At 51.8% G+C, this 114,586-nt stretch overlaps 5 protein-coding genes across 6 annotated transcripts; 3 read left to right on the top strand and 2 right to left on the bottom strand.

Moving 5' to 3' along the window:
* Positions 1 to 50,933: 50,933 nt before the first annotated feature.
* Positions 50,934 to 77,412, top strand: OS9 (OS9 endoplasmic reticulum lectin). The gene is made up of 14 exons (XM_004601953.2): positions 50,934 to 51,126; positions 51,713 to 51,889; positions 53,664 to 53,727; positions 53,859 to 53,935; positions 54,100 to 54,198; positions 71,169 to 71,379; positions 71,594 to 71,707; positions 71,900 to 72,000; positions 72,167 to 72,218; positions 73,998 to 74,086; positions 74,385 to 74,675; positions 75,225 to 75,414; positions 76,227 to 76,339; positions 76,716 to 77,412. Exons 1-14 carry the CDS (start codon positions 50,965 to 50,967, stop codon positions 76,839 to 76,841), a joined length of 1,866 nt encoding a protein of 621 aa, XP_004602010.2. The 5' UTR covers positions 50,934 to 50,964; the 3' UTR covers positions 76,842 to 77,412.
* Positions 77,413 to 82,501: 5,089 nt separating this feature from the next.
* AGAP2 (ArfGAP with GTPase domain, ankyrin repeat and PH domain 2) lies at positions 82,502 to 99,806 on the bottom strand. The gene is made up of 19 exons (XM_055124392.1): positions 98,337 to 99,806; positions 96,653 to 96,711; positions 96,002 to 96,089; positions 94,764 to 94,849; positions 94,503 to 94,650; positions 90,995 to 91,129; positions 90,635 to 90,744; positions 89,898 to 90,056; positions 89,696 to 89,782; positions 88,199 to 88,303; positions 87,671 to 87,833; positions 87,397 to 87,510; positions 86,647 to 86,775; positions 85,763 to 85,822; positions 85,366 to 85,514; positions 84,986 to 85,076; positions 84,668 to 84,890; positions 84,249 to 84,504; positions 82,502 to 84,125 (listed from the first exon to the last, which is right to left on the bottom strand). Exons 1-19 carry the CDS (start codon positions 99,655 to 99,657, stop codon positions 83,883 to 83,885), a joined length of 3,726 nt encoding a protein of 1,241 aa, XP_054980367.1. The 5' UTR covers positions 99,658 to 99,806; the 3' UTR covers positions 82,502 to 83,882.
* On the top strand, positions 99,679 to 104,468 carry LOC129401662 (collagen alpha-2(I) chain-like). 2 transcript variants are annotated; one of them, XM_055124394.1, is made up of 2 exons: positions 99,679 to 102,071; positions 103,277 to 104,468. In XM_055124394.1, the coding sequence occupies exon 1, from the start codon at positions 99,679 to 99,681 to the stop codon at positions 100,669 to 100,671; it is 993 nt and encodes a 330-aa protein (XP_054980369.1). In that variant the 3' UTR covers positions 100,672 to 102,071; positions 103,277 to 104,468. The 2 variants fall into 2 exon arrangements, with proteins under 2 accessions (XP_054980369.1, XP_054980368.1); XM_055124393.1 differs by having other exon boundaries at positions 103,004 to 104,468.
* Positions 104,469 to 106,621: 2,153 nt separating this feature from the next.
* TSPAN31 (tetraspanin 31) lies at positions 106,622 to 110,255 on the top strand. Its single transcript, XM_004601650.2, has 6 exons — positions 106,622 to 107,129; positions 107,689 to 107,856; positions 108,274 to 108,354; positions 108,671 to 108,799; positions 109,539 to 109,649; positions 109,736 to 110,255. Exons 1-6 carry the CDS (start codon positions 107,067 to 107,069, stop codon positions 109,808 to 109,810), a joined length of 627 nt encoding a protein of 208 aa, XP_004601707.1. The 5' UTR covers positions 106,622 to 107,066; the 3' UTR covers positions 109,811 to 110,255.
* Positions 110,256 to 110,454: 199 nt separating this feature from the next.
* Positions 110,455 to 114,284, bottom strand: CDK4 (cyclin dependent kinase 4). Its single transcript, XM_055129165.1, has 8 exons — positions 113,950 to 114,284; positions 113,258 to 113,493; positions 112,978 to 113,113; positions 112,698 to 112,865; positions 112,437 to 112,546; positions 111,843 to 111,893; positions 111,567 to 111,702; positions 110,455 to 110,859 (listed from the first exon to the last, which is right to left on the bottom strand). The coding sequence occupies exons 2-8, from the start codon at positions 113,473 to 113,475 to the stop codon at positions 110,767 to 110,769; spliced, it is 912 nt and encodes a 303-aa protein (XP_054985140.1). The 5' UTR covers positions 113,476 to 113,493; positions 113,950 to 114,284; the 3' UTR covers positions 110,455 to 110,766.
* Positions 114,285 to 114,586: the final 302 nt, after the last annotated feature.

Here is a 114,586-nt window from a genome sequence, read left to right as displayed (position 1 = left end):
TCTATCTGAGCTGCCTTTTCCCCCAGCATGTGAGGCCAGTTTCCAAGCTGTGGGGCAGACCTCCTGGTCCTTATCTCTACTATTCTTGGGTGTTAGTCTCCCACTCTGTTATTTTATATTCTATAGATGAGTGCAATCTTTCTATGTCTATCTCTTTCTTTCTGACTCATTTCACTTAACGTGATACTTTCCATGTTGATCCACTTATGTGCAAATTTCATGACTTCATCTTTTCTAACAGCTGCATAATATTCCATTGTGTAGATGTACCAAAGTTTCTTTAACCAGTCATCTGTTTTGGGGCACTCTGTTTTTTTTTCCAGATTTTGGCTATTGTAAACAGTGCTGCAATGAACATACAAATGCAGATGTCATTTCTACTACACATTTTTGCCTCTCCGAGATATATTCCCAGGAGTGGTATTGCTGGGTCAAATGGGAGCTCAATTTCTAATTTTTTGAGAATCATCCATCTAGCCCTGAGATTTTAGCAGCCTCTCTTTACTCATCCTTCCCAATGGTGCTGCATTGGAGGCTCTTTCAGGGTCAGGGGAATGAGACCCATCATTGTTACTGGTTTTGGCATATGAATACGCCATGGAGTTTGCCAGGCTCTCCTGTGCAGGTAGGAAACTCTCAGTAGCTTGCCAATTTCTCTGAGGGAGAACGAGGCTATAAAATGTCACTGCCCACTTCTGGGAGCTTGGTTTTCTAGTCTCTGGATGTTGGCCGTTGATGGAATTATACGGTGATGGGGGCAGTTTCTGGGTGTGGCCACCTAGCTGCTGGAAAATGGGGGATCTGGGCGGGAGATCTTTAGTGAGATATTCCCAGGAGAGCCACCCTTTAAGCTTAATATATCTTTTACTTTGTCCATACAAAATGACTCAAAATATTATAAAGAAGTAAATTTTAGGTGATTGGTGATTGGTTATGGACTAAGCAAAGGAGAAATGCGGCCTTAGATGAAATTCCAACCTTGAGTGGATCTCCTAGCAGGATGAGCTCTTTGTCTGAGAAGAGTCCCCCCCCCCACCGCTCCCCCAGGAAGGGCTGTCCTGTGTTGACTGTGCCTTCTGACCTAGGTGCAGTTGCTCCCCCAGTGCCTTGAATCTGGGCTCCAGACCAGGGCTTCGAGACCGGGCAGGGGGAGAGTAGCAGGAGGGACAGGAGGAGAAGGGAAGGAGGGGCAGTGGGGACCTACGGGATGTTCGGTGATGCTGAAACAGGCGTGCGGGGAGAATGGAATAAACGGCGGGACGGAGACGGGAATAAACGGCAACTTTATTGATGGGAATAAAGAGCAATAAACAGGAATAACCAGCCTGGTGACCCAATTCCCTTGTCCAGGTGTCTGTCGACAGTGGGGACAGGCAGGGTGGGGAGACAGCAGTGGTGGGAGAGAGCCCAGGTGCTTATTTATTTTGTGAATACTCATGTTTGTTTGTTTGTTTGTTTTGAGACCACAGTAATTGAGCTCAGGGCTTACTCCTGACTGTGTGCTCAGAGATCATTCATATATATATATGTATATATATATATATATATATATATATATATCCTAGTTCTCCCTCTTGGAGAACCTGGCAAGCTGCTGAGAGTTTCCTGCCCTCATGGGAGAGCCTGGCAAGCTCCCTGTGGCATATTCATATGCCAAAACCAGTAACAATGATGGGTCTTATTCCCCTGGCCCTGAAAGAGCCTCCAATGTGGCACCGTTGGGAAGGATGAGTAAATAGAGGCTGCTAAAATCTCAGGACTAGGACGAATGAAGACTTTACTGAGACCGCTCAAGAAAATCGGCGATCAACGGGATGATGATGATGATGATGATGATGATGATGATGATGATGATGATACATATATATATACATATATATTCATTTTATTGAATCACCCTGAGATAGTTACAGGCTTTCATGTTTGGGTTACAATCCCACAATGATCAAACACCCATCCATCCACCAGTGCACATTCCCCACCACCGATATCCCGGGTATATCCCCCCCTTTCCCACCCTCCCCCTGCCTCCATGGCAGACAATATTCCTCATACTCTCTCTCTACTTTTGGGCATTATGGCTTGCAACACAGACACTGAGAGGTTATCATGTTTGGTCCATTATCTACTTTCGGCATGCATCTCCCATCCCAACTGGTTCCTCCAGCCATCATTTCCTTAGTGTTCCCTTCTCTATTCCATCTGCCTTCTCCCCTCCGCTCATGAAGCAGGATTCCAGCTATGGGGCAATCCTCCTGGCCCTTGTATCTACTGTCCTTGGGTGTCAGCCTCATGTGGATGTTATTCTATACTACACAAATGAATGCAGTCCTCCTATGTCTGTCCCTCTCTTTCTCAGGGATCACTCTTAAAGGTACCTGGGGAACCTATGAGGTGCAGAAGATTGAACCCAAGTCAACCAGATTCAAGGTAAGTGCCTTACCTGCTGTACTATCTCTCTAGCTCTGGGGTTCAATTTTTTTTTCATATGGACTTTTAGTCATTGCAGAACCAAGTATGGAAGTATCTATCTGCAGTGCTGTCATATTCAACCAAATATTCATATGTATGTGGGTCTGTTTCTAGGCTCTTATCACCGTTGTGTTCATCCATTTGCCTACCCCATCTACCATAGTGCACCGACCACTATTGCCTTATATAATAACTTGATACCTGGTAGAGTCAGTTATTCCATATTCTCCTTCTTCATACCCACTCTTCAATTTATCAGGATTAACAAAAATAATTTTGAACTTGACTGGATTTTATTTTTATCAGGGATGAACATGAAAACTAATGTTTTTTCAGTATTTAAGTTTCCAGGTCTATAGACTTAAGTAAGTGATTAGAATTATCAATCAGTAGGTACTAGAAACCTCATCTCATTTACCACAGTTTTATTTATTTTGCTCATTTGTTTTTTTATAAAATTATATTATTATATTATTTCTTTAAATGTTTGACACTTTATTTAAACACCATGGTGTACTGGGGCGAGAGCGATAATACAAAAGGTAGGGCATTTGCTTTGCATGCAGCCTTACCAGGGTCCAATCTCCAGCACCCCATAGGGTCTCCTGAGCATTTTCAGGAGTGGTCCCTCAATGCAAAGCCAGGACTAAGTTCTGAGCACCACCAGCACCCCCAAACACAAAACCAGAACAAATAAACACTGTAATTGATAAAGTTGTTCATCATAGAGTTGTTTCAGGGATTCAACATTCCAACATCAAACCCTCCACACCAATGTGACTTTTTTTTTTCTTTTTGGGTCACACCTGGTGATGTACAGGGGTACTCCTGGCTCTGCACTCAAGAATTACTCCTTTCGGTGCTCAGGGGACCATATGGGATGCTGGGATTCAAACCTGGGTCGGCCGAGTGCAAGGCAAGCGCCCTACCCGCTGTGCTATCGCTCCAGCCCCTTTTTTTTGCTTTTTTTTTTTTTTGTTGTTGTTGTTTTTCTGCATAGCATTGTGACCTTCACTCCACTCATGTCCCCAGTTACCCACCCACTCCCCAGCCTGCCCCCTTAGCAGGCACCAAATGATTTACTTTATATTTCTTGTTATATATAGCATGTAGCTCATGATGGTGTCACTGAAGTCATTGTCTGAGGATTTACTGGGCTATTAGATGCCAGTTGAGCCTTCTGTGTTTTTATTTTTACTCACTGAGCTTAGTGGGATTCTATGCAACTTTCCCGTCTAATTGGCTGTGCTCCTACCAGGCTGTCAGTATTGTGAAATTTTGCGCGCCCTGGGAGCTGTGGGTCTGGGATGAACAACACGGCATGTGAGGTGGCCATTTCTATGCCAGCAGAAGCTGGGTGTGGGCGGGCTGCTGGGCCTTTCAGCAGGGCAGAAACTCAGCTTTGCCCCATCCTGAAAAGGCTTCAGATATCTGGCCTGGAGACTGGGCTTAAGTGGATCTGCTTCGCTGACAGCATCCATCCTTCGTGGAGCTGGCGTGTTGGTTTGCCAGCAGAAGTCAGGTGTGAGAGAAGTTTCAGATCTTTCTCTTCCTGCTCGGTCTTTCCTCTAAGATGGCATGTTTCTATTTCACACAAGTTAAATACTAATTAATAAGCAGTGTTCAATGTTCAGTGTTCAGCAGCTACCGAGAATATCCCGCCTGCACAGCAGAGCCTGGCAAGCTCCCCGTGACGTATTCGATATGCCAAAAACAGTAACCACAGGTCTCATTCCCTTGACCCTGAAAGAGCCTCCAATCGTTGGGAAAGCCAAGTAAGGAGAGGCTGTTAAAATCTCGGGGCTGAGGGGCTGGAGTGATAGCACAGCGGGTAGGGCGTTTGCCTTACACGTGGCCAACCCGGGTTCGATTCCCAGCATCCCATATGGTCCCCTGAGCGCCGCCAGGGGTAATTCCTGAGTGCATGAGCCAGGAGTAACCCCTGTGCATTGCCGGTTGTGACCCAAAAAGCAAAAAAAAAAAAAAAAATGGCGGGGGGAGAAATCTCAGGGCTGAGTGAAATAGAGATGTTATTGGTGCCTGCTGGAGTAAATCCAGGAACAACGGGATGACAGTGATACAGTGATACACTGATACAATGTTAACATAAGAACCAGAAGAAAAAAAAATAAAAACTGGTTTGCTGTGCCTTTCCGGCCCCGAGCGAGATCGACCCCGGAGGCAACTGAACCACTTCGGACACGAGCGGCGCCCCCAAAATGCCTCCAAACTGTGTGCTCGGAGCTTCTGGCCCAGGCGCTGCTGGCAGGGTATGGTCTTTTCTCTCTCAACTCTTTCTTTTCGAATGCAGCGAGGCAATAGCCGGTTTTTAGACTATACAGGAAGCCCGGGAAAGCCGATGGGCGGGACTTCCGGATCCGCCCTGTGCCGGCCGACATTTAAGCACAGAGTCATGTGGGGACGCTCCTTTCCGGCCCCGCACGAGATCGACCCCGGAGGCAACTGAACCACTTTGGACACGAGCGGCGCCCCCAAAATGCCTCCAAACTGTGTGCTTGGAGCTTCTGGCCCAGGCGCTGCCAGCGAGTGATGCAGTTACCAAAAGAATTTTCCCTGGACTTCATATAGAAATCCAAGAGACCTAATATCTCTTGATTGTCAGCAACGTGTAAATGTTCCTTTTTGGCAGGGCTTAACATGGGGGGAAACTCCAAACAATAGTGCTAAGTTTTTTGTTGAAGGGTAAAAGATTATAGCGATAGAATTTTAGGCAGAATTTCCCCTGGACTTTATATAGAAACCCAAAACCGCGCGGCCGCGGCAGCCTAATGTCATCTAATCATCAGCAATATGAAATGGTTCCTTTGTAATGGGTTGGACTTTGGGGGGACCATAATAGGGTTAAAGTTTGTAGCGACGTGTAATTTCTGGCTGTACTTTCCCTGGACTTTATACAGAAATTCAAAGCCGCGAGGCCGCTGCCATGGCCGCGCAACCTATTGTCATTTAATCATCACCAATATGAAATGGTTCCCTTTTAACGGGTTGGACTTTGGTGGGAAATCCTAACAAGAATAGTAAGTCTTTTGCTGAAATATTGAAGGCTACCAAAGTGGTAGCCATCTCTATAGACTGAAATAAGCCATATCCCCATGCCGGCTGAGAAGAAATATCCTTCTTTCTCGGGAAGAAACGCGGTGTGGCATTAACCATAGTATGATGTCCATTAAGCTGACACGGACCTGGTGGCGTGGGAATGGGATACAAGGGAATAAATCATTATGTACTTGGAACAGCGGGACGCTGGTGGAATCTCGAGCCGGGGCCGATACCAGCGTATTACTTTTGGTTCCAGAAACTGCTTGCAGACATTCTACCAGAATATCAACTAAGCCAGAGCCCCACGCCGGCTGATGATGAGAAATAACCATCTTTTTTGGTTTGTTTTCCCTTTGCAGGCAGCGTGGTGATTACTAAACAGGCGTGATCTCAGTGGCACGGTACGAGGGGAGAAAAAAATAGAAAAGTTATGTAACAAACAGCGGGACTTAATATCTCTACATTCTCAGCAATGGAGAGCCATCAAATGCTTCCTTGACAGTGGGACTGTCTTTTCTTTTTTTGGGGGGAAACCCTAGCGACAATAGTGAGTTATGTGTTGAAACATGGACTGTAACCAAGATAAAGCGTAAACGAAGTGAAACTTATCACTTACAAGGGCGGGGACTGGGGGGGCAGGAGGGGGCGGGAGGTATAATGGGGTGGTTGGTGATGGAATATGGGCACGGGTGAAGGGAAGGGTGCTTGAGTATTGTACAACTGACATAATCCTGAGAACTATGTAACCCTCCACATGGTGATTCAATAAAATTTAAATTTAAAAAAAAAGACTGGTTTGCTGATTATTACATCACTCACTAAAGGCTTTTATCACACAAATGTGTGAACTTTATTTTGGTGATGCCTCAGTAACTTTATCAGTTCACCAATATCAGCAGGTGGCTGCCTCTGTCACCACACTTTCTGCTTTGACTTACTTCCTCCACCAGTCCTTTAAAATCTCCCAGCCACAGCCTGAAAGTACAGAGGTTTTGTGACATGTCCTGAAAGTACAGAGGTTTTGTGACATGTCTTGAAAGTACAGAGGTTTTGTGACAGGCACCTGAATAAACCTGTCTCTTGAACGCTTATCTCTGTCCTTTGAACTAGACCTCAAATTCTATAACGATCATAGAAAGCTAAGTTTTCTAACCAACGAAATTGTTTTAAATCAGTAAGAAAGAAAAAGTGCCCCGTAAAATACCATGCTTTTTGAAATTTGTTGTTGAGAAGTGCTTTATTGAAAGATTGCCTCGGGGCTGGAGCGATAGCCTACCCGGGTTCGATTCCCAGCATCCCGTATGGTCCCCTGAACACTGCCAGGAGTAATTCCTGAGTGCATGAGCCAGGAGTAACCCTTGTGCATCGCCGGGTGTGACCCAAAAAGAAAAATAAATAGATAAATAAAATGAAAGATTGCCTAAATCAATTGATGTAGGGCCAAAGCTTTTAATAATTCAATAACTCCAATAATTCAAGGTTAACAACCTTGAAAGCATTTTTTACTAAAATCAGTTTTTATTTTTATTTATTTTTTGTTTCTGGGCCACACCTGGCTGTGCTCAGGGGTTACTCCTGACTCTGCACTCAGAAATTACTCCTGGGCCTGTACTGGCTTGCGCTCCGCCAAGATTCAACCCGGGTGGCCATGCCTTTGCACAGCCACTTTGCTGCTGAACGACCAGGATCCAGAGCCAGCTATATTACTTCGGGTCCCAGCGAGTGCTTGCAGCCATGTCTCCAGACTGTGAACTAAGCTTTTGTTCCATGCTGCCCCAGGAAGAGAAATGATGGACTTAATTACTAAAATACAGAAATCCTAAACTGCATGGCCGCAGTAGCAGTAGGTATAAAGTAGACTTTATATCTCTTCATTCTCATCAGTGGAAAACTAATTATCAAATGTTTCCTTGTCAATAGGGCCGTATTCTTGGGGGATAAACTCCAACAAGAATAGTGAGTTCTCTGTTGAAACTCTAACAACAATAGTGAGTTTTGTGTTGAAATATGGAATGTAATCAAGGTAAAGAGAAAAGGAAGTGAACTTTATCAGTCATGCACGGGGGGTGGGGGGTTGGGGGGTGGGGGGTGGGTGGGAGGTATACTGGGTTTTTGGGGTTTTTTTTTTTGGTGGTGGAATATGGGCACTGGTGAAAGGTCGGGTGTTTGAGCTTTGTATAACTGAGACATAAGCCTGAGAACTTTGTAACTTTCCACATGGTGATTCAATAAAATAAATTAAAAAAAAAAGAAATTACTCCTGGAGGAGCATATGGGATGCTGGGAATCAAACCCAAGTCAGCCGTGTGCAAGGCAAATGCTCTACCCATTGTACTATCGCTCTGGCTCCTAAAAGCAGTTTTTACAAGCTTTAGCTCATATGTACATTCTGATGGATTTTGTTGCCCTCAAACTATATACCACATACGTGCATGCATACAACTAAAAAGCATGCATATGTATAAAAAATAAATATGCAGTCCCTACAGACAGAGGGACAAACATGTAGTCCCTGTATATACACATATGCACATACATTCAGATTGAGAGGGAAGTATGTAGTCCCTAGAGATCGACTCCTGGAAGGTTCACAGATACAGTTCACAACCCCGAGGGACAACAGAGCAAGGAAATTCAAGTTCTATGTTCTGTGCTTGGCACGGACGGCTCCCGAGTTTCGGGGATCAGGTGGCATCCAGAGAAGAGGTGGCTGACAGAGGGTGCCGGGAGGATCAGCCGAAGGCAGAAAGGATAAAGCAAACATCACCGAAGACACTGGGGCACTTGTGTGGGTGTAAGAGACTGTGAACAAGGAAGGAAAACTTCCCCCAAGGAGCTCCAGACAATGGCTGTCTGTGTTTTCCAGTGAGGGTCCCGTGGCGTGTAAGCTCACAGCTTAAGGCCGTCCCCTACGATGAGGCTCCAGGTACCTGGAGGAAGATGAGTCATGCAGGGCATCTGGCAGCCCATTCCACCCCAAGGCTCTGTTCTTTGGAGTCAACACTCTCCATTCACAGGAGCCTTCCTCTGTGGACGGGAGCCAGGGCAATGGTACAATGGGTAGAGCATTGATTTACAATGAAATGAAACAAAAGCAAAACGAGCCAACACAGGCTCTCCGTGCGATGTGACCTGCTGGATGACCATGATCCCGGAGGCCACCTATCTACTTTTGTCACCAGCAGCTTCGTGCAGAAATGTCTCTAGACTGTGAACTAAGCCATGGCCCCGTGCCACCCCAGGAGGGGAAAGATTTTTCTCTCTTGGCTTTTCCTTTCCAGGGGGCCGGGGTGGGAGGGGAGCGTGGCATGGAGACTGCCATCTTATAAGGACACTAAAGAGAGGTACGAGCTTGCAATGATGCAATTTCTGGCAGAAATTTCCCTGGACTTAGTTACTAAAATACTAAAATGCAGAAATCCAAAACCTCGTATCTCTTCATTCTCAGCAATGGAAAACAAATTACCGGATGCTTCCTTTTCAGCAGGTCTGATTTTGTGGGGGAGAAACTCCAAACAACAATAGTGAGGTTTTTTTTTTATTGAAATATTGAATGTAATCAAAGTAAAGAGAAAGTAAAGTGAAAATTATCAGCTACACAGGCGGGGGGGGGTAGGGTAGGAGGGGGTATCCTGGAGTTCTTGGTGGTGGAACATGTGCACTGGTGAAGGGATGGGTGTTTGATCATTGCATGACTGAGACTTCAGCCTGAAAGCTTTGTAACTTTCCACATAGTGAGTCAATAAAAAATTTAAAAATAAATTTTAAAAAATAAGCCAACACAAGACAAATTTCTGGCAGAAATTTCTGCCAGAAACTGCATCATTGCAAGCTCATACCTCTCTTTAGTGGTCCTTATAAGATGGCGGTCGCCACTTCTCCCCACCCCCCGCCCCCTGGAAAGGAAAAGCCAAGAGAGAAAAATCTTTCCCCTCCTAGGGCGGCATGGGGCCGTGGCTTAGTTCCTGGCCCCACAGCCCTCTCTATGCCCTCTTCCTTCACCTCCAGCCCAGGTCACGCCTCATGAACACATCAGCTCCTTCCACCGCACTGCCAGGCACGTGGCAGCTCCTACTACACGCGTCCAAACTGGAAAGCAGTAGTACCCAAAATACAAACTCAGGAGCCAGAGCAATACTCTAGCAGGTAAGGAGCTCGCCTGGCACACAGCAGACCTGATTCAAGCCCCAGCACCCCACATGGTCCCCTGAGCACTGCCAAGTAGTGATCTCTGAGGGAAGAACCAGGAGTCAGCCCGAGCACCCCAAGCAAAAAGCTCATCCCAAGTCAAGGTCAGCATTCCCCTAAGGATCCTACAGCAGCATCACCCCAATAAGCCGGGAGGAGAGATACCCAGCCTGGGGCTCTGTGAAGGCTGCACCCATGGCTACATTCAACTCCTTTCTTTTTCTTTTTCTTTTTTTTTGGCTTTTTGGGTCACACCCGGCGATGCTCAGGGGTCACTCCTGGCTCTGCACTCAGGAATTACCCCTGGAGGTGCTCAGGGGACCATTGGGATGCTGGGAATCGAACCCGGGTCGGCCGCATGCAAGGCAAACACCCTCCCCGCTGTGCTATCGCTCCAGCCCCTCTACCCCTCTTTCTTGAGTTAGTTCCAACTCAGGGCACAACAAGCTCACCTATTCACAACCCCATGGAGAGAGGCCAAGAAAGATCGACAACCAAGTTCCTCAGCCCGCTTCACAGGTAGGTCATACTAACTGACATGCCAACTAGAAACAAAGAGAAATGTGGAAGTTATACAAAAATGAAAGCTCCGTTTTTTTGGGGTTTTTTTTTGTCTGTTGGGTCACACCTGGTCGTGCTCATTTTATAAGCAACCCCAAAGCCCCCAGTAACTAACACTGAAATTTAGCTAAATACAAAATAAAAGGGAAGGGAGAGGAGTTGGTTTGGCAAAGTTAAGGGCATTTTATAAAGAGTTCACAAAACACTAGCTCATAAAAATGAAGGAGTCACACAATCTCGATTAAGAAAATATGAGCATACAAGGCTTAACCTGTAACAACATGTTAATAATCTCTTATATAAGGGTTTGATGGCTCTAGGATGAGATGCAACAATCTTCACACACTTTGTTTCTAAAGAAATATTTTTTTAATAAATTTATTTATTTTTAATTAATGAATCACCATGAGGGTACAGTTGTGGATTTATACACATCTGTGCTTATGCTTCCCCCATACAAAGTTCGGGAACCCATCCCTTCACCAGTGCCCATACTCCACCACCAGTAAACCCAGCATCCCTCCCACCCTCCCCGATCCCATCTCCCCCCACCCCACCCTGTCACTGTGGCAGGGCATTCCCTTCTGTTCTCTCCCTCTAATTAGCTATTGTGGTTTGCAATAAAGGTGTTGAGTGGCCACTGTGCTCAGTCTCTAGCCCTCATTCAGCCCGCAACTCCCTTCTCCCACATGGCCTTCGACTACATTATAGTTGGTGATCCCTTCTCTGAGTTGCCCTTTCCCCAGAATGTGAGGCCAGCCTCCTAGCCATGGAGTCAACCTCCTGGTAGTTGTTTCTACAATTCTTGGGTGTTAGTCTCCCACTCTGTTATTCTATATGTCATAGATGAGTGCAATCTTTCTATGTCTGTCTCTCTCTTTCTGACTCATTTCACTTAGCATGAAACTTCTAAAGAAATATTTTTAAAAAATCATTTTTAGGACTGGAACGATAGCACAGCGGATAGGGCGTTTGCCTTGCACGTGGTTGACCCGGGTTCTATTCCCAGCATCCCATATGGTCCTCTGAGCACTGCCAGGAGTTATTCATGAGTGCATGAGCCAGGAGTAACCCCTGTGCATCGCCGGGCGTGACCCCAAAAAAAGCAAAAACAAAAACAAATAATTTTTAACAAACTATTTATAATAAGCAACATAAAAAAAGTTATTTAGGGCCTGTTATTGGGGCAGGCTTGGGTGGTGGTTGGGAAAATTGGAAATACTGGTGGTGAGAGTGTGTAACGGTGGTGGGTTTGGTGTTGGAATGTTGAATGTAATAAATCATCATGAAGAACTTTATAAAAGTATTTAAAAATATTTATTAAAATATTTTAGAATTGGGGGGGCTGGAGTAATAACACAGCGGGTAGTGCGTTTGCCTTGCACGCGGTCGACCCGGGTTCAATTCCCAGCATCCCATATGGTCCCCTGAGTACCGCCAGGAGTAATTCCTGAGTGCAGAGCCAGGAGTAACCCCTGTGCATCGTCAGGTGTGACCCAAAAAGAAAAAAAATTAGAACAAAAATATCATACAAAAAATGAAGGGGTTATAGGTGGAAGCATAAAAATCATGTCCTGTGACAGAATTCTTCCCACGTGCCTGGAAGGGTGATGCCGGGCTCACCCCCAGGTCCAGTTGTGTGGTGACTCATCTTGGCTCCCTGGGGTGGCGACGTTGGCAGAGGCCTGTTCTGGGCATCCCCCAGCCCCTGCTGCCGGGGCCACAGCTTTGTCAGGTGAACACATCCTTTCACTGCCCTTCATCCCCCAGCTCCGACACTTCTGCTTTGATGACTCGCTCTGGTTTCTGCACAGTGCGTGCCAGTAGTTTCTGGAGGAAAAAAACAAAAAACAAAAAAAAAACCCACAAAGCATTCTGTCTGTCTGGCAATATCCCAAAACTTCTGGGCACACACTGGTCCACGGGAACAATTTCTTCCAGGTCGGTGCCATGGACGTAAGTCCTGAATCATGGGGGAAGCAAAAGCCAGCCTGAGAGAGGACCCAGCTCACCCACCAACTTAATGTGGGGAGTTTAAGGAGAGCCGGGAGTGGCATAAAGAAGAAAAACCTGTCCAGGGAGCCTCATGGGGGTCGTGGGGCAACGGGGCAACAGCTTGGAGACCAGACAGCCCAGCAGAACAGCCATTTCTGAAAAGTCTTTTCAAATTAGAGAAAATTTTCTTTTTTGATTATTTTGTTTTTTTTTTTTTTTTTGCTTTTTGGGTCACACCCGGTGATGCACAGGGTTACTCCTGGCTCTGCACTCAGGAATTACTCCTGGCGGTGCTCAGGGGACCATACGAGATGCTGGGAGTCGAGCCCGGGTTGGCCACATGCAAGGCAAATGCCCTCCCCGCTGTGCTATCACTCCAGCCCCATTATTTTTTAATTTTGGGGCCACACCCAGCAATGCTCTAGTGTCAATCCTGGCTCTGCACTCAGGAGTTATTCCTTGCAGGGTTGGGGGGACCATATGGGATGCCAGGAGTCGAAGCCAGGTCAACCCTGTGTACTAGTGGTCCAGCCCAAATCTTAGACTTTTATTTCTGGGGACCTTGAACAATTTTGTTGTATTTACTAGGAAATAAATGTGTGTGTATCCCATTGTTATTGAGGTGCCATGATTTACAATACTGAATAATGATAGTTTCATGCATGCAGGCCAGCTATTTATATATCCTATTGTTATTGAAGTGCCATGATTTACAATACTGATTAATGATAGTTTCATGCATGCATGGTTCCAATACCACATCCAGTACCAGAGTACCCACTTCCCTCCACCAGTGTCCTAAGGACCCCTTCCTTCTCCTTTCTCTTCCCACAGATAAACTCAATTCTATATATAGATCAACTTTCCAGTTCTGTTGCTTTTGGCCATTGGTTGTTCCCTTACTGTGTCTCATTACTTCCCACATACGAGAAAGATCATTCTGTATCTGTTCCTCTGCTTCTGCCTTACTTCACTCACCATGACACCCTTCAGTTGCATCCACATAGCTGCAAATTGCATGGTTTCATCTTATAGTCAAATTCCACTACGTACATACACCACAATGTCTTTATCCAGTCATCTGTTATTTGACTCTTGGATTGTTTCCAGAGCTTGGCTAATGTGAGTTATGTTAACTCCTGCTCTACAAATGCAGAGGTTTTCTTGTTATAAAATAAAATATGAACACATACTCAGAAAGCCCTCCATGAAATATGTATGCTGGACTGCATGAAATATTCTAAGGTGGAAGTCTTTTTCTGTGCACCCAAGTAGAGAAATAGAACTTTATTTGTCATCCCATAAATTTACTCCGTGTGCTCTGTTCCAAGCTCAACTTGTGTTTCCCCTTAGAAGTGGACATGTCCCTGAGTTTTATACAAGCCATTTCCTGTCCTCTCTCTATGGCATAAGTTTCTATAGGCTGGGCTGTAGCTCAGTGAGGGCACATAGTCACATGCATAAGGCCTTGAATGGGAGTCTCAGCAATGTCCTTCCCATTACAGCATTCTATAAGTGACTTCTTAGATGCTGCAAACTTAGCCTTCCCTTTTAATGTCAGATTTGTTTCCTTTACTGGTGGAGGAGGGGAGGAAGCAAGTATTTAATTTTTTTTTTTTTTTTGCTTTTTGGGTCACACCCGGCGATGCACAGGGGTTACTTCTAGCTTTGCACTCAGGAATTACCCCCTGGCAGTGCTCAGTGGACCATATGGGATGCTGGGAATTGAATCCGGGTCAGCCCTGTGTACTAGTGGTCCAGCCCAAATCTTAGACTTTTATTTCTGGGGACCTTGAACAATTTTGTTGTATTTACTAGGAAATAAATGTGTGTGTATCCCATTGTTATTGAGGTGCCATGATTTACAATACTGAATAATGATAGTGCCAGGCAAATGCCCTACCCACTGTGCTATCGCTCCAGCCCCAAATATTTAAATTTTTTAATTAAAAAAAATTTTTAAAAACAAATGTACCAAAGAATTGTGCAATGCTACCGACCATGAAGGCAATCTAGACCTTAAGTCCTCACATTCCTTTGCAACTTTTCCCATGAGGATGGAGCCTTTTGTCTTACCTTTATTGTCTACTGGGACCTCCCATATTCATTTTCAGTCAATCCTTGCTTCCACTCTAGCTCAGTAGCACAGCCAGGTCTGGCTCAATTTGCATGCTTTCCTTGATCGTTCATGTAAATGAATAATAAAATATATGGTCTTTTGCATCTGTCTACTTCCACAAGGTTTTGAGATACCTTTATGTTACAGCATCTATTGGTAACTTTCCTTTTGGGTGATCAAAAATACTCCTCTAGGGAGGGAAATTGGGGCATTGGCAGAGGGTAATGGGCACTGGTGAAGGGATTGGTATTGCAGGAAGATATGCCTGAAACTCAGTTATCAGTTTCATTTGGTCCCTCAAGTCCTGCCAGGAATACAAAGCACAAAGGCAGAGTAAGTCCTGAACACTGCTGCTGGCTCTGGCCCAAACAAAATCAAAACAAAAAATATTTAATGAACATAACTTATCAGGCATAGAGTCTCTTGCTTGCATGCCTGGCCGTCTTCCCTGGGGTCCCTCGGAGGGGATGGGCTCCAGCTTCCCTCCCCGCCCCGAGCAGAGCTTCCGGCAGCCGAAGACCACTGGAACCTAGCTACAGCCATGCTCAAGGCCCCTCTCCACACGTCCAGACAAGCCTCACACATGAAGATACCGGCAGAGGAACCCAGGTGTGTATAATCCCATCAACGGCCAACATCCAGAGACTTAAAAGCAAGCTCCCAGAAGCGCGTGGCCGTAAAGCGGCCGCGTGATATCTTATAACCTACTTCTCCCTCTGGGAGAAGCTAGCAAGCTACTGAGAGTTTCCTGCCCACATGGGACAGCCTTGAAAGCTTCCCATGGTGTATTCATATGCCAAAGTCAGTGACAAGCTGGATCTCATTCCCCTAACCCTGAAAGAGCCTCCAATGTGGCATCATTGGGAAGGCCGAGTAGAGAGAGGCTTCAAAAATCTCAGGGATAGGACGAATGGAGAGGTTACTGAGACCGCTTGAGAAATTCGATGATCAAGGGAATTTTGTGATCGTGATCAGGTAAGCCAAAAATTCACTGAAATAACCATCCTTTGGAAGTGAAAGCATAAATCCACATGAAGAGGGGCTGGAGCAATAGCACAGCGGGTAGGGCGTTTGCCTGGCACACGGCCGACCAGGATTCGATTCCCAACATCCCATATGGTCCCCCGATCACCGCCAGGAGTAATTCCTGAATGTAAGGCCAGGAATTTATAACTTTTTAATTCATGGTGATTCAATTTCTAAAACAAAGTTTAGGAGGAAAAAATATTCCTCAACGGATAGGCTACATTTTGTCTATCCATTCATCAATTTATGGACATTTGAATTGTTTCCAGTTTGGCCTGGAAACAATTCAAGTGGTCATGGATAATGCTATGAATATTCATTTTTAATTCTTCATGTGGATTTATGCTTTCCCTTCCACAGGATGGCTACTTCAGTGAATTGCTGGCTTATACGATAAGTTTACCACCACTAGTACCACTGTCATCCCATTGCTCATCGATTTGTTCAAGCGGGCACCGGTAACGTCTCTCGATTGTGAGACTTATTTGTTACTGTTTTTGGCACATCCAATACGCCACAGGTAGCTTGCCAGGCTCTGCCGTGCAGGTGTGATACTCTCGGTAGCTTGCCAGGCTCTCCAAGAGGGGTGGAGGAATCAAACACGGGTCGGCCGCATGAAAGGCGAACGCCCAACCGCTGTGCTATCGCTCCATTAAATACTTTCTGTTTTGCTTTGTGCTTTGTATTCCTGGCAGGACGTGGGGGACCAAATGGGAGTATTGGGGATCAAAGCCTGGTTGGCCTTATGCAGGGAAAGTGCCTTCACTTCTGTACTATCTCTCTGGTCCCCTTCAACACTTCTTCAACATTCCCCCCCTTTCCTTTCCTTTAATGTCACCATCGCAGTGCCTGGAAAACTTGCGCACTCCCGCACCTGGTCAGAGGCCCAGCAGTAGTGTTGGGAATGGGATTCAGGAACCTTGACCCTCATGCATAGAAAACAGATGTGCTCCTAGTGATACTCAGGGTTACTCCTGGCTCTGCACTCAGGAATTACTCCTAGCGGTGCTTGGGAGGGAGCACTTGGGTTGTCGGGGACCCATCCCAGGTCGGCCGTGTGCAAGGCAAACACCCTACCTGCTTTACTATTACTCCAGGTCTTTGAAGAATGTTTTTAATGACAGAGTTCTCATCAACAGGTGACCTGTTGCTTAGTGTTATCCTATTTTAAGAACTTAATATGTTCCTGATTTTCACTGTCATTTGAAAAATCCATTTGTAGGGGTTTTTTTTGCCACATCTAAGATTTTTTTTTTCATTATGTCACCAGAAGTGGATTTGTTAGATTGGAGATTAAAAAACTAAAAATCTTTGTTTTGCAGTGGTGGTGGAAAATGTCCACTGGTGGAGGGATGGGTGCTTGAGCATTGTTTGACTGAAACGCAATCATGCAAATTTGTAGCTGTATCTCACGGTGATCCAATAAAATTTCTTAGAAAAAGGGGCTGGAGAGATAGCACAGCGGGTAGGGCATTTGCCTTGCACACAGCCAACCCGGATTTGATTCCCAGCATCCCATATTGTCCCCCGAGCACTGCCAGGAGTAATTCCTGAGTGCAGAGCCAGGAGTAATCCCTGTGCATAGAAGGGTGTGACCCAAAAAGCAAAAAAGAAAAAAAAAAGAAGAAAAAGAAAAAAAAATTTCTTAGAAAAAATAAAACTGGGGCTGGAGCAATAACACAGCAGGTAGGGTGTTTGCCTTGTACAAGGCTAACCCAGGTTTGATTCCCAGCATCCCATATGGTTCCCTGAGCACCACCAGGGGTAATTCCTGAGTGCAGAGTCAGGAGTAACCCCTGTGCATCGCTGGGTGTGATCCAAAAAGCAAAAAAAAACAAAAACAAAAACAAAAAACCAGATGTGCTACCAATGAACCATATCCCTGGGCCCTTTAAATATATATGTATTGATAGGTAGATAGATAGATAGATAGATAGATAGATAGATAGATAGATAGATAGATAGATAGATAGAGCTATCTATAGTTGTTGCTGTTGTTTGTTGCTTCTGGCCCAAACCTGCAGTGCCCGGGGCTTACACCTAGCTCTGTGCTTAGGGAATCACCCCTAGTGGGGTTTGGGGGGGCCATATGTGGTGCCAGAGATTGAACCTAGGTCACCTGAGTCCAAAGCAAGTGCCCTGCCTGCCGTACTATCGTTCTGGCCCTTTAAATATATATTTTAAGACTGATGTGTCATAGTGAATAATCAATCCAATGCCTATAAACTTCCTAGTGATTAACTTCCTATGAATGTGTGTGGCTTGACACACACTGTTAAATTTTCCTGGGTAAGTACATCTTTCTCTGTTATGTCTGTTGTGTATGGCCCAGTGCAAATGTTTGGTTAAACATTATTCTGGGTGTGGAGACTAATTACCTGAGTCATCCTGAAAAGGAAAGCAGATTACACTCCCACTAAGTTCTGCAATAAAATTAAAAGGCTGAAGAAGGTGGAGTTTGATCTCTGGCTGGTAATGTCAGTCTTCCCCTCTCTCTGTGTGGGACTTAAAAAACTCTCAGTGGGTTCTGGAGCAATGGTACAGTGGGGAAGGCGTTTTGCCTTGCACACGGTCTACGGTCTACCGGGTTCTATCCCTGGCATACTGCATTGTCCCCTGAGACCCACCAGGAGTGGTTCCTGAATGCAAAGCTAGGAGTAACCCCTGAGCATTGCCAGGTGTTGCCCCAAAACAACAACAACAACAGCAACAAAAGACTACAACAACCTCTTGGTCCTCCTGAATCTCAGCCCTTCAGACTCCGACTGATGCACTCTCGGTTCTCTGTATTACCACCTGCAAATCATGCGACTTAGTCTCCTGTAAAAAACTAAAGCACAGTCAATGGGCGTGTGCACTCTCGGGCTCTCCAGGCGGCTCTGTCTCACCGTCTGTGTTCGGTGCTCTGGAACTGCTGTGTGTGCTGTCGGTCAAGGGCAGGTGACGGAAGGAAGAAGGCCAAACTGGTTGCTTGATCAGTTTATTTCGTTCTCTCTCTCTGCTTCTCTCTCCCGGTTCTGGATCTCTCTGGATCTTCTTCTATCTCCTTCTGTCTTCTTCTTCTGTCTCTCCTATCTTCTTCTGCCCCCCTCTCTGCCCCACAGTCTCAGTTTATATAGCAAATTACATAGGGCAGTAGCACAAAGGTGGGTTTAACATCAACACATCAACAAAGAAGGGTAAGACCATTTCTTGAGGAGATTAACAAAATCTCATCTAAGGAAATCTCATCTGAGATTTCATCTAAGGAGATCCGCTCAAGGGTGTGATTCCAAACAAAGGTGTGTCAGAGTGTGAGCTAGTAATCTGCTTAAATAGTTATAGTAAATCTGCTAATATTTCTAGCAATGTCATTCTGTATGAGCACAGTAAGAGATAAAGTTTGGTTCTTCCTGAGGACATTCACTATATATTCCAGCCCACAGTCCTCAGGCCAGGTTAGTCTTCCTAACCCCAGCAGGGTCCTAGTCTCGTCGTTACTTTTGGATCATGACAGCATTTGTCTATGACCATGCTCTCAACTTATAGTTGAGTATTGTGGTGCTTTGGCCTGGCCCATTTCGATGCCAGGGTAGCTCACAGCTTGCCCTGGGTCCATTCCATCCCTCGTCGGGACCCTGCTCTTAGGGTGCTAGGAACTAAGGGCAACTGAGTTGAGAAAGCAGATGCTCAGGAGTAAATATTATTGGAGTCAATCAATTCCCAAGTTATAAGCACAATATTAATTGTCTTCCTGTGTCCATACAGAAAGGACATTACTTTAAGGTAAAATATGCAAAAGGCACTAACTTACAATACAAGTTCAGGATCCTTAGAAGAATCTAATCTTGCAGAATCTGATTAGGAAAAGGTGATTAACTGCTTGGGAAGGAGGATGCAGAGAAGAGTTTACAGATAAACAAAGGAATGGGAGTGTCTCCAGAGCACTTAAACCTAAACTCCTTGTGGCAAGGGAGGAGGGACAAACCAATGTTATCCTACAGTCTCCCTCAGCCCATAAACTAATTTCTGTATGTAATCAATTACTGTGATCACATAAGCTTACTCCCTAAAATGAATCACCTTCTAAAAATGGTGTATATAATGCCCATTCCTTTGGAATCTCAGAAGAACCTTCCCTTCAGAAATAGGCCAGAATGCTGTTTTCCCTACAGCAACATCTACTCAGGGTTTTATGGGTTTTTTTTTAATTTTGTCTGTTCTTCATTTTTGTCTCTTTTGTTTTGGGGGCTGCACCCAGTTCAGTGCTTGAAGGGTTGCGACCTGTGATGTTTGGGGGGTGGGGGGCGTGTGGCACCAGAGATAGAGTCTGGGCCTCCTGCAGTCAAAGCATATGCTCAGTCTATCAAGCTGTTTCTCTCCCTGCCCATCCCCCCCACCATGTGTTTTCAGACTTTTGAAATTTGGTCATTCATCAGATAGGTTAGCACTGTAGCACTGTTATCCCGTTGTTCATCGATTTGCTTGAGCGGGCACCAGTAACATCTCATCTCCATTGTGAGACTTGTTGTTACTGTTTTTGGCATATCGAATACCTCACTGGCATATCGAATATGCCAGGCTCTGCCATGCAGTCGGGATACTCTCGGTAGCTTGCCGGGCTCTCTGAGAGGGATGGAGGAATCGAACCCGGGTCGCTGTGTGCAAGGCGAATGCCCTACCCGCTGTGCTATCCCTCCAGCCCCAATAATAATAATAATAATAATAATAATAATAATAATAATAATACAATCAAATTATGGAGGAATACAAGCAGACACAACAAAGCTACAAATAAGAATTGAATAAGAGGGAGAGGCTGCCTGATTGGGTGGTCAGAGAGAAGAATGTTTTATTTATGCAGGAATAAATGCTAAGATTTGAAATGGGGTTTCAAGACTGGGGATGGGGTCGGGAAGTGACAGGGGGAGACACAGGCACACACACACAGAGACACACACACAAAAACACACACACACAGCCCAACACAGACAACAAAGCAAATCACGTTTTCACTGAGCAAGAAAAGGGGAGAAATCACTTTTTGTTTGATGATCTATCTATCAGCTAGGTTATCAAACAAAAAGTGATTTCTCAATCTGTTTTAGTATTCTTTTTTTTTTTTTTGCTTTTTGGGTCACACCCGGTGATGCACAGGGGTTACTCCTGGCTCTGCACTCAGGAATTACTCCTGGCGGTGCTCAGGGGACCATATGGGGTGCCGGGAATCAAACCTGGGTCGACTGCGTGCAAGGCAAACATCCTACCCGCTGTGCTATTGCTCCAGCCCCTGTTTTAAGTATTCTTTTGTGGGGAGTAGGGTAGTGGTGATGTCAGGCCACCTGGCTGTGCTCAGGGATCACCCCTGGCTCTGTGCTCAGGAATGACTCCTGGTAGTGTTCAGGGAAACCATATGGAGTGTTGGGGACTGAACCATGCAAGGCAAGCTCCTAACCCCGTCACTATCTCTTTGTCTCCAGATTTGCATTTTTAGGTCAGAGAGATAGTCTAGGGTTTTAGTTGCACATGTGTGGCTAACCCCATTCCATTCCAGGCACCATGCAGGCTTCCAAAAGCACCACTAAAGTGTCACAAATAATCCCAGGCACCTCAGGGCCTGAGTATTGCCACATCCATGCATCTTGACTTTCAACCATTGACAAATCTGGACCCTTACATACTATGAGGAAACCTCCCTGGTCCTCATATGGAGGACCATACATATTTATTTCTCTTAGGAAAAGATGTGTAGTCAGACTTGTGTATAAGAGCTGATTTTCTTTCTTTTTTTCCCTTTTTTCTTTCTTTTTTAAATTTTATTTTCATAAGGTTGTTCATGTTAATTGATTACATTCAATATTTCAACACTGATCCCACCACCATTACACCTTCCCACCACCATTGTTTCAAATCTTCCCATTCTAGCCTGCCGGCCAGGGGCAGATGCTGGATAATTTATTTTCTGTTGCCTACTGTGGATATCAGAAAGGCCGTGGTTGCGTGCTTCTGGAATTCTAAAATTGTAAATGGGTTGGGGTCCAGAGACATCCCTGTAGGGAGCTAATCCATTTTAAGATTCATTTGGGAGTCTCTGGATCAAGGCCGTTGATGTGCCGAGATGGCGCCCAGGGGCAGCTCATGGGTGTGACAGCCAGGACCCCAAGAGGACAGGGAGAGGGGAAGGGCTAGTTTGTCTCCTCAGTGGCCGTGTCACCTGGAGTCTTAGTCCTTGAACCTGGGAACCTGGTGAAGGGTGCTGAGATATTGTGTGCCTGAACTCAGTCATAAATAACTTTGTAAGTCATGTTGCCTCAATCTAAATTTTAATAAATTGCTTTTCTGAGGATTTTGTGTATGTGTGTGTGTGTTTGTTGCACCCTTTTGTTATGATCTATAATGTTTCTAGTTTTGTTATGATATATACTTTATTTCGGAATTTTCTTGAGAGCCAGGGATAGTGTCCTGACTGTCCCTGGAAGAGTGCTTGCACGCAATGCACACCTGAGCAAAGAGGAGCCCCCCGTGTGACCTCCGCATCCCGGGTGCTATAACCAGTTGCGGTTGGCGCAGGAACAACAGCAGAGGGAACAGCGAAGGGGGAAGAAAAACTACCACGAAAAATATTAGAAGTTATTTAGAATCATACTAGCTGTGATTCTAAATTAATCTGTTTTATTTCTAGTTTTTGGCTTTTGTTGTTGTTGTCCTGTTTGTGGGTCACACCCAGGAGTACTCGAGGTTTACTCCTGGCCAGGTATCAATCCGGGTCAGCAGCATGCAAGACAAATGTCCCACCCGCTGAGTATTACTCTGGATCTATTTCTGTTGTTTTTAGATGATTCCTATTGACTTCTAACATAATGCCTTTTTTCCTGGTGATTATTAAGATTCTCTAGTGTTAATTTTATTTATTTGTTTATTTATTTTGCTTTTTGGGTCACACCCAGCGATGCTCAGGGGTTACTCCTGGCTCTGCACTCAGGAATCACTCCTGGCGGTGCTTGGGGGACCCTATGGGATGCTGGGAATTGAACCCAGATCGGCGGGAGCAAGGCAAATGCCCTACCTGCTCTGCTAACCTTCCAGCCCCACAAGACTTGCCTGTAGCTGGTGGATATGTTCCATGAGATTTTTCTCCCTTCACTTTTATTTTTTTTGCTTTTTGGGGTCACACCCAGCGATGCACAGGGGTTACTCCTGGCTCATGCACTCAGGAATTACTTCTGGTGGTGCTCAGGGGGCCATATGGGATGCTGGGATTCAAACCCGGGTCAGCTGCGTGCAAGGCAAATGCTAAGAATGCAAGAACCACAATCAGATATGCAAGTGTCTCAGTTACAGCCTCCATGGCCCCCAGCACTGCCAGGCCTCAGCATTGAGTATCTCTGCGAATGGGCACCAGGAGCCTAGAGCACTGCTTTGGGAGCCTCCCCCATCCCCACCATGATTTTAAAACATCCTTCTCAATAATTCGTGAACTGGATGAAAAATGAGCCAACAATATGAATAAGACAGTTAAGAGTCCTGAACTGCAAAATTAGGAAAGAATGCATGCTTTCAACCACCCCTGGGTCATTAAAAAAAAAATGCTATAGAAATTTTCCCTTCACAGCTGCGGCCACAGCCCCGAGTATGTGCAGGCTGCAGGGATCACTCCTTGTGGGCTCCGGGGATGATATGGGATGCAGGACCATATTGAACCCAGGTTGGCCATGTGCATGGCAAACGCCTTACCTGCTGTGCTTTATGGGTCACAATTTTATTTTCCACTGTTCTGAGTCTTGCAGTGGTGATAATTTCCAACACTTCAAGACCAAAGTTTTAGGACATGTGCTTTTTTTTTTCTTTTTTCGAGTCACACTCGGTGATGCACAGGGGGTTACTCCTGGCTCTGCATTCAGGAATTACTCCTGGAGGTGCTCAGGGTACCATATGGGATGCTGGGAATTGAACCCAGGTCAGCCACATGCAAGGCAAATGCCCTCCCCCCTGTGCTATCGCTCCAGCCCAGACATGTGCTTTTCTTTCCTATTCATTTGTGCAGGCTGGGGAGAGCTCAGAGGGTGGGACTAAACACAGGCTCTGTGAGACTCCTTCTCCACATCCTGCTGGGAACTGTCACCCAGCACCATCAGTTGTGACCCAAAAGAAAAGAACAAAAACATTCATTTGCAAAAAAAAAAAAAAAGAAGAAAGAAAGAAATCCATCTCTCCTTTGAGTTCCTCCCTGTTTTTCTTTTTTTCTTTCCACATTCTGGTCCTGTTACCTTTCTGTTTTGTTTTTTTAATAAGACACTTGGATTACACTTTTTATTTATTAAAAATTCCCCCTACTGGGGGCTGGATCGATAGCACAGCGGGTAGGGCATTTGCCTTGCACTAGGCCGACCCAGGTTCGATCCCCAGCATCCCATATGGTCCCCTGAGCACCGCCAGGAGTAATTCCTGAGTGCAGAGCCAGGAGTGACCCCTGTGCATCGCCAGGTGTGACCCAAAAAGCCTAAATAAATAAACAAATAAATAAATAAATAAATAAAATAAACTCCCCCACCTATTTCCCTTCCTTCTTTCTATCTAATTAAAAAAAATGGGTCACACCCAGCTATGCTCATGGCTTGATCCTGGCTCTGTACTCGGGAATTACTCCTGGCAGTGCTTGGCGGACCATAGGGGAAACTGAGGATTGAACCTGGGTTGACCCCAGGCAAGGCAAGTGCCCTACACTCTGAACTGTCACTCCACCCCCTTCCCTGTCTTCTTGTTTCAACGTGTGGGGGCAGTGGGGCAGCACACACATGCTTGTTTGTGGTAGTCACAGACTTACTTGTAGTCATGGTGGGAGGACACACACCCTTTCATCTGGGCACCACACCTGGGGATGCTCAGGGGTTGCCCCCGGTGGGGCTCAGGGGACCAGGTGTGGCTGGGATCACACGCAGGCATCCTGCAGGCCAACCAAGCGTTCAGCCCTTAGAGCTACCACTCTGGCCCCAGGTCACACATTTTGGGTTGTGCTGCTTGCATGGGTGCTGGTGGAGGTTGGTGCTTGAGCACATTCAGGTCGTAGTGTAGTTCAGCGCTCACCGTGGTGCCTCAAAACCTGGGGTCAGGGCCGGAGCGATAGCACCGCGGGGAGGGTGTTTGCCTTGCACGTGGCCAACCCGACTTCAATCCCCCAGCATCCCATAGGATCCCCCGAGTACCACCAGGAGTAATTCCTGAGTGCAGAGCCAGGAGCCACCCCTGAGCATCGCTGGGTGTGAACCAATAAGGAAAAAACAACAACAACAACAAAACACAGGGTCACCTTCCTATAGGTGCTCACATATCTTTTCATTGTGGTGCTTGCCAAGGGTTGTAGTTGCAGACGTCACACAGCCCTGACTACGGGCAGGTCAGAGACAGACACTGTGCCGGGCGCTATGGATTCCAGTGAGCAAGGCCACTGAGACTCTGCTTGGCACATGGAGGTGGAATAAGGGGTTGCACTCAGGGCTTCGGGTGGCAAGGCAGGAACTGTTTGCTACTTGGTCCTCCTCCGTGTCTCTGCTTTTTTGTTTGTTTATTTGTTTGGGGGTCACATCCACTAACAGCTCAGGACAGTTCCTGGCTCTGTGCTCAGGGATTACTCCTGACAGGGCTCTGGGGACCATATGGGATGCCAGAGATCAAACCCAGGTCAAGTATGGTATGTTCAAGGCAAGCACTCTAACCACTGTATTATAACTCAAACCCCTGCTTCTTTTTTCTTAACAACAGCAATAATAACAGTAAATGTTTACGATACCAGTATATTGGTATCTATAAAATCAGTCACTCAGTCACTGTCATCCCGTTGCTCATTGATTTGTTCGAGCAGGCACCAGTAACGTCTCTCATTGAGAGACTTTTTGTTACTGTTTTTGGCATATCCAATAAGCACAGGTAGCTTGCCAGGCTCTGCCTTGCGGGCTCAATACTCTCGGTAGCTTGCCGGGCTCTCCGAGAGGGGCGGAGGAATCAAACACAGGTCTGCCGCATGAAAGGTGAACACCCAACCACTGTGCTATTGCTCCAGCCCGCTATCTATAAAATAAAAACAATAATATTAAACATCTATAAAAATAATACCCATGTTATTTTCTCATTGCTTCGTTGCTGTTAATGTCATATACTATGATTTTTTTGCTGTGATAGCAGCACTGTATCTTAACAATCATATAATCCTGGTGCCAAGACATTACAAGAAAAACAACTGCAGGCAAATATTCCTCTGACCATGGTGCAAAAAATACTGCAATAAAATATTGGCAGAGAGCCAAGAATGTAGCTCAGGGGTAGAGCATTTGCCTTGTGGGTGGGTGTGACACCCTAGATTTGATCCCTTGAACCAGAAAAATGGGACTGGGGAGACAGAACAGCAGAAGGGCCCTAGCCTTGCAGGTGGCCAACCCAGGTTCAATACTCAGCACCCATAAGCACCTTCAGGAGTGATCCCTGTGTGCAGAGCCAGGAGTAAGCCCCAAGCATTGCCAGAGGTAGCCCTAAAACCAAAAGAAAAAAAACAACAGAAATAAAAGAATTTGATGAGGACAAAATATTGGCAGAGTTCAACAGCAAGGTGTTAGTTTTTATTTTCTTTTATTTGTTAAATTTTATTTTCTTTTTATAAAGTTGTTCACAATATTTGATTACATTTAATATTCAAACACTGATCTCACCACCATTATACCTTCCCACCACCCTATTTCGAATGTTTCCCTCCCAAACCCCAAACCCTGCCCACAAAGCAGAACCAAAATTATTTATTTTGTATTGCATTGCTTGTTATGAATAATCCGCTAAAAATGACCCAATAAAGGTTCCTAGAGGGAAGTGTGTGAAGATTGTTGTATTTCACATAGGGGTCATTAAGCCCTTCTATAAGAAATTAGTAACTGTGTAAAAACACTAAAAAGAAAAAGGGGCAAGGAGGGGAGGGGCACCTCACCGCACCGGGCACAGTGCAGTGGTGCTCTATCTCTCCTGCCGCCCACGTTCGGTAGTCTTACGACGCTCCCCCCACCCCGGGGAGGTTGATGATGATGATGAGGCAGGCAAAGGAAGGAACGGAGCCAGGCTGGTGGTCTCAGTTGCAGTTTATTCCATTCCCATCTCCATTCTCCTCTGATGCTCCTCCTGCTTCTTCCTCCCCCATGCTACTTCATTCTCCATCTCCTCTGGATCTGGATCTCAATCTGGCTTCTCCAGGTCTGGCACTGGGACTGGCCCTGGGACTGGCCAGGACTGGCCCTGGGACCCGACCCCAGCCTACTCTCACAGCCCAGTTAAATTCCCAAGCATGAGGGGTTGGGGCTTACACATAGATGTGGTCACAATCAATAGGGGTAAAGTTCTTTCCCTCAGGGTATGCTTCTTCTAGGACAGATTCTCTTTCAGCAGGACACCCACCCAAGAGCAGAATCCCATGGGTGTGTTTCTCCTCTCCTTGTCCAACTAACATATAAGTATTCATAATATTAATCATTTTGTATGGACACAGCAAGAGATGAATTAAGCTTAGATAATTGCTCTCCTGGGGTCATCTCAATCTCAGACTATAGTGCTGAGGCCAGATTAGTCTTTCCTATCTCTGGCAGGGCCCTAGTCTCGTCATTGCTTTTGGATCATGACATGACATGTCCATGACCAAGCTCTTAACATATAGTTAAGCATTAGGTGCTTTAGCCAGGCCCATCTCGATGCCAGGGTAGCATATAACTCACCGCTTGCCCTGGGTCCATCCCGTCCCTCGTCGGGACCCTGCTTTTGGGGGTGCTAGGAAGTAAGGGTAGCTGAGGCTTAAGTCGAGAAAGCAGATGCCCGGGAGTGAATAATATTCGAAGCCAGTTAAATCCCATGTTACCAAAGCATATTAACAACTGTCTTTTGGGGCTGGAGCAATAGCACAGCGGGTAGGGCATTTGCCTTGCACGCGGCCAACCCGGGTTCGAATCCCAGCATCCCATATGATCCCCTGAGCACCGCCAGTAGTAATTCCTGAGTAAAGAGCCAGGAGTAACCCCTGTGCATCGCCAGGTGTGACCCAAAAAACAAAACAAAAAATAATAATAAAATAATTTTTTTAAAAAAACCTGTCTTTCTTTGTCCATACAAAAAGGACCTTGTTTTAAAGTAAACTATTCAAAAGACATAACGAGAGGAGAAAGGCAATATTAACTTACAAGTTCACTGTCCTAGCAAGATTTGACCTTACAAATTAACAGAGTCTGATTAGGGGAAGAGCTGATAAACTGGTAGAAGTGATTACAGATAGACAAAGGAGTGGGAGTGACTCATGAGCACTTTGATGGGTGTGACTGGTATACCTAAGCCCCTAGTGGCAAGGAGAGCAGGACATACCAACAATATAGTCTAGAATTGTTAAGAGATTATTACCAGATAAGCCCAAACTCTGTGGCAAGGGAGAAAGGACAAACCAGTGATATCCTACAAGTAACATGTTGTTAAAGGTTGAGCCTTGTGTGCATGTATATATACATATATATCTGCATAAATATATTTCCCCTAAGATTGGTTGCCTTCTGTTTTAAAGCCCATCAAATTTAGTGTGCTTCTCTTGGTATGGACTGGAGCGATAGCACAGCAGGTAGGGCGTTTGCCTCCCACATGGGCGACCCGGGTTCGATTCCTCTGCCCCTCTTGCAGAGCCCGGCAAGCTACCGAGAGTATCCCGCCTGCACGGCAGAGCCTGGCAAGCTCCCCGTGGCGTATTCAATATGGCAGAAACAGTCACAACAAGTCTCACAATGGAGACGTTACCGGTGTCCACTCGAGCAAATCGATGAACAATGGGACGACAGTGCTGCAGTGCTACTCTTAGTATACCAGGGGTGTAAAGTATGAGATGTCGTGGCCACATGGTCCAGGAATAGATTCACTCCTGGGTGAGGCTTGTCCGAACATGTGGAGAGCAGCCGTGAGCAAGGTGGCAATTGAGTTCTGGAGTTTTTCGGCTGGCGGGGCTGGGTCCTTTGGGGTGGGGAGGGAACCTCACCTGCCCCCGCTCCAGGCTGCCCCGAATGAAACGGCCTGTCACGGGGTCTGGAGGCATCTCCGTGGTGTATCGTTCTCAGTGTTAGTCCTTTTTAACTTGATCTTTTGATTATCAAAATATTGACCAATTGTTTTGTGGATATTGGGGCTGGAGCGATAGCACAGCAGTAGGGCGTTTGCCTTTCATACGGCCAACCCATGTTCGATTCCTCCGCCCCTCTCAGAGAGCCCTGCAAGCTACCGAGAGTACCGTGCCTGCACGGCAGAACCTGGCAAGCTACCTGTGGTGTATTGGATATGCCCAAAACAGTAATAATAAGTCTCTCAATGACAGACATTACTGGTGCCCACTCAAACAAATTGATGAGCAACGAGATGACAGTGACAGCGACAGTGACAAAATAGTAGCAATAGCACAGCGGGTAGGGCGTTTGCTTTGCACACAGCAGATCCGAGTTCGATTCCTCCACCCCTCTTGGAGAGCCCAGCAAGCTACTGAGAGTATCCCGCCCACACAGCAGAGCCTGGCAAGCTACCCGTAGCGCATTCTATATGCCAAAAACAGTAACAACAAGTCTCACAATGGAGACGTTACTGGATGCCCGCTCGAGCAAATCGATGAGCAGCAGGGTGACAGTGACAGTGACAGTAATAACACTTATGTAAGACAAAATATTCAAAATAGTCAATAAAATAGAGGAGAAAACAAAGCTAGAAGATTGATACTGCTTGAATTCAAGACTTCCCATAATGCCACAGAAGTCAAAACGTAGAAGCACTGGTGAGAGAATAGACAAATATATTAATTAAATAGAATAAAAAGCCTAGAAATTGACCTGCATAAATACCATCAATTGCTCTTTCACATAGGGGCAAAGGCAGCACAATGGGGCAACAATAGTCTTTTCAACAAATGGTGTGGGAACAACTGGACATCTACATACAGAAACAAAGACCCCAGACACAGACCTTATTATACGTTTCACAGATGTTAGCTCAACATGGAGGGCAGGCTGAGATGAAAACCGCAGAAACCCTCTAAGCCCTAAAAATAGCATAGAAGAAGATTTAGATGACCTCAAGTATGGCTGTAACTACTTTTTACATATGTATAATACCAAAGATTCTGTTCATGAAATATCTATTTGAGAAGCAAGACTTCACAAAAAGCAAACACTTGGGCTCTGTAAAAGACACAGTCAGAAGAATAAGGAAACAAGTTGCAGATTATGAGGGGAAAAATTGTAAAACGCTGTATCTGATTGTGTTTCTCAACCAGGGCATTTTGGTCCCTGGGGACCTCTAGGATATTTCAAAGGGGCTACATGATACATGAATGAATTTTGGGGCTTAGCTTGAGATGTGGGGGCCAACTATTAGGACAGGAGGGCTATAGGAGAGGAAAAAATCAAGATCAAGATCAAATATAAATCAAGATCAAAAGGAGGCCCTGATCAGAAAAAAAAAAGGTTGAGAAATGCTGTGAAAAAAGAACTATTACCCAAAATATGAAAAAAAAAATTGGTGTGGGTTTTATTTTTTGTGAATGCTGTTGTTTTGCTTTTCTGTTAAGGGGAAAAAACCCACCAATACTGTGGGACTACGCTTGACATGTTCCATTTCATATATCCTTACATAATTGCAAATTAAAACAACTGTGTGGGGCCCGAGAGATAGTACAGCAGGAGGGGTGTTTACCTTCCACAGGGCTGAGCTGCATTCAATCCCTCGAATCCCATATGGTCGGTCAAGCACTACCAGGAGTAATTTCTGGGTCTAGAGCCAAGAGTGACTGCTGGGCACCACCAGGTGTGGCCCCAAGCCCCAAAAATAAATAAATAAAATAAAACAATCATGAGACACCACTATATTACCGACTAGAATTGCCCACATTCATTATACAGACAATACCAAAGATCAGTGTGGAAGAAAAGGGACTGTCATTTGTTGGTGGGAGACGCAAACTCTTAGCCACTTTAGAAGCTAGTTCAGCAGATTCTTACCAAGAATGCTCTTTCCTTATAATCTAGCAATCTCGTGCCTTGATATTTACTCAGGCAAATTGGAAACTTATGTGTACACAAAACCCACCCGGATATTGGCAGCAGCTTTAATCAGAATTGACAAAACCTGCAGATAACCAAGTTATTCTTTCATTAGGCAAGGAAGTAAATTAACTGGTGCATCCAGATCACAGAGTATTACTAGCAAAGTAAAATCAGTTATCAAACCATCAGAACCCGTGATACCTTGGGCGAATGTTACTAAGTGAAAGAAGTTACCCTGCAAAGAATACGTACTGCGCAGATCCCAACTATGTGACATTGTAGAAGAGGAAACACTAAAGTAATAAAGAGACTGTTGGTTGCCAGGAAGACCAGGGAGGTCTGGATAATGAGACGAATCCCAGAGATTTTAGGGTAGCGACTCCCTTCTGTATGATACCGTCAGTTGCAAGAGAAGTCCTTAAACATCTGGCGGAGCTTAGGAAATGAACGCCCACAGTGAATCCCGCTCAAAGAATGGCCTCACAATGCTGTCACAGGCTGTGTCGGGTCAAAGAGATCTTTGTGGAACAGATGAAACCAGCCCTGCACAGGCATAAACTTCTGTACTAGTTGTCCCCGTGTTATGTTCAAGTAATTCTGTGTTCTGAATACAGATATAATATATAATTTATATATTTTATATATATTAAGAATTGAGTCGTGAACCAGATGTTCTATTCTTTTTTTTCTTTTCTTTTTGGGTCACACCCGGCGATGCTCAGGGGTTACTCCTGGCTCTGCACTCAGGAATTACCCCTGGCGGTGCTCGGGGGACCATATGGGATGCTGGGAATCGAACCCGGGCCGGCCACGTGCAAGGCAAACGCCCTAATTGCTGTGCTATTGCTCCAGCCCCTTTTCTATTCTTTTTTCCTTGGGGGAGGTGGCCCCTCTAAGCTCTGCCCTGCTGTCATTTTGAAGACACTGGATCTTTCTTTGCTGTGGAAGGCTCCCTCTGGTGGCCTTAATGTCACCCTTGCCGCTCAGCCTCACCACAAACGGTGCAGGAAGTGAAATTCTCAAGGGCAGTTTCTCAGCTCCTGAGAGGGAGCGCCAAGGGGGCGCTAGCCAGATGTCGCCCTGGGTGATGGGCTTCTGACTTGGCTGAAATTTCATATTGACTGGATTCAGGCTAGACATGGCCAGGCACGTGATCCCTGTTTTAAAGAGGGACTTTCAAGACGAAGTACCAGAGACTGGAGAGAGCTCAAGCGATAGAGTAAGGGGCCGGGAAGATAGTATAGTGGGTAGGGCACTTGCCTTGCATGTGGCAGACCGAGGTTCGATCCCCAGCATCCCCGAGTACCATCAGGAGTGATTCCTGAGTGCAGAGCCAGGAGCAAGCCCTGAGCAACACCTGGTGTAAACACCTCCCTGCTTCCCCCCCACAAAAAAAAAGCGACAGAGGGAGCCGATGTTTGATCCCCAGCACAACCTGGTCCCTCTAGCATCATCAGCATGACCCTCGAGCACAGAGTGGGAGTAACCCCCAACCACCACTGGGTGTGGTCCCCAAACAAAAGCAGTAGACACCATGGTCCTTTCCAGATTATTGCATAACTAGCCCGAGTTGTGAGCTAACTTCAAATGCTTTATTAAGTTACACAAGCTGTGAGGTTATGTGTTCACTTACTTAGTTATTTGTTTAGGGTTTTTTTTTGGCGGGGGGGTGGGCTAGAGCAATAGCACAGCAGTAGGGCGGTTGCCTTGCATGCAGCCAACCCAGGTTTGATTCCTCCGGCCCTCTTGGAGAGTCCAGCAAGCTACCAAGAGTATCTCACTAGCACGGCAGAGCCTGGCAAGCTACCCATGGTGTATCCGATATGCCAAAAACAGTAACAAGTCTCACAATGGAGACATTACTGGTGCCCGCTCGAGCAAATCGATGAACAACGGGATGACAGTGATACAGTGATTTTTTTAAGGGGGTCACAGGCTAATACTCATGGGTACTCCTGGCTCTGTGCTCAGGAATTACTCCTGGCAGTGCTCGGGGGACCATATGGGATAGTTCAGGGATTGAACCAGAGTTGGCCATGTGCAAGGCAAACATCCTTCTTGCTGTACTATTGCTCCGGCCCATTTGATTTTTTTTTCTCAAGAGTGGATGGGTGTCATACATGTAGTGCTCAGGACTTGCTCCTGGCTCTGTGCTCAGGGGTCAGCTGCAGGCAAGGCAAATGTCTTAACCCCTGAACAATCTTTCAAATTCCTCAAATTGAGCATTTGTCGTTGTTGTTGCTAGTGGTGGGGTTTATCTGTTGGCTTTTTCATCTGGGGGCCACACCCAGCTGTGCCTAGAATTTACTCCTGGCTCTGTGCTCAGAGATAATCCTTGGCAGACCCAGAGGCCCTATGGGGGGCCTAGGGATCGAACACGGGTGGGCTGTGCACAAGGCAAGCTCTCTAACCCGCTGTACTATCACTCCAGACCCCGAGCTGTGAGGTTTTTAAAACTTGTGATAAGGGACGCAGGGAAACTCTACTCATTACGAGGAAACCCTCACAGTCACTGTCACTGTCACTGTCACCCCATCGCTCATTGATTTGCTCGAGTGGGCACCAGTAACATCTCCATTGTGAGACTCGTCGTTACTGGTTTTGGCATATCGAATACGCCATGGGGAGCTTGCAAGGCTCTGCCGTATGGACGAGATACTCTCTGTAGCTTGCCGGGCTCTCTGAGAGGGACGGAGGAATCAAACCCGGGTTGGCTGCGTGCAAGGCAAACGCCAGGGCTGGAGCAATAGCACAGCGTATTTGCCTTGCATGCGGCTGACCCGGGTTCAATTTCTCCGCTCCTATAGGAGAGCCCGGCAAGCTACCGAGAGTATCCCGCCCGCACGGCAGAGCCTGGCAAGCTCCCCGTGGCATATCCGATATGCCAAAAACAGTAACACCAAGTCTCACCGTGGAGACATTACTGGCGCCCGCTCGAGCAAATCGATGAACAATGGGGTGACAGTGACAGTGAGGAAACCCTGAGTGAGACAAAAATACTTAAAACTCAGAAGACTTCAGCTGGTCATCTTTACTGGTCCACTCTCTAGGAAGACACAGAGTAGCTGACTGACTTTACCATGTCTTTGCTCTCCAAACACAGAACCACCTCAAGTTAATTTCTTCTTTTTGTTTTTAAGTGGCACTCAGCTCAGTGCCCAGGAGTTGCTGCGGGGTGGTACTAGGAGTTACTTTGCTGAGTAACTCAGTGCTGAGACTCAGTCTCACACCTCCTACATGCAAAGCTGTGCTCCAGCCCACTTAGCGCTCCCTCCAGCCCCAGAAAATTTCTCCTTAAATGCCTGTACTGATTTCCACTTCGTATCCGCCATCAGCCGTCCTGTGGAGTATAAAGTTCCCCTGTTTCTCCACTGTCACTGTCATCCCATTGCTCATTGATTTGCTCGAGCGGGCACTAGTAACGTCTCCATTGTGAGACTTGTTGTTACTGTTTTTGGCATATCGAATACGCCACGGGGAGCTTGCCAGGCTCTGCCATGCGGGCAGGATACTCTCAGTAGCTTGCCGGACTCTCCAAGAGGGGCGGAGGAATCGAACCCGGGTCGGCTGCATGCAAGACAACCGCCCTACTGCTGTGCTATCGCTCCAGTCCCCCTGTTTCTCCATTAAATTCTTTTTAAAATTTGTTTTATTGCCCCTTTCCCGTACTGTGGTTGTGTTGGCGGCACCTGTTCCTCTGGTGCTCACGGGAGATTGCACACGTGTTGCATCACCACGGACCCCACTCACTCGTCCTTGGCAATGTCTGGGGGGCAGTGCCAGGGATCACACTTAGAGCCTCAAGCCTGCAGGGCAGACGCTGAGCCTCAGTTCCTAGGTTGTCGGATGAATTCTTGGATGCTTTTAATTGGCAGTGCCTGCGGGAATATTGTCATCCTTCCTTGCATCGGCAACATGTTTTAAAAACACTTTCGGCTCCGGAGAGGGAGAACAGGCACAGGATGAGCCCCTGTCCTGTGCGTGGGAAGAGTCTGCAGAAGGTGGGGGTGGGAGGTGTGGGAAAGGCAGAGGAGGTGGGGGTGGAGCCCGGAGAAGTGAGAAGTCTCTCGGCAAAGGCTGCTGAGACCTGGGTAACCCACTCGGCGATGGGGACAAACACCCGTATTTCCGTGGTTCAGCTGGGGGTGGGTTTGAAACTGAAAAGCATAGTTCAAAACACACTCCTTGTCGAGGATATAACGCACCTGAAGCTGTGTGACTTCACTGAGCTCCCAATGTACATATTGTTTTTAATGTGTTAAAAATCTCACTTAAGGGGCCGGAGCGATAGCACAGCGGGTAGGGCGTTTGCCTTGAACGCGGCCGACCCGGGTTCGATCCCCGGCATCCCATATGGTCCCCCAAGCACTGCCAGGAGTAATTCCTGAGTGCAAAGCCAGGAGTAACCCCTGAGCATCGCTGGGTGTGACCCAAAAAGCAAAAAAAAAAAAAAAAAAAAAATCTCTCTTAAGGGGCTGGAACAATAGCACAGTGGGGAGGGCGTTTGCCTTGCACACAGCCGACCTGGATTTGATTCCCAGAATCCCATAGAGTCCCCCGAGCACCGCCAGGAGTAATTCCTGAGTGCAGAGCCAGGAGTGACCCCTGTGCATTGCCGGGTGTGACCCAAAAAGAAAAAAAAAATATCTCTCTCAAGCGCTAGAGAGATGGTACAGGAGCTAAGGGTCTTGCCTTGCATGCAGCCAGTCCCTGTCTTATCCCCAGTACTGCATAGATCTCTCAAGCACTGCCAGGAGTGATTCCTGAGCACAAAACCACGAGTAAGCCCTGAGCACCACGACGTGTGGCCCAAAACAAAGTAAAACAAACTAAGCTAATTATCTCTTAATAGTAAAAGCCTAAAGACATTGGGCTAGAGAAATCATACAGTGGGTGGGGCTCTTGCCCGGCCTGTGGCCCATCTGAGTTCGATTGTCAGCACCCCACATGGTCCACCGAGCCCCACCGGGAGTAATCCATAAGTTCAGAGCCTGGAGTAAGCCCTGGGCACTGCCACTGTGGCACAAAAATAAAAAAAGAACAGAAGTCTCCAAGACATTAATATCGTTTTATTTGTTTATTTTTCTAGTGGTCACATCCAAGTTCAGTATTCTCCCTTCATCTCTTTTATCCCTTCTATCTCAGACCAGGACTGGTGCACAGTGGGTAGGGCATTTGCCTTGCACAAGACCGATCTGGGTTCGATTCCTCCGTCCCACTCGAAGAGCCCGGCAAACTACCGAGAGTATCCCGCCCACACAGCAGAGCTAACAAGCTCCCCGTGGCATATTGGATACGCCAAAAACAGTAACAACAAGTCTCACAACGGAGACGTTACTGGTGCCTGCTTAAGCAAATCGGTGAACAACAGGACGACAGTGCTACAGTGCTACCTCAGAACTACCATATAGGATTCCTGTCCTTGTTTTTAGTTTTATTTTTGGAGCACACCTGATGATGCTCGGAACTTAATCCTGATTCTGTGTTATGTAGATCACTCCTGGCAGGCTCAAGGGACCATAGGAGATGCCAAGGGGTTGAACCCAGGTGGGTCACATGCAAGTCACGCACCCTCCCTGCTGTACTGTCTTCGTGGCCCCAGAGAATCCCAGTCCTTTTGTCTCAAGTACAAATTTCAGAACGGGGGGCTGGAGCGATAGCACAGTGGGTAGGGCATTTGCCTTGCATGCAGCTGACCTGGATTCAATTCCTCCGTCCCTCTTGGAGAGCCCGGCAAGCTACAGAGAGTATCTCATCCGTACAGCAGAGCCTGGCAAGCTCCCTGTGGCATATTTGATATGCCAAAAACAGTAACAACAAGTCTCACAATGGAGACGTTACTGGTGCCCACTCGAGCACATCGATGAGCAACAGGATGACAGTGATACAGTGATACAGTGATTTAAACATGAAAGTTGATAAGTTTGTAACTACACCCCATGGTGATTCACGCATAAAAATTAAAAGAAAAGGAACAATGGAAAAAATATATAAGTATTTATATTTAAGTATAAATACTTAAAAGTATTTATAGGTATAAAAGGTATAGTGAATCCCCATCATTCTCCTTCAGTTATTATAAAACATTATCAATTTTGTTGCATCTATATTACCTACCACTTGTTCCAGACACCCGCAGATTTATTTATTTATTTATTTATTTTTGTTTGGGGGCCAGGCCTACCAATGCTCAGGGGTCACTCCTGGCTCTGCACTCAGGAATTCCTCCTGGCAGTCATCAGGGGACCAGAGGGGATGCTGGCAGTAGAATCCAGGTTGGCTGCATGCAAGGCAAAACGCATGTACTATCGCTCCAGTCCCTTATTTTATCATTTTTATTAAATTTTTCCAGGGATTGTGAGTTTCCAAACAAAGGGCAGGGGCATGTGGGGGACTCGAGCGTTTGGTGGTGAGAGCCGGTTCCCCCGGCTGACCTGCAGCGACTGACGGATGAAGGACCGGGGAACGGAGCAAAAGGGCCCCAGGCGGGTTGGTAGTCAGTTTATTTCTCTCTCCTCTCCGGCGTAGTCCAATTCTCCCCTTACAGCACAATCACAGTCATCATAGTTTCGGTTGTAATCCCAGTCATCCTAGTTCCATCATCCTAGTCTCCTCATAGACCTCAAAGTCCTCTGCCTCTCCCTCCCCTTACAGCATAGCTATATAGAAATCGTGACGGTTGGGGTTACACATAGGTGGGGTTACACTTTGTCATAACAACAGAGGAAAAGCCACTCCTCTAGGGGAAGCTCTAGGGGATTAACTCAAGGACAAAATCTCATCTGAGGGTTCAGCACTCTAGATTACTAGGAGATCCACTCAAGGGCGGGATTCCACCCAGGGTGTATTGCTTTCTCCTTTCCTCAGCTAGTCATCCACTTAACCGGTCATAGTAAATTTACTTCTTATAATATTTCTGGGCTAGAGCGATAACACAGCGGGTAGGGTGTTTGCCTTGCACTCAGTCGACCCGGATTCGATTCCTCTGCCCCTCTCGGAGAGCCCGGCAAGCTACCGAGAGTATCTCGCCCACATGGCAGAGCCTGGAAAGCTACCCGTGGTGGATTCGATGTGCCAAAAACAGTAACAACAAGTCTCACAATGGAGACGTTACTGGTGCCTGCTTGAGCAAATCAATGAACAAAGGGATGACAGTGCTACAGTGCTACAGCGCTATAATATATCTATGTCTTGGGCCTCCCAAGGAGTACTGAGGGGGTCCATGGACCCTTCCCAGTGAATCTTGGCAAACTCGGCTGATTCAGGTGAGAGCTTGAGGATGTGGGCTCTGCAGTGCTAGGGGTTTCCCAGGCCAGCCCTGCAAGGGTCTCTAGGTCTGCACCCAGTGATGCTCAGGAGAACCGTGTGGTTTAGCTAAGGTGGGCCGCATGCATGTCTTTTGATCCCTGTGTTATCTCTCTGGTCTCTGAAAAAAAATACTCTTCATAAAATTTGTGAAGAGCCAGGGTGATAGTACAGCAGGTACGGTGCCTGCACACAGCTGACCCGGATTCTATCCCCGGCGTTCCAGGCATTCCAAATGATCCCCTGAGCACCACTAGGAATAATTCTTCTCTGCAGAACCAAGAGCGACCCCTGAGCATGGCTGGTGTGGTCCCCAAACAAGACAATTTTGCACTGAAGTAATGTTAGTTTACAATATTTTCTAAATTTCTGTATTCAGCACTGTAATTTTGCATCAGTAAGCACTACATCCTGATAATCAGAAATTTTGGGTTATCTCTGTCATCATACAATCAACTCTCTTCACTAGTTTTACCCACTTCCCCAATCTCCTTCCCCTCTAGGAACCACCAGTTTTTTCTCTATATTTAAGAGTTTGTTTTGGGGGGTGGAGGAGGGGATGGTGTTGCTGGTATCCCAAAGAGAAATCGAAAGAGCTCTGCTTGGAGTATCACATTTCACTCAAGTGAGAGAAGGAATCCAGAGTTCTGACCTCCATGGACGGTCAAGAATCAGACGCTGTCTCGTTTGCCAAGGCATTGAAAATCAGATAGGCCGGATATGTAATGCAATTTAGAGACGACCGCTGGACTAGAGCTGTTACCAACTGGATTCCACGGGATGTCAAAAGACCTCGTGGCAGCCCACCTACAAGATGGTCAGACTTCTTCGTCAAAACCCTGAACGAGTGGTTTGAGGCTCTTCGTGTTCCTGGAGTGAGCAGATACCATTGGGCTACACTATGACGCGACAGGGACAAATGGAGATGTTACTGGCGCCTGCTCGAGCAAATTGAAGATCAATGGGATAACAAGTGACATGGTGCTGCCAACAGGTCAACCTGTACCTGCGGGGCAAGTGCATCAGCAGCCTGATGGTGTCTTCAGGCTTCCTGATTCCCCCAAATTGCCACTGTGCCTCTGGTTGGACCCCAACAACTTGGGACCAAGTTTACCAAGAAATTAAACGGCCAAAAGTTAGGTATGTGGGACCCATGCTCAGAAACCATCTCTGGCTCAGCTACACAAGGTCATTTATCGGCCTTATTTCAGGGACCCATAGGTAAATCTCGAAAGAGAGCAAAAGCCACAGTTGATCTCAGACCTGCGCATGGCTGAACAGACTGGGGTAAATCGGAGGCAGGCAGGTTGGCCTGTGCCTGCCCAGACAGAGACCCCAGAAGCCGCTTGCTTCCACAATCCAATATCACCACCATACCCCCGGCCTGATTTCACCATCTCAGGACGGACCTCACCAAGATGTAATCTGCTGAAAATCCGGGTATGAGGGTTTTATGACTGAAATCTCCAGGCTCTCATGGAGTTGGGGTGGGCTACCTCCCCCCACTTCCCAATACACATGGAAGCACTGGCAGTCACCCCCACGAACCAACTCCAGTGCCACCCTGTAAACTTTATTACTGACCTTGCTTCAGAGACCTCTAAATAAATCTCGAAAGAGATCAAAAGCCAGAGACACAGCAGTGAGTCCCTGAAGATGCCACAGAGCCAGAGATCTCTCCGGGCCCCATACAGAGCCAATTTCACCTGGGCACCCCAGGTGTAGCAGGTGTACTCTCCTCACCTACTCCAGGTGGAATCCCAGCAACCAAGAGCTGCCACAAACAAGGCCCAGGTATGCAGGTTCCAGGACTAAATCTCCATGCCTCTTGGTGGCAGAGGTGCCAGGCTGTCCTTCCCTGCCCGCTCATCAGCCTGGCTGTCACCCCCACACTGTGCCTCTGGGTGCCATCTTAGTGCACCAACAGGCCTGGTCCAGAGACATCCAGTTGAATCCAAAATGGACTAGTGCCCTACAGAAATGTCTCTGGAACCCAACCATTTACAATCTAGGATTCTAGAAGCATGTGATCGCAGCACCCGTGATATTCAAAATGAGCAATGGACAATAAATGATCTAGCATCTGCCTCTTGCAGGCAGGTTTGAATGGTGGTGGGAAAATTCAAGCAAGACCTAATGTCCAAAAGTAGAGAGAGAGTATTGGGGAAATTGCCTGCCATGGAGGCAGGGTGAGGACTGGGATGGAGAGGGAGGGATATACTGGTGACATTGGTGGTGGAAAGTGTGCACTGGTGGAGAGATGGGTGTTCGATCATTATATAGCTGAATCTTGGACATGAAAACTTTGTAACTGTATCTCACAGTGATTCAATTTGAAAAAAAAAAGCTTGTTTTTAGTTCTGTTTTTTTTTGTTTGTTTGTTATTATTGCATGCCGGGGTCAAAGGTCCCACAGGCAAGGCTTGTGCCCTCTCATATCTCTGACCTTGCTTGTCGTTGTTGTTGGACAGGGGTGCCCACACTCACCATGCTTGGGGATTGCTCCTTACTCGGTGCTTGGGGATCACTCCTGGTGGGCTCGGAGGGACCACAGAGAACACTGGGGACTGAACCTGTGTTGGCTGCATGCAAGGCAAATGCCCTACAAGCTACATTATTGCTCCAGTCCTGTTTTGTTTATCTTCATATAGGAATTAAATCATATGGTATTTGTTATCTCTCTAATTTCACTTAGCACTTAGACTTTTAGACTTACTCATGTAGTGCCTCTAACTTCATCCATGTTGTTTCAAATGACACAACTTCATCTCTTTTTTAAACTGCTGCATATAATCTATTATATATATATATGTATACATAGACACATATATCAGTGTATCACTGTATCACTGTCATCCTATTTTTCGTCGATTTACTCGAGTGGGCACCAGTAAATTCTCTATTCCTCCCAGTCCTGAGATGTTAGCAGCCTCTCCTTACTTGTCTTTCCCAACAATTGGAGGCTCTTTCAGGGTCAGGGGAATGAGAGCTATCATTACTGTTTTTGGCATATCGAATACGCCACGGGTAGCTTGCCAGCTCTGCCCTTGAGGGTGGGATACTCTCGGTAGCTTGCCGGGCTCTCCGAGAGGTATATATACATATAACTCAAATCATAGAGAGTAATATACATATATATGAATATATATATGTATATATATATGTATATATATATATGTATACAGAGAGTCTCTTGCCTGCACACCTGGCTATCTTCCCTGGGGCCCCTCGGAGGGGATGGGCTCCAGCTTCCCTCCCCACAGCGAGCAGAGCTCCTGGCGGCCGAAGACCACTGGAACCTAGCTACAGCCATGCCTCAGGCCCCTCTCCACACATTCGGACAGGCCTCATGCATGAAGGTACCTGCAGAGGAACCCAGGTGTGTGTAATCCCATCAACGGCCGACATCCAGAGACTTAAAAGCAAGCTCTCAGAAGCGCACGCGGCTGCTTTCTTGTAGCCTACTTCTCCCTCTGGGAGAAACTGGCAATCTTCTGCGAGTTTCCTGCCCACATGGGACAGCCTTGCAAGCTTCCCATGGTGTATTCATATGCTAAATCCAGTAACAAGCTGGATCTCATTCCCCTGACCCTGAAAGAGCCTCCAGTGCAACATCGACATCGACATCATTGGGAGGGCAAAGTTGAGAGAGACTTCTAAGATCTCAGGGAAAGGATGAATGGAGAGGTTACTGAGCCCGCTCGAGAAATCGACGATTAATGGGGATTTCATGATTCATTATATATATATATACATATATATATATATAATATATATATATTTGGACTCTATGATTTGGATTCCACACCAGGCTGTTTTCACTTGTTTTTTTTTTTGGGGGGGTCACAGGTCACACCTGGTGATGCACAGGGGTTACTCCTGGCTCTGCACTCAGAAATTACTCTGGCGGTGCTCAGGGGACCATATGGGATGCTGGGATTCAAACCCGGGTTGGCCGCGTGCAAGGCTAATGCCCTACCCTCTGTGATATCACTCCAGCCCTAAGGCTGTTTTTACTTGGGGCACCCCAGAGGGGGGCGGGTGAGAACCCTCCCCGCCCCAAGGGACCCAACCCCAGCAACTGACCTCCACTACCCAACCACCACCGCGCTCCAGGCCGCTTTCCAGACTGTGTGGCCGCACATTATAAGACACTTCCTACCCATTTTCCATAATTACCACACTGTATTTGATGGAGTTCAGACAGTAGGCAACAAATCATAGAGAGTAACACACATACACACACACACACACATGCACACGCACACACACGCACACACACACACACACACACACACACATATATAGTGTAGATAGATTCCCTCTTTTTAATCCAATCATCCATTGATGGGTACTTTCACTACAACTGAAAATTGCTTTCAGGGCAAATATTCCTGCTGTTTGGCCCCAAGTCACTTTCCTTGAAGTTCCATGGGGGTGGGGACAGTAGGGACAGTTTCTCTCAGACTCTCCATCTCAGACTTTCTGTTCCACTCTAGCGGTGCAGGGCGAGGAAGGTACAGGAAGGACCATAACAGCAAAGCTCAGATGAGCAAATTTGGTAAGTTTCCTCCAAGAAAGGTTAATGCAGAGTTTTGAAGACCTCCCTAGATTTCTGTCTTCATTTAAATTTGGGGCCGTCAATCCTTTACTGTCCTACTGATTTTGTTATGCTTTTAAGAAGGAAGATTTTTCACATTGAATCAGCTAGATATTCAGTTACAGAGTTGTCCATGATTGGATTTCAGTCATATAATGTTCCAAAACTCGTTCCTTCACCAGCGTACATTTCCCACAAACAATGTCGAAGATTTTACCCAACTTTTTTTAGTTGTTTTTAATTTGAAGATAATAAACCCTATTAAAGAAAACAGATACTTAGTTAGCTCTTCTCACAAAACTTTCTTTTTTCATTGAATCACTGTGAGATACAGTTACAAAGCTTTCATGTTTGAGTTTCAATCATACATCCCTCCAACAGTGCACATTCTCCACCATCAGTGTCCCCAGTATACCCCCCCTTTAAAACCTTCCCCTGCCTCCATGGCGGACAATTTTCCTAATACTCTTTCTCTACGTTTGGGCGTTATGGTTTGCAATAAATATGCTGAGAGGTTATCACGTTTGATCCTTTATCTACTTTCAGCACACATCTCCCATCCCAAACAATTCCTCCAACCATCATTGTCTTAGTGATCCCTTCTCTATTCCAGCTGCCTTCTCCCCCAGCTCATGAGGCAGGGTTCCAACTATGGAGCAATCTTCCTGGTCCTTGTGTCTACTGTCCTTGGTTGTCAGTCTCATATTATTTTATTTTACATTCCACAAATGAGTACAGTTCTTCTATGTCTGTCCCTCTCTTTCTGAATCATTTCGCTTAGCATGATACTCTCCATGTCCATCAGTGCACTTATAAGCAAATTTCATGACTTCATCTCTCCTAACAGCTGCATAGTATTCCATTGTGTAGCACTGTAGCACTGTCATCCTGTTGTTCATCAGTTTGCTTGAGCAGGCACCAGTAACGTCTCCATTGTGAGACTTGTTGCTGCTGTTTTTTAGCATATCAAATACGCCACAGGTAGCTTGCGAGACTCTGTTGTGCGGGCAGGGTACTCTCAGTAGCTCGCCGGGCTCTCCAAGAGGGATGGAGGAATCAAAACTGGGTCGGCTGGGTTACAAGGCAAATGCCCTACCTGCTCTGCTATCTCTCAAGTCCATATTCCATTGTGTAGATGTACCAAAAGTTTCTTTAACCAGTTGTCTGTTCTCGGGCACTCAGGTTGTTTCCAGATTCTGGCTATTGTGAACAGTGCAGCAAAGAATATGTCATTTCTACTGTGCTTTTTAGCACCCTCAGGGTATATTTCCAGAAGTGGTATTGTGGGGTCACAATTTCTAGTTTTTGGAGGGGATATCCATATTGTTTTCCAAAAAGGCTGGACCAGTCGGCATTCTCAGATAACTTTTTCATTTTCATTAGAATTAATATCTTGGTTGTGCCCTACCCCCAAAATTTTTAATATCTTTACTCCTTTAAAGTTCTAATGTATTTTGTTAATGTATCCCCAAACTCTCCTCAGATTATACAATCACCATATCACTGTTTCACTGTCATCCTGTTGCTCATCGATTTGCTCGAGCGGGCACCAGTAACATCTCCATTGTGAGACTTGTTGTTACTGTTTTTGGCATATCTAATATGCCACGGGGAGCTTGCCAGGCTTTGCTGGGCGGGTGAGATACTCTCGGTAGCTTGCCGGGCTCTCCAAGAGGGGCGGAGGAATCGAACCCGGGTCGGCCTCGTGCAAGGCAAATGCCCTACCCGCTGGGCTATCATTCCAGAGATATGGATTATGGATATGGATATGGATTATACAAATCTCACTAAATTCAGATGCACTAAGTATTCTCTCAGTTTTATGTCTGGAACAAATCACTCCCAAATTTCTTTGATCTGCTCTGATCTTGATTTAATGTCTAATTCTTCCCTATGACTTATTATCTCCATTCACTGACTCAGGGATTCCTTTTATGTCTCTTTTGTCCTGGAACTCTTTGGTCTTTCTTCCTTCAGTTTTTTAAAAATTTATTTATTTGGTAAGTACCAGGAGGTTGACTCCATGGCTTGGAGGCTGGTCTCTCATTCTGAGCAACTCAGAGAATGGAACACCAAGTAAAATGTGATCAGAGGTCATGCGGGGGAAGGGTGATGCGTGCCTAATGTAGACTAGAGACTGAACACAATGGCCACTCAACACCTTTATTGCAAACCACAACACCTAATCAGAGAGAGAGAACAAAAGGGAATACCCTGCCATAGTGGCAGTGTGGGGTGGGGGGAGACGGGACTGGGGAGGGTGGGAGGGATGCTGGGTTTACTGGTGGTGGAGAATGGGCACTGTCGAAGGGATGGGCTCTCGAAATCTGTATGGGGGAAGCATGAGCACAAAAATGTATAAATCTGTAACTGTACCCTCACGCTGACTCACTAATTAAAAATAAATAAAGTATTAAAAAATTATTTATTTGGGAGCCCTACTCAGCAGTTCTCAGAGGTCACACCACTGCTGACGGGACATTATTATATAGGGGAATGAACCCAGGTCTCCTGGGTACAAACATACACTCTGGTTTCTTGAGCTATTTCTCTAGCACTAAATAGGGGTGGTATTTTGGGAATTAATAATTTTCTCTTCAAAACATACTAATGTGTCTTAGTTAAATAAATCTTTCTCAAAAGTAATACATGGAGTATCAATTTTTGAGACCTTCAATTTCTGAAATCTTCCTTATTCTGGATTCACAATCAAATGATAGTTTGGCTGAGGGTAAACTTTTTGTTGGAAGAATTTGCTTCTAAAATTTGAGGGTATGTCGGGGCTGGAGCAATAGCACAGCGGGTAGGGCATTTGCCTTGCACGCAGCCGACCCGGGTTCATTCCTAGCATCCCATATGATCCCCTGAGCACGGCCAGGGGTAATCCCTGAGTGCAAAGCCAGGAGTAACCCCTGTGCATTGCCAGTTGTGACCCAAATAGCAAAAAAAAAAAAAAATTAAGGGTATGTCTTTTTTTCTTTTCCTTTTTGAGGGAAGAAGGGCTCACACCCACACCAAGCAGTGCTCAGAGGCTCCTCCTGGTTTGATGCTTGGAGGTTGCTATTGGCAGAGCTTGGAGGACTGTGTGGTTACAGGGAGGAACCGGGGTCTGCCATGCAAAGCACACCACACCCCTCTGAACTGTGTCCCGGTCATTGAAGGCATTCCTTCACTGTCAACCCACCTCCCAATGATGATGAATTGTTAGACCTAATGTTGGCCTGAGTTTTTGCCTCTGGGATGAAATTTATGCTTTCCATTTGGAAGCTTTTAGAATTGTTTCTCTGTGTCCATCCAGAGTTCTAATACTCTCGGGCAGATCTTGGTGTGGGTCTAGTTTGTTTTGCTTTTAGCTCAGAGACTCGGTTCTTTATTTTAGGGAGATGTTTCCCTCCCCTCTCTCTCTTCTTAGAGTCATACTGTTGAAATCACTCGCTTACTGCTTTTTTTCTTGTTGCTACTGTTTTTGGCATATCAAATAAGCCACAGGTAGCTTGCCAGGCTCTGCCATGCCGGCGGGATACTCACATTTCACAATGGAGACGTTACTAGTGCCCACTCGAACAAATCGATGAACAATGGGACAGGGCTACTGTTTTTTTTTTTTATTTTGATTCTGTTCTTTGTGAAACTCTCACTGCGCAGACGTTCAGCCTTTTAGACTGACTCTCTAGTTGTTAGGAATTTTCTCCTACAGTAGGACATCCAACTTTCCATTTCATCCCCCACTTCCAGTCATTTTTCCCCAAATAATGTATACTTTGTTTATTTAGTTTTCAATAAACAAAAAACATTCATAATAGTGGAAGCTATAGTTCTATAGTCCTTGGCACGAAAGATCCCTTTAGAGCACACAGATGTGAATAATGATGGATAATTATGAAAAGCTACAAATCACCACATGCCACACATCACCTCGATTTTCCAGTCCCTGGCACTAGAAAGTTCTCAGTGGCATTTCCCCTGATGTACTTTTCCAAATGCCTGTCTATGGAAAGGGCCAGTTATTGACATGGTTTTCAGTTTCAGTAGTGAAACAAACCGAGTTGTTTCATGTAACTTGGTGTGTTCACTGAAAGGCTCTGTCCTTTATTTTTATTTTTATTTTTTAAATTTTTTTATTTTTTAATTTATTCTTTTATTGAATCACCATGTGGAAAGTTACAAAGCTTTCAGGTTTAAGTCCCAGTTATACAATGCTCAAACACTCATCCCTTCACCAGTGTACCAAGAATCACAGTATACCTCACCCCACCCCCCATGTCCTTTATTTAAAAAAAAATTTTTTTTTGCTTTTTGGGTCACACCCGGCGATGCTCAGGGGTTACTCCTGGTTCTGCACTCAGGAATTACCCATGGCGGTGCTCAGGGGACATATGGGATGCTGGGAATTGAATCCAGGTCGGCCACTTGCAAGGCAAATGCCCTCCCTGCTGTGCATTTGCTCCAGCCCCTATTTTTTTTAATTTTTAACAGTGATAAGATGCACTTTAATTCACTTTGCTGAAAGAGGATTGTGAAAAACATTGCCAAAGTATATATTAGGCAAACCAAAAGGTGCTTTTGAAGTTCAGTTACCTTGGAGTTTATTGCCACTAAGAGAAAGAGGTCATGTTTTCATGTTATTACATACTTGGTTCTTTAACAATTGTAATAAAATTAAGAAATGATGCACTTGTCATCCACAAGAAACACAAACATTTTGGGCTGTACACTCACTGTAGCACTGTCGTCCCGTTGTTCATCAATTTGCTCAAGTGGGCACCAGTAACGTCTCCATTGTGAGACTTGTTGTTACTGTTATTGGCATATCGAATATGCCACGGGTAGCTTGCCAGGCTTTGCTGGGCGGGCGAGATACTCTCAGTAGCTTGCCATGCTCTCCAAGAGAGATGTAGGAATCGAACCCGGGTCGACTGCATGCAAGGCAAATGCCCTACCTGCTGTGCTATCACTCTAGTCCGGGCTGTACATATTTGTTTTAGTGGATTAAAGACTTCAACATCAGACCTGAATCCATAAGGTACATGGAAGAAAATGTAGACAAAAACTCTCCATGACATTGAAGCTAAAGGCATTTTTAAAGATGAAACATCATTAACCAAGTAAGTAGAAGCAAACATTTTATTTTATTTTATTTTATTTTATTTTTTTTTTTTTTTTTGCTTTTTGGGTCACACCTGGCGATGCACAGGGGTTACTCCTGGCTCTGCACTCAGGAATTACCACTGGCCATGCTCAGGGGACCATATGGGATGCTGGGATTTGAACCCGGGTCGGCCGCGTGCAAGGCAAACGCCCTACCCGCTGTGCTATCGCTCCAGCCCCAGAAGCAAACATTTTAAAAAAAGGACTACATTAAACTAAGAAACTTCTGCACTTCAAAAGAAATGGTGACAAGATCCAAAGACAGCCTATGAAATGGGAAAAATTATTTATTCAGTACACATCTAATACAGGGTTAATATCAATATCAAAGTTATACAAGGCACTGGTGGAACTTTACAAGAAAAAAAATCAACAGGGGCTGGAGCAATAGCACAGAGGGTAGGGCATTTGCCTTGCACACAGCCGACCCGGGTTCGATTCCCAGCATCCCATATGGTCCCCTGAGCACCGCCAGGAGTGATTCCTGAGTGCAGAGCCAGGAGCAACCCCTGTGCATCGCCAGGTGTGACCCAAAAAGAAAAAAAAAATCAACAAAAAAACTGGGGCTGGAGCAATAGCACAGCGGGGAGGGCGTTTGCTTTGCACGCAGCTGACCCGGGTTCAATTTCCAGCATCCCATATGGTCCCCTGAGCACCACCAGCGTTAATTCCTGAGTGCAGAGCCAGGAGTAACCCCTGTGCATCGCCAGGTGTGACCCCCCAAAAAAAAACACCTCACCCCCATCAAAAATGGGGAGAGGAGGTGAACAGAAACTTCCTCAAAGAAAAAATTCAAATAGCAAAAAGACACATGAAAAAATACTCTGCATCACTAATCATCAAGGAGATGTAAATCAAAACAACAATGTTATATCATCTCACACCAGAGAGACTGACACTTACGCAAAACAACAAGAGCAACCAGTGCTGGCATGGATCCGGGAAGAAAGGGACTCTTCTTCATTATTGGTGGGACTGTCAATTGGTCCAGTCTTTTGGGGGAAAAATATGGACATTTCGGGGTTGGAGCGATAGCACAGCGGGTAAGGTGTTTGCCTTGCACTCGGCCGACCCGGGTTCAATCCCCGGCATCCCATATGGTCCTCCAAGCACCGCCAGGAGTAATTCCTGAGTGCAAAGCCAGGAGTAACCCCTGAGCATCGCTGGGTGTGACCCAAAAAGCAAAAAAAAAAACAAAAACTAGAAATGGAACTCTCACTGGACCCAGCAATACCACTTCTGAGCATATATCTGCCCCCCCAAAAGAAACAGAGTAGAAATACCATCTGCATTTCTATGTTCATTGCAGCACTATTAACAATAGCCAGAATCTGGAAACAACCCAAGTATCTCAGAAGAGACAAGTGGATAAAGAGACTACGGTACATCTACACAATGGAATATTACATACCCATTAGGAAAAATGAAGTCACAATTTGCTTATAAATGGATGCACATGGAGAGTATCATGCTAAGTGAAATGAGTCAGAAGGAGAGGGACAGATAGATAATGACTGCATTCATTTGTGGTATATGAAAATATTGTTTATATAATATTTTAAATATTATATGAAATATTTTAATATTATAATATTTTTCATATAATATAAATACTTATATAGTATAAGACAAATATCCAAGGCCAGGGAAAATAGGAGCCAAAACTGATCAATGGTTGGAAGCTTGCCACCAGAGTGTGTGTGTGGTGGGGGGGGTTCAAGGGCAAAGGGCAGTTAGGATAGAGAAGGGACAAGTATAACTACAGTAGTTGGAAATGCAAAGCCCTAAAATGGTAGGATTTTTTCATCTGTTTTGTTAAGTGAACCCTAAAAGACCCCGATGAGCAAACATATCTTTGGGATTTTCTCTTTGGGAAAAGTCAGATTCCCCAGAGAAAATTTTCCAAACCTTTGCTCTTGTTTATCTTGCACTTGTTTGCCTTTGCTTGGAATAAATTTTCTCAGGTTTGCTTAACCAGTTAACATTTGTTTGGGTTTGGTTCGGGCTTTCTTTTTTTTTCTCTTTTTCTTAAAATGTTGCTACTGTTCTCTTCCTCTTTTTTTTTTTTCTTTTTGGGTCACACCCGGCGATACACAGGGGTTAGTCCTAGCTCTGCACTCAAGAATCACCCCAGCGGTGCTCGGGGGACCATAAGGGATGCTGGGAATTGAACCCCGGTTGGCCACGAGCAAAGCAAATGCCCTCCCCGCTGTGCTATTGCTCCAGCCTCTCTTCCTCTTCGTTTTTAAATCACCTGGAAGGAAGTTCACCTCTCTCCCAAGCCCGTTGGGAGAGAAAAAAAAAGTACACATCTCTTTTCCAACCCATTTCTTTCTTGTAAGTTTGATTTTAGGGCCACACCAAGTGGTGTTTAGGGACTCTCCCCAAACCCCGCCCTCGGCTGCTGGGGGTCGTTCCCAATGGTGCTGAGGATCCAACCCTGTCCTCCCTCATGTAAAGTATGTGCACGCCTCCTTCGAATTAGCTCCCTGGCCCTCCATCCTTATTCCTTCAGGATAATTTTAGTGTCGAATTTTAGGATCATGTAGAAAGGTTTTGACACAAACTGCTCTAAAATTGTATATATGTATGTATGTTATGTACATAAATTGTATGTCTAAAAATTTATGTATATAAATTGTATATGAATAGACAACAAATATATTTATATACATTTTATAAATTTACATAAATTGCATGTATAAATTGTATTTATATAAATTGTACTTATATGTATTTATATGTATGTGTGTGTGTGTAAACAAGGGTAATGCTTTTGTTTGCCTTGCAACAGTTACTAACTTCTAGGAGTAACGCTGACCAACATATCCGCCGCCCGGTCAAATCCCGATACAAAGCAAGATAGGATGGAAAATGAGATTAGAGGGGCTGGAGAGATAGCACAGCGGGTAGGGCGTTTGCCTTGCACGCGCCCGACCCGGGTTCAAATCCCAGCATCCCATATGGTCCCCTGAGCACGGCCAGGGGTAATTCCTGAGTGCAGAGCCAGGAGTAACCCCTGTGCATCGCCAGGTGTGACCCAAAAAGCAAAAAAAAAAAAAAAGAAAGAAAGAAAGAAAATGAGATTAGAAGAGATGCGCATGACAGCTGGGGTGGGGGGGGGGGAACTGCTTAAAAGGGTCCAAGTCAACCAACGCGCCTCTAGCCAGCCCTAGAGGTGGGAGGAGGGCTCTGGTCTTGCCGGTGATTGGTTGGCCTCTCTGACCAGTCACACGCTGAGTATGGTTTTGCTAAGCATCATGTCCCGCCTCCTCGTAAGCGCTGGAGTCCACGTTCACAAATGGGAATGGAGTACATGAGAGGGACAGAAGATTTAGCCAATGAAACCTTGTGGTCTTAAGGGGCGGCTGAAGCCGCCGCCAGGTTGAGGGCGGAAGGAGTGGTTCTGGCTCAGGAGGGGGACGAAAGATGGCGGCGGAAACGCTGCTGTCCAGTCTGCTGGGGCTGCTGCTTCTGGGGCTCCTGTTCCCCGCAAGAGTGGCTAGTGGCGTCGGGAGCCTGAATCTGGAGGAGCTGAGCGAGATGCGTTATGGGATTGAGATCCTGCCGTTGCCTGTCATGGGAGGGCAGGTGAGGCGGCGCAGGGGGGACGAGAGTCCGGGGCAAAGGGGAAGGAGGGGGGGACCAGGTAGCAGAAGGAGGGCAGCTTGGACGCCGGGGGCGGGGGAGCTGGAGGAGAGTCGAGGAGAGGAGGCCGGGTCTTGGCGCTGACTCCCAGGAGCGCGGTCCGAGCCCCGGACCCTGCGGTCGGGGACCGGGAGGGGTGGGGCTTCCCGCTGTCAGGTCCCAGTTCCGGATAGAAACGCCCAGACTCCGCCCCTGCGGGCCGTGGGCGTGGACCCACCCCCGGCCCGGCGCAGCGGGACCCCTGGGGGGCCTCCTTCTTTTTTTCTTGCTTTTTGCTTTTGCTATTTGGGTCACACCCAGCGATGCTCTGGGGTCCCTCCTGGCTCGTGCACTCGGGAATGAGCCCTGGCGGTGCTCGGGGGACCCTATGGGATGCTGGGAATCGAACCCGGGTCCCCGCTCTGCTAGCGCTCCTTCTCTCCGGGCTGGGCGCTCGCTGCCCCGGGATCTGAAGAGGGATCCCCTTGTTCTCCCTGACCCCAGCCTCTCTGTCTGCCTCCCTGTCCCCCGGCCCCCCTTGCTTCCCCAGAGCCAAGCGTCGGACGTGGTGATCGTGTCCTCCAAGTACAAACAGCGCTACGAGTGCCGCCTGCCCGCCGGGGCTATTCACTTCCAGCGCGAGCGGGAGGAGGAGACCCCTGCTTACCAAGGGCCCGGGATCCCCGAGTTGTTGAGCCCTATGAAGGATGCGCCCTGCCTGCTGAAGGTGAAGGGGACTGGGATGGGTGGGATGGAGGCGGGGCGGGGGGGGGGGGGGACCCACACATCTGTATGCGAACCTGAGCGCCTGTGAGTGAGCCGGGAGGAGGGATTCAGGAGGGCCTGGGGGAGTTGAGAAGGCCAGGAGAGGGGGCTGGGGCAATAGAACAGCCGGTAACAGCCGGTAGGGAGTTTGCCTTGCACGCGACCCGGGTTCGCTTCCCAGCATCCCATATGGTCCCCTGAGCACCGCCAGGAGTTAATTCCTGAGTGCATGAGCCAGGAGTAACCCTTGTGCATCACCAGGTGTGACCCAAAAAGCAAAATTTAAAAAAGGCCATGAGAGGAGCACACACCAATTATAGATATGAAGCAGCAGCAAAGACCCCAGCGTCCCCTTTGCTGAGTGTAGAGAGACTTAGAATGGCAGATCTCGGAGTAAGGGTTAATCCAAGTTCCTGAAGACACGGGCTTTCCCTCTGAGTCACACCCCTTGCCCATGGCACTGTTCACCATCTAAAATCATCATTATGAATGAAATCATCAGTTTATTTCGTTTTGCGCCAGTCCCAGTATTAAAATGTAAGTTCAAGAGGTCACGAGAATTTACCTACTTCACAGCCAGCGATTTGAAAGCTCAGAGAGTGTTGTAGAAGTTTAATTAATATTTTATTCTATTGCTATGTTTCCTATATTCCAACATTCTGTCCTTATGTTTTCCTGGTTTTGGTTTGTCTTTTTAATTTTTTTTTAGTCACACCCGGCTGTGCTCAGGTCACACCTGGCTTGACACTCCGGGATCACTCCTGGTGGCTCAGGGGACTATATAGGGTGCCAGAGATTTAATCTAGCTGACTGTGTGCAAGGCAAACACCTTACCCTCTGTGCTATCTCTCTGACCTGTTTTTCTGGTCTTAATAATTCCAGGAAGCCACAGTTATCTTTATGGAGGGTGTAGAATATATTTTTTTTAAATGTTTAAAAGGATGAACTGAAGAGATATAGTACAGTACCTAAGGCCCTTTGCCTTGTATGTGACAAACCCAAGTTCGATGCTCAGTGTCCCATATCGTTCCCCATGCACCTGCACCATCAGGAGCAACTCCTGAGAGCAGAGCCAAGAGTAAGTCCTTGGCATTGCCAGGTGTGGCCCCAAGCCAAAATTAAATAAGTGTTTAAAAGGAAGGAATGGGGTCGGTGAGAGTGCCCAGAGGGTTAGTGCACATGCTTGCTTGCAGGAGTCCTGAGATCTATCCCCAGTACCATATGGTACCCTGAGTATGGGACAGAAATGCTCTCTAATCACTGCTGGTCATGCACCTCCAAAAAAAAAAAGGGGAAGGAAGGGGCTGGAGCGATAGCACAGTGGGTAGGGCGATAGCACAGTGGGTAGGGCGTTTGCCTTGCACACGGCCAACCCGGGTTCGATTCCCAGCATCCCATATGGTCCCCTGAGCATCGCCAGGAGTAATTCCTGAGTGCAGAGCCAGGTGTAGCTCCTGAGTATTGCCAGATGCAGTCCCAAAACAAACAAATGAAAAAATTATAGGTGCAGTGCTTAATAACCCTATAAAAATATATATAAAGTCAAATAAAGTTAGCTTCCCAAATCACAGAAGGAAAGTTGCTTTTCCTCTGCCCTGAGAATCCAGAGAATTGCGTGAGGTTCAGGGGCAGAAGGGAAATAGATGGGTGGTTTGTATCTTGGTGCCAGGAGAGCATCTGAGTCAGGAAGAGCCGTCCGCCCACTCTCCTCCTAATTGTTCCTTTTTTATTGTCAGACCAAGGACTGGTGGACATACGAGTTCTGTTACGGGCGCCACATTCAGCAGTACCACATGGAAGGTGACTCCTGCCTGCATTTCCCTTAAGCCTTCGGCAGGGTATCTCGGAAGGCGACCCGCCTCCCCCCACCCCCTTCCCTCCTGGTCCTCCTAGAAGGGCGTGATGGGGCTCCTCTGTGGTGTCTCTTGCAGATGCGGAAATCAAAGGTGAAGTTCTCTATCTCGGCTACTACCAATCGGCCTTCGACTGGGATGATGAAACAGCCAAGGTGGCAGGAGTGAGGGATCGGGCGGAAGGGGGGCCCTGGCGTGTTAAGAATCCCCGTAAGCAGGGCAGGATCAGGGTCATTGGCATGTGTTTCGGCGGCCGTAGAACAAAGTGTCTTCTTTCTCCCTTGCTGTCCTCTTTTCTCATGCCCGGTGTCCCCTGCAGGCTTCCAAGCAGCATCGCCTGAAACGCTACCACAGCCAGTCGTACGGCAACGGGTCCAAGTGCGACCTCAACGGGAGGCCCCGGGAGGCTGAGGTTCGGGTAAGTCCCGAGAGACAGAAGCTGGCACTCTGCCGGTGACAATTTTGTTTGTAGTGGGCAAAGGGCACAGTCGTACCTACTATGCTCGAAACCACTGGTTTTCAACCTTCCCACACATGAGAACTGGCACCTTTCCTGAATACTGGTCCACAGGCCGGCATGTATGACCGCTGCGGTAAACTAGTGGTTTTCAGCTTCTCTACACCTGGGAACCAGCACTGGCCCCTAAACTGGCGGTTGAAAAATCACCGATTAAAATCCTGTGTTTAGGGGCTGGAGCGATAGGACAGTGGGTAGGGCGTCTGCCTTGCACACGGCCGATGCAGGTTCGATTCCCAGCATCCCATAGGGTCCCCTGAGCACCGCCAGGAGTAATTCCTGAGTGCAGAGCCATGAGTAAGCCCTGAGCATCGCCGGTGTGACTCAAGAAGCAATAAATAAATAAATAAAATTAAATTAAATCCTGTGTTTAGGAGGCCAGCAGGTTGTATAGCAGGTTGGGCCTTTGCCTTACAGACAGCCAACCTGCATGTAAGAAACTACCCTCACCGGATTTATCTTGTTAGATTTTAATACTTCTGTCTATACCCACTAGAGGAAGCTCCAGGAAAAAAAGGGACAATGTCTGTTTTATTTTCTGCTATATCTTCAGTGCCTGGAGCAATACCAGGCACCAAGTAGGTGCAAAGAAAGTATTCACTGAGTGAATGGAATGAGTGATAAGCCAGCTCAAATGTCACATATGAATATGTGACTTTCTTGGCTAACCGGGAAAGTTAGTTATGTTTCTCTAACCCTTCCTATGTCATATTTTCTTCTATCTAAATCTGTGGTTGTTTTAACAAGATATTACAGATAGGTAGCTCAGAGGCAACAGAAATTTGAGCCAGAGAAATAGCTCAATGGGCCAGAGTGCATGTTTTGCGTGCAAGGAAGGATCTACTAATCAAAAAGCTGAATAAAATTTAGTCCCCAACCACTGCCATCTGCAACCCCAAGCACTGAGCCAGGAGTACCACCTGAACATTACTGAGTGTACACCACCCAAAAAAAACTAAAACAGAACAAAACAAAAAACCCAACCCCCTCCCCAAAATTATTTCTATGTGGGGCTGGAGTGATAGCACATCGGGTAGGGCGTTTGCCTTGCACACGGCCGATCTGGGTTCGATTCCCAGCATCCCATATGGTCCCCTGAGCACCGCCAGGGTAATTCCTGAGTTCAGAGCCAGGAGTGATCCCTGTGCACCGCCGGTGTGACCCAAAAAGCAAAAAAAGAAAAAAAAAAATTTCTATGTCTGGAAATTGAAAAAATCTAAGATCAAGGTGCCGATTGTATGAAGTCCCTTCCAGATTGCAAATTTCCTGCTGTTTTCTGAAAATACTGAACAGACTAGGGAGCGTGTGGGGTCTCTTATGGAAAAGCGCTATTTCTACTCCCGGGGTACCACTGTCATGACCTCCACACCTCTCAAAGACCACGTGCCTAGGACTGTCACACGTTCAGACCTGGCAACCCATACGCATCCATATGCATGACCTCTCATAGCATTCACCGTATTCCAGTGATTTCTTTGCTTATCTGTACCTTCGGTTAGTGAAAAAGCCAAAGGTCGAGGTTGCATTTTCTCATCTCTGTTGAACTTCTGCCCTGAGTGAAGCACTATAATATAAGCTGGAGATAAAACGATGATGGAGGGACGTCTTTCTGCTCTCAGGAGAAAGACATTAAATAGCTCAAATAGTGGCGGGAATAAAGGTACAGTGGGTAGGGGACTTGTCTGACCCAGACTCAGTCCCTAGCATCCCATAGTATTCGAGGAGTAATTCCTGAATGTAGAGCCAGGAGTAACCCCTGTGCATCGCCGGGTGTGACCCAAAAAAAAGCAAAAAAAAAAATTAAAGGAGGTTGGTATACACTAATTAGAGGGGCTGTGGGGTGAGAGGGTAGGATTTTGTTGTTTTGTGTTTTAAGCTGGGATGTGGCTTTTTCTTTTTAAGATGTGTTTTACCCCCCCTTCTGTTGACATTACGGTAACTGAGGGTCAGCGCCTGTCCCTTTGTCACTCCACCAAACTGCTCGGGGGTCCCACTCTCGTGCATCCTGTGCACCCTTTAGCTGGGGAGCTCTCCAGGGTGTCACACTCCCGGCTGGGATACTCATATAGCTTTCGGTCACAGTGCTCGCAGGGGTCACACCCTTGAGTGGCAGTGCTCATTCCTGGATGGCGGCGGTGGGACCGGAAATCATTTGCTGTACCGATGAACACGGAAAGCACAACTGCCAGGCATATCCCAGGGTTGTGCTTGGAGTGTGCGGGTGGTTCTGCGGGTCACACACGTGGCCTCACACATGCAAGTGTTCCAGCCACAGGGCCCCTCTCCCCTTTGGAGGGTTTGCTTTTATTTTTGTTTTTGTTTTGTTTTTTGTTTTTTTGCTTTTTGGGTCACACCCAGCGGTGCACAGGGGTTACTCCTGGCTCTGCACTCAGGAATTACCCCTGGCAGTGCTCGGGGAACCATGTGGGATGCTGGGAATCGAACCTGGGTCGGCCACATGCAAGGCAAACGCCCTCCCCACTGTGCTATCGCTCCAGCCCCTGGAGGGTTTGTTTTTCGTTCCCATTTTAAACCCCTGCCTACCCTTCCTTCCTGCTGTGGTGGTGGTGACCGGGGCTGGCAGGCACTTGCACTTGGCTGGAGTGGGGCTCCCCCAGGGGCACACTCTCCCGGGGGCATGAGCCGGAGACTCTGGGCACTCTCTTCGGGAGCTTTGTTTAGAGTCTCTGGGTCTTGGCTGTTGATGAGATTACATGGCGTCTGGCTCCGTCTTGGTGTTCGTTCTTGTATCTAGTGGACTCTTCCGGTCTGTTGCCTGAGTGGTTGAGTCAGCTGCCACCCCTGAGGGGCCTGGTGAAGCACAAAGTCCCCTGTCTTCATGGTACAAGCGTCGCGCCGAGAGTTTGGTAGAAGAGCAGTTTCTGATGGGTTCGGGCAGCTGCTTAGTCCTATGGAAGCAAATAACTGTGGATTCCTCTCTCAATTCTGTTTGGGGGGAGGAGTGCCGGAACCACACCCAGCAGTGCTCAGGGCTAACTCCTATCTCTGTGCTCAGGGCTCATTCCTAGCAGAGTTCGGGGAACCATGTGTGATACCAGGGATTGAACCCAGGTTGGCCGTGTGCGAGGCAGACGCCCTCCCCACTGTGCTATAACTCCAACCCCTCAGTTCTTATAAGCAAGATTTTCAGGAGACCGAAGATTTTTTTTATTTAAAAGAAAGAATTGCTCTTCAAGCCTGCGCTCTCCCTTTAACATGTTACCTCGTTTGTTTGCCTCTGTTTCTTTGCTCGCTTATGTGCACTCTGGGAAGCCTGTGTTCTTTTTTGAATGAGTACTTTTCTCTCTCTCTCTTTGTCTCTCTCTCTCTCTCTCTTTGTCTCTCTCTCTCTCTCTATCTCTCTGTCTCTCTCTCTCTTCTCATATCTTTCTAAGTAGATTTTGTTTTGGTTTGGTTTGTTTTTTTGGCCATACCTGGTGATGCTCAGGATTACTTGTGGCTCTGCACTCAAATTACTCCTGGTGATGCCCCAGGGACCATCTGAGAGGAGGGGGCTTGAACCTAGGTCCTCTGCTTGCAGGGCAAATGCCCTGCCCACTGTACTATCACTCTGGACCCTCTAAATATATTTTTTTAATTTACTCTTTTATTGAATCACCATGTGGAAAGTTACAAAGCTTTCAGGTTTAAGTCTCAGTTATACAATGCTCAAACACCCATCCCTTCAGCAGTGCACATATTCCACCACCAAGAATCACAGTATACCTCCCCCCTCCCCTTGCCCCCGCAGCCCCCCACTCCGCCTGTGTAGCTGATAAATTTCACTTTACTTTCACTTTACTTTGATTACATTCAATATTTCAACAAAAAACTCACTATTAAATTTTAATACAAAACTATCTTACTGGGGGCAGAGCCATAGGACAGTAGGGAGGGCGCTTGCCTTGCATGTGGGTGATCCAGGTTTGACCCCCGGCATCCCATCAGGTCCTGCCAAGAGTGATCGCTGAGTGCAGGGCCAGAGTAAGCCTCGAATACCACTGGGTGTGGCACAAAACAACAAAGAAATTTTATTTTGCAGAGCCAGTGATCGAACAGGGCCTCATACCTGTAGTAGAGGCACGTGCTCTACCACTGAGCCACACGCCCAGCCCTTCATTTTAATATGTATTTTGTTATTATTTATGTTTTTATTTTGTTTTGTTTTGGGGACATCGCTGGCCATGCATGAGGAGTGATTCTTTGCAGCGCTTGAGGGAGCATGTGGTGCTGGAAGTTGAACCCAGGGCCTCCCTCATGCAGTGTTGGTGCATCTGACACGAGTCTGTCTCTGAGACACATCCCCAGCCTGCCTGCTTTATTTTGAGGGGGTTCCAGGGATCAAACCCATAGCCTCAAACATGCAAGGCAATGCTGGACTGATGAACTGTAACTCTCACTGTCACTGCCATCCCGTTGCTCATTGATTTGCTCGAGCAGGCACCAGTAACGTCTCCATTGTGAGGCTTGTTGTTACTGTTTTTGGCATATTGACTATGCCACAGGGAGCTTGCCAGGCTCTGCCATGTGGGTGAGATACTCTCGGTAGCTTGACGGGCTCTCCGAGAGGGGTGGAGGACTCGAACCTGGGTCAGCTACGTGCAAGGCAAATGCCCTACCCGCTGTGCTATCGCTCCAGCTGAACTACAACCACAAACTTTTTGTTGTTGTTGTTGGCTTTTTGGGTTACACCCAGCAATGCACAGGGTTTACTGCTGGCTCATGCACTCAGGAATTACTCCTGGTGGTGCTTGGGGGTCCCTATGGATGACGGGGATTGAACCTGGTCGGTGCGTGCAAGGCAAACGCCCTCCCCGCTGTACTATCGCTCCAGCCCTCCACAAACTCTTTTCAAATTTTGAAATATTTTCAAACTTGAAATAAGTATTTGTCATCGACACCTGTAAATCCACTGCAAGTTACACAAATACAAACATTTGCCATGTTTCTTTCACATATCTGAATGCACTTACATAAAAGGGATAAAGCAATGTTATCTTAAAGCCTACCCACTCATTTTATTTCCCTTTCCTGCTCCACACACAATCACAGCCATCACCATTCTTGCTTTGTACTTTCATTATTGATGCACAATTCATAGTATATATTGTTGCATGTTCTTAAATTATATATCACTGGCATACACTTCCTTTTTCACTGAACAATTCTTTTGCCTTCTGTGGCATGCATAATGATCTAGCTCGATGATTTTAGTGGCTGCATTGTATTTGGTTGTGGGCTTACCTGGTCCCCTCGTGAGCAACAGCTGGGTTTCAGCTCTTGACACTCTCACCCCAGGGCTGCAAGGGACTTCTCGTTGTGAATGTGCAACACTCTCCACATAAAGGCCTGGAAATTAGACTTATTGGGTTAGGGGAATGCCCATGTCTCTTTCATGACTCTGATGCTTGCCCATGTTCCTTATTATTATTTTTTTATGTATTGGCATTCTTTATTCTTATTTTTATTTATTTATTTATTTATTTTGGTTTCTGGGTCATACCCAGTGATGCACAGGGGTTACTCCTGGCTCTGCACTCAGGAATTACTCCTGGCGGTGCTCGGGGGACCATATGGGATGTTGGGACTAGAACCCGGGTTGGCCGCGTGCAAGGCAAACGCCCTACCCGCTGTGCTATCGCTCTAGCCCCTTATTATTTTTTTAAAGTATAGTATTTTTTTTATTTATAACTTAAAGCTTTGCAAAACAGTTTTACAATTTTTTTAAATTTTTTTGGTTTGGGGGCCCCACCCAGTGGTGCTCGGGGCTACCAGGAGTGAATGTCCAAGGATCACTCCTGGCCGTTCTCAGGGGACCAGGGAGATATCTGGGATCTAGTCTGGAACTGTGCGAGGCGAGCTCCTTACCCACTGTTCTATCTCTCTGGCTCTCCCAACAAGCTTAAGGGTCTGGAGAGATGGTTTAATGGACCGAGCACATGTTTTGCAGGAGGAAGCCAGACTTTCTCCCCAGCAGCACCAGTGTGGCCAAAAATAAACAAAAATTAATAAATAAGTTAAACATTTTTTAATAATAATGTTGGTTAATGATGTTAGACATCTTTTCATGTGCCCTTGGTACAGCTTCCTGGAGAAAACCTATTCAAACTCTCTGTCCACTTAAAAAAATTTTATTTAGAGGCCAGAGCGATAGCACAGCAGGTAGGGCGTTTGCCTTGCACACGGCCAATCCGGGTTCGATTCCAGGCATCCCATATGTCCCCTGAGCACCACCAGGAGTAATTCCTGAGTGCAGAACAAGGAGCAACCCCTGAGCATTGCCGTGTGTGACCCAAAAAGAAAAAAAAATATTTTAGTCATCATGAAGTTATAGAGTAATTAATAATCAGGTTCCAGCCATATGATGTTCCGACATTGGACCCTTCACCTGTGTCTGTTTCCCTCCACCCATGTTCCCATTTGCTTCCCCTTACTGGTCTGCTTCTATGAGAAATGCCATGTTTTTTTCTTTTCTTTTCTTTTCTTTTTTGCAAGGTGACTTCTGTTGCTAGTAGGGTTTTTTGTCTAACTCTTTACCACCTTTCAGCACCATCTCATCCTCCAGGTTGAATGCTTCCCTCCGCTGCAGACATTTCTCCCTCCCTGTCCTGTCGCCCAGCCCCCTCTGGTGGCCTGTTTCCTACTGAATACCAGTTCTCCTTGTTCTTTGATTCAGTTGTCTTTGAGTATTTGTTTTTCCACCATCCTGTTTCCTTCTATCCCACAGATAAGAGAGATCATTCCGTGTGTCTCTCTCCCGCTAACTCCGCTCAGCATGAAACTCTCCAGGTCCCTCCTTGTAGCAGCAAGTTTCATAATTTTTGCTTTTCTTATGGCTGAGTAATATTCCACTGTGTACATGAACCTTATCTGTTCTTGGACACGTGGGTTGTTCCCAGATTGGGGCTATTATGAATAACGCCTCAAGGAACGTAGAGGTGCCAATATCTTTTCTCCATTTTGGTTTTGGGCCTGGGGGTGTATATTCCAAGAAGTGGGGTTGTTGTATTAAATCAAAACTCAATTCCTAGACTTTTCAAGAATGTCCATATTGTGGGTCAGAGCAGTAGTACAGCAGGTAGGGTATTTGCCTTGCGCATGGCGGACCTGACCCAGGTTCAATCCCTGGTATCCCGTATGGTCCCCCAAGGAAGCCCGAGAGCAATTCCTGTGTGCCGAGCCAGTAATAACCCCTGAGCATCCCCTGAGCATAACCCAAAATGAAAAAAAAAAAAGTCCATATTGTTTCCCAGGGGCTGGAACAATAACACAGCGGGTAGGGCATTCACCTTGCACGCAGCCGACCCAGGTGCGATTCCTCCACCCCTTTCGGAGAGCGTGGCAAGCTGCTGAGAGTATCTCATCCATACGGCAGAGCCTGGCAAGCTACCTGTGGTGTATTCAATAGGCCAGAAACAGTAACAACTAGTCTCACAATGGAAACGTTACTCGTGCCCGCTCAAGCAAATCGATGAGCAACGGGATGACAGTGATACAGTGATCTATATGTGTATTGTGATACTAGCACTGCACTATTTTCTTGTCACTTTGAAATAGCAGTTTTGAAATTAGAAAATATGTCCTTCCAATGTTTGCTTTTGGTTTTTGTTGACTTTGTTGGGGGTGGGTGGGTGATTGGGCACCCCTGGCAGTGATCAGTGCTTACTTTCGGCTCTGTGCTTAGGGCTCACTCTTGGCAGTGTTCAGGGGACCACGTGTGGTCCCAGGGATTAAACCAGGATTGACTGTGTGCCAGGCAACCAACCAGCTTGTCTCTTGGTCTTGTTTTGGTTTGGTTTTTTTTGCTTTTTTTTTTTAATCACACCTGGCATGCACAGGGGTTACTCCTGGCTCTGTACTCAGGAATTACCCCTGGCGGTGCTCAAGGGACCATATGGGATGCTGGGAATCGAACCCGGGTCGGCCGCGTGCAAGGCAAACGCCCTACCCACTGTGCTATTGCTCCAGCCTCTTGTTTCGGTTTGGATTTTGGGTCCCAGCTGGCAGTGCTCGGAGCTTCCTCCTTACTCAGAGATCACTCCTGACCTCGCAGGAGACAATATGGGGTGCTGGGGATTAAACTGGGTCATCGGGGAGCAAGGCAGAAACCCTGCCCATTGTATTAGCTCTCTGCGCCACCCCCAATTTGATTTTTCTTTAAATTTCTTTTTTTTTTTTTTAATTTTTACTATTTGAGGCCCCTTGAGTTTACAGATGAATTTTTAGAGGCTTCTAAGCCGTGCTTAGGGAATTGATGTGATTCATCCCAGCTGTGTGGGCACTGCAGATTCAGTGCTCAGGCTGGCAATATGAGGTTGTTCCGGCTCAGTGATACTGTAGGCCATCAGACTTATAGTGATACTCAGGAACCATCATAGTTTACACCTGCTAATACGCAGACAACCGTGTAGTTCTGGAATCAAACTCGGAGTCTTATGCATGGGAGGCATGTATGTTCTGCCATTTGAAATATCTTCCCAGTTCCTCCATGTGAATTTTAATATGAATATTTTTATATTTATTAAATATATTTTATATTTGTTAAATATTGATGGGGTTTTGGTGTGGATTATATTGACTCTTTAAAGAGATTACATGGGGCCAGAGTGATAGTAAAGCAGGAAGGACATTTGCCTTGCACACGGCCAACCCGGCTTCAATCCCCGGCATCCCATATGGTCCCCCAAGCACTGCCAGGGGTAATTCCTGAGTGCAGAGCCAAAAGTAACCCCTGAGCATCACCAGGTGCGACCCAAAAAGCAAAAATAAATAAATAAAGAGATTACTTTGTAGTATTCTCACATTAACAATGTTAAGTTTTTTAGTTCCTGTACATGGGGTGTTTTTTCATTTACTTTAATTTCTTACATAATGCTTTTATGTAAGAAATACATAGTTTTCTTACAACAATGTTTTACAGTTTTAGTGTACAAGCCCTTTATACATGAGATCTAGGTTTGATCCCTGGCACTACAAAAACAAACAAAAAAAAACAATCTCATAATTTGTTGGACTTAGTCCATAAGTTTCAGGATGGGGCGACATACAAAAATCGATGTAATATGCCACATTAATATAAGGAGGAAAATTAACATCTGAAAAAAATGGAAAAGCATTTTGCAAAGTGGAAAAGCAAATGCAGAAAATACACTTAACACGCCAACACCCTTTCATGATAAAAATCACTTTTTGAACTAGGACTAGAACAGAATGTCCTCAACAGTGTGAAAGCCATACATGAAACCTCGCAGCAAATATATGCAGTGGTGAAACACTGAACAGTTTTCTTCTCATATTAGGAACAAGATAAAGAGGACTTCTTGGGACCTGAGTGATAGCACAGCGGGTAGGGAATTTGCCTTGCACGCGCCTGACCTGGGTTTGATCTCCGGCATCCCTTATGGTTCCCTGAGCACCGCCAGGAGTAATTCTGGAGTGCAGAGCCAGGAGTAAGCCTTGAGCATTGCCGGATGTGACCCAAAAAGAAAAAAAAAAATGACTTATTTTGTCACTTCTACTTTTCTTGGGTTTTATTTTGGGTCACACCTGAGAGTAATCAGGGATTCATGTGTCTCTGGGGAGCAAACCAGCCTCCTGCATGCAAAACCCATGCTCTAACCTTGTAAATGATTTCTCCAGCCCTTGTCACTTCATTTTTACAGAGATTAGTCATTTGTCACTTAACATTTCAGTCAACAGTGGCTGCATATACAATGATGTTACCAAAGGGCAGTGTCACGTAGCTGAGGCCTGGAGTAGGCGCTGCCGTCTGGGTTTATGTAACTACATTCCGTGGCAGTCTCACAACTATAAAATTTCCTTACAGGGGCCGGAGCGATAGCACAGCGGGGAGGGCATTTGCCTTGCACTTGGCCGACCCGGGTTTGATCCCCACCATCCCATAGGGTCCCCCCAAGCACCACCAGGAGTAATTCCTGAGTGCAAAGCCAGGAGTAACCCCTGTGCATCGCCAGATGTGACCCAAAAAGAAAAAAAAAATTTCCTTACAAAACATTTCCCAGATCACATCACCATTATTAAGTGAAACATAACTATATGAAGATCTAGTTATCTAGGCAAAAGGTAAAAAAAAAGCACATAAATCGGAACAGAAGGACTAAAACACAAGTATTATGATATTATACACAAAATATTTTTAAAAGCCCACATACAAGGAAATTCTCATAAAACATTTATAAATTATCATTTCACAGGTCATAACAAATTCAAATTTATTAGTTCAAAATGGCAATTTTTCTTACCTTTTTTTATCATCTGTTTTTACAGGTAGAAATTCCTAAAATTGATTTGGTGCAATTGCATCCAAAAAGAAAAAAAAGAAGAAGAATTTTAGAATTGTAAAACTTTAAAAAGGGCCAAAGTGATAGTGCAACAGGTAGGGGGTTTGTCTTGCAGGCGGTCAACCCAGGTTCAATTCCTGGCATCCCATATAGTCCTCTGAGCACCCCCAAGAGTGATTCTCGAGCTCAGAGCCAGGAGTAACCCCTTAGCATTACTGCATGTGGCCCCCAAAACAAAAATTTAAAAAGAGAGCCCACAAAAGAAGGTAGCATATTTTGCTGCTAACCAAGTGAAAAGCTACGTATTGTTCGTCATCTAGAACAGTGAGATTCAGCCTCTGGTCCACAGGTGGAGGAAGGTTGAAAGTCACTGGTAACTGCTGGGCTGTGGGCTCGTATGCAGGCTGGTGCCATTCCACAGGTGTAAGAGGGTTCAAGAATGCTGGTCTAGGGGCCGGAGTGATAGCACAGTGGGTAGGGCGTTTGCCTTGCATGCGGCCGACCCTGGTTCAATCCCTGGCATCCCATATGGTCCTCCAAGCACTGCCAGGAGCAATTCCTGAGACCAAAGCCAGGAGTAACCCCTGAGCATTGCTGGGTGTGACCCAAAAAGCAAAAAAAAAAAAAGAATGCTGGTCTAGAAATTGCAAATTAAGATTACAAGTGAGTAACAGCCCTATGCCGTGACTAAAATGGCCAAAGTAAAATAGATAATGTTGGCAGAGCAACTTTCACGAGCTGCTGCTGAGAGCACCATTTGTATAAGCCCTTTGGAAAGACCTGTGGTGGTATCAACTTCTAAAGTCGAGCATATGCGTACGCTGTTACCCGGGTAGTCTCTTCTTGACCGTTTCCCCATATACTTACTTTAATACATATGCATATGTTCTAGAAAAGACATTGTCACAGTACCACTGTCATCCCGTTGTTCATCGATTAGCTCAAGAGGGCACCAGTAACATCTCCATTGTGGGACTTGTTGTGACTGTTTTTGGCATATCGAATACGCCACAGGGAGTTTGCCAGGCTCTGCCATGCGGGCGAAATACCCTCGGTAGCTTGCCAGGCTCTCCGAGTGGGGCAAAGGAATCGAACCCGGGTTGGTCGCGTGCAGGGCTAACGCCCTACCCACTGTGCTGTCGCCCAAAACAGGGTGCTGCCTAAGTTTCGATGCATGTCCGTATAGATGGGGGTAGATTCTTCAAGCTTTCCTCAGCCTTCATTCTTGCCTGGACTGGCTTCCCACCTTCATAGCCCTCTCAGTGAACCCTTCCACGTCATTTCTTTTTTGCGGGGTGGTAGGAACAGGGTGGCCAGGTTTAGGATCACACCTGGCAGCTAGGGGGCTACTCTTAGGTCTGTGCTCGCACTGGGAGTGGGTGCATTTCCTCCCGGCATTGCTTAAGACTGTTGCTTGGGGAGCAAGCTGGGGTTCCCTTCACGTAAGGCAAGTGTGCCTTAACTCTGCACTGTCCCTCTGGCTCCCAGCCAATCCTTTCTCTCCTGTTTTCTGCACCTAGAGTCTCCCCTTCAGTGGACGACTTGCAAGTGTTTGTTAGAAATACAGCATTGGCAAGGGCTGAAGCAATAGCATAGCGTTTGCCTTGCACGCAGCCGACCCGGGTTCGATTCCCAGCCATCCCTGAGCATGGCCAGGAGTAATTCCTGAGTGCAGAGCCAGGAGTAACCCCTGTGCATCGCCAGGTGTGACCCAAAAAGCAAAAAAAAAAAAAAAAGAAAGAAATACAGCACTGGGCCGGAGCAGTAGTACTGAGCGTAGGGCCTTTGCCTTGCATGCCGCCGACCCAGGCTTGATCCCCAGCATCCCATATGGTCCCCTGAGCACCGCCAGGAGTAACTCCTGAGTGCAGAGTCGAGAGTACTGAGCACTGCCAGGTTTAGCCCCAAAACAAAAAAGGAAACACAGCAGTGTCCAGGTCTCCTGAGCACCCTTGGGAGACACCCCTCCCCCAAATGAAGTGCAGCGCTGCTCCTGCTCGTGGTTTAGTCTCCGCTTAGACCCCAGAGGGCTTGCAATGTCCCGACATGTTGGTGGACCCTCCGAAGTCCCCTGCGCCCTGCATACGTCAGCCTCAGCACCCAGCTTCTCTCCAGTTCTCCCTCCTCCCACGCACACGTGAGCTCCTCTCAGACACAGCAGGCTTCCTTGACATCTCCGCCTCTGTCTCTCCCGTCCTCAGCCCCCTGGCCAGGGTCCCCCGAGAAGGGAGATGCTGCCTTGCCGCCTTTTCTCTTTGCCATGTTCTGCCTTGCTGGAGTGATACTAGTGTAAGAGCTGTCTTGCTGTTTGAAGGAGTTTTTCTCTCTCCCAAGCACCCCATCCCTTCTCTTCTCGTGACGACTAGGAGTCTCTCTCACGCGACAGGGGCCCATGGAGGTGGGCACCTGAGCTGCAGTGTTTGCACACATCTGCCTGCAGCTTGCCAGCTCTGGGGACCTTATGGGATTCCGGGGATCGAACCCGTGTCAGCCTGCTGGGACAGCTCTCAGCACGTGACCTCTGCCAGGGACTGAACTCATAGCCCCAGGCCTTCGAGGCAGGTGCTGTGCCATTGAGTTAGCCAAGACTTCCAGGCGCTCCCTTCTGACTTCATCTGTCCTCCTTATTGTCTAGTCACTATGTCATTAACACATCTATTATTTATCTTTATTCCTGTTTCCTTTCTGTCTATTCTCCCTATAACTTCTCACCCTTAAGAAGGAAAAAAGCAACTAAATAAGCCTGGTGATTTATACTCTAATATTAAAAATAACTAATAAAACGATATTAAATTTTTAATAGGAATTTTAGTCACACAGCTCAATATAGAAATGCTCAAAGTATACAGAGAAAAGTCTGAAGATTTATTTTCTTCATTTTCCCCCTTCCCTCTCTCCTCCGTTGATCTCCTCTGCCCTGCTGAGACTGGCACCAGAATAGCTGGGATCGCACACACACTCGATTGTGGTGCTCGCACGTATCATCATGGTACCCGTCAGGGGTCCCTCATCCAGCTGCAGTGCTACCCGGGGACTAGACTCCTTTTGGGGTTTTTTGGTTTGTTTGTTTGTTTTTGCTTTTTGGGTCACACCCAGTGATGCACAGGGGTGACTCCTGGCTCTGCACTCAGGAATTACTCCTGGGGTGCTGGGAATCAAACCCGGGTCGGCCACGTGCAAGGCAAACGCCCTCCCCGCTGTGCTATCACTCCAGCCCCGGTTTTGGTGTTTTGGGAGGCCACAACCCCTGGCCGTGCTTACGGCTAACTCCAGCTTCTGCACTCGGGGATCACTCCTGGCAGGCTACAGGAACCATAGGGGGTGCTGGGAATCAAACCCTGGTCGGCCGCGTGCAAGGCAAGCTCCCAACCTACCGTCCTGTTTCTCTGGCCCTGGACTGAGCCCTTCAGCTGTGGTGCTCAGACGTGGGCTTGCTGGGGGCGGGAGGCACTCGTCCTCCTGCCATGATGCTCGCACACCTTGAGTTCGGTGCTCCCTGAGCTTGCCGCTTCAGCCGAGGTGCCTGAATACACCAGTGCAGCTGGAGGTCACTCGCAGTGCCAGGGGCCGGCACTTGCTGAGCTGTCAGCGGCGCGCTGAGCATGTGTGTTCTGCACCAGGCGTTGAACTTGCAGCCACACTCCCGCCCGACGGGCTCTTTAGCCCCTGCCCTCTCCTCACCCCTGCAGAGAAAGACCTTGGCTCATCCTTTCCCTCCTCAGCCTATTTTCATCTCCACTGGGAGGATAATCGTTGCTCTACATGCAGAGTTGTTGCCTTTTTTTTTTTTTCCAGATTTTTAAACTTTTAGGCACTGTAGTTTACAATGGTGTTAATGATAAGGTTTCAGGCAAAACACAGTCCCGCACCACTCCCTCCTCCAGAATACCCACTTCCGGGGCTGGAGCACAGCGGATAGGCTGTTTGCCTTGCACTCGGCCAACCCAGGTTCGATTCCCAGCATCCCATAGGGCCCCCCGAGTACCACCAGGAGTCATTCCTGCGCACAGAGCCAGGAGTATCTCCTGTGCATTGTCGGGTGTGACCCAAAAAGCAGAATATCCACTTCCTTCCACCATTGTCCCAATGCCCCCAACAGGCTTTGTGTTTTTATTTTATTTATTTATTTGTTAATGTTTAGACAAGCATGCCTTGGCCTCGTGGCCAACTCAGGTTTGATTACTGGCATCATCCCATAGGGTCCCCTGAGTACCGCCAGGAGTCATTCCTGAATGCAGAGCCAGGAGTCACCCCTGAGCATCGCCGGGTGTGGGCCCCAACCTCAAAAATGTATATAATAAAAGCAATATAAAAATCTATAATAAAACACAGGACCCAGCGCGTTAGCCCAGTGGCTGAGCACACGCGTTGCATGCAGGAGGCCCCGGGTTAGATTCCCGGCACTGCGTGTTCTCCCAGCACCACCAGGAGCGGCCTCTGCGCCCCAGACTGGGAGTCTCCACTGAGCACTGCTGGGTGTGGACCCCAAGCAAAACAAAATAAAACAATAAAACAGAAAAGCATCTTTAGTTTTTTTTTTTTTCAATGCACCTGTGCCACCATTTGTCTGAATAGCTCCCTACGGGTAGACATTTGGTTGTTCTAACTCTTTTATTCACATGGAAATGCTGCAGTTATTAGTCTTGTACCTACAGAGAACATGTCAATTAAATTCCCGGCAGTAGACCCATATAAACTTGATAGGTACTGCCAGATCACCCTGCTTAAGTGAATTATTCTCACTAAGCAATGTATAAAGAACGCTGGTTTCCTTCTTACAGCCTCAATTCAGTGTACTTTGAATTTTTGGATTTGGGCCAGTCATCAGGAATCAAATGAAGAATGACTTCTGTGTTTTTTTTTAATTTCTATTTTATTTCTATCAAGTTGTTCACAGTAGTTTATCGCAGATAAGATTCAAACACCAATCCCACCACTGTGCACCTTCCCACCGCCATCAGAGGAAAGTGTGTGAAGATTGCTGTATTTCATCCTGGAGCCATTTAAGCCCTTATATAAGAGATTCCAAGCATGTATTTAAGCCCAAACAAATGTGTGCTACCTTTTTGGTACATCAGTGGGCTAGAGTGTAAGAGGTTGTGCAAGGCTGCATTTGCGGCCACGTGCTCCAGGACATTCTGTGTCTCTCTCTTCTGGGAGCTTTTTTTCATCTCTGGATCTTGGCCATTGATGAGATTATATGGCACCAGGGGGCAGTTTGTGGGTGTGACTGCCAGGCTACTGGAAAACTGGGGAGCTGGGGGGAGGAGGTCCAATCCTGTTCTGAGCGAGCTTGGAGATCTCCATCAAGGGTCCCGCATACATGGGTTTTTCTGCAGTTTCAGGGGTGAGGCTTGTCCGAGCCTGTGGAGAGCAACTTGTGAGCATGGCTGCACAGTTGGGTTCTGGAGGGTTTTGGCTGGGGCTTCTGCTGGGGTGGGCGGGGGGAATTCAACCCGCCCCTTGGCATGGGGTCAGGACGTTCTGTCTCCGTGTGGTTTTAACTACCATTTCTCTTAAGAAATGCTTGAGGGGCTGGAGCAATAGCACAGCGGGTAGGACATTTGCCTTGTAAGCGGCAGACCCGGGTTCAATTCTCAGCATCCCATATGGTCCCCCGAGCACCGCCAGGAGTAATTCCTGAGCATCGCCAGGTGTAACCCAAAAGAAAAAAAAAAAAAAGAAATGCTTGAGAAAATTTGTATAATATTACTCACATTTAATAAGGTTTTTTTTCTTCAACCATCAAAAAAATCTTTGTTCATTTTTCTAAAGGGCTTTTGATCTGTTCTGCTCAATGTTTAAGAGTTCTTTATGTATTCAAGAAATGATTGTTCGTGATAGGAGTTTGATCTATTCTAACATCTTATCCAGGATGTTTAACTCAACCTCTCCTTTCCTGATTATAACTTAAAACTTCCCATTTCACTCCGAGCACAGTGTGCATTGCTCCCTAAATCCTGATATGGGGTGTTTCCATGCTCATTATGATTTCTGTGTCACTGCAGAACTTGTTGAGAATTATGCTTATCATGTTTTGAAGCAAATTGTTTTATTTTTGTTATCTTTATATGATTGCCATTGATTCTAATTTTATGTCACTGTGTCATTGATTCTTTTGGTGTTTTTTAAAATGGTTTCTGTGTGCTTAAAAGATATGTTGTTTTTCTCATTATTTAATCAAGAATTATAATTTGTGGGCCGGACCGATAGCACAGCGGGTAGGGCGTTTGCCTTGCACGTGGCCGGGTTCGATTCCCAGCATCCCATATGGTCCCCCGAGCACTGCCAGGAGGGATTCCTGAGTGCAGAGCCGGGAGTGACCCCTGAGCATCACCAGGTGTGATGGCCCCGCCAAAAAAAAAAAACCAACAGGGGTGGTGGCCCCTCTGTGGGCCACCCTCTCTCTCCCTGATTATGACCGTGAAATGCGCGAATATATATCAAGCGGCATGTCCACGGCGGGGCATGTCCCCTGGCCCACCCTGAATGCTAAACACGACGGGGATTCCAAGAACAGAGGTGAAGGTCCCCCGGCGCTCACGCCCTCCCCGCCCTCTCTGCCTGCAGTTCCTCTGCGACGAGGGTGCTGGCATTTCCGGGGACTACATCGACCGTGTGGACGAGCCCTTGTCCTGCTCTTACGTGCTGACCATTCGGACCCCGCGGCTCTGCCCCCACCCCCTCCTGCGGCCCCCGCCCAGCGCCGCCCCCCAGGCCATCCTGTGCCACCCTGCGCTGCAGCCCGAGGAGTACCTGGCCTACATGCAGAGGGAGTCCGGTGAGTGCCGGCGGGAGCCGGGCTGAGCATGCGCCTGGCACGCGCCAGGCCCGGAGCCCCGTCCGGGTACCACCTGGCCCCCTGGCCCGCTGATTCCACTTCTCGAGTGAAATCAGATGCGGGAGGAAGGGGACGAGAGACGGGCGACGGGGAGAGACAGAAACAGCGACCGGCCCAGAGAAACACGCCCGGGCCCGCCCACCCTCTTTTTCAGGGGCCTCCAAACAGTACGGAGACAAAATCGGAGACGAGTTGCAGGACCCGGACACCCCTGCGGGGAGCGAGACCAAGCCCGGGGGCTCTGGGGAGGCAGCCCCCGAGAAAGCAGGTAGGGCCTCACCCGCCCAGTGCTCTGACGAGTCTCCCTGGCTTCCCCCCTCCCCCCCCCCCCCCGCCTGCGTGTCCCCTGCTGCCTGTTGCGAGGGGGGTGACGCGTGCTGGGGGCCCGGCCCCTCAGCAGTGCAGGAGGGTAATGGGCACCGTCGTGTCCTTCTCTTCCTCCGCCCTCTCCGTGTCCCAGGTGCAAATCCACCCAAGGAAAACCGTAAGGACTCAGACTTCTGGAAGATTCTCCACGAGCCAGAGGCACAGGCCCCGGAAGAGGAGGACGGCCTGGCGGAGGTGAGGGACGTTTCCCAGCTGTTCCTGGGGTCCTGGGGCTGGGGGCCCTCGGAGCAGGGGGCACGGTGAGGTCTCCCCATCTGCCTGGCCGTGGCGGTGGGGTCGCGCCCGCCCAGTGTCAGAAGCGGACCTGCAGACTGGACTCTGCCCCGTTTTCCATCCTTAGGAGCAAGAACCGATCCCCGAGCCCGCAGGTCGCGCTCCAGGCCCCGCCGACGGTGAGCAAAGCCCTGGGCCTCTGCCATACTCTGGGGTGGCAGGCGGGGGGTGAAGCAGGACTCAGTACCAAGGGGGGGCTAGCAGCAAGGCCAGCAGCGGAGTCCTTGGAGACCTCGCTGCTGTCCTTTCTGTCACTGGAGCGCCGTGATTCACAGTTACTGGTGACTGCACATCTGGAAAACAGCGTTCCGGCAGCCAGCCCTGCCTCAGTGTCCACTTCCCCCAGCTCTGCTCAGGGGAGAGCCCGGCGATGCCACTCTTTGCTGACTTGGTGATCCGGGATAATTCCACTTAGCCTCGATTTCCTCCCCCATAAAATGCACTGACAACCCCTGCCTTAGAGGGTAGCGTGTCGTGAGGGTTAAAGAGAAGGAATTGGGGGGCTGGAGCGATAGCACAGCGGGGAGGGCATTTGCCTTGCACGCGGCCGACCCGGGTTCGATTCCCAGCATCCCATATGGTCCCCTGAGCACTGCCAAGAGCATCTCCTGCATGCAGAGCCAGGAGTAAGCCCTGAGCATCGCCAGGTGTGACCCTACCAAAAAAAAAAAAAAAGAAGAAGAGAGAAGGAATTTGTCATGGGCAGTAGGATGCCCAGTCCTCGTCCTGAGTCGACTACTATGTGTGGGAAATGCTCACAGGAGCCTCAGAGGAGGAGTATTTGGATCCCCTGGGTGCCCTTCAAATCCGGAGTCAGATTGTCCGCAGCGCATGGAAGAGCAGGGTGGGCGTTGGTGAGCCCAGGCGCACGCTGGGCGGTGCTCTCTGAAGGGCACGGCCGTCCCTCACTCCCTGACTGACAGGTCACTCTGCAGGAGCCCCTGCCTCGCCGCTCCTTAGACGTCAGGATAGGGCCGTGGGAGAGACAGGGCAGGGCTTAGGGTGCTTGCCTGGCAGTGGGTTCAACCCGCAGCCACTCCAAGATGATCCCTACATACAGAGCCAGGAGTCAGCCCTAAGCACCACTGGGGGAGCCCGAAAACAAGAAAACAAAACAAACAGAACACCAGGAAGGGGCTGGAGTTATAGCACAGCGGGGAGGGTATTTGCCTTGCATGCGGACGACCCGGGTTCGATTCCCAGCATCCCATATGATCCCCTGCGCACCACCAGGAGTGATTCCTGAGTGTAAGGAGGAACCCCTGTGCAACGCTGGGTGTGACCCAACAAAGCAAAAAAAAAAAAAAAAAAAAACACCAGGAAAAAAGAGTGCCAGAGATAGCTTAGCAGTAGAGCACTTGCATATTTGTATCGTGTGTGTAAGGCTCAGGGTCCCCGCCCCCGACCCCCTACCCCACACACATTCACAGAGTCAAAATAGAATTTAGAATAGCCAAGCCTGTTCTTCTTATTATTATTTTTTTATTTTTTAGTATTTGGGCACAGCAGGTAGGGCGTTTGCCTTGCATGTGGCCGACCCAGGTTCGATTCCTCTGTCCCTCTCGGAGAGCCCGGCAAGCTACCGAGAGTATCCTGCCCTCACGGCAGAGCCTGGCAAGCTCCCGGTGGCGTATTCGATATGCCAAAAACAGTAACAACAAGTCTCACAATGGAGACGTTACTGGTGCCCGCTCGAGCACATCAATGGACAGCAGTGCTACAGACAGTGCTAGTTTTGGGGCCGCACCGGGTGGTGCTCAGGGCTGATTCCTGCCTCTGCACTTAGAGATCACTCCTGCTGGGGTTGGGGGGACCCTACGTGGTGCCAGGGTCTGCCGTCTGCCCTGCCCACTGTGCCGCCTCTCCGGCCTCACCTTCTTTCTTAATTTTCTCTCCAGATTTTCACAACAATGTGCAAGTCAAAGTCATCCGGAGTCCGGCAGATTTGATTCGATTGATAGAGGAGCTGAGAGGTGGAACCAAAAAGGTTCGGGCCCGGGGCTGGAGCGATAGCACAGCGGGGAGGGTGTTTGCCTTGCACGCGGCCAACCCTGGTTCGAATCCCAGCATCCCATATGGTCCCCTGAGGAATTACCAGGGGTAATTCCTGAGTGCATGAGCCAGGAGTAACCCCTGTGCATTGCCGGGTGTGACCCAAAAGAGAAAAAAAAAAAAAAGGTTCGGGCCCTTTCTGGGGGAGCGCGGAGCCTGGCCCGAGTCCCAGCCCCCGCCTCCCCGCCACACTCACCCCCAGCGCTGTCTCACGGCCCCCACCCCCCACTCAGGCCAAGCCCAGCTCGGACCCAGAGCCACCCGCAGGGGATGCTGCCGAAGCCCCTCCCAAGGAGCCGGAGGTCAAGGAAAAGCGTGACCCCGAGCCTCAGAAAGAGGTCGTGGAGGAGGAGGAGGAAGAAGAGGAGGAGGAGGAGGAAGAATATGAAGATGAGGATGAACGGCAATTGCTGGGAGAATTCGAGAAGGAGCTGGAAGGAATCCTGCTCCCCTCAGACCGGGAGCGGCTCCGCTCGGAGGTGAAGGCTGGCATGGAGCGGGAGCTCGACAACATCTTCCAGGAAGTGAGTCCAGCCCTGCGCCCACCCGGGGCTTCCCGAGGGCCGAGGGTGCAAGCACGGCACCTCCCAGCACAGCGTGGCCTGTCTGACTTCTTTAAGGGAGGGGGCGGCCCCGAGGGTTGAGCGTTTCTTCCAGCCTGGTAATGGGTGTTTCCTGGACTGGAGCGATAGCACCGCGGGTAGGACATTTGCCTTACACACAGCCGACCTGGGTTCGAGTCCTCTGTCCCTCTCGGAGAGCCCGGCAAGCTACTGAGAGTATCCCGCCCGCACGGCAGAGCCTGGCAAGCTCCCCGTGGCGTATTCAATATGCCAAAAACAGTAACAACAAGTCTCACCATGGAGACGTTACTGGTGCCCGCTCGAGCAAATCGATGAGCCATGGAATGGGAGGACAGTGCAGTGCAGTGCATTGTGTGTTCTCTAAGAACAGCCCCTGGTGTGACCCGAAACAAGGGGGATGGAAGGGGTGGAGGGGGGCGGGCGGAAGAACGGGACTCAACTAGGGTCCGGACCTCTGGCCTCTGGTCCCCAAACCGTGATGCCCCGCAGACGGAGAAGGAGCTGGGCCCGGACGGGCTGAAGAAGGAGTCGGAGCGTGACCGCGCCTTGCTGGCCCTCACGTCCACCCTCAACAAGCTCATCCGAAGGCTGGAGGAGAGGCAAAGCCCAGAGCTGGTGAAGAAGCCGCGGAAGAGGAAGCTTGTCCCCAAGAAGCCGCCCCTGGCACGGCAGCCGGCGGGTGAGGACACAGCTCGGCCCCGCCGCCCCAGGGGCGTCTCCGAGCCTCCTCTCTCGTGCTTGCTCCTCACTCTGGCCGTACCCCCCCTCCGCCCCCCGCCTCTGCCTGGTTACGAGTTAGGGCGCCGCCTCCTGAGAGCACCCCACAACCAGGGCGCACCGGGGGAGCCCGGCTGCCCACTGCCTGGACCGGTGTGACATCGTCCCCCCCTCCAGGCCCCCTCTGGCCACTGCACACGCCCCCGCGGGCTTGGAGAGCACGTTCCAAATCGGGTCCCGTGTAGAACCTTCCATCCCATGGCTCCCACGAACACCAGAGGGTCCCTCGAGCACCCCCAGGTGCTGGACGACACTCCCCCAACCTGCTGCTTGAAACAAACCTTGGCTGGTCGGGAGGGCCCAAGTTTCCCTGCCGGGAACAGTCACTTGCCTGTAGGTGAGGGGACCCGCAGAAAGAGGCACCCGAGGGCAGGCTGAGACTTCTCTAGGGTGGGGCACGTTTCTGTGGACCCCCCCAGGCCCCAGGCAGGCTTGCAGTGGTGCCCCCACAGCCCCTCATTCGAGTCAGGCCCGGCTCTGGGTTATCCCCGGCTAAGACCGGGGTCCTGAGCCGTCACCACACCTCGGGCCGAGGCCCCAGCCAGGACCTGCCTCGCCCCCATGCCCTGGGAAAGCCTGCCCACAGCTCGGACAGACAGACAGACAGCAGAGCCGGAGAAAGCTACGGGGCAGGGGGGGCCACACTGCCCCGGGGGGGGCCAGGCCCACCCCTGCCCCCACCCCCCCCTCACTACCCACCGTGCTCCTTTCCAGGGAAAATCGAGATCAAAATCGTCCGTCCGGGGGCTGACGGGACGGAGGAGGAGACGCGCTGGCTGACGGACGAGGACACGAAGAACCTCAAGGAGATCTTCTTCAACATTTTGGTGAGAGGCGCCCCCTCCCCGGTCCTGCAACCTGGCCCCCCACCCCACTCCGGCACCCCGAGCATGTGGAACCCCAGGATATTTTTCCAAGGGGGCCGCAGATGAAAATCATGCGAGGGGCCAGGACCGTAGTACCGCGGGGAGGGTGTTTGCCCTGCACGGGGCCAGCCAGGGTTTGATCCCCGGCATCCCATGTGGTCCCCCAGCCCCGCCGGGTGTGACCCAAACGGACAGAAGGAAAAAGAAAATCACGTGACGGGGAGCCAGTGCATGAGACCATAGAGGGCCACCCAGTACTGCAGGGGCGGGGGGCAGGGGGCGAGCACAGTCAGAAGGTGGAGGCTCAGGCGGGCCCACCTCCACCCTCCTCCCGCAGGTCCAGGGCGCCGAGGAGGCCCAGAAGGAGCGGCAGCGGCAGAAGGACCTGGAGAGCAACTACCGCCGCGTGTGGGGCTCGCCCGGCGGGGAGGGCACGGGGGACCTGGACGAGTTCGACTTCTGAGACCACCTCCCCGCCCCCCCCAGACTCCCGAGGAGTCCCGAGTCTTCTAGACCAAGCTTGCCTGTGCCCCCAGCCCGGGGGTCCTAAGGCAGAGCAGCAGAGCTGAGCTGAGCCCCGCAGGGGCCCTCCTGGGCGCGCAGGGGCGAGAGCCTCCTCCCGACCCCGGGCCTATGAATTTGCACTCGCAGAAACCGCCCTCACCCCTTCCCTGCCTGTCCCCCCCCTACCCTATGTCCTGTCACCATCCCCCAGTTTGGCCCCGTCCCCTCCCCTACCTCAAGCTCTCACAGGACACAGGGGCGGGCCACGGACAGGCCCGGAAGCACAGGCCCCTCCAGTCCTGCCTGGGCTTGGGGCCACCTCGCCTCCTCTTGGATGGACTTGTGATGTCCCTTCCCAGCCACACCGGTCCCCAGCAGCCTCGCCCCGATCAAGGCACGCCCCGTCCTGAGGAAACGGGAGAGCCTCCTCCTCTGACACAGTCCTGTGAGAACGGGGCACCGAGCCCGCCGTTCTGCAGCCATCAGGTTTCGAAATAAAAAACTGGACCATCCACCCATCCATCCATCCATCCATCCGTCCATCCGTCTCTTCTGTCTTCAGGGGACGGGGAGGGGGCTCAGGTGAGGACGGGCTGGGTGTTCTCGCCAGAGTGGGGCGCACACACGCTGTGCCCAGTGGCCGCGGTGACGGTGTGGCGGGCAGCAGGAACCCAAGAATGCGGGTAGGGCCAGAGCAGTCGTGCAGTGCGGAGGGCCTTGGCCTCACTCGTGGCTGAGCCAGGTTCAGTCTCAGCATCCTATGTTGTCCCCCCGAACCCTACTGGGTGTGATGTTTGAGTGCAGAGCACAGCTGGGTATGCCCCCCCCAAAAAAATAAAAGTCTAGGACTGGGGGCTGGAGTAATAGCACAGCAGGGAGGGCGTTTGCCTTGCACGCGGCCGACCCGAGTTAGATTCCCAGCATCCCATATGGTCCCCTGAGCACCGACAGGGGTAATTAATTCCTGAGTGCAGAGCCAGGAGTAACCCCTGTATATCGCCAGGTATGACCCAAAAAGCAAAAAATTTAAAAAATAAAAAAAATAAAAGTCTAGGACTGGTGAGGAATCAAAGGCACCGGGCTGGCGGGGACCGGGACCCTTGCAGGTGTACTCGGCCCCTCCTTGGCCTCATCTGCCCATGTCTGGTGTTTTTTTCCCCTTCACACTAAAATGCACACCGTGGGGCTGGAGCAATAGCACAGCAGGGAGGGTGTTTGCCTTCCACGCGGCCGACCCGGGTTCGATTCCCAGCATCCCATAGGGTCCCCCGAGCACTGCCAGGAGTATCTCCTGTGTGCAGAGCCAGGAATAACCTGAGCATCGCCGGGTGTGACCCAAAAAGAAAAATGAACATAGAATGCACACCAGGGACTTCACCCTCCCTGGGGACCCTCCGGCCGGGCCCTCCCCAAAGCAGGCCGCTCTCCAGACCCACCTCAGCAATTGCTGCAACATGGTCGGCTTCCCGTCCTGCCTTGCAGGGGGCAGGGCCTGGGCAGCGTCTGCATCTCTGCGTTGCCAGCTGCAGATGGGCCCCCCTTGCCCCCCTTTAACCCCTAGGCCCCAGTCTCTTGGGTACAGCCTCTTTTCATGTTTAGGTCTGGGGCCACGCCTGACAGTACTCAGGATTTACCCCCGGCTCCTGGCAGGGCTCGGGAGACAGGGTGCAGGGTCTGCCCCGCGGTAATCTCTCTCCGGCCCCCGAGGCAGACGGTCTCCTGCTAGAGATTCCAAACTGACTCACCAGCCAGGAAGAGGCCAGGGAGATGGCTCGAAGGGCGGGGAACAGGCTTTGTGTGGCAGAGCCCTGGGGCCATCCCTGGCACCACTTGGTGCTCTAAGGCACTGCTAGGAGTCATCCCTGAGCACGGCCAGATGTAGGGGGGGAAGAAGGAAAAGAGGGGGTGGCGGGGGCTGGAGCAATAGCACAGTGGGTGGGGCGTTCGCCTTGCACGCGGCCGACCCGCGTTCAAATCCCAGCATCCCATATGGTCCCCTGAGGACTGCCAGGGGTAATTCCTGAGTGCAGAGCCAGGAGTAACCCCTGTGCATCGCCGGGTGTGACCCAAAAAGCAAAAAAAAAAAAAAAGAGGGGGTGGCGGTGACAAGAGCAATAGTATAGTAGGGAAGGTGCTTGCTTGGCACATACCCAACCCAGGTTCACTTGCCGGCATCCCCTACGATCCCTGCAGCACCATCAGGAGTGATTCTTCATGCAGAGCCAGGAGTAACCCCTGGGCAGGTGTGGCCCCAAAACCAAAAGAGAGAAAAAGGGGCTGGAACAATAGCACAGCTGGTAAGGTGTTTGCCTTGCACGCCATCGTTCAATTCCCAGCATCCCATATGGTCCCCTGAGCACCGCCAGGAGTGATTCCTGAGTGCATGAGCCAGGAGTAACCCCTGAGCATCGCCAGGTGTGACCCAAAAAAAAAAAAAAGAGAAAGAAAAAAGGGGCCCGAGTGATCCTACAGCGGGGAGGGTGCTTGCTTTGCATGCAGCCGGCCTGGGTTTTCAATCCCCGGCGTCCCATGTGGTCCCAGAGCCCGGCAGAAGTGACTCCTTAGTGCAGAGCCAGGAGTAAGCCCTGAGCAGCGCCACCAGTGACCAAATCAATCCATCAATATATATATATATATATATATATATATATATATATTTTTTTTTTTTTTTGCTTTTTGGGTCACACCTGGCGATGCACAGGGGTTACTCCTGGCTCTGCACTCAGGAATTACCCCTGGCCGTGCTCAGGGGACCATATGGGATGCTGGGATTTGAACCCGGGTCGGCCGCGTGCAAGGCAAACGCCCTACCCGCTGTGCTATCTCTCCAGCCCCAATATATATATATTTTTAAATAAAGAAAGAAAAGAAAAAGAAAAAAGGGGAGAAGGGAACCTAAGGATCAAAGGTCAGGCACTCAGAGATCCTAGAAAGGAAAGGAGGGTTTTGTTTGTTATGGACAGACGTGATCTGAGACCAGCCCACTCACTAAAGGTGATGGTGTCTGCCGGCCAGGCCCTGTTCAAACTCATCTGCAAACCTAAGTGGGCACACTTGCAAAACCTCTGCTTTCCAGAGCCTTCTGCATAGCCTGGGGGCCGGATGGGGATGTTTAACCAGCGTGAGGTCTGAGATGCTGTCTCCCAGGCAGCCACTTCAAAAGACGGGTTCAAACCCGCACCCTGCCTTACTATAACGGGGCCTTTCCAGGGCTTTTAAAAAAAAAAAAATGGCTTTTCAAGTGCGGCTTCCGGGGCTGGAGAGAGCACAGCGGGTAGGATGTTTGTTTGCCTTGCACGTGGCCGACCCGGGTTCGATTCCCAGCATCCCATATGGTCCCCTGAGCACCGCCAGGAGTGATTCCTGAGTGCATGAGTCAGGAGTAACCCCTGTGCATACCCAGGAGTGACCCAAAAAGAAAAACAAAAGTGCCGCTTCCTCCTGGGTGAATTTGGGCTAACCGTCCTGGGTTGTGACGAGGTTTGACAATCCCGCACACACACTCGGCACAGCACCTGGCCATCACCTAGAACACACAGCATCTGCAGGCGAGAGTCTTGCAGGAGAATCCCAGAAGCTGATGAGAGACTGAGAGTCTGGAGAGAGACCGGGCTGGAGAGGGTGGGCTTTTGCGCTGATGGGAATAAAATCTTAACATCACCCGCAAACCGAGTTCTGGAAACCACTGGATTTAATCATTTTTTTGTATTAAATAATTTATATTAAAACTTTTCATATTCTGTTTTGATAATAAATTCCTCTTCACTTTCCTTTGGCTTTTGGTCAAACTCCCTTGGCGAAGGCTGGGCGGGACCAGCTTTCTCAGGCCAACTGAGGAGGGGCTGGGTGGGCGGGTGGCCGCCAGGAGAAGGGAAGGGCGGAGAGTGGCAGGAATCCCGGTGAGCAGCAGCAGGGGTTGGGGGGGGGGGGCTTCAGGGAACAGCGGTTGTCCTTCAGCTCTGCAGGGCGCCCCTTCTAGAGTCTTCTCTCACCCCGTGGCAGGGCTTGATGTTGGCTCACCCCGGGCATTGCCCCACACGGCCAAAGAGGCAGCCCGGGAAGAACAGACCCAGCGGGTCCCTGGATTCCTCTCGCTGGGATCCGCTGTGCCACTTGCTCACGCCTGGGCCACCTGTGGCTGCCGGAAGGAGATCAACTTCCCCCGCGGCGATCACCTCCTCGCGGGGTCCTCCACTCCTCCCCCTTCTGTGCTCACCAAGGAGAGTCCAGGGCGTGAGGGTGGACATCGAGAGGAGCCAGGCCGTCCAGTGGCCGCGTCTTCACCACTTCTCCTCCCTCCTTGCTCTCTGCCTTCCCACGCCGCCAACCTGCACCCACCCCTTGACCCACCATCTCCTGGGATAAATGCACACAGACCCCCGTGCCCCCTCCACCCCGTGCTGCTGGCCGCTCAGCCCTGGAGCTCACAGAACCATGCCAGAGGGACCCGCGCCGGGCTGCGGCCACCGTGTCACTGCAGCAGCACACCCGCAGTTAAACATGCGTGGAGCTGAGGGCGCCCGGGACCACCGATGGGCCCCTCATGACTATGCTCGGGTGGCTGCGCCCACGCCAAGCTGGCTTCTCACCCGACACCCCCCTACCCGGCTGTGTTATCAGGGCCAAACTCCGCGGCTCAGGACAGCAGAAACCTGAGGTCTGCGGCGCTAGGTGCCAGTACTGGCCTGACCAGAGTGACCTCGTGGCTCTGAAGGTGAGACGTAAGTGGACAGAGGTCTGCATCAGCTGGGCGCGGACTTGGTGGACACCAGGGACCTCTGTGGCCTGGAGATTTCCCGCCTCTCCCCTCCATGCCGGGAGACAGACGCCTACTGTCGGCTCTCCTTTGGGTGCCAGGCTGGGCTCCCACCCGAGCCCTCCAAAGGCGCCCTCGGGGCAGACAGCACCCAACATGCAAATAAAGAGATGCCACCAAGGTAAGTGACCAGCCTCAGACCAGCCAGCGATGACAAGGCAGGCCTGGTTTCTGTAAGGTTTGCTCGGCCTCCCAACAGTGACATTCCCAGAACCAAAGATCACTCTGCCCCCCCCCCCTGTGCAGAAGACAGGGGGGTCTCAGGGCCCTCCCGCGCGACTGGAAGCCACCAGCCTACACTCCATTCTCCCTCACACCCACCCCCTCCGGATGACGGGAGCCAGGCCAAGCACACTCTGTTCCCTTCTCCGCTTTTCCCGCCCCAGACAACGTAGAGGCCCCCCGAGGCCCATAGGGTGCACCCCAGTAAATGTCCCTCTCCTCCACTGTGTCTCTGTCCCTCTGCCTGCCCTGGACAGGGCCCTTGAATCTACCCGTTTCAAAATCAGGCCTGAGCGCGACTCCCTGCTCATCACTAACCCGACGCCATCCATCTCAAAGGGGTCGGCCGCACGGAACCCCAACTCCTTCCCGGAAACCAGGCTCACCTGGGCTCTCTCTACTGCCTAGCTCCTTCCATAGGGAGCCAGGGTGGGGGAGGGGGGCTGTGGCACCTGGTGAAGCATCTGACCTGCCACCTGGGTACCCTCACCCCCGGCCCCCCTGCGGCCCCCCCTCCCCACCTCCTTCGGCCCCCACCTTGACCAAACACCTCTTCAAGAACAGACCAGCGGCTCAGCCCCTAGACAAAATCACTTCCTCTTTAATTGCTGTTGAGAAGATTCACACCGCCTGCCCTGGAGGGGCCGGGGAGGAGGCGTGCCCCCCTCCTCAGTGACCTGGTCCTTTGCAAAATATCTTAGCCAGGGGGAGAGAGAGAGAGAGAAAGAGAAGACCGGAAACCACTGACACAGACGGCCCAAGGGGGGGGGTGTTCGAGGGAGAAAGGGCTGAGCGCCCCCCACCACCTCCGGATGCAGGGGGAGGCCTGGAAACCCCCCCTCCAACCACCTCACATCCTCTTAGCCCGGGCTGGGAGGAAGGGCGAGGTGGAGGGGCGGGTCCGAGCTGCTCCTTGGGGGGAGGGGGGGCTGGACGGAAAGAATCGTGGGGGAGGGGTCCCGGTGCAGGAGTGCCCCCACCCCGGGTCACCACAGGCGCTGCACAGTCACAGGTACGCAGTCACGGTCACAGACACTCACAACCCGAGAGCACCCCCACCCCACCCCACCCCCGACCCACCCTCGGCGCCCCCCTACCCTGAACCGCCCTCCCCAAGCCCTCGGCCCCGCCCCTTCCCCTACTTGGGGAACAAAGCAATAAATTACAAGGTCCCTCCCCAGACCCCTGGGCCCGGCCGCTCCGCTCCTTTCCTTCTACCTCCCGACGGACGGACGGAGCACGGAGGAGGGACCCAGGCTCGCGGCTCCCCCAGCCCTGTCGCTTCCATCCATGGGTGGGTGTGAGGGGACGGCCTGATTTCCACTCCTCATGGTCCCTTTCACGGAAAGGGTTGGGGACCCCTCTACCCCCATGGGCGGGCAGCAGGGGTCCTGCCCCTCGCTGCCCTTCCCGCTTCACTGGGCAGTGAGATTAGCATGGAAGGGAGTGGGGGGTCCCCGAGAACTGGCCCCAAGCCCCGGGGCTGGCCTCCGATGGGTGACCCCCTCCCTCTGGCGAGGCGGCGCCCCAGGAGCCAGCCTGGGTGTGTGTGCTCCCGCCGCGGGACCGTCGCGCGCACTGGCAGGACCGGGGGTGCGCGCGCGCGCGCGCGCGGGCAGGTGCCAGCGCCGGGGAGCGCGTCCCCAGGTCGACCCAGAGCAATCCGAGTGCGGAAGAGTGGAGGGGGGGCGTGTGCCGAGCTGGGGGTCTCCATGCCTCGATGCGGGAGAGGAAAGTGAGTTGGTGTCGTCCGGGAGGCGTGGGGTGGGGGTGGGGGCTGTGCCCTTGTCGGGGAGGGGGAGGTGTGTGCGTAGGGTGGGGGGTGGGGGGAGGGAAGAAGTGCTCCCGTGAGGTGGGGTGCGGACTGGAGAGGTGAGTGGGTGCATCTGTCCAGCGGTCCACCCGGTGTGGTCGTGCCCGGCCCCGTGTGGGGAGTGGGGGGCTGTCTCTCCCGCTGGGCAACTATACCAGCGCGACGGTGGCGTCGGCGCGGCCCACGCTGGCGGCGCTGCTCCGGCGGCGGGGGCTGGGCGTGGCGATGATGCTGGGGGTGGTGGCCGCGCTGGGGGTGGTGGCCGCGCTGCCACCCTCCCCGGGGCAGCCGTGCTGGAGCAGGATGTCGGCGCAGAGCTGGCTCCCAGCCTGGCGGGCGTAGAACAGCGCCGTGCGGCCCTGCGCGTCGCGGGCCGACACGTCGGCGCCGTTCTGGGGAGCGCAAGGGGCCGGGTTACCGCGCGCGCCCCCCCAACTGCAGCCCCCGCCCCCGCCGGCCTGTTCCCCGGGGCTGACGCCCTCGAGGACCCCTTCGCCTCTGCCCCACGCACGTACCCACAACAGCAGCTGCGTGATGACCACGTGGGCGAGCTCGGCCGCCAGGTGCAGCGGGGAGCGGAGCTGCGGGTCCTCCACGCTGGTGTCCAGCGGCCCGTGGCGCGCGTGGGCCAGGAGGAGGAGCACGGCGGCCACGTCCTGGGCCTGCACGGCCGCCCACAGCTGGAGGCCCAGCGGCTCCTCGCTCGCGCCCAGCGGCGCCAGGAACAGCAGCTGCTCGTACTTGGCGCGAATCCACGACTCGCGCTCCTCCCTGCACGGCCGGGGCGGGGGGATGTAAAAAAACGGGGTGGGGTGGCGGGGGGTGGCGGGGACACCACCCCATCACCTCTCCAAGCCTCTCCTCTCCTCCCCGAAAGCCGCCCCCCCTCCTCCCGAGAGCCCCCTCCAACCCGGGCCGCCTCCCGCGCACGCACCGCGACGAGTCCCGCGTGGGCTTGGCGCGGCCCCGCGTGTCGCTCTCCCACACGCCGTTGGCCATGTCGTTGCCGATGGCCGTCAGCACCAGGGTCAGCTCCCGCGGCCAGTCGTCCAGGTCGAGCGAGCGAACGCGGGACAGGTGTGTGCCCAGGTTGCGGTGGATCCCGGAGCACTCGATGCAGATGAGCGCGCCCAGGTTCAGGCTGGCCCACGTGGGGTCTGCGGGGCAGAGCGTGGGGGTCAGGCTGGCTCCCGCGGCCCCCGCCCCCGCCCCCTGCCCCTCGCGGGTCCCTCGGCCGCCCCCTGGTGCTCACTGGGCGCCCCGCAGTCCACGCAGATGGAGTTGCCCTGGGCGTTCCGGATGGCCTGGATGGCCACGGCTTCGCTTTGGCTGTCTGTGCGCAACTGCAGGCGGGGTTGGGGTTAGCGCGGGCTCTCGCGGCCCCTCTCCGGACCGCGCAGACACCCCCCTCGGCTCTGGCCCACCACCTCCCGGCCGTTACCTTGATTTTTTTTTGGGGGGGTCACACCCAGCGACGCACAGGGGTTATTCCTGGCTTATGCACTCAGGAATTACTCCTGACCGTGCTCAGGGGACCATATGGGATGCTGGGAATCGAACCGGGGCCGGCCGCACACAAGGCAAACCCCCTACCCGCTGTGCTATCGCTCCAGCCCCACCCTGGCCCGTTACCTTGACTTTGCTGCTCTCGCAGCACTGCAGGCTGGCGAGGATCTGACTCTCGATGGCCTGCACCCAGGCGTCCCGTTCCTCAAAACTGGCTGCCTCGAAGTGCCACGTTTGGCCGGTGCTGGAGACGATCAGGAACTCAAAGTTCTCCTCTGGGTGGCCAGGGGGGGGATGGGATCATAAGGAACAGAGCGCACACAGCGGGGGCTTCCCCAACCCCTTCCTCCCCGATGTTCATCCCAAGCCCACGCCACCCCCACCCCCGGGGGAGTGGGGCAGAGGGGTGGAGGAGGCAGAGGGGGGGGGAGAGCTGGATGCCCAAGCACATGCAGGAGAGGGCCGGGGCACCCCCCCGCCCTGCATCCCAGCTGAGCACCCCTCCCGGCTCCCCGCTCGTTACCTGCTTTATAAATATTTCTTAAACTACCAAAGGATTTTAGTTTCCACATTTTGCGCTTGGCTGGTTTCCCGAAGCGAAGGAGATAGAGATAGAATGGAGAGAGAGAGAGAGAGAGAGAGAGAGAGAGAGAGAGAGAGAGAGAGAGAGCACAACAGAGAAAGAAACCGGGGAAAGAGAGGAGGCGGGCGGAGAGACAGTGCCAGAGTGCCAGAGACACAGCAGGACAGACAGACGGGGAGAGAAAGCAGAACCAAAGTCAGTGGCCCCGGGGCAGAGAAGAGCGCAAGCCAAGAGCCAGGAGAGGGGGCAAGGCCGGTGCCCAGCCGAGCGCGGGGGGCGCGGGGACCAGGTCTGGTGGCCCAGGAGGGGCTGGGTCTGGGGGTGGGGGGGAAAGGGAAGGTCAGGGGCTAAGTGAGCATCCAGAACGGGGGCAGAACTGGGGTCGCACACCTGGGGGGAGAGGGCCCTGGGGTTCAGGAGGAAACCCTGAGGGCAAGGACCCGGGTTCCCTGTGGCCAGGAGCGACTGGGGCAGTCGTGTCTCTTGGAAAGTTACTGAGTGCAGGGAGGGGGTGATCAGTGGTGCGGCAGCTCAGGGCTGACTCCCCAGGCAGGGGGACACACAGACTCTGCCGGGCGCAGGCGGGGGGGCCCGGGCAAGAGGAGCACTAGGAGAGGAAGCCGGAGCTACACAATTGTGTCGGGGTTGGGAGCACTGGGCTGGGAGTAAGGACGGGGCCGGGACGCCTTTTCACTGGGTTCTGTGCCAAGGGATCCCGAAAGCCAAGAAGCCCTGGGCCAGCCACTTCCTCTCCTCCGGCAGGAGGGATGAGGGTGGGGGGGTGGAGGGGTGAGGGGTGGAACCCAGCGGCCCCGGGACCTCACCTTCGGCCTGTCCTGCCGAGCCTTCCGTCTTGGACGGCGTTGTCAGCTTTTTCCTCCTCTGCTTCTTCACCATGGGAGAAGGAGGGGGTTCCCGACTCAGGGGGGTCAGGTCTCCAGACGGGGTACAGTCTTGGGGAGGGGGGACACGGTTGGCTCAGTCGCCCCACCACAGAGTTCCTGAATTTCATTTATCTATTTAGTTATTTATTTAGTTATTTTTGCTTTTTGGGTCACACCTGGCGATGCTCAGGGGTCACTCCTGGCTCTGCACTCAGGAATGACTCCTGGCGGTGCTCAGGGGACCCTATGGGATGCTGGGATTTGAACCCGGGTCGGCTGGGTGCAAGGCAAACGCCCTCCCTGCTGTGCTATCGCTCCAGCCTCCCCCCAGGATTTTCTATCGTTGTTTTTTGTTTGTCTGTTTGGGGGCCACACTTACTTGTGCTCAGGGGCTACTCCCAGTGCAGTGCTCGGGAGTTGCTCCTGGCAGTGCTCCGAGACCGGGCGGTGCTTGGGACTGACCGCCTCCTGCTTGCGAGACCCGGGCTCTGGCCTGTGAGCCATCATCTCCCTGACGCCCACCCGTCCTAATCATGAGGCTGTGCTCAGGGTGCGAGACCCCAGGCCCCACCCCCCAGCAGGCAGTACCCACCCGGGCAGGCAAGGACGCAGGTGTCCCGGCCTCTCATTCACCACCACCCCTCCTCCTGCTTGCAGAAGACAGAGGGCGGAGGGCGGGTGCCCACTGACCAGTGCTCAGGGCTCGGGCCAAGTTCCGGTCTGGCTTCAGCAGGTGCTTGGACGTCTGGTCTGGCGGGAGCTGCAGGGAACTGGGGCTGGGACTTGGGGTCGGGGTCGTAGCTTCTGCCGGGACATGATAAAGCCCCGGTGAGCTTCCTCCGTCTCTGCGCCCCTTCCCCGGGCGGTTCCTCTTCATCACCCCCTTCCCTGCTCACCTCCGCCCTACTCACCCTCCTGGTCCTCCCGCCCCTGGGGGAGCCCTCCTGCCACAGCCCCCACTCACCGGGGCCTTCCCCCATCTGGACAGTGCTCATGTCCTTGACCAGTCCATTGATGCTGGCGGAGGGCCCGAAAGCGGAGATGGCTCGGGGGGGCCGCTTGCCGGGGACCTTGACTGTTGTTCGTAACAAGTCCATCTCCTTGCCGTGGGTGCTGTGAATGTAATCCTGGAGGGGGTTCGGGGGTGAGAGTGCAGAGAGGGTGAGAGTCCCGGATGGTGCTGGCAGGCAGCCAATGGAGTTGGCTCGACGGGGATGGGGGAGAGCACTTTGCTCGTGGATTGGCTGGGGATGAGGATGAGCACCAGGAGAAGAGCACAGCCACCGTCGTCTCCTCCAGAAAGCCCTCCCAGAATGACTGGCCCCGTGAAGGGCTCCCCTCCCGGGCCCCCCTCTACATCACAGGTGGAGGAGATGGCGCTCCCACTTCTGTCTCTACCTCGGGCACCCCCTGGAGAGCCTCACACGGGCTCGTTTCTGCCAAAGGAGCCGGGACGAGCACGGCCCTAGGGGAGGCGGGTGCGCGCACTCACGTTGATGCTGGGGTGGTAGAGCAGGAAGCCGTTGCTGGACAGGGTCACATACTTCTTCTTCCACTCTTTGTTCAAGGAGTTGCCACTTCGCTTCAGTAGGAAACTCTGGAAAAAGACATGGGGGGGCTGGAGCGACAGCACTGCGGGTAGGGCGTTTGCCTTTCACGCGGCCGACCCGGGTCCGACTCCCAGCATCCCATAGGGTCCCCCGAGCACCGCCAGGAGTCATGCCTGAGTGCATGAGCCCGGAGGAACCCCTGTGCATCGCCGGGTGTGACCCAAAAAGGCAAAAAGAGAGTAAGAGAGAGAGAGAGACATTAGGAGGAAAAAAAAAGTTCAGACCAGTTTCCCTGGTCCAGGTGTGATCTCTGGTCCCCTTGATGAACTCCTGAGCCTGCCACAAGGGATTTCTAAGCACAGAGACACACCTGAGCACCGCCGGGTATCACCCAAAGCCTCCCCGCAAAAGAAAAAGAAAAGAAGAGAAAAAAGGAAAAGAACACAAAAAGAACGAAGCAGGGACTGGAGCGATAGCACAGTGGGTAGGGTGTTTGCCTTGCATGCGGCCGACCCGGGTTTGATTCCCAGCATCCCATATGGTCCCCCGAGCACTGCCAGGAGTGATTCCTGAGTGCAGAGCCAGGAGTGACCCCTGTGCATCGCCAGGTGTGACCCAAAAAGCGAAAAAGAAGGAAAGGAAGGAAGGAAGGAAGGAAGGAAGGAAGGAAGGGAGGGAGGGAGGGAGGGAGGGAGGGAGGGAGGGAGGGAGGGAGGGAGGGAGGGAGGGAGGGAGGGAGGGAGAGAGAGAGAGAGAGAGAGAAAGAAAGAAAGAAAGAAAGAAAGAAAGAAAGAAAGAAAGAAAGAAAGAAAGAAAGAAAGAAAGAAAGAAAGAAAGAAAGAAAGAAAGAAAGAAGCAGCTGGAGAGATAGTACAGCAGAAAGGGCGTTTGCCTTGCATATTGCAGACCCAGGTTCATTCCCCAGCACCCCACATGGTCCCCTGAGCCCACCAGGAGTGATCCCCGAGTGAGGAGCCAAGTAAGACCTGAGTACTGCTGGATGTGGCCCAAAAACCAAATAAACTTTTTTTAATAAAAAATTTTTTTTTGGGGGGAGGGTCTCACCCCGTGATGCTCAGGGGTTACTCCTGCCTCTGCAATTAGGAATTACTCCTGGCAGTGCTCGGGGGACCCTATGGGGAGCCAGGATTGAATCCAGGTCGGCCGCGTGCAAGGCAAACGCCTTCCCCGCTGTGCTGTCGCTCTGGCGAAGCGCGTGCCCCCAAAGTGTGAGGCCCCGCGTCTGACCCTTGGCACCCCACGCATGCACAGGCACCCGCGCATGCGCGAAAAACAGCCCGCAGGGATGGCACAGAGCTGGCGCATGCGCTCCGCCGGCTGGAACCCCGAACCGGCCCCCAGCACTGCCTGACGGGGCCCCAGAGCAGAAATCCAAACCCCAGCTGCCCCCCACCTGCCCTGCGCCCGGGGCCGCCCACCTGTTTGATGGGGATGGCTCGCCCGCTCCCGGTCGTCTCTCCCCGGCTGTCCAAGCTCCGCTTCTCCGAGTCGCTGCCCCGGCGGTTCTGGAGTGGACACGGGCATCCGTTAGAGCAAAGGCAGGGGGACGCTGTATGGGAGGCCGGGAACAGCAGGAGGGATGAGGGACAGGAGGGGGCGGGGCGCCAGCGTGGCCAATACCGCAAAGAGACTGGTCCTGCGCTTGGCCGCCCGGTGCAAGGACCCCGGGGTGCTCAGTCCAGCCACGGCCGCTGCCTCGGCCCTCAGTTCCCGGTGACCGACGTTGGGCGAGGACGGGAGGGAAGAGGAGTAGTCGCTTGTGTGGCCTCCGTTACTGGTCTGGGGACAGAGGGAGGCATCAGCAGAGCCGACAGGATGCCCTCACCCACCGTGCTCCCCACGGCTAGTGAGGCGGGACGGGAAAGGGTCCTTGGGCTGTCACAGTTCACTGGCTGGTGTCACCTGGCAAAGCTTGTCCCCTCTGCCACCGTGTCTGGGTTTGCCAAGGTTGGCCTCTCACACTTGCCCTTTTATTTTTCTTTTTGGGTCACACCCGGCGATGCTCAGGGGTTACTCCTGGCTCATGCACTCAGGAATGATTCCTGGCGGTGCTCGGGGGGACCCTATGGGATGCTGGGAGTCGAACCCGGGTCGGCCGCGTGCCAGGCCAACGCCCTCCCCACTGCGCTGTCGCTCCGGCCCCGCACGTGTGCCCTTCAGCGTCCCAACCACCTGGCAGTCTGGCCCCCGGAGTTTGCACTGCGAGTCGGATCGAGGTCACCGCATCAGATCCACTCCGTACAAACGGGGCGTTGTGGCCAGCCCCAAGTGTTGGGGTCTCCTTGCCCCTCCGCCTGGCTCACAGCCCCTTCTCTGCCTCCGACCAGCCTCTCTGGGCCCGGGGACCCCCGACTCACCTGCCCGGCCACAGGCGTGGAGGCCGCCGAGTGGCTGGGAGAGCTGGGCAGGGACTTGCAGGCGGCCAGGAGCTGCTGCTGCTTCCGCAGGGTCACCACCTTCTGGGCCACTGCGGGGGCGGGAGGCAGAGCGTGAGCGTGGAGGAGCAGGACAGACAGCGAGGCCCCTCTGTCCCTGCCTTCTTAGCCTTCATGTCCCCCAACTGCCTGGCTACCTCCCCAAGCCCACAAAGGCCCCCTGGCCAGGGAGCACTATCCCTGGGAGTGCCTGCCCTCCCCCTCCCCCACAAGGAGGAGGCCTCTGTGACCCCAGGGCCTTAGCACCTGCTTTCCTCACATGGGGGAGTGGTCCCCACTCACCCTCCTGGAAGACTCGATCCACATTCAGCCCGTAGGTGGCGCAGGTCTCGTAATAGCTGCAGCGCTTCATGTCTGCACACAGGGCCCTGGCACGGGCGTCACCCACCACCCGAGGGGACGAAGCACTGATCCTGTCTGAGGGGCCAGGAGAGGGGGGGTTGGAGCAGGGGGGGCCCCGCCGCCCTTTCCCTGCTCTCCTTTCCCCTGTGCTCCAGGCCCTGGGGACAGGGAATGAGGGAGCCGGTCTCCTAGGACTGCTGGACCCAGTGAGTGCCTGTCTGAGGAAGCAAAGTGAGGTGTGTATGTGTGCATGTGTGCGTGCGTGTGAGCGTGCATGTGCATGTGTGTGTGTGGTTTTCTGACAGTCAGAATGTTGATACCCCTGACAAGAGATTGATCCCCAGCCTTGGAAATGCAGAGACTTGAGCTGAGGGAGTGGACACCTAACAGAAGGATAAATTAAGGGGTTGGAGCGATAGCACAGTGGGGAGGGTGTTTGCCTTGCACGCGGCCGACCTGGGTTCGATTCCCAGCATCCCATATGATCCCCTGAGCACCACCAGGAGTGATTCCTGAGTGCAGAGCCAGGAGTAACCCCTGTGCATTGCCAGGTGTGACCCAAAAAGCAAAAAAAAAAAAAAAGAATAAATTGAGGAGGGATGGAGCAATGGTACAGAGGGGAGGGCGCTTGTCTTGCATGTGGCCATGCCGTTTGTTGATCGTCAGCACCCCATGAGCACCACCAAGAGTGATGTTTGCATGATGCAGAACCAGGAGTACCACTGGGAAAAGAAAGAAAGAAAGAAAGAAAGAAAGAAAGAAAGAAAGAAAGAAAGAAAGAAAGAAAGAAAGAAAGAAAGGAAGGAAGGAAGGAGAGAGAAAGAAAGAAAGAGAAAGAAAGAAAGAAAGAAAGAAAGAAAGAAAGAAAGAAAGAAAGAAAGAAAGAAAGAAAGAAAGAAAGAAAGGAGGAGTGTGCAGGAGGCAGGGCGGAGGGTTGGGAATCAGGGAGATGGCTGAAAAGGTGGAGAATAGGCTCTCATGCCAAAGCGCTCACAAAATATAGTTCCCTGAGCACTGTCAGGAATGGCCCCCTGAGTACCGAGCATCACCAGATATAGCCTCACCCCCGCAAAAAAAAAAAAAAAAAAAGAACAAGCTGAAATTGTTGAATGTTCATGAGCAACAGGTGGCCCGTCTCCCTGCAGTGAGAGCCAGGCGACAGGTGGCCCTGGGCACCTGCAGGACGGGCAGCCAGGCAGGAAGCGCCGTGCCCACACACAGGCACCGAAGGGGGGGCGGAGGGCGGAGGGCCGAAAGTTTGCGTCATGCTCTCAGCAGTAAAAGCCTTCTGAAATCCTTTCTGGGGCCAGAGGTAGCTGAGGGGCTGAGAACAGCTACACATCTACTCCTCGAGCACAAAGCCAGGAGTCCCCAGACACCCCCAGGTGTCCCCTTCTCCCCCCAAAATTTTTTTTCTTTTTGCTTTTTGGGTCACACCTGGCAATGCTCAGGGGTTATTCCTGGCTCTGCACTCAGGAATTACTCCTGGCGGTGATGGGGGGGACCATGTGAGATACTGGGAATCGAACCTGGGTTGGCTGCGTGCAAGGCAAATGCCCTACCCGCTGTGCTATTGCTCCAGCCCCTCATTTTTATTTTTGAGCCACACCCAGCAGTATTCAGGGATTACTCCTGGCTTTGCACTCAGATCACTCCTGGTGGTGCTCAGGGGACAACATGGGATGCCAGGATTGGATCTGGGTCGGCCTTATACAAGGCAAGTGCCTTACTCACTGCATTATCTTTCAGTTCCCCCCCACCAAATTTTTCTTTTTGGGGGGTGGGGTCACACCCGGCAATGCTCAGGGATTATTCCTGGCTCTGCACTCAGGAATTACTTCCGGTGGTGCTCAGAGGACCATATGAGATGCCAAGGATCGAACCCGGGCCAGCCATATGCTGAGGAAATGCTATACCCACTGTACTATCGCTCCGATTCCAAAACGTTTTCTTAAGAAAAATAAATTTTGGGGGCTGGAGCGATAGCACAGCGGGTAGGGCATTTGCCTTGCTCGCGGCCAACCCGGGTTCAATCCCCGGAATCCAATATGGTCCCCGAGCATCACCAAGAGTAATTCTTGAGTGCAAAAGCCAGAACTAACCCCTGTGCATCGCCAGGTGTGACCCAAAAAGCAAAGAAAAAATAAAATTTTTTTCTTTACATTTTCCCTTTGTACGTGAGTTTTTTTTAAATGATCCTGGCCTCGAGGGCCACAGCATTGGACAGAGGTTAAGGTGCTTGCCTCGCATGCAGCCAACACTAGTTTAATCCTCCTTTTCCTCCTGACATAGAGACAGGCCCTGAGCACCACTGAATGTGGCCCCTGACCTCAAAAATAAAAACAAGATAAAATGTGTCACCCCATGACAAAAGAGTTAGCTCAATTGACTGAACCCTGCCTTACATGCAGGGGCCCAACTTGGTTCCCCAGCACCATCAGAAGTAACCCTTGAGCACTGAACTGGGAGTGACCTCTAAGCACGACTAGATGTGTCCCCTTCAAAAAAAAAAAAAAGGAGGGCTTGGCCTAACCCATCTCTGGCAAAGGGAAGATGGGTATGAATTTTTATTTTCTTTTGCTTTTTTTTGGGGGGGGTAACGCTCATACCTGGTGATGCACAGGGGTTACTCCTGGCTCTGCACTCAGGAATTTCCCCTGGCGGTGCTCGGGGGACTATATGGGATGCTGGGAATCGAACCCGGGTCGGCTGCGTGCAAGGCAAATGCCCTACCTGCTGTGCTATCGCTCCAGCCCCAACTGTTCATTTCTAAGACCTGCGAGATTGTCTGTGTTCCCTGTGGTGGCATCAGGAAAGGGCGCACAATGTGAGAGCTCAAGGCGATGAGGTCTCGAGAGAGGACAGGAGACAGTGCAGACTCTGCCTCCCCTCTAGAGCCCCCCTTTCCCCTGCTCAGACCTCAGGAGGTTTTGCTTTCAGACTCCCTTATGGGAAACCAAGTCCAGGGGGGTACTGGGATCCATGGGGGCGGGTATTTTTTCCACCTTCCCCATCTGTCCCCTCTACTGAGCAAACCTCAGTGACAGCAGTGAAGAGCCCAGGGACTCCCCTAAAAGGGGTACTTCCCAAGGGCCCCAGGGAATGGCTCTGGAGCTTAAAGTGCCCACCTTGTAAGCACGAGGTCGTGAGTTCCCAGCCCCCTGGTGCTACCCCAGCAGCTCTGCTGTGATTTCCAGCCACACCACAGCCAGGTGTATGGGAACAGCACATAGGGAGGGGTGCGACCATAAGCACCAGTAAAAGATACCATACGCAAGCATCCCTGCCAAGCCCCTGTTTGAAGACCGGCATTAGCGTGTGTGAGCATCGCCAGGAGAGAGTGCGCCCCCTAGCGAGCACCTGTGCAGGCTGCACGATAAAGAACCGCCCACCTGGGGGAAGCTGTCTAACACTGCGAGGGGGATGTGCAACACCCCGCCTTACTTACCTTGTGTGCCCACCAGTGCCAACGCCAGGCCTCCTCGCCCCTCCCCTCGAAGGGCGCTCAGCTGCCCGTGGAGTCGACTCACGGCCTGGAAACTGTTCTCATCCTCCAGGCTGAAGACCAAGATGACGGCATCTGCCCAGCCTGAGAACTTGCGGGGAGTGAGGAGCAAATGGGGGTCAGACAAGTCCTTTCCTCCAGAGAGCCGCAGCCCCGGGGCCTGTGCCAACCTGGGAGAGGCCCCCTCCAGCTCCTCCCAATCACCTTGGCATCAGGAGGCCCAGCTTCTTCCCGGATCAGCACCAGGTGAGTCTGTCCATCCACCAACATTTCTTTTTTGTGCTGCTCACCTGTCCAGAAGGTTGCAAGGGTCAGAAGTTAGCGATAAATCCCCCAGACACCCTAAATTTGCATTACGGAGGCCCCATCCCTTTTTTTTTGCGGGGGTGGGGCACATCTGGCTGTGCTCAGGGCTCCTGGCTCTGTACCCAGGGACCACTCCTGAAAGTCCCTGGGGAAGGGATTATGGCATACAGGGGAATCGAACATGGGTTGACCACATCCAAAGCAAACATCCTACCCAGGGCACGAAGCCCCAGGGGTCCTATCCTTGATAAGGACTGTCACTGATCCTGAAACCCTGGTCCCCATATTTTTCTCTTTCCTTTGTCGTCCCTTGTTATTGAATCATGTGAGATACACAGTTACAAAGTTGTCCATGATTGGGTTTCAGTCATTCAGTGTTCCAACAGCCATCCCTTCACCAGTGCAGTGCACATTTCCTACACCAATGTCCTCAGTTTCCCTCCTGCCACTCTTCCAGCCCTCCTCTATGGCAGAAGCTAACTCTCTCTGTGTCTCTGCCTCTGTCTCTCTGTCTCTGTCTCTCTCTCTCTCTGTCTCTCTCTCTGTCTGTCTGTCTCTCTCTCTTCTCTCTCCTCTCTCCTTTTTTAGGCACTGTGGTTTGCAATACAGGTACTGAGGTACAGGGGCTGGAGTGATAGCACAGCGGGTAGGGTGTTTGCCTTGCATGCGGCCGACCCGGGTTCGATTCCCAGCATCCCATAGGGTCCCCTGAGCACTGCCAGGAGTGATTCCTGAGTGCAGAGCCAGGAGTAACCCCTATGCATTGCTGGGTGTGACCCCAAAAAAAAACAGGTACTGAGGTACTGAAAAGGTATCACGCACATCACCTTACCACCTCAGCACTCAGTTCTTGCCCAGAGTGATCATTTCTGACTAGCATTTCCTGGTGATCCCTTCTCTGTCCTAACTGCCCTCCTCCTACCCCACTCAGGGCAAGCTTCTAACCATGGACCAGTCCTGGCCCTAATTTCTACAGGCCCAAGGTAGTAATCTCATAACTTTATTTTTAATATCCCCCAGGTGTGTACAATCATTCCATGTCTGCCTCTCTGCCTCTGATTCCTTTCACTCAGCCTGATACTCTCCATGTCCATCCTGGCCCCGGTCTTGGCTTACTGTGGCTCTGGAGCACTTACTCTCTGTCTTCTCCAGCACCTGGTAGGAACCCGTCAGGAATCGGTGAATGAGAGATGACTTCCCGCTCCTCGTGTCTCCCAGCACCCCCTGCAGACAAGTTTCGGAGCAGAGATTGTGGGGATTAAGAGGAAGCAGGATGGTTGGAGACTCTAGAGAAACCAAAGGGGCTGGCTCTGTTCAAACAGAGCCTGCAGGGTGGGCAGGGTCACACGGGTCCAGCCCTGGGGGTGGTAAGAAATTACCCCATCCTCAAAGTGGACCACACGCTGAACAAGTCACTGTTTGAGTGTCGTTTAGGAAACAAACTAGGGGTGTGTGTGTGTGTGTGTGTGTGTAAGAGAAGGAGACAGAGAGATAGTGACAGAGAGATTTAGTAGTGGTCTAACAGCTCTAGGTACCAGCTGGAAAGTTTTACCCAGTTCTAGTCCAAATAAAGCAGAAAGGAGGACAGGAGAAAGCCTGAAAGAGCGCTGAGCACCAACAGGAAGAAGGAGACTAGAAAAGGAAAAAGTCTGGAGCCAATGTCATGACCCTGCTCGGAGGTCAGAATGCGGGGAGCACGGGAAACCCTTCTGCACTTTCCCAGAGAGCAGGAAGGGACTGCGTGGACGGAGGGTGGGAGGTCGCGCGCGTGGGGCGTGGTCACCTACCAGGCGCAGTTCAGGAATGGAGCGGCTCAGCGTCCACTCCTGGCTATTGATCACGGCCTCTGCAACGAATGAGAGCGGGGCCGTGAGAGACGCTCCAGACCCAGGCGGCGGCCCGCCCTGCCCCCTCCCTCCGCCGTGGCAGCGCCCCTCGCTGCGCGGGGTTGTGCGGAGCAGCTCCAGAGAGTGGTCCCCTGTCCGCCCATCCTAGCCGCTCTCCCCACAGCTGTTGCCGCCGCTCAGCGGTTGCTTAGCAACAGAGCCAGCAAGACAAAAATACTTCAGTTGGCATCTCCCTTACAGCACATCCCCAAACGTAGTTCTCTGCCCCAGACCAGGGGACCAGTGCTCTGACAGAGGTGGCTTCTTTCTAGCGGGAAAAGGGCCAGGAAAGGGTCCCTTCTTCCCCGCCCCCCCCCACCCCGCGACACTGCTGCTCGGAGCAGATGCCGGGAACTGGGGGGGGGGGCTGGGGCGCCGAAGGGGGTGGACCTTCCTCAATCTCCCTCCACGGGAGAGAAACTGAGGTGAGGGATAGCCCGCCCCTTTTTCAAGGTCAACAGCCTGAAAGCTCCCAGCGCCGACCCTCCCCACAGCCCCAGGCAAGGATGTGCCAGGGCCATCTCCTCTCGGGATGCCTAGCACCCTCCCAAAGAACCCTGGGCTCGGGCGCGCCTCCCTCCCCGCCCGGGGGAAGCCGCGGGCTGGGTGTTTTGGGGGCGGGCAGGGTGCTCGCTCGGCCCCGTCCCCACCCCCTCCCGGGTCCAGCCCCCGCGCCTGACACCGGCCGGACGTTCCCGGGGCGCCGCAGCTGCGGCGGGAACTCTGGGATCCGGAGCCATCTGCTCCCACCCGCTCCGGAGCCAAACCCGGGGTGCCGCCCCCGCGCCCGGCCCGCCTCCCCTCCGGGGGAGTGGGAGCCCAACCCAGGGCGCTCCCCGCTCCGTTCCCGGGACAAGACACCAAGAAGCCCCCGCACGCCGCTGCCTCCCTGCCTGTCCCCCCACCCCCCGCCGTTCCCAGTCCCCAGGGACGGGACCCGAATCGCCTTCGCGACAGCTCCACGCCCCCCACCCCCGGAGTCACTGGGGAGCCCCCCTCCAGCCGGAGGGGAGGGGAGGCTCCCTGCGACCCTCTCCTTGGCCCGGGGACGCAGCGCGGTCCAGCCCCAAGCGCCCCCACCCCACGGCCAGGACAAAGGGGGTCTCCCCGCCCGCCGCGGCCCAGGGGGGGACCTGCCCCTGGCGGGGCCTGCCCAGAAGGTCACTCTCATGCCACCTGCCCCAGGTTCTCAGGAGAAACTGAGGCCTCCTTCCCTTCTGCTGCCCCCTGGGCAGGGCAGAGCAGGTCCCTGGGATCTGGGGAGTCCCACAGACACGGAGACCAGGGTTACCCCGGGGACCGTTTCCTCCAAGTTCCCTCCCCGATCCAGGAAGGGCACTATTTCCCGAGTCCCCCTGAAGTCCAGCCATCTCTCCCGTCACGCAAGGCAGCGACTCCCCCCCGCCCACGTCCTCCCCCCCACCAAGCCTCCCGCCCAAACCGCCTCTTTGCCCAGTGCTCAGCAGAGCGAGCGAGGTTCCCATCCCACCCCAGGGAGCCGCTCCCTGCGGCCCCGCGCCCCCCTGGCACACCGCGAATCCCGGATCCCCTCCCCTCCCAGTGCTCAGGCCCCGAGCCTACTCACTAGGGGAAGCGCGGAGCTCTGCGCCCAGCAGCTCCCTGGACCCACTGCCGGAAGACAAGCTCTGGGGTCCCGGAGGAGGCCCCCCTGTGCTCTTGGTGAAGATGCCGCTGATAAACTTCAGCATCTTACGATCTCGCGTGGATGCTCGGCCCCCCTCCCGGCCCCGCTTCAGCCCGGGAGCCGGAGGCTCCAGCGTGATGGGAGGTGCAGGCCCCGCGGGCTGCGCGGAGGCGGCGGTGGTCGCGGCTAACGGAGCCGCCGCCGCCGGGGTCGCGGGCACGGTGAGCGGAGGAGGCGAGCCGGCGGGCGGTCCCGGGTGCAAGTCACTGTTGTCCAAGGTCTTACTCTTGCCTTTCCGAGGGGACAGCTTCCCTCGGGCTCCAGGCCCGGCCCCGACCCCGCCGGGGGTCGTGGGCGCCGCCGCCGCTCCCGCGCCGCCGGCGGCCGCTCCAGTCCCGGCGCTGCTCTTCGACCCCTTGGCCCTGGGCTTGCCCTCGCTCTCGGGCCATGACAGGCGGCTCCCCGGGCCCTTGCCCGCGCCCGCCTTGGCGCCGCTCGTGGTCACCGTCTTGCAGGGCTTGGGCGCCGGCGGGGGGGGCGCCACCTTGAGCCTCCGGCTGCCCGTGCCCGGGTGCGGCGAGGAGGAGCCGGGGACGCCGCCGCCCGCCCGGCCCTCGGGCTCGGGGCCCCCCCAGCTCGGGCTGCTGAGCAGGGGGCGCCGGGCGGCGCCGGGCGCGCCCCCGGGCTTGGCGTCGGGGCTCAGCCCCCCGGGGAGCGGGGGCCCGGGGGGGGCGGCCCAGAGCGAGAGGCGGCGGCCGCCGGGCGCGGGGGAGACGGGGCGGGCCGGACTGGCCGGGGCCGGGGACAGGGCGGGGGGCTCGGCGCCCCCGGCGCCCGCGCTGCTCGTGCTGATCCACAGCGCATCCTGCCGGTGGAACAGCCGCTCGTGCCGCTTCTTGCCCGGCTCCTCCGCACCTCGGGGGCTGCCGGGGTCCCCGATCTCGGCACCCCGGGTCCCGGGGGCGCCGGCGGCGGCCGCGGACGGCGAGGGCGGCGGCGGGGGCACCGACTCGAGCTTGACCAGGGTCAGCGAGATGAGGTAGGTCGTTGTCCGGCGCTGCAGCGCGCCCGCGCCCCGGCTCATGGGGCCCCGAGACCCCCGAGCTGGGGAGCGGAGGGGACTCCCCCGGACTGCCTCAGGGGGGCCCGGCCATGGGGCCGCCCTGCTCGCTGCCCCCAGCCCCCGGACCCCCGCTGAGCCCCCGGCCCGGCTCCGCTGTCGCCGCCGCCTCCGCCGCCTCCGCTTACGCCCCCCTCCCATCACACGGGGCGCCCCCTCCCCATGCTCCCCGCCCTGCGCCCCCACCCCGTTGGAGCCCCGGGACCTTGGTGCTGCTCCAGGGAGGCGCGCCGGACCGTGCACCCGGGTCTGGGTGGGGGCGCTGAGATGGGCGGGGGGGAAGCGGGGAGGACAGTCGTGGGGGGCAATCGGGAGAGGGAGGAGAGGGGGGCAGAAAAGCAGGACCGGGAGGCTGGGGTGGGGGGGGAAGAACCGGTGCGGGGGAGGCAAGGGCGGGGAATGCAGACTCCAGAGACGGGAGCCGCGGATGGGGTGGGAGGGGGTCGGAGAGGGGGTCTCGGGGAGGGTGGGAAGCTAATGGGGCTGGCCGTGCGGGGGATTCGCAGGGGCGCGGGGAGGATGCTGGGGATGGAGATACGGGCGCCGGCGGGGGAGGAAGGAGGGAAGCAGAAGGGGGTGGGAACCCACGGGGCGGGGGGCTGGGAGGGGAGGAGCGTGCGATCCGGGAGAGGGGTCCGGGGGGCTCGCCGGGGCTCGGCTGGGTCCGGATGCGCGCTGTGTCCGGGCGCTCCCCTCACATTGAGGAGGAGGCGGCCCCCCGCCCCCTTCCCCGGTCTCCCCCCCAACCTTCTCTCCACCAGCGCCGCTGTCTGCGAGGGCGGTGCAAAACCCAGGACTGGATCTCCCTCCCAAATCCCGGGCTGGATTTCCGGGAACGGGGACTGGCCGCCTCCAACCACCGCGCCCCCTCCCCGCGCACCCCACTGTCAGGGCGCGCCGCGGCTGCGGGCGGCCGTCAGGGACCCCGGGAGGGGGGACGTCAGGGGGCCGCCCGCGGGGAGCGCGGAGCAAGCGCGGGGCCGTTGCCCGTTCTGGAGTACCCCAGGGGGAAACAGAAAAACCCTGGAATCCCTTTCCCAGGACCTCTGTTCGCCCCCGGGCACCTGGGCACGTTTCTTGCCCAAGGACCAGCTTGCTTGCCCACCCTCAGCCCCTACGGCGCCCACAAAATACGCCGAGCAGGCCCCGACTTGAGCTCAACTGTCCCAAAGTGAACTTGCAAAGTGTTCCCTGGGGATGGGGACAAACATGGAACTTAGCGGGGTGGGAAGGGAGATTGGGGGGGAGGGGGCAAGGAGGTGCCTCCTGAGAGGGGAGATCTGGGAGCCCCAGGAACCTGGGTGAAAAGTGAATCAAAGGCTCCATCTCGAGAAGGAATGATGTCTAGAGTGACACCCCCCCCTTACCAAAATGCAACCTGTCTCCATAGCAACCTGAGCTCCAAGAGTGCCTCAGAAACAGCGGGGATAAGCGGAGAGGAAGGATTGGTGTGTAGGGTGGTAGTGGGGGGGTGGGCACCAGGGGATTTGGAGTTAGCAGAGGCAGCACCCTGACACCTGATTACCCACGCGGGAGGTCCTGAGCACCCCAGAATATAAGAACCCCTTCAGTTGAGGCAGCGGGAGCAGGTCTCTCTGGGGGCCCCTGCTCGGTCCCCTGAGATTTTCAGGGTGGGGCTCTTTAAGAGGGTGGAAGAGGAGATGGAATGGGGGGAAAAAAATGCCTGTGAGCTCTGTGCCCCCCCGCCCCACCCCCCATGTACACACCTCCAGGGGCCCTGGACTTCAAGACTCACTCACTGACTTCTGAGCCCAGAGGAGTACGGATGAGTTGGGCCAGTGAGGTCAGGGACTGAGATGGGGGTCGGGGTGGGAGCTGGGCAGGCTGCAGGGACCCCTCCCTGGGGACTCAGAGTCTGAGCTTTCCCCTAATTTGGCGTCCCACCCTCCTGACGCAGCCAGACTATAATAAGTGCTGTCGTGGGCGGCTCTCGGAGGCAGGAGCTAGGCGGCAGGCTCGGCCCGGTAGGGGGTGACGCTGGGGGTGCAGGCGCAGGGTGCTGGGTGCCCTCTGCTCGCACTGAGACCCGTCCCCCCCCCCCATCCCTAAAAGTCCTGTCCTGAGGTCAACAGCGGCTCCTCCCCGCCCTCCCGCTGTCCCCAGGACTAAGATGACACAGAACTGGAGGGTCTCAACCCTTTGCCTGTCCTGAAACCCAGGGGGTGAGGAGGGAAAAGGCAGTGAGGGAGTTTTGTTGACGCAGATGTCATTTTCCTCCCTTTGGTGGCCTCAGTTTTCTCGTCTGTTCAATGGGAACAAAGTCCTGATTCTTAGGAAAGGAGTGAAACAGCTCCCCTCTAAGGACTGGAAGCTTCTCAGAGATTTCAGCCTCAAAACCTCCCCAGTCCAGAGGCACAGAGAACTTCTCCACCCGGCCTAAACATTTCCCTCCCAGCCTCTCTTTTTTCCCCTACAGAGATGGGGCCGAGAGGTCCTCCCCAGAGACGGCCCCTCGGGTCCAGCTCTTCCTTTGGTCATCAGCCTTTGCAACCGCCGAGGCTCGGAAGGGCGTCAGCTGCAGTTCCTGGCACTGGGTAGGGGAGCAGAAGCTGAGGGGCACCAGCCTCCGGGGGTGCGGGGAAGAGCACCAGAGTGTTCCCACAGACTCCTCTCCAAACTGTTCCCTCCCCGGGCTCTGTCCCGGGATCTCTCCTGTCAGAGAAGTCTGGCAGGAGGCCGGCGTCCTCGATGGGAAGAAGGCTCTCTTGGCCCGGCAGGGAGCCCAGAAGGGATGGGTGGGCAGAGGGGATGTGCTTCTCGCAGACCCCCCGAGTCCCTGCGTGAGCCCGGTTAGCTCTCTGCTGCCTCCAGGGTTAGTGAGAGGGGAGCAGGCCAGGCCTCCAGCTCCTCAGGTTCCTTCGCGGTGGGGGCCCCCCCCAGGATGGCAAGAAGCTGTTCCTGCCCGCCGGGGCCCCACCACAGGACTGAAGGCCGGGGTGGGCAGGAGGATGTGGCGGGTGGTGTTGCCATGGCAGCACTTCCTCCCTGTGTTGTCATCACTTGCTCTAATGGCACCAAGGAGGTAAAGCGGAAGGTGTGTGTGTGTGTGTGGTGTGTGTGTGTGTGCGTGGTGGGGGGTTGGGGGAAGGGAGACAGGAACAGGTGCATGGGGACAAGAGGGGACACAGATGACTCCAGGGGCCTTCCCAGCACCCCAGCTCAGCTAAGAGGTTGGACAAATGTGTCCGTGAAGCTTCCCAGAGAGCCTGAGATGTTCTGCATGGTGGATTTCAAATAGCATGCATGTGCTGCGTGCATGCGTGCGTGTGTGTGTGTGTGTGTGTGTGTGTGTGTGTGTGTGTTTCTCTACAGCTGCAGAACAAGAGGTCACTGATGCTTCGCGGGTCCTGGGAAGGAACACATTATCCAGTTGCAGAAACTCCTGGCCCGGCCTGCTTCCTGCCCCGGTCTCCCCGAGGCAGGATCCAAGTCACTGTGGGTCTATCACAGCCCGTTTTCCCCCCAGACTCACCCGAGTGTCCATTGCCAGAAGGTCAGCTTGACAGTGACCTGCGTTTTAACCCCCCTGGGATAAGGATGAGAGCCGGGGAGAGAGAAGAGGAGCAGCGACGCCTGCCATGTTGTTTCGCATCCTTTCCAAATGCAGTCTCCCGGGGCCCAGCCCCGCTGCAGACACTGGGAAGTGGCTGTTTGGGAAGCGTGGTGTCCCTGGCAAACCCCGTAGGCCATCTCTGGCCCGGCACTCATGATGGACGCTGACCCCTCTCTTACCTCGCAGGATGTCCAAGGAGGCCTGGATGCTGTCTTGAAGTTCAGGGTCGCTCACCCTCTCTGCCAGCTTCCTGAGGCGACGCAGAGCCTGTTTGGCCACCTCGTGTCGCCTGACTTCTGCTCTGACTGTGGCTACAGCCAGCTGCCTCTGGGCGTGCATGTTGCCCGGACTTGTCTTGCCAGCTAACAGCAACCTCTCGCCTCCAGATCCATGGTCCCCATGACCCCCTAAACTCAAGAAGGCTCCTTCTCCCGTGCCCCTGAACTCCGCGGCCTTTCGCGCCCTTCCGTCTGTGGCCTCACTTCCTGACTGGCGAGTTTCAAACCCACAGCCTGAGACAGCACTACCTCCTGTGTCTTCCACCCCCTCTAGCGTCAGACTCTCAACTCGACCAGCATCCTGTTCGGGTTCCCCTGCCGCCGGGAGAGCCCTTAACAAGCATCCCAGGGCCTCCTGCGCGGGAGGTGGCTAATTAAGTCGGGTGTTGGTCCTGGAAGAATGTGGCAAACCAGGTCCCAGGTGCAATCCCAGATGCTGGGTGACCTAGAGATGTGCCTTCTGTCTCCAATACACATGGGAATCCTTACGCACACTTGGAGCACGGCACGGTTTATACCATATGCAACACTGGGTCTGTCAGCCTCCTAGCCCTGCATCCCAATTTCCAGTGGTACTCACCACCCACACGCACTTTCTACATCCGAAGAGTCTGCATGCTTTTCAAAGAAAAATCTGTCTTTTTTTTTTTTTTTTGGGCCACACCCAGCAGTGCTCAGGGATTATTCCCGACTCAGGGATCCTCTGTCCTCAGGGCTCTGGGGAACATATGACATGCTGGGGAATCTAATCTGGGTCAGCTGCCTGCAAGGCAAGCACCTTAGCACTGGACTATTACTCCAGCCCCTAACGAGTCTGCTTCTTGCATCTTACAAGGCAGCTTTTGTTCAGTCTGAGGCCCCCGACTGTACCTGCTTCTGCTTAAAGGGGCTGAGTAATCAGGGACCACAGGTTATGGGGGTTGGTGACCTGGACCCAGGCAAAACCACTATGTTTCATGTGCAGTTACTTTTATAACAACTAGTTTGTTTATAACAGTAATTTACAACATGCTTTCATACGTATAGTCCTCATCACAGGCCCAAAGGGTGGATTATTATTCCTTTTCTGTAGGAAAGGAAATAAAATTTCTGAGAGGTCAGTAAGAGGTTCTTTCTGATTATAATCCTGATGCCCCCTTTTATTTTTCTTTTCTGGTCACACCCAGATATGCACAGGGATTACTCCTGGCTCATGCAGTCAGGAATTACTCCTGGTGGTGCTTGGGGGATCACATGGGATGCTGGGAATCGAACCCAGGTCGTCCGAGTGCAAGGCAAACATCCTACCCGCTGTGCTATCACTTCAGCCCCCCTGATGCTGTTTTAACGACACTTCACAATCCAGGTGCTCTCCTGCCAGTTTCCTTTCTCCCTGATACTTGATTTAGGATATAAATCAAGTCTTGTTTTTGATTTAGGACATCAAAGGAAGAGGTTGGATGGAGACTTGCAGGACAGAATAAAGATCTGGAAGGGATGAGTTGAAAACTGTGGGTAGTTGAATCTAATCACTTTGTTTCAAGACTCAAACTTTTCTGGCCCTGCCAACCGTCTGCAAGATTTTTTGATTTTACAAATAATTTTACAGGTGATTAGAAATATGTGAACATTTATGTAGTTGGGGATGAAGGAATTGGCACTAGAGCTACCCACTGGACCCATAAAATAGTATGCAATAGCAATAACCCTGAGGTTTACATGTGCCAGGTTCTGCTCACTGCACTCGCCATATCTTAAACCATGCAATCTTCACAAGAGCCTGAGAGGCAGGTGTGTAGTGACTTACCCTCACTTACGGAAACAGGCACAGAGAACCTAACTGGGAGAAGGTAACAGAGCTAGTGAGTGGTGAAGATGGAACTCACACAACTGGACTATTAATACTATTAATTGTAGGAAGACAATTCCTGTGCAATTATAGAATCTAAGAAAACAGAGCGTGCGCACGAGAGAGAAATGAAGGGATGTTTTCCGTTTTTTTTTTCCCATTAGAGCTGCTTCTTTTTCTCGGGGGAAAGGGGTCATGTCTTTTCCCAGTCCCATGAAAAGGGTTTTATGGGGCTGGAGCGATAGCACAGTGGGTAGGACGTTTGCCTTGCAAGTGGCTGACCTGGGTTCAATTCCCAGCATCCCATATGGCCCTCTGAGCACTGCCAGGAGTAATTCCTGAGTGCATGAGCCAGGAGTAACCCCTGTGCATCACTGGGTGTGACCCAAAAAGCAAAATGATAATAATAAAAAGAAAGAAAGAAAAAAAAAAGAAAGAAAGAAAAGAAAAGGGTTTTATGTCTAAGCATAGAATGGCAAATATACTGATCACCAATCTGCCCAAGTAGAAATGTAGAGATTCTTCCACCCCTCATATGTATATTCTGATTTTTGTTTTGCTTTGGATCACACCAGTGATGCCCAGGAGTTCCTCGGCCCTTCACTCAGGAATAATGCCTGGCTGAGCTCCCAGGACCATATGGAATGTCGGAGATTGAACCTGGGTCGGCTGAGTGCAAGGCTCACACCCACTCGTGCTATCTCTTCCACCTCTCACATGCATATTCTAGACCCTTCTTTTCTTTCTTTTTTATTTTTTGGCGAGTCCCCATGCGGACATCTGAGTATGTGAAGCACATCCTTGTATGTACTTGTGACATTTTTTTAGCTGTGTGTAGGTGGGCGGGGGAGGGGGCACACCCAGTTGTGCTCAGGGTTTACCCCGGGCTCTGGGCTCAGGAATTGCTCCTGGTGGAGCTGGGGCGGAGGGAGCCAGTGTGAGGTGCTGGGATCAACTCGGGCTGGCCCGGTGCGTGGCAAGCGCCCGACCCAGCCCCTCGCTTTGTCACGCAAGGAGGTTTGAAAAAACGGCCAGAGGCTGTTTGCTTGCCACAGTGAATGTCTTTCTCTGTTTGTTTTTTGTGTCTCGGCCGCTGATGCTGGGCGAGGAAGAGGGCCTGTGAAGGGGAAGGAAGGGTGGCAGGGGGGCGGGGGCGGGGGTGTCACTCCCGTGGCTCGCGTTGAATTTTTAGACCATCAACATCCATTGAGGGGGACATGGGCATACCTGCAAACATGTGAGAATGGACTGGGTGTGGCTACGCCCTCCGTGGCAGGCCTAAATAGCTCCAAATGCTGCACCTCGGGGCATTTCCGAGCGTGACGCTATGCCCGCAGACAATGACATCATCGTGAGGTCACTGCAGAACTAGCGGGAAGGGGCGGGCCGGGCGCTCCCTCGCGGGGCGGAGCCCTTTCCGCCCGGCTCGCTAGAACCGCGTCTCGTCGCCCTTCAGGTTTCCAGCGCCTCCTCCCTCCCAGTAGCCCCCGGATTAGCTCTGAATCCCGGCTCGGACTGCAGAAAGCCCGGTTTCCCATCCCGGGTTTGGGAGCGAAGGCTGCGATCCCGCTGAGAATCCACAGCAGCCCTCCCCCCCCCCACCCACCGGGCCCCAGCCAATGAGGAGCCTCGGGGCGGGGCCTAGGGCGGTCCGGTGACGTAATGCGGCTTGATTGGCACTCGGGCCCCGGGCGGCGAGGATTAGCCGGAGTCCCGCCAATCCAGAGGCAGGGGTGGGCCGGGGCAGGCGCAGAGCTTTGGGTTTGGCGGACTGGATTTAAAGGAACAGAAACTGTCCGGGTCCAAGAAGACGGTCCCCGAGACCCTCCCCCAAGTCCTTGGGCCCGTCCGGGTCCCCAGAGCTGGGGAGATGGTTTGTGGCGGCTTTGCCTGTTCCAAGAATGCGCTGTGCGCGCTCAACGTGGTCTACATGGTGAGGTCTTGGGGGGGCGGGGGGGGGCAGGGAGGCGCCGGGGTGGGAGGACGAGAGGGGAGCATCTCCAGGGGACTTCCGGCGGGAGAGGGGGTGTACCGGGGCGTTCCGGGAAGATTCCAGGGAGCTTCCGGAGAAGAGGGAATTCCTAGGGACTTCCGTGGGAAGAGGGAAAACTTCCGGCGGCCGGAGGGTTGGTCTGGGGGTGGGGGGCGAAGGAGCAGCTGGCTGTGGCCCTGCAGATCCAGCTGTTCTCCTGTGAACTGCAATTTCTCCCCCCAAAAAAAGAAATGCTGGACGAAGCCCGAGATTGCGATTTATGTTCAAAGGCCGCTATCCCTACCGCCTTCTGCCCCCATCCCAGCCGTTCTGACCACCGATGGGGAAGGAGGGAAGGAGGGAGGGAGGTGGGTGGGTGCCGGGACGCCCTCAGTTCCCCTGGCATCGATTCTTCCTCATCCACACACGACTCAGTTCCTTCTTACTAGCCTCCCCTAGGACGGCGGCTGTGCGGGCAGCTCGAGCCCTGGGCAAGTGTCTTCTGCTCTGTCTCCCATAGCTGGTGGGCTTGCTGCTTATCGGGGTGGCCGCGTGGGGCACTGGCCTGGGCCTGCTGTCCAGCATCCGGATCATCGGCGGAGTCATCGCCGTGGGAGTCTTCCTCCTCCTCATCGCGGTGGCTGGCCTGGTGGGAGCCGTCAACCACCACCAAGTCCTGTTGTTCTTTGTATCCTGGCCCGAAGTCATGGGGATGCCCTGCGGAAAAGGGAGATGGTCCAAACAGAAGTGGGGGCTGGAGAGCCCAGTGGGTAGAGATGCTTGCTTGGCACGAGGCTAGCTGTTGGGGTCTCCAGCACCATATAGGGTCCCCTTGGCACTCCTGGATGCGGTGCCTGCCCCGCCCCCCCCCAAATACAAGCATGGAGCGCGTATAACATGTAGGGCACTTGCCTTGCATGAAGCAGACTCAGCTTCAGTCTCTGGAATCCCGTATAGTCCCTTAAGCACCGCCAGGAGTAATTCAAGTGCAGCACCAGGACGAGCGAGCACTGTGCCGGCTCCCGGCCCTGCATGGTAGGGTGTGGCCCAAGACGCAAACCAGGAATCTAGGATAGCTTCTTCCCTCCTTAACGCCTCTTCTCAGTACATGATCATCCTTGGCCTGGTCTTCGTTTTCCAGTTTGGAATCTCTTGTTCCTGTCTGGCTATTAACCAAAACACACAGGTAAGGAGATCCTTTCTCTTTGACCTGTGACCCCCCCGCCTGTCTGGTCTCAACATTCTTCGGTCCACCAGACCGAAGAGTCTTGAGCCGTTCGCTTCCTTCCTCTGGGATGTCTGACTCCGTGAGGATGACATTCAAGGACCTGGCGTGAATAGTCTGTCATTGTGTCTGTGTAACTGTGATATGCCTTTGCTTCTGAGGGATGAGTCAGTTCACTGAAGCAGGAGAACAGAGACACCTTAACTGAGATCAGGCGGTAGGGGAATTCTTACGGCTAACAAGCAGCGAATAAACTCACTCTGCCTCTCTCCTCCAGACAGATGTCATCAATGCTTCTTGGTGGGTCATGAGCAATGAAACCCGGCATGACATGGAAAGAAGTCTTAATTGTTGCGGCTTATTCAACCTCACAACCCTGAATCAAGATCTTACTTCCTGTGCTGCTGTGAGTTGTGGAAAAGGTCCAAATGGCCAGATTTTTTTGTTTTGTTTTGGGTTACACCTGGCTCATGCACTCAGGAATTACTCCTGGCTGTGCTCAGGGGACCCTATGGGATGCTGGGAATCGAACCCAGGTCAGCTGCATGTATGGCAAACACCCTCCCCACTGTGCTGTCACTCCAGTCCCCCAAATGGCCAGATTTTAATAGTCGGTATGTGGTTGCCTCTTGGAGCAGGGCTTTGTTCTGCCGACTGTGGTGGGATGAATGAGAAATTAGCTCATTCTAGGGCCATTCGCCACAGGTCCTGTGATATAGAAAGGGGGATGCAATCTATACTGGTCTCTATTATATTTATCTCAAACCCGAGCTCTTATATCATCGCCTAGATGGTTAAAAAGAACAGGAGTTAGGATGGAAAGAATAGCATGTAGGGTAATGAGATGACTTCAGGGCCGGGGAGATGATAGGTCATCTGCTTTGCAGGAAGCGGGCCAAGATTTGATCATGAACCCCGTAAGTTCCCCCAAGAACTACCAGGAGTGATCTCTGAGCACTGCTGGGGTGTGCCACCGTCAAGAAAATTTAAAAAAATTACATTTCTCACACTAAGACACTCGAGCGGGCGGCAGTAACATCTCCATTTGTCCCTGTTACTGGCGCCCACTCGAGCAAATCAAAGATCAACAGGACTACAAGTGATACACTAAGACACTGGTTCCTCACAATACATTTTATCCTCAGACCTGCACTAAGTGGAACACCTGTCAGTTGTGTGGAGACAAACTGCTCAAGCATTCAGACAAAGCCCTAAAAATCCTGGGCGGTGTTGGCCTCTTCTTCAGCTTTACAGAGGTAACGCTCCACGGTTTCCCCGCATATACACCCTTTCACCTCGTGGATTCAGATTTGGTGCTTATCTTGTTCTCCCTCTTCTACAGATCCTTGGCGTCTGGCTAGCGATGAGGTTCCGGAATCAGAAAGACCCACGAGCTAACCCCAGTGCCTTCCTATGACACCCTGGATTCCTCTGGCCCAGTTCCGGATCGCCCTAAGCTTTTTCTTCTGCCCTGAGGGAAAACCAAGAGCCTACCAAGCCCTTTTCTCCGAGAAAAAGGGGAGGCCTTTCCCCGTCTCGCCTAACGATGGCCGAGTCGCTCGGCTTTATGCCTTGACATGTTTTAGTGGGAGCAAGAAAAATGTCTTCCCTCTCTCCCTAAACGGATCTGGGGCATTCCTGGGAGTGCATGAGATGGGATGGAGGTTCGAGTCATTCCTGGCTCGGTTTTTCCCTTTTTTTTCCATTCCATATGCTGGACCATATCCACATAGCTTGGCCTGGCTTCAAGGGTAAATCAGAGCCAGAGCCAAGAAGACAGCTACCAAGAACTCTTCCTTGTAATAAGCTGGACTCAGTTTGGGGAAATTCAGTAATGTACAAATAAAAGCCATTTAACTCTCTATTCAAAGAAACAATTGAAGTGGTTTCCTTATCTCTTGCCAGTTACGGGGCTCCACTAATGGAGGCCCCATGGTCTAAAGAGGAAGAGGAGTAAGATTCTGCAGTTTTATCTTCTAAATCATTTTTCCAAATCTTTTGACGGCAGAGTCAATCAAAAGAAGAAACAGAGGAGGAAAAAAAAAAAAAACAAAGACCATATCTTGTTTTGTTTTGTTTTCTTGTATAAAAAAAAAGGACCCCGATATCAGGTAGGGAAAGGGAAAACAAGGCACACCCCCCTGATCTAAAGGAAAGAGAGGGCAGGGGCAGAAGGATACACCCCTAAAGGTGGAGTGGAGGGAAATGTCATTAAGGCAGCAAAATATTCTCTGTAAAAATGCTGGTGAGAAAGTTGGTGATGGAATTCCACAGCCTGGGCCCAGGCAGGGGGCCGCGGGGCGGGGTTCTCCTTTTGGACTCAGAGGCAGGGAGGGAGATGACAGCTTCCGGCTCTGCTGTCGCCTCTGCCGCTCACTCTGGGTTGCCTTCTCCATTCTGTAGGTAAGGGTGCTGCAGGGCTCGGAAGGCAGAGATTCGCTTGTGTGGGTTAAAAGTCAGCATCTCCTGAGGGAGGAAGACAAAGGTCAGAAGGTCTTGTGGGAAAAAAAAAAAAGGCTTATGGGTGCTGGGGATATAACTAAGTGGTAGAGCCACGCCTCGCATGCACGACACCTTGGGTTCAACTCCCAGCATCCACACAAAAGGGGAAAAATTTTCTTGTTCTGGGGTGACTGTTTCTTTTCTTTTCCTTTTTGCCTTTTGGGTCACACCTGGCGATGCACAGGGGTTACTCCTGGCTTATGCACTCAGGAATCACTCCTGGCAGTGCTCAGGGGACCCCTATGGGATGCTGGGAATCGAACCTGGGTTGGCCGCATGCAAGGCAAGCGCCCTACCCACTGTGCTATTGCTCCAGCCCCGGGTGACTGTTTCTTACATCCCTCTTTTTGCCTGGCCATTAATAAATGTAGCCCCATCCACCAAGTCTCAGTCATCATGGCTCAGACCCCCCTCCCTTTTTTTTTTTTTTTGCTTTTTGGGTCACACCCAGCAATGCTCAGGGGTCACTCCTGGCTCTGCACTCAGGAATTACCCCTGGCGGTGCTCAGGGGACCATATGGGATGCTGGGATTTGAATGCGGGTCGGCCGAGTGCAAGGCAAACGCCCTCCCCGCTGTGCTATCGCTCCAGCCCCTCGGATCCCCTGGATGCCATTTTGATTTCTGCCCCAAGTGTCTCCCCATCTCTGCTGCCACGCCCAAGGCCAGTACCAGCAGGAGCTGTGCCCCAGACTCTTCCATCTCGGGTACCACCGACTGCACCGGGCGGGGCCCTCTGGGAGAAAAGGCTCCTCGCGGGAGAGACACATCTCGAGGCCAGTCTTCTTCTGGGGGCAGCCCGATCAGGCTGTGGGAACAGGGGAAGCAGCCATCAGCCAGAGGACCCCTTTCTAGGCCCCATCTCCAGAGTCAGCCAGTTCCCCCCCGAGCTTAAGAGGAAGGACAGAACTAAGAAGGAGAAATGCTTCCCCCTTGCCGGTCACTCACTCAAAGATCTTGCCTAGCTGGTCAGCTTCAGAGTTTCCACAGAAGAGAGGCCTGTGGTAAGAAGGGACACAAGATGGCAATCAAACATGGCAATCACACGATTAATGTTTAGCGGCTCCAAGCAGAGGGCCGGGGACTAAAGGGATGGCCAAGGAATAAATTAGGAATGAAGTTCCACATTCTACAACATTCCAGAGAGCAAGCTTCAGAAGGGGCACTTGATCTGGGCCACGCCCATCCGCGTTCAGCCCTTACTCTTGGCTCCACACTCATGGATGGCTTCTGGCGGGCTCGGGGGAACCATAAGGGATGCCAGAGATCAAATCCAGATTGGCCGTGTGCAAGGCAAACGCCCCACTAGCTATACCATCAGGCCCCAGAATTTTTTGTTTTGTTTGGGAGGGGGTGGTGGAGGGGGTCACACCCTGCGACGTTCAGGCGCTCAGATGGTGCCAGGGACTGAATTCCGGTGGACGATGGGCAAGGAAAGCACCTTGCAACCACCACTGTACTCTCTGGCCCCCAGAAGAGGCAGTTTGGAGAATAAGATTATCTCAGATATTCAAGACCGCTCGGGATACTTGGGCCCCGTACTTTCGACGAAACATCTCGGCGAAGATACAGCCAACGCTCCACATGTCCACTGGGGTCGCGTATGTAGATTGCAGAAGAACTTCCGGGGCGCGGTACCAGAGTGTAACAACCTAGTAGGAACAGGAATATATGCGTGAATGAGGGCCCTACATGTTACCTGAAAGTACAACCGCTTGCAGTGACAAAGGGTGGGCCCAGTCAACTGCCACGGGCACCCACGCCCAAACAGAATCCTTTTTGGGCCACCATCTCTCTACTGACCACAGGCGTGAGGGCCATCTGGTAGCTGTAGATTCTCGCCAGGCCAAAGTCAGCCAGCTTGACTGTTCCGCTACTTGTCACCAGAATGTTCTCTGGCTTCAGGTCCCGGTGAACGATGCAGTTGGCATGAAGAAAATCCAGGCCTCTTAGGAACTGGCACATCAGATCCTGGTTTAAAGGAGGGGGGGGCGCGTATAGGGACTTGGCACCACAGAGACCCCAGCTGGTTCTACTGCACAGGTGGCAATCTGACTCTCAACTGTCTGTGGGTCTCACTCACCTTGATGGTCTCCACCGGCAACCCTGGTGGGGGGGCCTTATCCAGGTAAGTCCTCAGGTCTTGGTCCACATGCTCAAATACCAGGGTCACTTTGGTCTCCCGGTCAGTCCGGGCGGTGGCACAGACGTCCATCAGCCTGGCCAGAATAAATGGTCAATAAATGATCGTCAATCCCCTCTGACCTAACACGGCCTCCCGTTTGCCTGGAGGGGGGCTGGGGGGGCGCTGGGGGGGTGCCACTCATCTCTCCCCACCACCCCCGACCCTTCCACCTTCTCACCGAACAACATTGGGATGCTCAAAAGCCTCCAGCCGCCTGAGCAATGCCACCTCCCGGACGGTGCTGATGGGCAGGCCCCCTCCAGCACCTTCTCCGTTGGGGACTCTCACGCTTTTGAGGGCCACAAAGTGGCCGCTGTGGGGATCGCGGGCCTTGTACACCGTCCCGTAGGCACCGACGCCAATCTCGGCCACTGGCTCATAGCGGGAGGTAGCCATTCCCGATCAGAAGGAATCCTACAAAACACAGGAACTCTGGGGAAATCCCCTTCCCGAGCGCGGCTGCAGGGAGCCTGGGCAGCAGGGGCGTCCCCACGGAAGGCCACCCCAGCGCCGCGGCCGCCGCCGCTGCCACCATCCTGTCCCCCGCCCCCCACCCCAGCTTCCCACGAGGCCGGCCCCTCGGCTCACACAAAGGCTGCCCCGGCCCCACCGGCCACGTGGGGCCCGAGAAGGGGCGATCGCCCGTTCCGCCGGGGCCATCGAGCCCCTTACAAAGGAAAACACCCCCCGGCACCCGAGACCCCGCACCCCGGTCCCGAAATCACACCTCCCCCACGACCACAAAGGACGCTGCACTGTCCCCCCTCCTCCTCCCCCTCCCGCCCTCCGATGGACCCTCCCAGAAGCAGCCCGTGCTGGACGCTGTGCAGGGCGAGACTGGCCCCTGGTGCCAGGAGGGGCTGCACTCACCCCACCCGGAGTCAGGAGCTGCGGGGGCTCGCCGTTATCGGTGCCCAGGAACGGGTGGCCGCCACGCCATATACTCAAGCCGTGTCCGGGGCAGCTGGACTCTGCGGGCCTGACCATAGACGCACAGGCCGCAGGCTAGAGAGGCCCCCCTAACCCCCACCCTCACCATGTGACCAGCTGCCAGAGAGGCGCGCGGAAACTGGGGGGGCGGGGCGAGCGCCGGACGTGCCGAGCACGTGACGTGCCACCCATGCGCAGAGGGGCGGTCGGGAGTGGCAAGCCGGCGACGGCGACCGCGAGGGGAAGGGGGCGGGGAGCCACGGCGAGCACGTGACCTGTTGCTAGCCCATGTGACCGCCTTGCCATTGCTCCGAGGGGCAGAGGTGTGGTTACGCGGCGGGGCACGTGACCAGCTGCCGTTCCCCGGGCCCGGTGGGGTGGGGAAAGTGGGCGGAGAGAGGGCGGAGCCCAGGTGGGTGCCATGGTAACCTGGGCCACCCAGATTCCCAACTCTGGGCTGCAGGCCCAGCCTAGGCGCAATTCCAGTCTCACTAGACGTCTCACTCTTTCTTTGTGCGGGGGAGGGGGACGGGGATGTCGGGGGACGAGAGGTGGTGCTGTCGCCTTTCTGCTCCAC

Source organism: Sorex araneus, chromosome 2 (assembly GCF_027595985.1).
Source record: "Sorex araneus isolate mSorAra2 chromosome 2, mSorAra2.pri, whole genome shotgun sequence".
NCBI classification, from domain to species: domain Eukaryota; kingdom Metazoa; phylum Chordata; class Mammalia; order Eulipotyphla; family Soricidae; genus Sorex; species Sorex araneus.
The sequence above is the reverse complement of the archived record's forward strand: the minus strand, read 5'-3'. Positions and strand labels throughout refer to the sequence as shown.

What these genes read in the sequence shown, in the direction of transcription:
- OS9 (XM_004601953.2), top strand. Translation starts at nt 50,965, where the DNA reads ATGGCGGCGGAAACGCTGCTGTCCAGTCTGCTGGGGCTGCTGCTTCTG. An exon ending in TCAGCAGTACCACATGGAAG is followed by an intron (nt 53,728 to 53,858) that starts GTGACTCCTGCC and finishes TGTCTCTTGCAG; the next exon opens with ATGCGGAAATCAAAGGTGAA. An exon ending in AGGAGGACGGCCTGGCGGAG is followed by an intron (nt 72,001 to 72,166) that starts GTGAGGGACGTT and finishes TTCCATCCTTAG; the next exon opens with GAGCAAGAACCGATCCCCGA.
- TSPAN31 (XM_004601650.2), top strand. Translation starts at nt 107,067, where the DNA reads ATGGTTTGTGGCGGCTTTGCCTGTTCCAAGAATGCGCTGTGCGCGCTC. An exon ending in ATCTTACTTCCTGTGCTGCT is followed by an intron (nt 108,800 to 109,538) that starts GTGAGTTGTGGA and finishes TTTTATCCTCAG; the next exon opens with ACCTGCACTAAGTGGAACAC. An exon ending in TCTTCTTCAGCTTTACAGAG is followed by an intron (nt 109,650 to 109,735) that starts GTAACGCTCCAC and finishes CCTCTTCTACAG; the next exon opens with ATCCTTGGCGTCTGGCTAGC.
- CDK4 (XM_055129165.1), bottom strand. Translation starts at nt 113,475, where the DNA reads ATGGCTACCTCCCGCTATGAGCCAGTGGCCGAGATTGGCGTCGGTGCC. An exon ending in TGCCGGTGGAGACCATCAAG is followed by an intron (nt 112,866 to 112,977) that starts GTGAGTGAGACC and finishes CCTTTAAACCAG; the next exon opens with GATCTGATGTGCCAGTTCCT. An exon ending in CTGGGGCACAGCTCCTGCTG is followed by an intron (nt 110,860 to 111,566) that starts GTACTGGCCTTG and finishes TTCCTCCCTCAG; the next exon opens with GAGATGCTGACTTTTAACCC.
- LOC129401662 (XM_055124394.1), top strand. Translation starts at nt 99,679, where the DNA reads ATGCTCCCCGCCCTGCGCCCCCACCCCGTTGGAGCCCCGGGACCTTGG.
- AGAP2 (XM_055124392.1), bottom strand. Translation starts at nt 99,657, where the DNA reads ATGGGAGGGGGGCGTAAGCGGAGGCGGCGGAGGCGGCGGCGACAGCGG. An exon ending in GGCCCGAGCCCTGAGCACTG is followed by an intron (nt 86,776 to 87,396) that starts GTCAGTGGGCAC and finishes CCCCTCCCCAAG; the next exon opens with ACTGTACCCCGTCTGGAGAC. An exon ending in AAGAAATATTTATAAAGCAG is followed by an intron (nt 85,515 to 85,762) that starts GTAACGAGCGGG and finishes CTGGCCACCCAG; the next exon opens with AGGAGAACTTTGAGTTCCTG.